Source organism: Bufo gargarizans, chromosome 9 (genome assembly GCF_014858855.1).
Source record: "Bufo gargarizans isolate SCDJY-AF-19 chromosome 9, ASM1485885v1, whole genome shotgun sequence".
NCBI lineage: Eukaryota > Metazoa > Chordata > Amphibia > Anura > Bufonidae > Bufo > Bufo gargarizans.
The window spans coordinates 32064050-32197310 of record NC_058088.1 but is presented as its reverse complement, the minus strand read 5'-3'; the positions used below and the strand labels follow the sequence as shown (position 1 = coordinate 32197310).

Sequence of the window (133261 nt, the reverse complement as noted above, 5' to 3'; positions counted from 1 at the left end):
ACTATATGGGGGCAGTGTGGGGGAAATTACTATATGGGGGCAGTGTGGGGGAAATTACTATTTGGGGGCAGTGTGGGGGAAATTACTATTTGGGGGCAGTGTGGGGGAAATTACTATATGGGGGCAGTGTGGGGGAAATTACTATATGGGGGTAGTGTGGGGGCCTTTCTATTAGGGGACATTATTTTTGGGGACACTATACAGGTATTATTACCTGGAACACAATATAGGGTGTTATTATTACTGGGGGCACTCTAGGGGACATTATAATTGCTGTAGACACTATAGGGACCTTTGGGGTAATTTATCAAACTGGTGTAAAGTATAACTGGCTTAGTTACCCATAGCAGCCAATCAGATTCCACCTTTCATTTTTCACAGCTCCTTTGGAAAATTAAAGGTGGAATCTGGTTGCTGTGGGCACCTAAGCCAGTTGTGATTTACACCAGTTTGATAAATGACCCCAATTATGAGAACTGTAACGTGTCTTTGTAACAAACTCTGTAGAGACGAGATGCGGCTGAAAGAATTTGTCATGGCGGTCTAACGGAGGAGAAGAGGAAAGAGAAGGTCTACATGACAGGAGAGGTCCCTAGATGTAACAGGTATGTGGTGCTGTATTCTCCTATATGTAGTACTGGCTCACTACTGTGACCTGCGTCTCATCTTCTCCTCCAAGTCTTTTTTTTATCATAATCGTATGTGTTTTAAATTTGGCAACTAAAATTTGTATTTGTCACCTGCAGTCCTATGTAACAGCCTAGATAACAGTGATTACTTTCTGTGTACAGCTAAGGAGGACGGGGCTGACCTGTGTGACTTTTAAAGGGAGTCTGTCACCAAAATATGATGTTATACACGACTTACGTGGCTCTCTAGCACGCCCATCCATGATTTAAATGGTACCTATGTAATTTTCTTATGACTTTCACCAGCAGGAAAAACGCTGTTTAATCCATATGCAAATGAGGGCTTTCAGGTGCCAAGGGGCAGGGGCAGCATTCAGTGTGTAGGAGCCCAGGCTGCTCTGTCTTCTTTTTACATTTCTCCTCCCCAGCCTCTTCCTTGGTCCGCCCTGCAATTGTCTTGTGTCATCCACAGGACCGGACGATATCCTGCGCGTGCACAGTGCATCGCCGGCACGGGCATGCGCACTGTGATTCCCATTGTGGGCACGGCATCGCTACATGTAGTGTGCATGTGCCGGCCTCCAGTCCTTTTGTTTGCTTCTGGTCCGCCCCCTAGTCACTGGTTTCATGCTGGTGCATGCGCACTACATGTAGCGAAGCCATGCCCACAATGGGCATCACAGTGCGCATGCCGTCGGTGCACGTACAGGATATCAGCCGGTCCTGTGGATGACGCAAGGGACTTGCAGGGTGAGGAAGAGGCTGGGGAGGAGTAATGTAAAAAGAAGGCAGAGCAGCCTTGGCACCTACACACCGAACACCGCCCCTGGGCACCTGCAAGCTCTCATATGGATTAAACTGCGTTTTCCCTGCTGGTGAAAGTCAGAAGAAAATTACATGTTAGGCTACTTTCACACTAGCGTTCGATCGGATCCGTTCTGAATGGATCCGATCATATTAATGCAGACGGAGGCTCCGTTCAGAACGGATCCGTCTGCATTAAAATGGCAAAAAAAGCTAAGTGTGAAAATAGCCTCGGACGGATCCGTCCAGACTTTCAATGTAAAGTCAATGGGGGACGGATCCGCTTGAAGATTGAGCCATATTGTGGCATCTTCAAACGGATCCGTCCCCATTGACTTACATTGTAAGTCTGGACGGATCCGCACGGCCAGGCGGACACCGGAACGCTGCAAGCAGCGTTCAGCTGTCCGCCTGTCCGTGCGGAGGCGAGCGGAGCGGAGGCTGAACGCCGCCAGACTGATGCAGTCTGAGCGGATCCGCATCCATTCAGACTGCATCAGGGCTGGACGGAAGCGTTCGGGTCCGCTCGTGAGCCCCTTCAAACGGAGCTCATGAGCGGACAGCCGAACGCTAGTGTGAAAGCAGCCTAAGCCATGTAAGTGGTGTATAACGTCATATGTTGGTGACAGACTCCCTTTAAGGTGTTGCAGATGTACAATTCAAAAGTATACCCAGATGTGGATGTGGCACTTTTAGTGCTCCTGACTCCAAGTCATGTCTATGGGCCCTGATTGCGCCTCTAAACTTTGTCACATCTCACTCCATTACATAACGTTATCCCCTATCCACAGGATAGGGTATAACTATTAGATTAGTGGGGATCCTTCTGCTGGGACCCCATGTATCACGAGAAAGGGGGCCCCGTGCTATTCCCTGAAATGCACGGAGTGGTAGGACCCACACCGATCTAATAGTTATACTGAATGTAACTGAAATACCCCTTTAAGCTGTGGCGTCATCAGCCAGCTAAAGCCCCAATGTCAGCTTAGGGTTGGCTGACCACCCCTTTAAGCACATGAACAGACAATGTCACAGGCGCTACTTCCTCCCGTGTGCAGGTGCTGAAGGTGTACAGGACATTCTGTTGCCTGTATCTTTGTGTGCGCTGCTCGGTAAGAAAATTATTGGCACTACTGCAAATTCGAATCACATTAGTATGACCACTTCCTATTTTGATGTCAGCAGCGTGTAGCTCATGAAGAAAGTCAAGTGTCTTGAGCCAAAATGAACCAGGGGGCTACCAGATGTGTGTCTAAAAGAATAGTTCAGCGAACCCTACTGTGTATGGGGCTCCAGACAAATGGTCACTGCACCTCTGCTAACAAAGTTGCATCGGAAGACAAGCCTTCAATTTTCACTGCAGCATTGCCATTGGACCTCCGTTGATGGACAAAGGGTTGTCTTCTCCAATGAGTCACTTTTTCTGTTTCATAGAACGGATGGACGATGGCGGGTCAGATGAGAAACATCAGAGAACAAACAGCCTGCAACCATTGCTGGAAGACCACAAGCCGGTGGTGGCAGTGTTATGGTCAGAGGAATGTTTTTGCGGCATTCTCTGGACCCACTGATCCATGTGGAAGGCACTCTACACTCATTTGGGTATGTGTATATATATATATATATATATATATATATATATAGATATGAAAAATGGCGGCACTGACTGCTATACAGGAAAAATAGGGTGCACGTTCCAGGGGAATCGACTCCTTACCCCAATCAATGAATCCAGAAAAAGGACGGCACTCCGGTCTTGAAAAGGTAAAAGTGGTTTTAATCAACCTTGCGGTACAACGTTTCGGCTCCAATACTGAGCCTTTCTCGTGCTTGAGAAAGGCTCAGTATTGGAGCCGAAACGTTGTACCGCAAGGTTGATTAAAACCACTTTTACCTTTTCAAGACCGGAGTGCCGTCCTTTTTCTGGATTTATATATATATATATATAAGATGGGCAGCACTCCAAATAGTAAAAATGAAAAAAATCTTTATTTACCCCAGTGGGAGATGCGACGTTTCGGCTCTAGACAGGAGCCTTCCTCAAGGCTCCTGTCTAGAGCCGAAACGTCGATCTCCCACTGGGGTAAATAAAGATTTTTTCATTTTTACTATTTGGAGTGCTGCCCATCTTTTTTATTTTGTATTGGCTTTAATCCGCATTGGGCTGCGGCACCCACCAGCTTGCATTAGGACGGTGCTGCCACTGCTTTTTCTTATATATTTTTATATATATATATATATATATATATATATATATATGGAAAAAAATTTACCAGCAGCACCACCAGGCCAAAAAACAAATATAGAGGGTGCACTGTCCGAGTATGGTAACTGGTGCTTACCCACTAATACGGAACAAAGAAATCGGACTGCACTCCAGTTGAATCTTCAGTGAAAAAAGGTTTATTCACCCATAGGTGGCACAAGCGACGTTTCGGCTCGCATATGAGCCTTTCTCAAGCATTGGTAAGATGTGAACAGGTAACATATAAAGGTGTGTCAATCATAACACTAGTGATTAAACTTAATTGATACTTTAAGACATATCTGCAGAAAAATATTATAAATAAAGCAACATACTGCCAATTCAATGTGATTAATGAAGTGAGAGGTACAATAAGTGCATAAAGTGCATAGTGCATCAAAATTATATCTAAATTCATCCAACTCCAGAAGTACTCTCAGCTGTATTCAACTTGGAACGTGGTGATTACATAAATCATAATGATACACATGTGTGGGAGGAGAAAATGAGTTGATTGATACCTTGGTCAGTGCTAGCGACCACGCTGTCCATCGCGCTGTACCGCGCGTCCTTGTGTTGTCTATGCGCATGTCCCGACCGGCTGTTGCGTCACTCACAGGCGCCCTCCATAGGACGTACGTACATGATCCAGACACATATCAGTGACGTGAGCGACGCTTGCTGCAGTAACTCACGTCAGCCTGTGTGTCTATCAAGGGAGGGAGCGCATGCGCATAACTAATCCCCAATGTACTGACCACCATTTTGGATAAGGGAATACTGCCCTATTGTTAATATGTACAATATACTACACGGACTTGCCGTTTTTCGTTCCACATTCTGTCACTCAAATATATTTGCAGGTTGGAAGAGTCCCCTCCCTTTCCAAGCAGGAGACTCAATTCCAATCGTTACCCCAGTCCTGTAAGCACGTCAGTGCCATCAGTGCTGTGGGTTCCTTACCTGCTGGAATACGTGACCGGGGGGTTCTCCCCATCTTCATGTATCAGAACGTTACCTATTTGCAGGTCGGCACCATAGTCAAATTATAGACGTAAATTACATCCTATTTAAAGATTGGGAGAAATAGGGGATGAATCAAGGAAAATTTCCTGTTTTCAACCTTCGGGACATGTGCAAGACAACAAGAGACACCATTGTGTAAAAGAAAAAGAAAAAGAAAAAAATATCTATTTTTTCAACGTAGGTCTCTCATCCACTGTCCAGGTCCATCAACTTTACAAGATACCTTCTCCAAAAGTATAAGTGCGCCTAAAATAATGAAATAAAAAAATTATCAGTGATATATATAATTTATTTCACATTTTTCATTTTTGATTACTGATTTTAAGTTACTGTTTTTTAAAAAAATATATTATTGCCAATAAATCCGTCTACTGCAAGAGGATTACCTAACGCACAACCAAAGCATAAAAGGGCAAACCACCCCTCTCACACCCCTCCTACATATCTATAGTCAATATTTAGTCCATTAGGATGTAGACTATTTAAGGTCTGTATCCAGTACATTTCTCTTTTTTTAAGTAGGGATATTCGATCCACACCTCTCCGTGGCATATGGACCTGATCGATGATCCAGCACCGAAGGTCTTTTTCACTATGCTTGTTTAAGCTAAAATGTCTTGGAACTGGAAGATCTAGACGTCCCTTTCTAATGGTGAAGCGGTGGTTGTTCAGTCTGGTCTTTAAATCAGTGGAGGTCTCTCCCACATAAAGGAGTTGACATGGGCATGATAGAACATATATGACATATGACGAATCACAGGTCAGGTGAAACTTGATAGGGTATATTTGCCCTGTCACAGGGTGTGTGAATGCCCTCGACCTACAAATTACGTGGCAGTTAACACAATGTAGGCATGGGTAACACCCAGTGCCCAATGGTGCTAACGTTGTTTGTCTGGAAACTACTTTGGGTCCCACGTCAGCTCTCACCAGCTGATCTCGGATGTTCTTACACCTGCGGTAGGCACACAGCGGTAGTGCCTCAAATTCTGGTACTGACACCCGGCAACATCTTAATATTGCCCAATTTTTCTTAAGTATTTTGTTGATAGCGCTACTGTGCTCTGAATAGGTGGACACAAACGTAATTCTGTTACAGTCTTTTCCTTTTTGGTTGCCCAGCAGCAGGGTATCCCTGTCAACCAGCTGCCGCCTTCAATTTTTGAGCCTCAAGCAGTGTGCTGGGGTACCCTCGTTGTTTAAATTTGGTAATCGTACCATCCACTGTTTGTTCAAAGGTGTTATTGGCTGCCACAATCCTCCTAGCCCTTAAAAATTGTGAGTAAGGCAAATGCTTTACCATACTCCTGGGGTGACAGCTTTCGTATCTTAACATCATATTTTTGTCAGGTGGGTTTAGTATACAATTCAGTAAAAATAACCCCATTGGACACCATTACATTAGTGTCCAAAAACTGAACGGCAGTATCCGAGTAAGTGACGGTGAACTGTAGTTCATCGTCAACTCCATTCAGATATCCGTGGAACTCCTTCAATTGTTGTTCGGTCCCAGTCCAGATGAGGAAGATGTCGTCTATGTACCTCCACCATCCCAGAATATACTGGGCATGGTGGGAGCCATAGACGACATCCTCCTCAAACTGGCGCATATATATGTTCGCATAGGTTGGGGCCACGTTGGACCCCATCGCTACGCCCCGCCTCTGGACATAATATGTGTCTTGAAACAGGAAGTAGTTATGTTCAAGTACAATCGTGAGTAACTCAATGATAAAGGAACAAGCTTCGGGTGTCATTGATGACATATTCAACATGTTTCTAACTGCAAGGATACCTTTAGTATGGTCAATTGAAGTGTAGAGAGATACAACGTCAAAAGAAACCAGAATACTTGCTCTAGTCTCATCCAAATTCACTTGTCTTAGTTTTGTTAAGAAATCAGATGTGTCTCTAATATAGGACTGACCACCAGTAGAAAAGACACGTAGCACCTTATCAAGAAAGATTGCCACGTGGCCAAATACTGAGTCAGTGCCCGAAACAATGGGGCGCCCTGGTGGGTCCACCATTGTTTTGTGGACCTTGGGTAATACATAAATTACCGGCGTGATGGGATGAGAAACCATTAAGTATTCTTTGAGCCCCTCATCTATAATACCTGCCCTCAGGGCCCCAGAAACACATGTATCTATCATACGTATAATACTGAATTTTGGATCATGTGACAACAGATTGTACACTTTAGTATCACTCAATTGCCTTAGAATTTCTTTCACATACTTGTCAGTGTCCATCACCACAACAGCACCGCCTTTATCGGCGGGTTTAACCGTCAAATCACTATCCCTTTTAAGCTCATTTAACGCATACACCTCAGCTGCAGTGAGATTGGGGTATCTGAAGCCACCCGGCCGTGAAAGAGACTTCAGCTCCCCAACCTCTGTTTTAACAGCCGAGATGTAGGCCTCAATGGCTGGTTCATTAACCACAGGTTGGAAGCAGCTGCTGTTGGAGAGATTAAACATGTTACAATTAAACTCACTAGATCTTTTGGACTGTACACCACTTCTTCCCTGAAACCATAACTTTAACTTAAGGGAACGAAAAAAGTTACTCAAATCGGACTCCACATCCTGCCAATTCACCTGTGTGTTGGGGCAAAAAGGAACAAAGGATTCCCAGAGGGATGCGATCTCATTTACGCCCCAATCTATTTTCCAGCAATGATTTCTTTTGTAAGCGGTTTGAAGCGTTATCCAATAAATATTCTTTGGACTTTATTTTGTTAAACATTGAGTTTCTACAGCAGGAAGTTGCTACGTTAATAAGTGATATGGCGCACATTGAGCAGCAGTTACGTGTACTTATGACGGAGGATCAATTTACGCAATTTAATGACAATACAAAGGCACAGCTTCAACAATTACAATTGGAGTTGGAAGACTGCAAGAGAATTAAATGGGCCCGTGATAATGAGGACTACAAAAAAGGAGACATCTACAGCTGGCAGCCTGGCAATTCTGCATTCACCAATACCAGGGATAAAAAAGCCAAGAAAAATGCTCAATCCTATAAAGGTGATCCTGAGGTTTTTTTAGGGAACAAAATGGACTCAAATACAACAAAAAGAAACGAACCAGGAGAGGCGGCCGCAGATACAGAAGGTACCGCAAAAATGCGCAATATGAAAACACGGACACAACAAAAAATGAAGAAGTAGCAGTCATCAATTTATCTTCAAAATTATTGACCCCTGCACAGGTAATGGTTTTATCTAAAGGACTATCTTTTTGCCCCAACACACAGGTGAATTGGCAGGATGTGGAGTCCGATTTGAGTAACTTTTTTCGTTCCCTTAAGTTAAAGTTATGGTTTCAGGGAAGAAGTGGTGTACAGTCCAAAAGATCTAGTGAGTTTAATTGTAACATGTTTAATCTCTCCAACACCAGCTGCTTCCAACCTGTGGTTAATGAACCAGCCATTGAGGCCTACATCTCGGCTGTTAAAACAGAGGTTGGGGAGCTGAAGTCTCTTTCACGGCCGGGTGGCTTCAGATACCCCAATCTCACTGCAGCTGAGGTGTATGCGTTAAATGAGCTTAAAAGGGATAGTGATTTGACGGTTAAACCCGCCGATAAAGGCGGTGCTGTTGTGGTGATGGACACTGACAAGTATGTGAAAGAAATTCTAAGGCAATTGAGTGATACTAAAGTGTACAATCTGTTGTCACATGATCCAAAATTCAGTATTATACGTATGATTGATACATGTGTTTCTGGGGCCCTGAGGGCAGGTATTATAGATGAGGGGCTCAAAGAATACTTAATGGTTTCTCATCCCATCACGCCGGTAATTTATGTATTACCCAAGGTCCACAAAACAATGGTGGACCCACCAGGGCGCCCCATTGTTTCGGGCACTGACTCAGTATTTGGCCACGTGGCAATCTTTCTTGATAAGGTGCTACGTGTCTTTTCTACTGGTGGTCAGTCCTATATTAGAGACTCATCTGATTTCTTAACAAAACTAAGACAAGTGAATTTGGATGAGACTAGAGCAAGTATTCTGGTTTCTTTTGACGTTGTATCTCTCTACACTTCAATTGACCATACTAAAGGTATCCTTGCAGTTAGAAACATGTTGAATATGTCATCAATGACACCCGAAGCTTGTTCCTTTATCATTGAGTTACTCACGATTGTACTTGAACATAACTACTTCCTGTTTCAAGACACATATTATGTCCAGAGGCGGGGCGTAGCGATGGGGTCCAACGTGGCCCCAACCTATGCGAACATATATATGCGCCAGTTTGAGGAGGATGTCGTCTATGGCTCCCACCATGCCCAGTATATTCTGGGGTGGTGGAGGTACATAGACGACATCTTCCTCATCTGGACTGGGACCGAACAACAATTGAAGGAGTTCCACGGATATCTGAATGGAGTTGACGATGAACTACAGTTCACCGTCACTTACTCGGATACTGCCGTTCAGTTTTTGGACACTAATGTAATGGTGTCCAATGGGGTTATTTTTACTGAATTGTATACTAAACCCACCGACAAAAATATGATGTTAAGATACGAAAGCTGTCACCCCAGGAGTATGGTAAAGCATTTGCCTTACTCACAATTTTTAAGGGCTAGGAGGATTGTGGCAGCCAATAACACCTTTGAACAAACAGTGGATGGTACGATTACCAAATTTAAACAACGAGGGTACCCCAGCACACTGCTTGAGGCTCAAAAATTGAAGGCGGCAGCGGTTGACAGGGATACCCTGCTGCTGGGCAACCAAAAAGGAAAAGACTGTAACAGAATTACGTTTGTGTCCACCTATTCAGAGCACAGTAGCGCTATCAACAAAATACTTAAGAAAAATTGGGCAATATTAAGATGTTGCCGGGTGTCAGTACCAGAATTTGAGGCACTACCGCTGTGTGCCTACCGCAGGTGTAAGAACATCCGAGATCAGCTGGTGAGAGCTGACGTGGGACCCAAAGTAGTTTCCAGACAAACAACATTAGCACCATTGGGCACTGGGTGTTACCCATGCCTACATTGTGTTAACTGCCGCGTAATTTGTAGGTCGAGGGCATTCACACACCCTGTGACAGGGCAAATATACCCTATCAAGTTTCACCTGACCTGTGATTCGTCATATGTCATATATGTTCTATCATGCCCATGTCAACTCCTTTATGTGGGAGAGACCTCCACTGATTTAAAGACCAGACTGAACAACCACCGCTTCACCATTAGAAAGGGACGTCTAGATCTTCCAGTTCCAAGACATTTTAGCTTAAACAAGCATAGTGAAAAAGACCTTCGGTGCTGGATCATCGATCAGGTCCATATGCCACGGAGAGGTGGGGATCGAATATCCCTACTTAAAAAAAGAGAAATGTACTGGATACAGACCTTAAATAGTCTACATCCTAATGGACTAAATATTGACTATAGATATGTAGGAGGGGTGTGAGAGGGGTGGTTTGCCCTTTTATGCTTTGGTTGTGCGTTAGGTAATCCTCTTGCAGTAGACGGATTTATTGGCAATAATATATTTTTTTAAAAACAGTAACTTAAAAATCAGTAATCAAAAAATGAAAAATGTGAAATAAATTATATATATCACTGATAATTTTTTTATTTCATTATTTTAGGCGCACTTATACTTTTGGAGAAGGTATCTTGTAAAGTTGATGGACCTGGACAGTGGATGAGAGACCTACGTTGAAAAAATAGATATTTTTTTCTTTTTCTTTTTTCTTTTACACAATGGTGTCTCTTGTTGTCTTGCACATGTCCCGAAGGTTGAAAACAGGAAATTTTCCTTGATTCATCCCCTATTTCTCCCAATCTTTAAATAGGATGTAATTTACGTCTATAATTTGACTATGGTGCCGACCTGCAAATAGGTAACGTTCTGATACATGAAGATGGGGAGAACCCCCCGGTCACGTATTCCAGCAGGTAAGGAACCCACAGCACTGATGGCACTGACGTGCTTACAGGACTGGGGTAACGATTGGAATTGAGTCTCCTGCTTGGAAAGGGAGGGGACTCTTCCAACCTGCAAATATATTTGAGTGACAGAATGTGGAACGAAAAACGGCAGTCCGTGTAGTATATTGTACATATTAACAATAGGGCAGTATTCCCTTATCCAAAATGGTGGTCAGTACATTGGGGATTAGTTATGCGCATGCGCTCCCTCCCTTGATAGACACACAGGCTGACGTGAGTTACTGCAGCAAGCGTCGCTCACGTCACTGATATGTGTCTGGATCATGTACGTACGTCCTATGGAGGGCGCCTGTGAGTGACGCAACAGCCGGTCGGGACATGCGCATAGACAACACAAGGACGCGCGGTACAGCGCGATGGACAGCGTGGTCGCTAGCACTGACCAAGGTATCAATCAACTCATTTTCTCCTCCCACACATGTGTATCATTATGATTTATGTAATCACCACGTTCCAAGTTGAATACAGCTGAGATTACTTCTGGAGTTGGATGAATTTAGATATAATTTTGATGCACTATGCACTTTATGCACTTATTGTACCTCTCACTTTATTAATCACATTGAATTGGCAGTATGTTGCTTTATTTATAATATTTTTCTGCAGATATGTCTTAAAGTATCAATTAAGTTTAATCACTTAGTGTTATGATTGACACACCTTTATATGTTACCTGTTCACATCTTACCAATGCTTGAGAAAGGCTCATATGCGAGCCGAAACGTCGCTTGTGCCACCTATGGGTGAATAAACCTTTTTTCACTGAAGATTCAACTGGAGTGCAGTCCGATTTCTTTGTTTTATATATATATATATATATATATATATATATATATATATTTACATACACACAGTACAGACCAAAAGTTTGGGCACACCTTCTCATTCAAAGAGTTTTCTTTATTTTCATGACTATGAAAATTGTACATTCACACTGAAGGCATCAAAACTATGAATTAACACAGGTGGAATTATATACATAACAAAAAAGTGTGAAACTACTGAAAATATGTCATATTCTAGGTTCTTCAAAGTAGCCACCTTTTGCTTTGATTACTGCTTTGCACACTCTTGGCATTCTCTTGATGAGCTTCAAGAGGTAGTCACCTGAAATCGTCTTCCACCAGTCTTGAAGGAGATCCAAGAGATGCTTAGCACTTGTTGGCCCTTTTGCCTTCACTCTGCGGTCCAGCTCACCCCAAACCATCTCGATTGGGTTCAGGTCCGATGACTGTGGAGGCCAGTTCATCTGGCGGAGCACCCCATCACTCTCCTTCATGGTCAAATAGCCCTTACACAGCCTGGAGATGTGTTTGGGGTCATTGTCCTGTTGAAAAACAAATGATGGTCCAACTAAACGCAAACCGGATGGAATAGCATGCCGCTGCAAGATGCTGTGGTAGCCATGCTGGTTCAGTATGCCTTCAATTTTGAATAAATCCCCAACAGTGTCACTAGCAAAGCACCCCCACACCATCACACCTCCTTCTCCATGCTTCACGGTGGGAACCAGGCATGTAGAGTCCATCCGTTCACCTTTTCTGCGTCGCACAAAGACATGGTGGTAGGAACCAAAGATCTCAAATTTGGGCTCATCAGACCAAAGCACAGATTTCCACTGGTCTAATGTCCATTCCTTGTGTTCTTTAGCCCAAACAAGTCTCTTCTGCTTGTTGCCTGTCCTTAGCAGTGGTTTCCTAGCAGATATTCTACCATGAAGGCCTGATTCACACAGTCTCCTCTTAACAGTTGTTCTAGAGATGTGTCTGCTGCTAGAACTCTGTGTGGCATTGACCTGGTCTCTAATCTGAGCTGCTGTTAACCTGCGATTTCTGAGGCTGGTGACTCGGATGAACTTATCCTCCGCAGCAGAGGTGACTCTTGGTCTTCCTTTCCTGGGGCGGTCCACATGTGAGCCAGTTTCTTTGTAGCGCTTGATGGTTTTTGTGACTGCACTTGGGGACACTTTCAAAGTTTTCCCAATTTTTCGGACTGACTGACCTTCATTTCTTAAAGTAATGATGGACACTCGTTTTTATTTACTTAGAATTTGTATTATGGCAAGAAAAAAGCAGCTAACAGTCTATTCAGTAGGACTATCAGCTGTGTATCCACCTGACTTCTCCACAACGCAACTGTCACGGCTGAGGATGGGGGAAATCCTCAGCCGTGCGCTGACGGAGGATGTCCAGTCGCTTCTCGCCAGGAACACAGAATTAGGGAGCAGGTCACCTCCTGTTGCATCCCTAACACTGACCCTGTCTCCTACCTGCATGGGCCGACCTTGATGGTAGGAGGACCCATGCGCAGGAACCTCTGAGCCCTGACTTACCCTCCGTCCGGTCCCTGGGCTAAAGAACAGGGTAAGACAACCCACTCCTCCTAGGAACGGAGGAGCAGGAGTCTCACTGGCCAAGCAGCATGAAGATGGGGGTACATAAACAGGACTACGGATAAGACAGGTGAACCTAACAGTTCCACACATACCTGTCTCAGCCTAGCTGACTGGAACCCGTGCAAACGCTGTCCATACAAACAAAGGTAAACAGCACACACATGAAGACACACAGGGACCAGGACATCCATAGCTGCACAAAAAGCAAAGACACAGGACATCAACAACAAATCACGCAATAATAACATATGACCGGAAGGGTGGCCTTTACAAGGAGATAGAAATCACAGAAGGCTGCTACAGCAAAGCATGGCTGAAGCAACCTCCTGAGCCATGCCAAAGACAGAAGCTATATAGGCCTAAGTGGGCACACCCACCGGTCAGACACACCCAGTGACATCACACACACACTGGGAAGAGAGTTAACCCTTCCAGCACCACAGGAAAGGGAAAACACCAACTTAAAGGAACCGTGTCCAAACACAACCAACACACTGTGGTTGTTACCGCTGACAACGACATGGGTGGCAACCGTGTCCTGGGAGTCAGCCCAAAGGCCGGGACACTGCCACCACAAGTACACATCACCAAACGTTGCCACGGGCAACCACAGTGCAGGAAAGGTGTCAGTGCACACCACACAATACACAGAGTGCACACAGACAAACAACGGTGCATACATACACGCACACAGACTCCAAAGGGACCGCACACACACCTGTTGTCCGCGGCAACCGCACCTGAGACAAGTAACATCATGTCTCAAGCTGCGGTTGAAACAACAACCCAAACCGCGGGCAACAGTATGCAGCTCCCAAGGAGTCACGGCCAAAACCGTGGCCGTGACAGCAACTGATTGTCCCAACCCCATTTATAAGGCAAGAAATCCCACTTATTAAACCTGACAGGGCACACCTGTGAAGTGAAAACCATTTTAGGTGACTACCTCTTGAAGCTCATCAAGAGTGTGCAAAGCAGTAAACAATGCAAAAGGTGGCTACTTTGAAGAACCTAGAATATTACATATTTTCAGTTGTTTCACACTTTTTTGTCATGTATATAATTCCGCATGTGTTAATTCATAGTTTTGATGCCTTCAGTGTGAATCTACAATTTTTATAGTCATAAAAATTAAGAAAACTCTTTGAATGAGAAGGTGTGTCCAAACTTTTGGTCTGTACTGTATTTAAAAAAAAAAAATCTTCATACAAAAAAAAAAATTATACAATCTTTAGAATACATAACATTATATATTCATTATCTGCTCCTGAGGAGAAAAAATAAAATAAAAAATCCTCCTGTCTCTAACCCCTCTCCCGCACCCACCTCCCTCGGCCCAACCTATACCACCCATCATCTCACGGGGGGAAGCTATATTAGCCATTTCTGCCATGTTCTAACAAATCTATGTTTTTTCTTAATATTTGCCAGGTGAAATTCCTCTCTAGCAAGTGAAATTCTAGTAATCTTCTCCCATTCCCTAACCGTCGGAGCCACACTGCCTTCTCAATGTCCAACAATACTTTTTCTAGCTTGAAAAAGGAGTTTGAAAGCGATTTCCCTATGTTGTGGGGTATCCATTTTATCCATCACCCCCAGTATACATGTCTCAAATTGACTGGGGACTTTAAACCGATGGTATTGCTCTATTCTGCCATTAACCTTTCCCCCAGAACTCTTGAATCTTTATACATGTCCAGAGTATGTGGACATCATCCACCCCTTCCTCCCCACATTTTAGGAAGCTAAACACTTTAGTTTTATAACACTTCTTTAATTCTCAGGGGAGTAATAAAGGCGGTATAATATATTGAATTGGGTAATCCTATGGTAAAAGTTCTTTGAAACTCTATTTTTTTCATTTATGGCCAATTCCCAAAACTTTTCTTGCTTGGGGGTTATAACGTCTTTCCATTTATTCATCAACTATTGACCGCTTTCTTCTTGGTCTTTTGATGTAATAAACATTGATATGAACGATTAACAAAAGGAGAAGAAAATAAATGAATCGCACATCCACTGCAAATGCTATGATCTCATCCCTGCATATCTGCAGGAGACAGCACTAAATAGCACATGTGTACCACCTCCATGCTAAACGCTAAATGAGGCATTAGTGTACATTTTGATCAAAAGGCATAAGCCCACTCACCACGCCAAGGTCGCCTCAATGAGTGGGTCCTAACCTAAAATTGGCGCGGTGGGGCCCAGAGCTAGGTATGGCATGGTCAAGCAGCAGGGGTGCTGTTTGGCCACTGGGTCCCGCCGCCGGCCGGGATGGCACCACAGCGCTGGCGGTCGCCGTGTAGTGCCGCGCCAATTTTAGGTTAGGACCCACTCATAGAGGCAACCTTGGTGTGGTGAGTGGGCTTATTGCCTTTTGATCAAAATGTACACAAATGCCTCATTTAGCATGTAGCTTGGAGGTGGTACACATGCGCTATTTAGTACTGTCTCCTGCAGGAACACAGGGATGAGATCATAACATTAGCAGTGGATGTGCGATTCGTTTCTTCTTTTCTCTCCTTATATAAACATTGATACATTTAGAAATTAATTTCCTCCCTGGTGTTATCTTGAAGATATTCATTAACGGCTGCGGGAGGATTTCAACTTGTTTACCTTTTCCTAGCAAAGTTCGAAGTGCTTGTTTTAATTGCAGATAGAAAAACCTCAGCTCTGTATTACCCAAACCATACTCCTTTTTAAGATCTTCATATGATATCATGTCCCCCTGTCTCCATACCTGACCCAGTTTATAGACTCCATGTTTCCACCAAATTTGCTGCTCGATTAATTTTAATTCTGTAAAGTGGATATTATCCCACAGTAGGGTGTCGGGAAGGGGTCCAAACTGGGACCACAACCTGCTTGCTTCCTTCCAGGCCCTATCCATCAATTCAACTATCGGAGTCTTGCTACTTCCCTGTTGTGACAAAATTCCCGCTTCTATTAATTGGAAAATATTACAATTTTCCAACCGATAGTTTATCCCTGTGACTTATATCTTAGCATATTACTCCACATTATCATGTTTTTTATATGGCCAGCAACAAAATAAAGTTCCAAATCTGGGACGGATAAACCGCCCTCCCTCTCATGCATATACAATATTTGTGCTTTTATCCTTGGTTTTTTCTCTCTCCATACAAAATCCATTAGGAGGTTAGCTATTATTTTAAATGTGTTTTTGGGGGATTATTACCGGAGAATTCCACAATATATAATTCAGAGAAGGTAGACACATTTTAATCTAAGAAATCCGTCCTGCCATCGAGACGTCTTTTCCATACGTCTATTTTCTTCCTAATTTCTTGAATTTTAGGGGCCACGTTCAACTGAATATAATCCATAGGATTTGGGGTTATTTGGATGCCCAGATACTTGACGGGTTCATTGATCTTCTTAATTTCCAGTGCTCCTGGTTTAAAATTGTTCAGAGGATCAATCGGGATACAGGCTGATTTAGACCAGTTTATAAGCCCTGCATATTTACCATATTGGTCAAATACCTGGAAAATCTTCACAAGTGATCTATGAGAGCCTACAAACAGCATAATATCGTCTGCATATAAAGCAATTTTTTCCTCGTGTCCACCAAACCTGAATCCCACAATTTCTTCATCTTGCCTGATCATATCAGCCAGCGGCTCTATAGCTATAGCAAACAGCAGAGGGGAGAGGGGACATCCCTGTCTAACCCCCCTGCGGATATTTATATTATCAAAATATTCCCCATTTAAAGAGGACCTTTCACCTGAAAAAACATTGTGAACTAAGTATCCTGACATATACAGCGGCGCCCAGGGATCTCACTGCACTTACTATTATCCCTGGGCGCCGCTCCGTTCTCCCGTTATGTCCTCCGGTATCTTCGCTCACTAAGTTATAGTAGGCGGAGTCTGCCCTTGTTCTGCTGGGCGTCTCCTCCTCCTAGGCTGTAGCGCTGGCCAATCGCAGCGCACAGCTCACAGCCTGGGAGGTTTTTTTCTCTCAGGCGGTGAGCTGTGCACTGTGATTGGCCAGCGCTACAGCCTAGGAGGAGGAGACGCCCAGCAGAACAAGGGCAGACTCCGCCTACTATAAGCAAGTCCCCGAACATCCTGGAGGACATAACGGGAGAACGGAGCTGCGCCCAGGGATAATAGTAAGTGCAGTGAGATCCCTGGGTGCCGCTGTATATGTCAGGATACTTAGTTCACAATGTTTTTCCAGGTGAAAGGTCCTCTTTAATATCACTTTTGCTGAGATTTCAGTATATAACAATCTTACCTATGATATAAAATTATCACCAAAACCCATCTTCTTCAGTGTTGTGATCAAGAGGGGGCCATTCTATGGTATCAAACGCCTTTGAGGCGTCTATGGTAACAATCAATCCTTCGCCACAATTTGTGGGTTCAAGCTGGGTGTTCACAAAATAACGCATGATATTATCGGTTGTAGTTTTGCCTGCCATAAATCCTGTCTGATCCTCATGAACAAGCCCCAAGACCACACTTCTAAGTCTAGTTGCCAAAATCTTTGCCAGTATTTTATTGTCCATGTTAATTAATGAGATAGGGCGATATGAATCCGGGAAAGTTGGATCTTTCTCGGGTTTTAGAATCAGTGTAATTAATGCTTAAAGAATCTTAAAGATTCTGGCAGTTTCCCGGTCGTCTTCGCCTCCTCCCACATTGTCAATAATTTTGGGGTTAATATTTGCTTATATTGGGCATAGACTTCGAACGGGATACCATCTATACCTGGGGCTTTATTCTTTGTGATCCCAGATAGTACTTTATCCACTTCCGAGGCTTTTAAATTGGCTTCCAGGATTTCACATTGCTCTGTTGTTAGCTTGGAAATAGTAATTCCCTCCAAAAACTGTTGTATTTGGGTCAGATTCTTGTTTATCTTACTACTATATATATCTTCAAAATATTCTTTGAGCAGATCTAATTTAGCCGCTTGTTCACTAATTGTATGTCCTGACTTATCTATTAAGCTATGGATATAACTGTTTTTCTTTATTTGGGTCGCTACCAAAGCTGCCAATTTTTTTCCTGGAATATGAGCATAAATATAATTATCTCTCACATAATTTTCTTTTTGTTGTTCTGCCAATAAAAACCGCTCATCTTCCAGTTTGGATACTTTCTCTATCCGCTCTTCATAGTTTTTGTCAATGGGGTTTTCAACGTACTTTTTTTTTCATATTTTTCCACCTCTTGTTATTTTTTTCCTTATTCCTTTCTTGTATATTGCTGTGTATTTTATGAATATCCCTCTAATATATGCCTTTTACGCCTCCCATACTATATTATTTACCGCTGACCCTTCATTTATTTTAAAAACCTCCATTATCTCTTTCAAAATCCTGTCGTGCACCCCTAATATTTTTATCCACCCTATATTTATGTGCATCCCTCTTATTTTTTTTAATCGTATTTATGCTTATAATAATTGGGTTATGATCTGAAATCCCACGCTGTCCGTATTTAACCTGTTCAATCTCAAACGAACCTTTGTTATTAGTGAACACTAAATCTATCCGTGATGATCTCCTATGAGTCTTTGAAAAACATGAGTATTTTTTCAATTTAGGGTGCATTACCCTCCAAATATCAATCCAACCCATTTCCTCTGTGATTTTTTTTTAGCTTAGAACCCGTGCTAGAAATTTGTGTGTTACCAACTCTACAGCTATCTATTTTACTATCCATAACATTGTTAAAGTCGCCCATTACTAAAAGTGGTTTATCCCCTACCTTAAGCACAAAATCATGAATTTTTAGTAAGACATCCGTTTTAAAGGGTGGCGGTATGTAAACATTTGCTAATATCCATGGTCTTTCTTCCAATAAACAGTCAATCAAAACATATCGCCCTTCTTCATCTATCACTGTTTTCCCTATTTTAATATCTATATCGCGGTGTATTAATACACTCACGCCTCTGGCATATGATGAATAAACTGAGTGAAAAGAGTGTTGTATCCATGGCCTAGACAACCCGTTTATCGTTTCGCCTATCAGATGTGTCTCTTGTAAACAAACTATAGCAGGTAGGGATCTATGTATTGCGTCAAAAAACGCCACTCGTTTTACTCCCCCACTCAAGCCCCTGATATTCCAAGAGATATTTCTTATGTAAGCCTAATTATATGTCTAGCCCTTTCCCAGGTGTAGTAGGAGGGGCCCCGAGGTAGTAGGAGGGGCCCCGAGGGAAGGTGGGTAGAGGGGCAGAGGAAAGAAGATGAAAAAAAAAAAAAAAACAACATCTCCACAAAACGAGCAGTACAATGAAATCCCCCCCCCCCCCCCCCCCCCCCAAGTGAGCCAGACTAGTTTCAGTCCTGGTTCTCTATCTTTCTATCTTGGCAATTCACCCTCCCAGCCAACCCCCAGCCCTCTTATCCCTCAATCCCCTATATTTTCTTTGATCCATGTTTCAACCGCTTCTACTGTATCAAAAACCCAATTTTTTATTTCCCATTCAATCCTCAATTTAGCCGGAAATAACATTGAATATTTCACATTATTCAACCGCAAGGTTTTTTTCACTTCACTTCAATAAACCAGCTTCTTTCCTTTACCGTTTCTTTTGCATAATCGGGAAATAAAATTACTGTTGTACCCAGGTATTCTAACTTCCCTTTCTTTCTTGACCTGCGCAATATCTCTTCTTTATCCCTAACCGACAATAAATTGAATATTATAGGTCTTGGTCTCATTCCCGGTGGCGATTTTATCGGGAGTCTATAAGCCCGTTCCACAAAATTTTTGTAATCTGAGATGTCCTGGCCCAGTTGTTCCATCAACCAAGTTTGAATAAAAGTACAGGGATCTTGTCCCTCCACACCCTCTGGGATCCCCAGACATCTCAGATTAGACCTTCTGGACCTATTTTCTAGATCGAGTAGTCTATTTTTAAAATCCCTATTTTCTTCCTTCAGGAAGTTTTTTTCTTTATTCATTGTCTGTAAGAGGTCCTCAGAGTCAGATGCCCTTTTCTCTATATCTATCAGCCTTTCTTTATATTTTTGTACATCCGCTCTGAGGAACCCCACGACTCTCTAATGTTTCCAGTCCGGAGAGAGAGGTCCTGTATTGCTAAGCTACATTTTTTTATTTCTTGGAATATATCTTGCAGGCTAGGAGTCTGCTCCTCTTTAGTAGAGGCGTTTTCCTCCATCTCATTTAACTGTTTATTACCAGTCTCCCCAGACTGGAAATTAATTTTGGGTTCTTTCAAGATAAAGTTTTCCTCTAAGATAGACTCACCCTCTTCGCCTAAGCCCACATTCCCCCTTTTATTTTTTATTTTTTGAGGGACTAATCTGTCTGCGCCTATTGGTCAAGACTAGTTTCTTGGATCTTTCTGTTTTTTTAAACATTGGAGAGATTGAGGTGTTTAACTCGACTTGCCCCTTGGCCTTTTTTCCTGCCCCCTGTCTAGCCATCAGTATAATTCTCCCTGCACTCAGGGCCGGCCTTTGGGGTGTGCGGGCTGTGCGGCCGCACAGGGCGCCATAGCAACAGGGGCGCCGGGCGGCCGACAGCTCGCAGTGTAATATGCGGCAGGCGAGCGAGCTGGCGGCGGCGGCTGGGCACAGGGAGATGAGCGCTTCCATTGTGGAAGCGCTCATCTCCAGTCATCTGTATCGCCGTCCTCAGGACAGCGATACAGATGCCTGCCTGTGCTGCGGTAGGGGAGGGAGAGGCGTGTCCCTTTCCCTTCCTCTGATAGGCTGCAGGCACTAGGCCGGCAGCCTATCAGAGGCCGGCGCCGGCGGCGCGATTACGTCATAGCCCCGCCTGAGCCATACAGCGTGGGACACAGGCCGGAAGAGGCCTGCATCGCATCACTGACATGGAGGTAAGTATGTGTTTTTTTTAATTTTTTTTTATTATGTACAATACTTTTACTGGCGGGGGCTGTTATTACTGGCTAAGGGGGGCTGTTTGTTATTACTGGCAAAGGGGGGGCTGTTATTACTGGCGGGGGCTGTTATTACTGGCAAAGGGGGGGCTGTTATTACTGGCAAAGGGGGGCTGTTATTACTGGCACAGAGGGGCTGTTATTACTGGGGGCTGTTATTACTGGCACAGAGGGGCTGTTATTACTGGGGGCTGTTATTACTGACACAGAGCGGCTCTTATTACTGGGGGCTGTTATTACTGGCACAGGGGGGCTCTTATTACTGGGGGCTGCTATTACTGGCACAGGGGGGCTGCTATTACTGGCATAGGGGGCTGTTATTACTGGCACAGAGGGGCTCTTATTACTGGGGGCTGTTATTACTGGCACAGAGGGGCTCTTATTACTGGGGGCTGTTATTACTGGCACAGAGGGGCTCTTATTACTGGGGGCTGTTATTACTGGCACAGGGGGGCTCTTATTACTGGGGGCTGCTATTACTGGCATAGGGGGCTATTATTACTGGCACAGGGGGGGGGCTGTTAATACTGGCACATGATTGGAGGCACTATAGGGGCATCTACTGAGGCCACAAAGAAGGGGTATTTTATATGGGCTCTCTGTACAGTACAATTTTATACTGGGACACATGGTGGGTACTATGGGGAAGGGGGGAGAGGAGTACTATGGGGTCATCTATGGGGGGCACTAAGAAGGGGCATTTTATACTTGCAAATTATGGGGGACACTGAGGGCATCTACTGGAGCATTTTATACTGGTACATCATGGGGGGCACTAAGAGGAAGGAGGGTGTGGAGCACTATGGGGTCATTTACTAGGGGCACTATATAGGGGTATTTTATACTGGCACATTATGGGGGCACTATGAGGACATTAGCTCAAATGGGGGCATTACAAGGGGGTATTTTTTGCACTGTCACATTATAAGGAGAATTATTACTACTGGGGGGGGCATTATGGTGGGCTTTATTACTCCCCCATGGTATGACCCCCTAGTAGCAGCACCAGCCTCTCCCTGCTCTGCTATCCCTCTGCCCCTTCTCCAAATCCTTATTATGAAATCTTTCTCATTAGGATAAAACACCTCATCAGCTCCACCGAGACCCCAGCCAAAGTATGGAAGTGGCGTCTGAGATCCCCAAAAGGCCAAGCCAAGTAACTGTAAGTTTTCATATGAAATATGTTTGTTATACACATATAGCCTACACTGTGCCACACAATATTTTTTATTTTATTTTTTGAGGGGGGGGGGGGGCACCACAAGGTTAGCTTGCACAGGGCGCCTGAACACCTAAGGCCGGCCGTGCCTGCACTTCCCCTTCCTCCGCTACTCCACCAAGTAAACCACCCAAGGAGAAAACCATGCAAGCCCAAAAACACAATACGTCAATTAAAATGTTCATTAAGGTGGTCAACCACCTCCAACAATCGATATATCCCTGCGTTCACCAAAAACCATCACATCCTTAGTCCATTGATTGTAATACTGCATTATTATAGAACTCGCACTCAGACAGTTAATAGCAAGCAGTGATTGGCGATAATTTGGTTAGTTTGGAAAATTCATTCGAACCAACAGTTCATCCAATCATTTCATTTTCAGCAGTATGTTTTTAAGGTTCGGAACCCAGACAGTTAATAGCATAGAGTCAATATCAATCACTCAGTTAGTTTTCAACATTAGTTAGATTAATATAAAACCATCAATTCTCCATCCGTCTCATATTTGGCAATATATAAGCTGTAACTCTGCTCCCAGCATTGTAGTGTTTTTCAGCACAAACAGTTAGTCATAACTATAGGCAGCCACACTTGATTATTTTACTAAGTTAGTCAGGTTAATTCAAACCTTCAGTTCATCCAACCATTTTAAATTGACAATTCGGCAGTAGCAGTCTCTTGTTTCATAGCTAGTTAAGTAGCACTCCACAAACTTTACGCAGGACCCGTTTCGTGACCTCCTTCCAACCCCTCAGCCCGCACCCTCTGTCCGCTACTATCCCAGCCTGCTGACAACAGACCTCCAGATCTCCAAATGAAGGGAAGGCTACAAAGCCCGACCCCACGTATTTACAGGGAAGAGGGGGAGGCGTGAAAGCACTCACGGACCACCAGTCAGCTCAGCCCACTCTCCTACTGTTGCGATCCTGCAGTCAACGCCGGTCTCACTTGTTGTTCGCCTCTCACACCCCTCGAGGACAGGACTGCCAAACGATCCCAGCGGTGTATCAGCGTGTCAGAGCGGCAGGCGGGGGGGCGAGAGCAAGCAGAGGCAGCCTCGCTTGGAGCTCGGCGTCACATCAGGCTGGGGGCTCTGGAAGGGAGATCGAGCATCACCTACGTGCACATACCCACATGCCCTTCTCCCAAGTTCTGAGTATGAATCTATCCTTGCAGATCACGTACACCCATACATGCTGATTGCCTTCCCTGGGGCGGATGGGATCTTCCAGAAAGACAATTCTACATGTGACGCGGCTAGAAAAGTTCAACATTGGTTGGAAGAGCATGACCAAGGCTTCCATGTACTACCCTGGTTCCCTAATTACCCAGACATAAACCCAATTGAGCATCTGTGGGACCGCCTCGATTGTCGTGTTCACTCTATGGATCCTCCTCCACGCTCTTTCAGCAGCTATAGATACACTGCAGTCAGCATGGCTCCAGATACCTGTGACAACCTACCAGGACCTTATTGAGTCACTCCCAGCCCATCTAGCTGCTGTCTGTGTCACCCACTGTGGTACTCTGGATATTAGGTGGTGGTCAGAATAATGTGACTTGACTTTATACTTACTCTATATACTTAACAAATAGAGGAAACAATAAAAAAAAAAAATCTGGGAGTGCTTCTTTAACTTTACACTACTCCCCAAAAGTTAGGGATATTTGGCTTTCAGGTGAAATTAATGTAAAAAGTTCACGCTACAGTGATTTTCTACCATGAAAGTAGGGCATTTAAGGATACTTTTACACTAGCATTTTTCTTTTCCACGATTGAGTTCGTCTAGCACGCAGACCACGCTGATGTAAATGGTTTCAAATGGTCTGAAGTGACACTTGGGTGCCTCTCACCTTCCTTACATGTGCCTGGAGTTGTAGGGCATTCATCATCCAGTTCCACAGGGCATTGTTTACAATGAAGCGGTCATCAGTGTGGGATGTGGCCAAAGGATGTCCACTTCTATGCCTTTCTGTGACTCTTCCAGTCACTCTGTATCTCTGTTGCAACTTGCTGATGATGCTCTGTTACACTCTAATCTCAGTGGCCACTTCTGCCTGAGAACATCCTACTTGAAGCCTCAATATGTTGTTCAATTGTTAGGTTTCTTCTTGGTCACATGATGTCATGATGAGGAGGACCATTTAAATACTGATTCTAATTGAACCAGGAAATTTATTGGGCGATTCATGGATTAAACACCTGTTGTGAATTGCCGTTATGCGCCTTGTTAGAGAACAGCAAGTTGTGCAAAAAGTACCGAAACAATGAACAGTTGGACTTATGCATTCAAAAGTTTCGAGAAGGTCACATTAAGTTCACCTGTAAAGGTTGGATTGCATTTTAGGTTTGTTCTGAAATTTCACCCACAAGCCAAATAGCCCTAACTTTTTGTGAGTAGTGTATGTCTTTGGAGGGGATTTGGAGAAATTAATCTAGATATCACTCTAACGTCAGATTTCATTAGTTTTATTTTATTATAATATATGGAACAATGACTACAGTGTCACTAGCTCATTACAGGGACCTGATATTCATACTTATGGGCAGCATATCACTAAAGCTTTGTCTTATGACAGTGTAATGAGACTCTGGATGACAGCAGGATAAAACTGATGACTAAATATGTATATTTATCTTTCATGCTTCATGTAAAGTGTAATAAAGACTTGTTCAAAAATGGTGACAAATGTGATTTTGCAAAGGGTAATGGACTGTTAAAGCACAGAAGGGAATGGTTTTAATTCACTAATTGAGCATTAAAGTACATTACTATCAAATAAGGTCAGATACTCTCTCAGTCCTGTAGGGCTTTCTGGGAGAAAACAGTCTTTAACACCGACATCAAGAAAAAAAAATGACTTGGAATAAGACATCCAAACAGCCTACAACTCAACTGGTACAGTGATGACGGACCTGCAGAAAATATATATTGGCTCAAGCTTACTTATAGTCAACCATATTTTCTACATTTGTCCTCTTTTCAATGTGAACTGCACTGGAGAACACGCTATTGACACCTTTTCCGAAGACTGCATGTAGACTCTATTAGGAGAGTAGTCAAACGATGGCTGAGAACGAAACTGACGCTGGATTTCAAAGTAATGGGACCGAACCCACGGACAGGAAAACTGCAATCTTTGATATTCACACATTAGTTCCGGTCACAATCATCTGCATTACGCTCTTTCTTTTAGGGGTGACGGGCAACTTGATAACCATTTTAATCTTTAAGAGGTATAAAGACATGAGGTCCACAGTGAACATGTACCTCTCCAGTATGGCAGTGTCGGACATCCTGATTTTTCTTGGCGTGCCATTTGATTTATACAGAATTTGGAAATATAGACCTTATATCTTTGGGAATTTTGTCTGCAAGTTTGGATATTACCTGAGTGAGAGCTGCACCTACTGCACAATTCTTCACATCACCACTGTAAGTGTAGAAAGGTATCTTGCCATTTGTTTCCCCCTTAAAGCCAAAATCATGATCACTAAGAAGAGAGTGAAGATCATCATCATATTCTTGTGGATGATTGCCTTCATTACTGCCGGACCAATATTGTTTCTGTTTGGAGTAGAACATCCTTCTGGAACTCAACCGGAGGAAACCAAGGAATGCACTACCATGGAACATGCCAAATTTGGCCTTCTTTCTATGACCTGGGTGTCATCCATTTATTTTTTCATTCCTGTCTGCTTTCTGGTATTGCTTTATGGTCTAATCTGTAGGAAGCTTTGGAAGAACAAGCATGGAATACAGGGTCCTACTGCGGCCAATAGAGGGAAGCAACACAAGCAGACAGTGAAAATGTTGGGTAAGTTACCTGCAAATACATTGTTTCATTGTCCTTTTAGACTTATTGTCAGTGGTTCCCACTATGTAATTTTGGATTTATAAACTGCATATACTGTACCATGGAGATGTCAAGACAGGTATTACTGGTGCTGGCGACAATCATTAAAGTGTAATTTTTAAATGCCAAAAGGGGTTTTCCACCATGTGAAGACATTTTGGATCATTTCCCTCCAGTATGGTTACCTGCTCCCCACGGCTTGGTTCTAGCTCCTTCCACTGGGTCAACTGGGCCATGTGATGCTTGGAGGACACATCAGTAGGTGCAGCTCTCACTCAGGTAATACAAGGTAAGTGCAGCTCTTACACAGGTAATACCCAAACTTGCAGACAAAGTTCCCAAAGATATTCGTTGGCTGCCGTGGCACACATGACTCCTAACCACATGAGTAGTTGACAAGTGGAGAACAGACCATGGTGAACGGAAGAAGCCAGGTAAGGCAAGTTTTAGACTAGTGCTAGATATCTGGAAGGCTGTTCTGGCAGGGAGAAGCCTGACGGATCTCTCTATAATCCGGCATTGCCAAAAGCTTGAAAGTCTCTGTCCGGCCTCATTAACTATTATGGGGACCGGCGGAGTGCCGGTCGCAACCCGGCAAATATGCTGACAATTAGCTGGACGAAAACGGTTTCTGTCCGGCCAATTCTCAGCATATGTGCCGGGTTGTGGCCTGATCTCCGCCGGTCCCCTTTATAGTAAATGGGGCTGGCGGGTATGAGGTTCCGTCCAGCAGTGCTAATTGCATGTGCTATCTTAAAGGTACATTTTTTACATTGTGCCTTTTCAGAATGTTTATTTAGGGTCCATTCACATGCATTTTGCAGAACGGAATTGCGGACCCATTCATTTCTATGGGGCAGCACTTCCGGGTCTGCAATTCCGTTCCCGAAAAAACAAAAACATGTCCTATTCTTGTCCACAATTGTGGACAAGAATAGGCATATTCTATTAGAACCGCGGAACGCATATTGCCGCTGTTCGTGTTTTGTGGATCCGCGCAACATGTTACGGACATCTGAATGGAGCCTAAAAGGGCGTCTGTAAGCAGATTTGTACCTATGAAACTGGCTGACCTTTTACATGTGCACTTGGCAGCTGAAGGCTGTGTCAGCAATGCGGGCACATATGAACATGGGACCAACACAGATGCCTTCAGCTGCCAAGCGCACATGTAACAGGTCAGCCAGCTTCACCACAAAAGACAGAAATAACAAGGTGGTGGAGGTTTACTGTGGCAAATCCACATGACAGGATCCCTTTAATGTCTGTTCAGTGGATATAGCTCCAACCACTATAGGCAGATAGAATCCCCCTTCCCCCTTACAAAGTCAGATATGAGTTAAAGGGGGTAGATCGTTATCCACTCACTTTGTTTTTTAATATGGTAATGTGTGTAGTCTTTTTTTATTTTGATAATCATAAAAAGAACACCTAAACCCACTGTGAGGGTTCATTATGATGGCCATATTTGATCACATTTCCTCGGTTGTTCTCTGAAGCCCACATGGCAGCCAGCGCTGTAATACGGGAATATTTTATAGTGGACATTTTTTTGTTACAAAAAGAAATAAAGATAAAAGCTTTTCCAGCTTTGTTCTACAACCCGGCCATTGTGTAGATTTCAAGAGTGTCCTGTCCAGAACATTCTGTAACCAGAACATCATAGACATTCACAGCACAGTGTGTTATGCCAGCCATTAACAGAAGGCAGTGCTAATTTCTGCGGAAACCTTTTCCAATATATTAATAATAGAAAAATATTGTAACACAGCCCGTCATGGGCTGAGACACAAATGTCAGATTTTCAAGAGAGTGAGGCCTAGAGCAATGTTTCTCAACTCCAATCCTTGGGGTCCACCTGCCAGTCATGTTTTCAGGATTTCCTCGTGCTTCGAGGTAACAAATAATTTTTTTCTAAAATGGCTGCTGCACATGTTTCAAAGTGAAGAAGCCCGGGAACGCAATATGACCCATAATGCTGTATAGCCAGCCTGGAGGTAGCCATCCCATGTCATAGCCCTATAAAAAGCCTCATCCCACACGGTCTCCGCCATTTCACAGTGAGCTGAGCATAGGGAGAGACACGGCAAGTGCTTATGCACTAGGGATGGTGTTGCTGAAAGCTATTAATAGCAGAATATTGGATAGGGAGAGTGCAGGGACATTGTAGGGAGATCATAGGGAGAGTTTTTAGAGACTGTAAGCAGAGCATAGGGATAGTGCAGGGTAAGTGCAGCTTGTTGAACTGCTGCCACATTCCCAGTTAATTTATTAGTTTATACATAGATCTACTGTGCCTCAGTATTAAAGGGCGGTCTAATATATCGCTGCGTTTATCTTGTTCAACTGCTGTAACATTAATAGTTAATCCTTTACATTTACTGATACAGTTACTGTACACTATGGCCAACAGACAGTTGCCTGGGCTTTTCAAAGGAACGGCTAGTGGCAAAAACATTGCTGCAGCCAGCACAAGTAACAGCAGAAGAAGGGGGTGGTGGTAGCAGTGGCCGCAGCAAGAGGCCAGAGCTGCCACTGTCATCCAGTGGTCATGTACTATGCCAGGATTAGCTGAGCGGAGCGGGCTCCTGCTTCTGCCTGCAGACTGTTATGTAGTTCAGGACTTGTCACAGGTATTTATTCTGTGGGATATTCTCAAATCATGACTAGTGGGCCCAGAGGACTGGAGTTGAGGAACATTGGCCTAGAAGACACAAATGAAGGAGAGTCGAGTTTGTCATTTAACTCTTTGTTTCTCCATAACTTTTGCTATGTAATGTGGGAATAAGTCATCATTACCTTTAGTGTCTACATCCTATTTTCAACAGTGGCAAACATAAAGTATATGTACAGTTGAAACCAGACGTTTACATACACTATTTAAAAAGACATATGCATGTTTTTCTCAATATCTGACAGGAAAATCAGAATAAACCATTCCTGTTTTTCGTCAATTAGGATTACCATAATTATTATTATTTGCCAAATGCCAGAATAATGAGAGAGAAAGTGTTTAAGGCATTTTTATTACTTTCTGCAATGTCAAAAGTTTACATACACTAAGATTACTATGCCTTTAAACAATTCTGGACCACCCATATGATGATGTCATGTGTTTAGAAGCTTCTGTTAGGTTTGTTGGCAACATCTGAGTTAATTAGAGACACACCTGTGGATGTATTTAAATGCAGACCTGAAACACTGCTTCTTTGTGTAGCATCACGGGAAAGTCTAAAGAAATCAGCCAAGATATCAGGAAGAGAATTGTGGACTTGCACAAGTCTGGCTCAACCTTGGGTGCAATTTCAAGATACCTGAAGGTACCTCGTTCATCTGAACAAACAATTATACGCAAGTACAAACAAGATGGGAATGTCCATCCATCATACCACTCAGGTAGGAGACGGGTTCTGTGTCCCAGAGATGAACGTGCTTTAGTCTGACATGTGTAGATCAACCCAAGAACAAAAGCAAAAGACCTTGTGAAGATGATGGCGGAAGCTGGTAAGAGTGTGTCAGTATCTACAGTGAAACGAGTACTATATCAACATGGGCTGAAAGGCCACTCTGCCAGGAAGAAGCCATTACTGCAAAAGAAACATTAAAAAAGGCAGATTAATGTTTGCAAATGCACACAGGAACAAAGGCCTACATTTTTTTCCTGTGGTCTGACGAAACTAAAATTGAACTTTTTGGCCATAATGACGATCGTTACGTTTGGAAGAAAAAGGGAGAAGCTTGGAAGCCAAAGAACACCATCCCAACTGTGAGACACGGGGGTGGCAGCATCATGTTGTGGGGTTGTTTTGCTGCAGGACGGACTGGTGCACTTCACAAAATAGATGGCATTATGAGGAAAGATGATTATGTGGAAATACTGAAGCAACATCTCAAGACATCAGCCAGGAACATAAAGCTTGGGCGGAAATGGGTCTTCCAAATGGACAATGACCCGAAGCATACTGCCAAACTGGTTACAAAGTGGCTTAAGGATAACAAGGTCAATGTTTTGGAGTAGCCATCACAAAGCCCTGATCTCAATCCTATTGAAAATGTATGGGTAAAGCTAAAAAACTCAGGTGCGAGCAAGGCGACCAACAAACATGGCTCAGTTACACCAGTTTTATTAGGAGGAATGGGCCCAAATTGTGCAAACTATTGTCATACAGTTTAAGAGCAATGGTACCAAATATTAATGAAATGTATGTAAACTTTTGACTTTGCAGAAAGTGATAAAAATGCCATAAAATATTCTCTCTCTCTCTCATTATTCTGGCATTTGGCAAATAATAATAATTATGGTAATCCTAATTAACCAAAAACAGGAAAGCTTTATTTTGATTTCATGTCGGATATTGAGAAAACATGCATATGTGTCTTTTTATATAGTGTATGTAAACTTCTGGTTTCAACTGTATGTGTATGTGTGAACATGATTGTGAATGCTGATTCAAATCCACACAAGGGGGAGGGGGGAGATTTATCAGAACTGGTGTAAAGGAAAACTGGCTTAGTTGCCCATTAGTTTCAACTTTCATTTTTCAGAGATTCTTTGAAAATAAAAATCTAATTGGTTGCTATGAGCAACTAAGCCAGTTTTCCTTTACACCATTTTTTGATAAATCTATTCCAAGGACTTTACAACACTGCTTCTACCAAACATCAGATGGGGGACATGAAGTCAGTAGAATCTTCTTCTTGTGGCTATACATTGATCATCATCAACAACTTATAAACCACCTGCTTAATATTGCGTAGTTCCTCCTCTTACCATCAAAAATCTTTGTCCCATCGAGGCCTGGATTTCATATGACCTCTAAAGGTGTCCTGTGATATCTGGCACCATGACCATAGCAGCAGATTCTGTAAGTCCTGTAAGTTGTGAGGTGGGGCCTCTATCGATTGGACTTACTTTTCCAGCTCCAAATTTGGAAGCCAAGTTAGCAGCTTGAATTCTGTCATGTTCCTCAAAGAATTCCCGAGCATGGTAGGACAACAGGGGTGAAGGGGTGTACTTAGTGTGAAGTAGTGTTCAGGGACTTGTAGGTCATAATAACATCCACAAGAATGTCACAAGGTTTCCCAGCAGAGCGTGGTCCAGTACATCACACTACCCTCGCTGGCTTGTCTCTGTCCTACAGTGCATCCTGGTGCCACTTCTTCTCCAGATAAGTGACACATGCACAATGTAATAGAATATGTGATTCACCAGACCAGGCCACAGTCTTCCATTTGTCATGATCCAGTACAGATGCTCACATGCTCTCTCTAGGCAATTTCTGTTGTGTAGAGATGAGATAGCTACAGCTATCAGGACATGCTGGTAGTTGTTTTTTAACAGCTGGAGGGCCGCAGGTTGGGTATCCCTGATCTAATGCATGCCATAACACCCCAGAAGACTTGTCATTTTGGAGATACTCTGACCCAATTATCTAGCCGTCACAACTTGGCCCTTATCAGAGTTGCTCAGATCCTCACTCTTGCCCATTTTCCTGCTTCTAACATCAACTTCAAGAACCGTTCACTCGCTGCTTTATGTAGCCCCCACCTTCATAATATAAACAATGGGGGAGACTTATCAAGGCCGGCACTTTCTCCGCTGGCCTTGCTTTCTCCTGCACTGCTGGAAGAATTGCCTAATGTATGATTAGGTGCAGGCCTTGTCATAAATTACGATAATGGTCCAGCACTGTGCGCTTAAACAGAAATGTGTGGCTTCATTTGCACCAGAAGTAAATAAAGGGGCGAAGGTGGTGTAAAAACCACCACTTGGAACAATTTTTAAAAAAATTGCAAACATGCAGTTTGTAACTTTTTAACTCCACGTTTGTGGTACACACTAATCAATAAATCATTATTCATTAAATGGTTACCAATATCTGACCAATGGCGGTCCAACTCTCCCACCGATCAGATGTTGAAAGAGGTTGTAGTGCTCAAGTGACATTGGTTACATGGGCTTTGTGCTTTCTGCTCCGTCCAAAGTTTTGTTTCTATGCCAGCAGCTTCTGAAAACAGCTGATCGGTGAGGGTGCTGGGTGTCAGACCCCCCACGATCTGATATTGATAACATTTATGGCATATCCTATCAATATGTCATATGTTCCAGATTGTCATTGCAGTACCCCTTTAAAGCAATCTTTTCATATTATAGACTTAGAAGTATATAATGGCTTTTGTGTTTTTCAGCTGTTGTCGTGTTGTCCTTTGTGTTGTGCTGGCTGCCCTTCCATATTGGCCGGATCTTGTTTGCGTGTGTTGGACTAGGACAAAAAGACATCTATCACCTCGCACAGTACTTAAACCTCATCTCTATGGTTCTCTTTTACCTGGGTGCCTCAATCAACCCCATGCTGTACAACATTATGTCGCAAAAGTACAGGGCTGCCATGACTAAAATCCTCAGTCCAAGGGAAGATCCACAATTTAGGAACATGCCAAGGAGCGAGCTGTCTTCTCTAGAGGGGACAGAGGTCACTTCTTTCATGACGCTCAAGTCCATCGAAACTGAGAAGATTTCTGGGTGACCACTGTTGAAGTGAAGTGTTGCTGTTTACTGATTTGGATTAACAGCACCAGTTTATACTTTTCTTTAAACCTACTTTGATAAGAAGATCATTGGGACCTATCATATTTCTACAGCCATTCACACTGGAAGATATACAAGTAATGTACCAAGTGGAAACTCTAGGCGTAAGGCTCAATACTACAGAACCCAAGAGACGGCTGTGGGTGACCATCAATGGTCCATGCACATGACGTTGCCGTGTACCTTGACCAATGGAGTGGAGAAGATATTACCATCTTTTTGTTTGGTTGTGGTGTCCGATAAGGCTCCATGAGAAGTGGAGCCATAGTGGTTGTTACTTTTGAATCTGCTTCGGTACATTTTATTCTATTTTCCGCACAGCTGAACTTGTAGACTGAAGATCATTCATTGACTTACATAGGACATTGTGCACAAAGAGTGAGATCTGACCATCACCCCATGTGAATCATGGGACCCTGTGTTATCTATATATAGCTGTTACCTGCTATTGTAATCCAGTGATAATGGTATGACTGCAGATAAGTGATCGCTACAGAGCAGGAAGTTGTAGTCTATTGTGAGGCTCAGTGGCTGGGGTTAAAACTGCAAGATTTAATTTTTTTTTATATAGTTAAATTTAAAAAAAGCACTCTCCAGCAATCCTTAAAGAATATGTGTAAGGCTGTGCTCACATCACGCTATTGTGCCACATTTAATATATACAAGACATGCATGTTAAATAACGCCAATGGACATCACACAGTGGCATTCATCAATAAGTTTTTGCTGGACTCTGCAGGATGGAAAAGCATAGTGTATGCTAAGTTTTTGCATCCTTTTTTCCCCAACATATGTTAAACATGGGACAAAAATGTAACAGGAAAATTTTAACTTAAAGGTGTTGTGTCACTTCAGCAAATAACATTTATCATGGAGAGAAAGTTATTACAAGGCACTAATATATTTGTGATTGTCCACATTGCCTGCTTTGCTGGCTGGATTCATTTTTCAATCACATTATACAATACTCGTTTTCATGGTGAGGACCATGGTCGTGCTTGCACACTATAGGAACAAGCTCCGGCCTGCGCACACTCCCAGCCACCAGAGAGGCCCGAACTTTTTCCTATAGTATGCAAGTGTGACCACCATTGATGGATTGCAGGGTGAGCATCAGCCCTGGAAATGCAGTGTATAATATGATGGAAAAATGAATCCAGTCAGCAAAGGAGGCAATATGGACAATCACAATACATTAGTAAGTGCATTGCTGAAGTAAGACAACCCCTTTAACAGTAGGCCCTTTTCTGATGGCACATTGCCTAGATAAAAATAAGAAATTATATACTTTTTGGGAATTCTGAATTATGGTAATCTAGTAAGGTTCTCTGTTCAGGACGCTTTGCCAGAGTGGAGATTTTCAGTAAACCCCCAAAATATAAAAGAATTGTACAAAGCGGACAATCTCGTTTCAGGCACAGTTCTCAGATGTCAAGGGCCAAAACTTAGGTCCATATGAGGTAGTTTGACTACTATCTTTTTAGTACATTTTGGTGAGTGGGAGGAAAGCCACATCAACACAGGGAGAACATACAAACCTCATGCAGATTTTTGTTTTGACCCTGGGATTCTATATATGGGTCAGCTCACATACATTGCATTATTAGCCTCTAAAATGTCCTGCCACAACATTGAGAGCATCTATCAGCAGGGTGTTTAGGGGGAAATTCATTATTTTCATTACTCTCCCACCTCTGCCTTTTGGCGTAAAATAAATTGCTGTTCCACTGGATTTGTGACTTTTCAATGCAACTGTTCTGGTCAGAAATCAACAGCAGCTCTGAGGTGTCTATTATATTCCGGGACACGGACTGTGCCATAATAAATTACATGCCTTCCACGGCAGCGCAAGCTCCATCAAGACCAAAATAGCACATTCCGGTCTTATGTCAGGACCATCATTTTCTTAAAGGGGTTGTCTACTGAAAAATATTCTGCAGTTTTCATATCAGCACCTGGATCTGAATACTTTTGTAATTGCATGTAATTAAAAATTAAGTACAGCAACTGAGTTATTAAATAAAATGTATCTGTATAGCGCCACCTGCTGTCTGTTATTTATCTGTCCACCTTATTGAGAGGGATGCACATGTTCAGTTCCATTCTTCAACTGCCTCCAGAGCTCCGATAGGGAGAAAGCTGCAGCAGAAAGGTCGCACCCACAAAGGACACTCTCCGAGCTACCACCTTGAAATAAATCTAGCAGAACAATAAATAAGGAGATCTCTGGACCCATGTGAGGTACAGGGCTGGTTCTAGCTTTGTTAGAAAGAGATTGTCATGTACTAACGTCTGATTTTCATTTTTAACATTAATCATGGGATAACCCTTTAAGGGGGAAATAGATTTTTCTTTTTAAATGTACATCTGCAATAGATTAGAAACCACTGTAATATGTTTGTATGCTAGATAAGGTTTCCATGTGCTTCTGTAGTACAAACTTACAGGGCCGTCTTTACCAAGGGGCAGCTGCCTCTTGAGCCCTGCTAGCCACTGCCCCGGGTGTCAGGCTGTCGGCTACACAGGGGGTGCTGCCATGCCATGCCTGCCGGCACCGAGTCCAGGCAGCGTACTGTGAGAGCTGTGATCTAGGACCTTAGATGACATCATCACCATGTGACCAGTAACCTAGCAATATTATTGGTCACATGGCTATGAGGTCATCACAGGTCCTACCAGGAGTGTCGCAGGAGAAGTTTGCATCAACTGTGGAGCTTTTTTTGTGAAGATTACATCAGAAAAAGGTGACAGGGGCTGTTATGCTAATATACTGTAAACTACTGAATAGTGGGGTGTTGTATGGCCTGTATACTGTGTGGGGTGCTATACTGTATAGTGTGGGGTGCTGTATACAGTGAGGTGCTCTACTTCTCTACTGTATACTGTGAGGTGTTTTATACTGTGGGGTGCTATACTGCTCTACTATATACTGTGGGGTACTGTATAGTGTGGGGTGCTATACTGCATACTGTGTGGTGCTGTATACTATAGGGTGCTATACTGCATACTGTGGGTTGCTGTATACTATAGGGTGCTATACTGCATACTGTGGGGTGCTGGGGTGCACTGTAATGCTAGGGTGAGCCGAGCCCCGGTCTCCTTCTTGCAGAGCGGTGCCCACTTCCAGCCTGAGCCCAGAGCACTGATCCTGAGCCGCTGGAGTCTTCAGAACTGAAAGTATTTACAGTCATTCACTGTACTCTATCAGGGGTGTGGATTTTTTGTGTGTGTGTTGTGGTGGAGGGCGTGATTGCCTGCTAAGGTGTGGGAAGGCGGGAGACAGGGGGCCCAAGTAAATTTTTGCCCAGGGTCCAATCAATATTAAAGACGGCCCTGCAAACTTATGGTTGTTAATGTTTATTTTAGTACAAAATATAGGATTGGGAGGGTGGGGGGCTCACTCTCCTTGGTGAGAGCACGTTTATATTCGTGAGGCAACTTATAGGCCAGGCAATGCTCCTCTGGATTTTGGGGAAGAAAGAGATTTGAATGAGCTCGTAACAAGCTCTGCCACCAGAGCACCAGCGGCAGAGCTTGTTAAGAGCTCATTTGCAGTACTAAAAAGTATATATTAAAAAAAACAAGGCAAGTACAAGACAACAATGTATCGTCTGTATTTTACTGTAATCAAAAAAACTTGGCATTTGAATAGGCAAAAACATCCTACAATGATTTTTATACTTTTTATTAGACATTAAATATATTATCTATTTCAAAGTAACAATTTAGTAATACATATGCAAGGTCAAATTATATTGTAGAAGATACCTCAAATAACAATGAAATACAAAGAAACATATCTCTTACAAGAACACCACTAGTTCAGAAGACTGGAATGTATCATTTGTAAATGGCAAAATAATAGAAGGAAGCCAGATTTATGAAGGTGAAAAAAAAGAAGGGAACCTTTCAGAGTTCCATATGTATGGCAAGAATTGTGTCGCCTCATCTTGTCAAATATAGAACTGGTACGTCCCATACTTCCCTTGATAAATATGGCCGACATTGTCCAGACGAAATAAACAGCAGTGTGCTAAGTTATTAGTACATCAAAAAGCGGTCATTTATTTCCTGAACAACTAGGTATGGAGGGTAATAGGGGGGAGAGAAATGCCAGGAGGAAAAAATTAAAAATAATAATAAAAAGAGGAAAAGGTCTTCTTAATGCTTCGGGTGTATCTTAATTTGTGTACTGGAAAAATAAAAATAAAAATCCTTTGGCAATGGAGAGTATTTTTTTCTTAAGATGAAGAATATGTATTGAGAAAAAATTGGAGCAAAATGTAAACATGCCTGTAAGTCGAGAGACATGAAGGTGTGTACAAAAACATATACATAGACATACACACATACGAAATTCATTGAACCCATCCCGTTCCTTGTAAGGAGGATCGTTATGGTGGGAGATTGGATGTGATATTCAGACATTTTATTTCTTATTTTTATCTTTTTTTTTCCTTTTTGGTACAGGTAAAAACAGAACATTCACACTTTTACACTTTTCATGACTTTTAGAAATCAAAATAAATAAAATACACAAAGACTACCTGTGGGAAAAAAAAAAACGTACATTTTTTTAGATTGCACCATGTATCTACTGTAAAGAAAGTAGCAATACACATCTCTAGGAAATACTCAAATGAAATTATACGCGGAAATAGCCTAAATGATTGACATGAATCAGAACAATACATATAATGTCTAATATGCAGTATCCATCTTATACGCGAATACAGAATTCTCTCTAGTGTATATTTTGCACGACTGCGATAACTGATAATTCAATTGGATAGATCCGAAATGTAACATAGGACTCACATGAAATCTTAATGCTACAATAACATCTACAATTTCGTATTTCAAATTGTAGAACAGCAATTATTTTTATTTCATTTTTTAAATTTAAGATAAAAGTGACTTTTCAGGAGGTCGCCCCTCCTAATAAGAACCATTCTATAATTTCTCGCCATATGAAAACACAACTTTTAAAATCGATGCAAATTAGGCTCACACAGCAGTAAACCATGCGAAAACAGATATAAACTATCCTAAATAAAATAAAAAAATTACATTGTGAGAGATAAAAAAAAATCTCCAATATAAAGTGATGGAATGTAAATTTATATATTTATATTTTCAGCATGGTAATTTCTTACAAAAAAAAACAAAACATCTTACATGTAAAAATATTTAGGTTAGTAGATAATACATAATATGGGCATCTCATAAAAAAACTAAAACGTGCACTTTTACTTTTTTATGGTTATAGACAGTATAAAAACATTTGCTCAGTTTGAGCCAAATAGTGTAACATTTATAATAAATGCACTTTTTTTTTCTCCTCCATAAAGACAAATCTGTGCTTTTTCAGAAAGTGCTGCAATATATTCTTGAGAAGCACAGAAATTACATTTTTTGTAACACATTAAATGAAATGCAGAAGCAGGTCAACGCATGAATACGAGTACGACATTCGGATACGCAGAAAGGGAGTTTGTAAGGCCTATGTATACTGCAGTGGTAAAAAGCATCACTGGGAATAAGACTGGCGTACTGAAACACAACACAATGGTATAACGCTTAAATGTTGGAGTATACGAGCAATCGGCGGAGGTGAAAGCAACTGAAGCCATGCAATGCATTACTGAGACAACCAAATATAGAAAAGACCATGGTATTAGCATCAAATGTTAACACGTATCCTCTACACATGGTGGAGATGGATAAGTCTTCTGTTAGATCAACTTTCAAAAATATCAATTTACTACACGCTAACGGCATCGTAGGGGGTCACAGACTCCTCATGAACGGACAGATCCCATACTTCTGAATAGTGGCTGACATTTGGCTGTCTACTCAAACATTAAAGGGACTGCCCATTATAAGAATAAACAGATTGGGGCCAAGCTGCAATACCAAACATGGACAAGGGTGGCACCATTCTGGGGAAAAACAGACAACCGTTAAGAGGCACATGTTGCATTTTCTATCCTTTATCATTAAAGGGGCCCTCGAGAATTTACATATTGATGACCTATCCTCATGATACGTCACCAATATATTGGTGGAGGTCCAAAATTCCCAGCACCCCCACTGATCAGCTGCTTGAGGAGGCCGCAGCTCTCCAGTGGGCGCCGTGGCCTCCAGACAGCGCTGTGCTTGGTACTGCAGCTCAGTCACATTCACTTGAATGGGACTAAGCAACGCCTAGGTCATGTGACCAATGAACATGCCTAGGAATAGGCCTAAGCGCTCACTGAGTATGGCGGCCTCTTCATAAAGCTGGTCGGCGGGGGTCCCAGGAGTTGGAACCCCAGAGATCTCATATTGATGACCTATCCTCAGGAGAAAAAAAAATTCCCAAAGAACCCCTTTATTCTTGGCATTGGAAACAGACCTAAACCATTCATTGGTGGCCACTAGTGACAATTATTGGGATATAAAGGGTTAGACTTGAAAGAACAAATCTAATAAAAACTACAAATCTCTATACATAGATTTATTTGGGATATATCATGTAATATAGTATTTTTTATAAAGTATATAATTTCTTTTTTTTTTTTATAACTGCTTTACTTTTGGACAAAAACGAACAGGAGAGTAACAAACATTGTAGCTGTTTTTTTTTTTTTTTAATCAGACCTAAAAAAATAAGTCTAAAGTCACACAACAGTGTCCATATTGCAATCCACATTCACGGATCAGCAAAACATGGACACCTTCCATGTGCAATCTGCATTTTTCTCCCTCATCACTAGAAATCATTATTCTTGTCTGCAAAACAAGAATGGGACATGTTCTATAATTTGTGGAACGGACATACGGATGCAGACAGCACACGGATGGAAATATGGTCGTGTGCATGAGGCCTTAAAGTCAATAAAAATAAAGTAAAAAGGTAATAACATAATGCCAGACAGTACTGTACAAAAGTAGCCAAAACCTGCACCCAAGAACTTCCATTATAGCCTTGACTATACTGAGGAAGATGTATTGCTGATACCAACAGAGTAGAGATGAACTGGCTAAAATTTGATTGGGTTTGATTCAGCCAAACCGGTGGACAGTTTCAACTGGGGTCTGAAACGTTTCTATCTGAATTGAAAGTGCTCGAATCGGCCTGAAAATTTGTGCAAGACCCTTTGAGGTCATTTTTGCCAATCTCTTTCACTCCAAAATTTGCCCGAATAATAAAAAAAAATAACCAAAAATGTGGATTCTTCTCCAATTTTTAGACAATTCTGGTTGAATCCAATTGGTTTAGAATCGATTTGCTCATCTCTACTTGTGAGGCATCCATCAGATACATACCAACTTTGCAATTGGTAAATTCAAGACAAATACACCCAAGCGTCTAAGACCACCACCAAGTTCAGGGTGCTCATTTATGGGTGAGGTTTACAGAAGCCTCACCCATACGAGACAGCCCTTCTCCGTCTGAAAATTAGGAACAGTCCCTGCAAATTCAGGACTGTTGACAACTATGCTGTCAGTCCTCACATTCCTAAGCCCCAGGGAGGGGGGAGAATCCACCCCCAGTAGTCATAAGTTCTCGATACATGGACCCATTATTGGTTGGGATGAAATAATTACTGGAGATCACTTTGGAGATGGAAATAGACTGCAAGATTGTAAGAAAAGAAGGGTTCTTTAAGGGCAAATGCATCGACTAATTTACATATAGGTCTAGGCAGCAAACTTAACCATTGCTGCAGGAGAAAGGAAAGACCACCTCAAAATGGACACCATTGTCCCTATATATTGACTGTCTGGAAGTATCTAGATACCTTTTCACACTCTTATTATAGTTTTGTATTATTTTTATAGTTTATCTTGTTGTATGGTTCATGTGCAAATAATCATTTCTGCTATTTCCCTGACAGTGCTGAGCAGCCGGGGAATTTGATTCCACAACTGGAAAAGGGGGAATGTGGTGACACAAAATTCACAATTATCCAACGCATCACGTTGACAAGGCACCTATGTCTACAAGGAATGATGTGCCCTGTGGAAGTAGCAATATCTTTCTTATATTTATGGGGTCAGATCTACATACATATTTAATTCTAAACATATGAAAGGCGATATTAGTATATTTTCTTACAGATCGTAACTAACAAACACGGCAGATGGATCTGTTTTATTTACCTCACCAAAAAGTTTGGTAGACTACCTCTAGAAAACCATTCTTGGTATGTAGACCTAAAGTTAAAAAATATAGTATGTACATTTAAAAATATATCTATACACATTCAGAGCTTTACAGCCAGCGAGTACTACTGGTCAGGCTGCAGATTAAAACACAACTCACTAGGCCTCAAGGAAGCCGCTAGGAAATTCCTTTGTTGCCCATGGCAACCAGAGTGTACACACTTCATTTTCACTGTGCTGTTTGGAAATTGAAAGCTGAACTTCGATTGGCTGCTAGGAGCTACGTGGCCACTTCTGACATGAGGCCTAGAGTGAATTTTAGAAAATTCAGTGATTAGTAAAATCACTGGACAACGTAGAGCAGTTCTATTAGACATATTGGTTACACTGTTATCCCAAAGCGCACTTTCACTGTGATTTTTATTATATATATAAAAATAAAACATTTAAAGCTTTAAAGAGGTAGACAGACATTTTCTTTTTGGTCAGGCAAATAAAATGTATTTTTTTTTAATGTTACTAGTCCTTTGGTTTTATGGGATGTTTATTTCTCCCCTCTGAGGTGCAGGCCATGTACAATAGCAGCTGCACCGTATTCTACAGAACCATAATTCTACCTATGGAAATAGATATATATTCCAATAAAATCACCTACTTAATAAAATTCTGACACAAAACGGTTATATGCTGCATAAAAATCTTTTTTTTTTTTCTTCAATTAAAAGGAACCTTAAAAAGGGAACCTATCACCGGGATTTTGTGTATAGAGCTGAGGACATGGGTTGCTAGATCACCGCTAGCACATCCGCAATATCCAGTCCCCATAGCTCTGTGTGCTTTTATTGTGTAAAAAACAAACAAACACCATTTGATAAATATGCAAATAGTTTTTTTTTTTTTTACACAATAAAAGCACACGGAGCTATGGGGACTGGGTATTGCGGATGTGCTAGCGGCCATCTAGCAACCCATGACAAAATCCCAGGTTCCCTTTAACATCTATTACAGATACCTAGAGGCTAATAACAAGGAGGAAACTAATCGTCCGAAACGTGGATGCATTTATTTTTTTGTGTGAATATCCCTATAGAATTTATAGGGGGTTTCCAGCCTTTACTAAGGGTCCATTCACACGTCCATATGTGTTTTGCGCATCCGCAAAACACGGAAACCGGCAATGTGCGTTCCGCATTTTGCAGACCGCACATCTCCGGTACTCTCATAGAAAATGCCTTTTCTTGTCCGCACAAAATAGGACATGTTCTATTTTTTGGGGGGAATGGAAGTGTGAATGCGTAAGTGCGGATCCGCAAATGCGGACAGCACATTCCGGCCCCACTGAAAATGAATGGGTCCGCACCTGTTCCGCAAAATTAAGGAACGGATGCGGACCCATTTTGCGGACGTGTGAATGGACCCTAAGTGATGGCCTATCCTCAAGCCATCACTAAGGGATTGGCCAGGGTCCGATCAGCCGTAGCTCTAAAAGTCAGTGCTGGTTCAACATCGCTCTGGAAACGTTTGTAGTGGGAGCTGCAGAGTGTATAACCCCTGCCGATCCACTAGTGATGGCCTGCGGCTCTCCAGCTGTTGTAAAACTACTACTTCCACCATGCGGCAGTGTGGGCATACTGAGAGTTTTAGTTTTGCAACAGCTGGAGAGCCTCAGGTTGACTATCCCTGGCCTAGGCCATCACATGGTAAATGACGGACAACCCCTTTAAGGATAAAAAGTTGATGCTTTTATCTTGAGTGCCGGAGATCTACATTTGAACTGAATCTACATTTATTGCAGATACCTTAAAGTTAAAGCTACATGCCCAAAGTTTAAAACTGATAGTAGGAGACACTGTAGGGTCAATCTTGGGCGTCCAACAGTTGCCTTAGGAACTGACCTGCCTTACCTCCCTTGGAAGTGTGTCTCTTGCTGTCTATTTTAAACCTTGGAGGAGAAACCCACATGCTTTAAAATTCCAGCTCTGCTTAAATAATACTGAACTAGTGAGGTGCACACACCTCATGGCCTCCCAAAGTCATGATCAGAGACAGGAGAAGACGCTGCTGTCAGACTTCTCATTGAAGCAGAGGGGGAGTCACAAGACACACTTCTCCTAGGTTCTGAATCTGGGGGGGCTCACTTATTTGTACCTCCTGTATGGTAAATAAGAAGCCATATAGTGGGAGGTGTGCCTAGTAGTTCAGCATTGTTAAAAGGGGTTGTTGGCTTAGTCCCAAAAAGAGCACGCCTTTCAGACCTGAAGGCCTAATTACTATGTCCCTTTCGAAACGTCTGAACCCATTTTAAAGCTAGACAGCTAAATCGCCATTTTTCAGGGAGGGGTATGGAGAACCCTTGGCACTCAACCAATGCAATGTTGCGCATAAATGGATGACTACTGCCAATGAATATCAAACCATAAAAGTAAGTATCTTGTAAGATATTGGCTCCTGTGGGTTCAAACATAATGGCAATTATGAGCTCAATCTCTTAGGGATATCTGGGTGGTTCCTGACTTTTGATTCACCCTACATAAATGATTTTTTATAATTCAATATAATTTATCTGCTTATCTCACATCGGATAAGAGAGGAATAGCGTACACAGGAAATTGTATGTAAATTTTTCTTTGTTTTTGAAAAAAACTTTTGATATGTCATAGCGACATTGCAAAGGTATTAATTGGTGAGTGTCAGTGCTCAGACCCGCACCAATCACTAGAACGAGGAGAGAGAAGTGCTCACTAAGAGTGCTCTCTCTCCTCGCTGCAGTAGACGGAATTGAGATGGGTTCTAGCAATTTAACTGGGGTCTCGGCACTCAGACCCCCACCGATTACACAAAGTACAGGGACACTTTATTCACACCAAGAACCTGAGGAGAAATCAATTTATGTACAACTACGGCAACAGAGCCGCCACTCATGGTAACCAACAACTAACATTTTACAGCATTGACTGCTATGATTTACAGCACATCTGGCTTCCATCCATATTTCTCCACCGAGTTTTAGAGCAAGCGTCCCAAAACACAACTCACTTTCTACAGCTTTTCCTACCGAAACTCCTTTGAAATAATCACAGTGATTCATATTGATCTCAAAATCTTCCTGAAAGCCTCTTAAGATTTCCATAACCTTCACTGACAGAAACCACAGAGTCGAAGGACTAGACTGCACCCCTATATAAAACAGGGTTTGGCGATTTTGCATTTACACAAGCCCGATTCCTTATTTTCATAGTTCTACATTGTCAGATGAGCAGATTGCTGCAACTTTAAGTGGCCATACAATTAATAACTGGACAATAAGTAAAAACAATAAAAAATAAAAAGAAATGGTGGAATATTTGTGAACATCCATTCAAAAAGCCCATAGTTTATTCAAGGGGTTCTTTCCCAAATTCCTATTTGAGATGTCAAGTGGCATCCAGCAAACCAAGACTCCCAATGATCTCCAGAATGAGACAGTCGAGGACAACGAATGAAACCTAGGAGCGTGAAGCCATCTGAGACCGGTTATTGGGATGCGATTGTTCTTGAGATCAAAGAGGGTCTTCACTACTGGATCCTATCAAGTGGACTGCAATGGTATGCCATAATCCCTTAAGGGGATTCAGCCCTTCTCAGAGGACTTCATAATTGATAAACCTATCAAATTTTACCTTCCCAATGCCAAGATCTACATCAACATCTTTGGATGTTGAAATCTAATTTAAAAAAAACCACCTAAGTCTTGGTCCACATCACTAGTCTCGGTTCCTTGCCAAAACCTACTGTCAATAACAGGAGGTGAAATAAAATGGCAGATAGAGGTGAAGCAACCCTAGAAAATGTGAGCAAGTCAACCCAACATATATTCCTCAAAAAAAAAAAAAAAGTATTTGTAGATGCCAGCAAATCTTATTTCACAACGGCGCCACTTATGATTTAGATATGCTACTCCATGAAGGCCACAAGTCAGTGGAAAAATGGACACTTCTTTAACAAACATCGTGAGCTACCACGTGCAAAGCTGAACATTTGAAAGGGACACGCTTTTAAAGCAAATGGTCCATCACATAAACGAACAGCACCGTCTTGACCTTTAAGAGTGTATTAAGGCATTGGACACCATGGCCCTAGAAACACAGGACTGAAGTTTCCCTTTCTAAGAGTGTCATGATGTCTTATGTTCCACATACAGGAGGATTCTACTAATCCAGCCTCTTGATGAATGAGCAGCAAGAATGGAAATGCACTTATATATAATACAATCATTTCCATCTATAAATTTAATTAGAATAATTAAACATAAATATTGAAAAAAAAAAACGTACGGAGAATTCTCAGGAACAGGGCACTTAAATCTACTTAATTACAAAGTACTGGATGACGACGGCAAAGAGAAAGGCCACGACAGCGAACATCATGAGGAGCAAGGTGGCAAACTGCTCGTCGCTGAGAGACTTCCTTTTGCTTTTCGTGGCCTCCAATGCAGCATTAACACACGGCAAATCCAACTCTCGTCTTTGAGATGAGAACACGGTGCTGGGGCTGTAGGGGCCAAGCAATTCTTGTAACCCATTGGCATCTTGGTACTGCCGTCCAGCACAAACTCTAAACCGGTATTCACAGTTTGTTTGAAAGTTTGCAAAAGTGAATGAGGTGTCTGTTCCTTTGTATACCTGGTAAGGAAAAAGAGAGAAGAGCAGAGGTCAACCCACGATCATGGCTTCTTCTAATAGAATTGGAATAAGTATTAGTAAAACAAATGTTTGATGGTCATCAGTCCAGATTTAGTCATTAATATGCATCTTTAGTCAATAAATGGGCGGGTGAAAGGGGTCCAGGATTTGGTAAAATGTTGTTAGGGAGCAGGAAACAGTGTAAGAAAAAGCTCCCTTACATATGAGGGGATTGTTTATTTTTTGGGGGCCTTTCTGCCAGCCCCCACCCACGCACTTGGCTGGACCTGCGGAAGGAAGCATATTTACCTGCTCCCTCCCGCTGGGTTCTGGGTCCTTAGGTCCCCTGCCGCCTCCCTCCGGTCTACACGTCAATGTTCTAATTGACAAGGTTCATCTGGCCATAGTGGTGACGTGTCTCCCGCCATGCATCACATGACACATGGGGACGACGACGTGTGACCTGTGTCAAACAGTATGTTGACACATGGAGACCAGAATTAGGTAGCGGGGCTCGAAGGAGCCAGAATCCAGAAGAGGAGAACAGGTAAGTATGCTTCCCTCCACAGGTCTGACCACATGGGAAGGTGGGGGGAGGGGGAAGAGTCAGAAAGGCCCTTAAAAAATTAACAGCCCCTTACGATGTTCTGCACAGCCACTCTGGTCCCTACTGGTGCAGTCAATCAAAGGCCTCAGAGGTGATCTTCAGTGAGACTGGAGTGGTGGAGAACCAAAGAAGTGGCGTGGCACAGCACATTTAATTCTCTCCCCCCCCCCCCCCCCCACTACTCCCTACAGGATCTTGAAGAAACCCTTTAAATAACTTCAAGGAAGCTCTGGCACTGCTATTCTCTAGAGAGAAACACATGGATGCAACAGAAATTACTATACCCTTTAACATAAGACAACAGAGGAGCCCACTGGCAACCCCTTTAGGGTCTGCACACACATGGCAGAGTAGTTGCAGAAATTTCTGCCACTGATAATCAGTTCTGTATAAACTGAATGAAGATGTTCTGCATGCATTTGCGTGAAGTTCTGCAAACCCCATTCAGATGACAGACCGTCACAGAAGTTTCTGCAACCAATGCTAAATGTAAATTCACCCTTTACACTGTTGAAGGACTGCACTTCTGTGGTCAAACTAATACAGTAGCTTGGGCTACTAAGCCAAGAGTGAGTGTGTGTGTGTTTTCTTTGGCAAGGTAAAGTTGTTATAGAACGGTAAAGGAAAGGAATATATCCTATGTGTTTGTTATCTGCCATTACTTATAATGAAGAACATTAGAATCTCACCTGATCAAACTCTCTCCCATTGGTAAGCTGAAGGATATAAACTATTGCATCTCCCCTCATCGGCGGCACAGTCTCCCAAGATACTTCACACAAATTGCTGTCATTCTGATGTACTCTGGGTGCTAAAGTGAAAAGTGAAATTTATTAAGCTCGTTTCAAGTGACAATACTAATTCTAAAGCTGGCTGCATACGTCTGGTGTAGCTAGAGGTTGACAGTTCTTCCTCTCGACCTCTCATATACATGCACGTAATCTCAATGGAAAGAGGGGAGTAAGCCGCTGCCAGACTCCTCTGGTGGGTGCCTATTTCCTCTAAGAACAGAAGGACCAGGCATGTTGAAATCCAACAGCTCAAGACAAATGGACACCCCTCGGTGAAGCATAGGAAGACATGTCTGTGTCCTGGTGCTTGTCTAGACTGCAGCTAGCGGTGGCTGCTCTCAGTCTAGGTTAGCTCTTGGAGGATAAGAAAGGGCCACTTCAAGTCATACCTTTTGAGAGAACATCCTATAAGGGTATCTCACCTTAAATAGTTCTCATGACAAGTACAAGCGTATAAGTTCCTTCCACACATGGCCAATACAATGACTAGAGTGAGAACCACTTCAAGAGAGGTGGACAGTGATGAGAAGGAGAACGCCATATGTTAGAGAAAATCTGCTTGTTATTAATGCGATTCTAGAACATACGACTTGTGTTCACATCTCTAAGGGTTCGAAGCTTTCAAGCTGTCTACTCTTAGAAGGACTTTGCTAAAAGAAATGACAAGGTTATGTTCTTCTTTACCTTCCTCCTAACAAATCTTGGGTGGTACATGCACGTGGCAGTGTAGTTTATGCAGATTGGTTTCCACACCAAAATCGGCATGTGTTACTACTCACCTTTTAATGCAGCGGGCAGAGATTTGGTTGTAGCAAAACTGCAGACTTCAGAAAATGGGCCTTCCCCTGCTTCGTTGTATGCCTGGATCCTGAAGTTGTATGTCGTTGATTCATTCAGTCTTTGCATCTTATACGTATGACATGGTCCATTGTAGATTGTAAAAAACCTACACAAAAAATAAATAAAAAAATCATGAATTTTCCACTTTTACTTTGTCACCAGTGATGGCCAGTTTGCATTGTTCGCCCGCGAACATATGAGGGCTGCCATCTTTATTCACAAGTACGGCAAGGCACAGGTAAGCCCTTACCTGTGCCTGCACGCGAGCCGGTCTGAAAACAAGTGCGGTCAGCGGGAGCAGGCAGTTCCGAGAACAGCCACTGGGGGCCTTCATCGGGTTGTGCTCGAAACTGCCTGCTCCCAGTGACCGCATTTATTTTCAGACCGACTCGCGGCACAGGTAAGGGCTTACCTGTGCCTCACCGGACTTGTGAAAAAAAGATGGCAGCCCGCATATGTTCGCGGGCGAACAATGCTATCTGGCCATCACTGTTTGTCACCATAGAGGCAGGGGTTATTGGAGGTACTGCTGAAGAATCTATTCTCATACTGCAGACTTGGCTTAGTGCAATATTTGAATAATTTAAGTAGGAGGAAATCTGCTGTGGACTTTGACGGCCTCGATGGAAAGACACTAATCCAGCAAGCTGAAAGTAATGAGCAAACATGGCTCCATCTTTCCAAGATTAATGACCTATTTCTTTGTCCATTATATAAGAATATGACGGAACCCAGTAATGTGAACCTGTTAAAGAGTAACTGCTACCAGGTAAAACACTAATGGAGAGAAGGAAGGAAGGGGGGGAAACACATTAATCACACGTAATGCGTTCACAGACAATCGCACACTGACCTGCTGAGTTTATCTTCCATTTGCAGATTGTACTGTGATGTTTCTGTAGCTAAAGCTTTACTTGTCCCGTCCCCCCATTTTAACTTAAGGCTCTGGTGACTGAAGACTACGCATTCCAGATGTGGTGGATTTGGAGGAGGAGGCTTTGTTTTGGCTTTAATAGATGGACTGAAGGGACCGGCTCCGAAGCTGTTTATGGCCTGAATCCGTATCCTGGAAAGAAAGAAAATTCTGTTCAAACAGAACTGGAAGACTAAGGCTAGGACGGACTACACAGCGACACTGGTCACGGCCAGGATCACTGAGCAATGGCGATACCATAGAAATAAACGGGATTGCTGCAGCAGTCGCAAGAAATCCAACACGGCTGGCTTTCTTGCAACTGCCCCAGCCCTCCCATTCATTTCTATGGGATTACCGCTGCTTAGCGATCCTGGGCGCGACAGGTGTCGCTCGAACAGTGTCGCTGTGTAGCCCTAGCCTAAGGCCTCTTGCACACAACGTTATGCCCTCCTTGACATATGGTATGTGAGCGGGCCATATGTCCCGGAGTGGCATTGATCGTACGCACGGGAGCACACAACATCATAGATTACAATGATGCTGTGCATGTCGGGCCGCCCGCGGTGCTATTGTCCTGCACTCATAAAATCATGAGTGCAGGCCAATAATCCCACGGGTGGCCCAATGTGCACAGCATCATTGTAATCCATGATGCTGTGTGATCCCATGCGCATGATCAATGCCGCTCCAGGACATATGGCCCGCTCACATACCGTATGTAACGAGGGCATACAGTTGTGTGCAAGAGCTCTAAATGTGATATAATTAGCAGAAAATGGGTGGTACGTGTGTTCAGCAGAGATGGTTTTGTCGCTGCAGACCTAAGTATACCACAAATTACATATTGCTGTATTATTTCTTAAAAGGACATACCTGTAAGTTCGGTCAGGCACCAGATTTGTGAGAACACAGCTAGTGACAGAATCTACTGTAATCTGCTGCTTTTCCCCATACTCTATGGTGTACCCAGTGATTTCTGCCCCGTTGCAGCATGGCTCCTTCCACTGGAGAGCAAGGCACTCTGACGGTGAGGGTATAGGAGTTTCCAGGAGCTCCTCATCAACAACCTGTAGAACAGATACTGCTGCGGGAACAGATGCTGGCGTTGTGATGACTGCTGTGTCTCCAAACATCCCAGTGCCAGCAATGTTAACAGCCTGAAAAGGAGAGCAAACACAGTCACATTTTCAAAATAGACTTAAAAAGGTTCTTTTCAGCGTATAAAAAATACAGAAAAGTATGTATTTGTGTCTGAAAGCTTACTTGAAGATTCCTCCTTAGCTCAGTTTTTATTACTTTGTGTAGCACCTTTGTTTTGATGCTGCAAAGGCTTGCTGTGTGTGGGATTACTAGTGTAAAGGGGAATAATCCCCATTATTCCTTTCCCTATTCACATTCATGGCCCATATTTATAGATACTTGCATGCCATTAAAATGTTTAAGATGCTTCCAGTCTGCTTCTGTCATTCATATGATAACGCACTGTCGAGTTACCAGCATGTGAAACACAATCCTTCCATAGACAAACAGTGAGGGAAAGACCCATAAAAAGTTGCAGATAAGAGACATGTGATGTGTCAACTCCCATACTACAGGGAGGGGGAAAGGGGGAGATACTCATGTGTTCAATATATAGGAAGGCACACAAGTAGGAGATAATTACCAGTGAGACTGGATTAGAGGCATCTTAGCCACAGACAATAAGTGATACAAGCATTTAACCTCCTTGCACATGAGTCTAAAGACCATAAAACCTTATTTTCTATTACAATTCACACATTACTATACATACCTGAACTCTACAGAAATAAGTAGATGCCGGTGTAAGACCTTTGATTTCATAGCTTGAAGATGAGCCTGTATAGATGACCTGCATACATCCTTCCGCTTTGCCCCACTCTAACCGGTATTCTGTAATTTCTGCTCCATTACATCCAGGAACCTGAAAACAGATGACATGACTTACTGTATATCAGGAGCCAAAGCGTAAACAGGAAAACAAAAAGATCAGGATAGTGATTAAAGGAAGCAAACAAATCAGGCCTTAGAAATGGCTAGGGGACAACAAGAGATAAACATAACATGGGATCAATTTAACCAAAACTATGTGTAGCCTGTGGACTGTAGACATAGCAAGCTGGGTAAAGGAGCAACCCACAGGCCCCAACAAAGCAACTTTAGCAGACTGCTCTATCTCCTAAGCCTCTGAGGCATCAGCCCACCGGCATCCTCCTACAATTACTGTAAACTATCTGTTCCCATGAGACAATGCATAAATCAAGACCAAGTGTGTTCTTCAACCCACTTCCTCAAATTTGGCCTGAGTAGGTCATCAGTGAGCTTGCCTCAAAGTGCTGAGTAATGGATTTTATAGTTCCTGCTCAATCAGAGATTCATAGCATGAGGAAAGCATTGTCCATATGAGATAATGTCCTCTAATAAGTATAGCCCCTGGTTTGGGGAGTGGGCTCTGTACAGCAGTGCTCTCAGCGGCCCCTATACAGGGGAACCATAATAACATACCTGCGTTTTCCTGTCTTACAGTAGGTGCACTTTAATTCCAACTCTACAAGAACATACTGTGGCTTAATATGAACAAATGGGGAGATTCCAGCTTCTATAAAACAATGTTTTCTTTATTGTATCCTGTAAATCCAACAGTGCAGACACATACACAACTGACGCGTTTTGGGCTGTATACTAGTCCTTTGTCACAGTTAGCTGTGTATATGTGTCTGCACTATTGGATTTACTGGATACAATAAAGAAACCCTAGAAACACAGATGATTGACAGCAGAAAAAGACCACCTGGACATCTAGTCGGCCCTTAAATTATTTCTTATTTTATCTCAGAATAGACATGCGTTTATCCCAGACATGTTTAAATTCACTGGTTTTCCAACCACATCTGCTGGAAGTTTGCTCGAAGCTTCAACTCTTTCAGTAAAATTATATTTTTTGACATTGCTCCTGATCTTACCCCCAGATTGTGCCCCCTTGTTCTTGAGACCACTTCTCTACTGAACCTCATTTTAAACCTTTAACATATATAATAAGGTTTCAATCATGCCCCCCTTTCCCTTCGTTCCTCAAGGCTATACGGATTAAGGTCTTTAAGTCTCTCCTGGTATGTTCGATGCTTAAGACCCTCCATCATTTTTGTAGTCTGTCTCTGTACCCATTCCATTTTATCTATGTCTATTTGTAGGTGGGGGGATCTCCAGAACTGAACCACATATTCCGGAAGTGGTCTAACTAACGCTCTATACAGCGAGATCACAATCTCTCTCTTCCTACTGGTTTATACCTCTACAGCCAGGCCTGTCCCCACTGTGCACTCACTTTTAAGCTGTCTGATATCAGGAAACCTAAAACTTTCTCCTCTGAAGCTGCCAATACGATATCAGACTTAGGCCTCTTTCACACGGGCGAGTTTTCCACGCGGGTGCAATGCGTGAGGTGAACGCATTGCACCCGCACTGAATCCGGACCCATTCATTTCTATGGGGCTGTGCACATGAGCGGTGATTTTCACGCATCACTTGTGCATTGCGTGAAAATCGCTGCATACTCCTCTTTGTGCGTTTTTGACGCAATGCAGGCCCCATGGAAGTGAACGGGGGCTGCGTGAAAATCGCAAGCATCCGCAAGCAAGTGCAGATGCAGTACGATTTTCACTCACGGTTGCTAGGAGACGATCGGGATGGGGACCCGATCATTATTATTTTCCCATATAACATGGTTATAAAGGGAAAATAATAGCATTCTTAATACAGAATGCATAGTACAATAGAGCTGGAGGGGTTAAAAAAAAAATAAAAAATAAAAATAAAAATTTAACTCACCTTAATCCACTTGTTCGCGCAGCCCGGCTTCTCTTCTTTCTTCTTCTTTGCTGTGCAGGAGGAAAATGACCTGTGGTGACGTCACTGCGCTCATCACATGGTCCGTCACATGATCCATCACCATGGTAAAAGATCATGTGATGAGCGCAGTGACGTCATCAAAAGGTCCTATTCCTCAAAGAAGAAGACAGAAGAAATGCCGGCTGCGCGAACAAGTGGATTAAGGCTAGTTAAATTATTGTTTATTTTTTTTAACCCCTCCAGCCCTATTGTACTATGCATTCCGTTTAAGAAGGCTATCATTTTCTCTTATAACCATGTTATAAGGGAAAATAATACAATCTACACAACACCAAACGCGAACTTGTGTGAAGAAGTTCGGGTCTGGGTACCACATTCTGTTTTTTTATCACGCGGGTTTGCCGCATTGCCCCCGGGACGCCTCCGGAGCCAAAAAACGTGGCACCCGTGTGAAAGAGGCCTTCGAGTTCCTTCTACCCAAGAGCATTATTTTACATTTGGTAACTGCAGTTTCCATTGTTTGGACCATTTATCTAGTGAAGCTAAATCTTTTTCCATGTTACACCCCCCTCCAGAAATAGCAACCCTATTACACACTTTTGTGTCATCGGCAAACAGACAAACCTTACCTACCATACCTTCTCCTAGGTCTCTTAGGGCTCATGCACACGACCGTTGTTTTGCGGTCCGTTTTTCACGGATCAGTTGTTCCGTATCTGAGGTTTATTTTCCTCTGATTTAAGTCCTCTTCCATTCCATTATTGCACAAAACATATCCGTATGGTTTCCGTATTTGATCCGTTTTTTGCGGATCGTATACAGAAGCAGTAACTTATTAATCACCAAACACATGAGCAATATGGGCTGGGCATATCATTTCTACAGTATGGATCCGCAAAATACAGATGAAATACGGATGTGTTCCGTGTGCTTTCCATATTTTTTGGGGACCCATTGACTTGAATAGGGCCTCGGACTGTGATTTGTGGACAATAATAAGACATGCATTACTTTTTTGCGGAACGGCCATGCGGACAAACTGAATGCACACGGAGTAACTTATTTTCTACAGCCCTATTCAAGCGAAGGGTTCCGTATACGGTCCGCAAAAAAAAACCGAAGTGGAAGTGGAAAGAAAATACGTCTGCGTGCATGAGCCCTTACAAAGCTATTTAAAAGAACAGGACTTAGGATGGATCCGTGAGGTCCACCAGCGGTGGCTCGACTCGCTGTTTTATGGAAACTGGAATCTCCATCTTAGGAGATGGCGATTCCAGATCAGTCCTCAGTGATTCCGTGCCTCCACAGAATGGTCTACCTCAGTTATGGGCAAACTGCGGCTCTCCAGCTGTTGTAAAACTACAAATCCCATCATGCCCTGCTGTAGGCTGATAGCTGTAAACAGACTGGGCATACTGGGAGTTGTAGTTTTACAACAGCTGGAGAGCCGCAGTTTGCCTATACCTGGTCTACTTAATTACACTGGCTTTCTATGAAATCTGTCAGGGTAAAGACTACCTATGTACCCAGGACTAGGAAAAATAATTTCATTTATTTTCTGCTCTATATCAAAAAAGAGAAAAGTGATCAATGATCACAGAACGAACCTCAGGTACAAAATTTGGACGTCATCAATAACCATTCAGAGGAGAACAAGTCTGTCCGAACGAGGAGCTGCTCTTACAGTCGCTCTCCATTCTGGTTCTTGTGGGGGGTCCACAACCCTCTATGATGTCCATATGCCCTATTACTGCCTTCATGAGCCACCCCTTAAATATACAATTTATATGCTTCCTAACCCCCTCCCCCTAACTTGACTCTAATACTATATACAGAATTGACCAATGCAAACAATTTTTTAAATAAAAGAATTAGGTATTTATAACTAAAAACCGTGCCATCTTTACTCACCTCCCAGCTTGCTAGCACACAGTTTGGACTCTTACATATCATCAATGGTATTTTGCATCTTTCTGGAGGTCCGGGTGCCGTGCAGAACTCCGCTGATTCTGAATAAGGTCCACACTAAACAAGGAAATGAAAAAAAAATGTATATGAAAAAGGATGGAAAGGAGCTACAACAGAATAAACTGGATGGGTTTTTAATCAATTCCTTTTACATGCGGAGTATACGGTTTCGTACCGATGCATGGACTACTTGTAATATATACAGAACTACCTGTCCTGCTCCCAATCCAGCATCTTTATAACTTGCATAAATCAGGTTTAATTTAGGGCTCATACACACGCCTGTATGTATTTTGCAGTCCACAAAACACTGATCCGCAAAAAATACGGTTGACTTCCGCGAGCATTCCGTATTTTGCGGAACGGAACAGCTGGCTCCTAATAGAACAGTCACATCTTTCTCCCCAATTCAGGCAATAATAGGACATGTTCTATTGTTTTGCGGAACGGACATGAATGGTTCCGCATTTATGTGTCTGCACATCACGGTCTGCAAAAAAACAAACCAAAAAAAAAACTGAATGGACACTTAAAGAAAATACATTCGTGTGCATGAGCCCGTACTGGTTTTGAATCTACTCCTGTATTTGGATAATTTTCACAACAAAATCCACACAACTGGAAAGCTAAGCAGAGGACCTTTCCCCTCTGTGTGCGGCCATATTCTAATGGTGTCCGGTGCAATATAACACATACCCCAGCTTTATTCGAAGCCTTTATCCAGAAGCAGTACGTCTGGCCGGGAAGCAGGTTGCTCACTGTGCATTCCAGGTCAGGACCTTGAAAGACAGGGCCCCGATCCTCTTCGGATTTTGCCATCTCTACAGTATATGATGTTACTGCTGAGCCGCCGTCTACATCTGGGGCATCTACAGAAAAGGTTGTTAGTAAAACGAAAGCAACACCAATACAGTACGATACCACTAAGACAAGTGTGCGTCTACCTTTTGGATCTTATGAAAAATGTATAAACTCCATATTTTATTGCCCGTTGTCTGCAACGCATTTTCCTTTCGCTGTGCAAAAATGTGTTAAAGGGAACCTGTCACCAGGATTTTGTGTATAGAGCTGAGGACATGGGTTGCTAGATGGCTGCTAGCACATCCAGAATATCCAGTCCCCATAGCTCTGTGTGCTTTTATGGTGTAAAAAAAAAAAAAAAAAAAGATTTGATACATATGCAAATGTATGCGACACGAGTCCTGTACGCGACACGAGTCCTGGACAGAACTCATCTCAGGTTAATTTGCATATGTATCAAATAGTTTTTTTTTTTACACAATAAAAGCACACAGAGCTATAGGGACTGGGTATTGTGGATGTGCTAGCGGCCATCTAGCAACCCATGTCCTCAGCTCTATACACAAAATCCCGGTGACAGGTTCCCTTTAAGTATTTGAGGTATTTGCATGGGCAAAGGGTAACATCCTCAATAAAATGGGAATAATTTGAAATCCACTCGTATTGTGCTATTAATTGTTGTGTATTTTCAATGTGGAATCTGCATCAAAGCTGCAGAGTCTGAACGTGGACAAATGGCATTCATCTGTAAATGAAGTACTAGAACTCCTACTCCATGAGCTGAAAGGCAGTTTGCATGTAAAATCAAGCACTGCCGGTCTCCGCTCTCCTCTGAATCTCTGCACAGACAAAACGGCCACAGAAAAGCAGACTCATTATTCAATGCTTTAAAGGGATTGTCCATGGGGATATAAACAATAATGGGTAAGGTGTCATTCATCCTCACCATTCCCCACCATCTCCATCCTCAGCAGGCGTCTCTACGCACTAATGGGGCACTGCGAGATGGGACTAGGGAGCAGAGACCAGCGGGGACTCCGTGAGCATCCGAACAGCAGCAGCTGGGGATCAGTTGAAGAGGTTCTGTCAGCATAATCAACCCTATTAAACCAGACATACTGCCTAAAGCTCGTCATGCTGATTAAAATGATATCTTATCTTTTTTCTGTATGTTAAACAGCTCCAGGGATAGCTGCTTTTTTATTTATATGCAGTAATATGTATATTAGCTTCCCATTATGGTAAGGCTATAGTAAGTAGTGCATATGTATGTGTGCGAACACAGCTCTGCCGTCACCATGCTGATGTCTAGTCCTGTCAATCAAGGAGAAGGGGGAGTGTGCTGAGCAGAGGGATGTTACAAAAGCAGTGCTCAAAGGATTCAGCCCCGCCCCCTGGTGTGCCAACCTCCTCATTTGCATATGAATAACAATAGGCAAAAGAAAAGTATTGTTTTAATCAGCATGATGAGCGCTACCAGGCAATATGTCTGGTTTAATAAGGTTGATCCTGCTGACAGAGCCTCTTTAAAGGGTGAGTATGCCGCCTTTTATTTACCAAAATTTAATTTTAATCCCATGGACAACCTCTTCAATATCTTTCCATCTTGCAGACCCATCAGCTTAGTCACAATGTACAAGAAACCTACCCCACTGCAGATTCAACTCCTTGGCTTTTGCTTTTCCAGCTAAACGTGGTGGGTGGCAGTGACCTGGAGGAACAACGCCTGTCTGGACCACTAACACATCAGACATCTAAAAGGGGGAGAAAGAAAACATGCAAAAAATAAATATTCAGAATATAATTTTTATTTTATTTTCTGTTTTGTTAAATACTTATATTCCCCATGAAATGTCAATTCTGCACTGCACCGTTCCTATGCTCTTCCTCTTAGAAATTTACGAATACACTGACAGTTGGGGGGGGGGGGGGGGGGGGTGTCCCTACACACTATGACACTGTCCAATCAGTCAGACTGTGCAGGGACATAGAGGGCAATGGTAAAACCCATTTAGTAACAAATAGTGAGGAGCAATAGCAAAATACTGTTATTAAAAAAGATGCTCCATTACTGTTATTTCATTCATTAAAACAGACTGGTCAGGAGAGGTGCCCGACCTTTTTTAAAAGGGGTTGTGGAAGTAAAAAAAAACTCTGCATGTGTTAGGAAGTCGCAAGGGCCCGTTGTTGACGGAAGGTATGTGTCACCGAGGTTCCTGGGTGAAGTAAGAGCCGGTATTTTCAGGTGTCAGCGGCAGCTAATGTAGATTGACACTTTTCTATTTTAGTATGGCTGTATAGCTGATCCGGGACGGCTCTTACTGGGAGTAGGCAAAGCCCTGGGTTGGTGACTACTCCCCACATTCCAGGCCAGGTCTTGACTAGCCTATAAAAAACCCAGCCAGCAGCGTCAGCTGTGAGTAGATTACTCCTCTGACAGTGGAGCTCTGTCAGTCTCTGTTTTGGGACCTGGGAGTTTGGGCCTGGATTAAGGCCTGCTACCTTGTTGGTGTGAAAGCAGGTGGATTCTGCTTTGTCCAAGGACGACTTCTTTGCTGCATGGTGTGAACGAACACCAGAATCACAAGGTGACTGTTTTCCCTAAAACTGACTTTTTGTTTTGTCATTTACTTAATGTGTGAATAAACACTGAACTGTTTAATTCAAAGACTTAGTTGTTGCCTCTATACTGCGTCCGCTAACCTGCCGACCAGAGCGAATCCCCACAATATATATATATAATAATGCTACATAAAAGTGAACATATGTCCTGCTGTTTTATATTTCCATTTTCTGAGGAAGTGCACCAGACTCTACTATCTATACAGGCTGGCCATGCCAGTAGCTGCTGGGACCCCAGGAATAATCTGTGACTGCCGCCAAGCCAGCCTATTTTGCCGATACTTGGGTGTATGCACAAGTATTACGGTATTTCCTATGACACTAGTTATTCCAAAGCAGTTTTTGACAGCTCAGTAAAATTCCACTTACCTGACTGGAGCCCACTATGTTGGAGCAATACACCCTGAACCTATAGGAAGTACCAGGTCTGAGATGATCGCACACATGTTCTTTAAAAGGTCCATTGTACATGGTCTCCCATTTACTCCCTGTAAGAGGAAAAAAAAAGTATTGTACTGTCAAGGGTCGCTAAGAGCAAAGAACAGTGGCTATACGGTCTGTAAGTGTAAGCCTCAACACCTCCCTAACCTTTACACGTACATCTGCGCTTACCTTCCAGTATTCTGATCCAGCAATGGAACAGAATACCGGAATCGCCGGATCCAGCACATTCCTTATAGATCTGTTTCACTATAATGGGGTTTCCAGAGGGACACCAGCATTTTGCTGCATGGAGGGGTATTTCGGCCTTTTTTTTTGTTGGAACCACTGGCAGACGTGAACCTACCTTTACTTGTACTGTGCAATGTATAAAGTCTGTTGATCTCTGGAAACCACCAACAAGCAGGTCAGTGATGGATAGTTTGCGACTATTCTTATTCCAATACCTAGTAGAACTTTGCTCATTAGTGACCACCAATACAAATGGGGTTTAAGCTAGACAGCTAGGGTTAATCAATGATTATATGTACCCAAAATAGTGCATTAAAAACTATAACTTGTCCTGCAAAAAATAAGCCCTCATACAGGTACATTGTTGAAAGAAAAAAAAAAAAAAAAAAAAGTTAAACTCATGGAACACGATTTTGAAAAAAATGTGTGTGGTCACTAAGGGGTTAATGCATGATTAATCATTAAAGGGGTTCTCCAGGATTTATATATTGATAACTTATCCTCAGGATCAGCAGTTTGGGGGGAGGCCACAGCGCTCCTGTGAGAGCCTCGGCCTCCTTACAGCTCACCAAGCACAGTGCCGTACGTTGTAGAGTGGCAGGGCTTGGTACAGCAGCTCAGCCCCATTCACTTTAATGGGGATAAGCTGTGCCTAGGCCATGGAACTGATAAACGTGACCATCACACGGTCTAGGAAGAGGCATAAGCGCTCAGGGAGTGCTGTGGCCGCTTCGTGAAGCTGATTGGCAGGGGGTCATGGGAGTCAGATCCCCGACGATCTCATATTAATGACCTTTCCTGAGAATAGAATAATATATCCGCTAAACATATGAATTATACAGTACTTTCCTATAATCAAACAGCAAAACTGCATAATGGGGAGGGGGTTCTGGTGTCATTGAACCAAGCTGGCCCACAGCAGGACACCATAAGAGTCCATTGTGGAGGACAGCGAGTAATACCCCAGATACATTAAACACTACTACACTACAAAAATGTTATAGGGGCATTCCAATCTGGGACATTGATGCCATATTGCTAGGATATACCATAGGGGCTATGCAGGTGTGGCTAGTCTCCCTTCACTTTGGGGGCCCCTTTCCAGCAACAGGAGTGAGCGCCAGAGAACCGGCACCTGACATTGATGGCATATCCTGGCGATGTGCCATCAATGTCCCAGATGGGAATGCCCCTTTAACTATCCATGAAAGTCTGGCTCCTAAATACATGAATTCTAGCACGTTTATTACATCAGGCATTGGTCCCATTTTGTGGCAAGGGAGGGTTTGGCTGCTGCAGTTAGTTTCCACAGCAAACACAAGTTCACTGTGTGTGTGAATGGGAACATATTAGTTCCTGTTCACACAGCTATATCAAACATATTTCTTCTTTTCCCATCAATTAAAAAAATGGCGATAGGCAGGGAAGGCGTTAAAATAATAAAAGTGTTATACTCATGGGTTCAAATCCCCTCTGCTCCAGCAGTGCCGCTCCGGTCCTCCTGGCCGGGCTTTGTTTATATGACTGCAGCCAATCACTGGTCTCAACTGTGCCGTCCTGTATACTGCTAAGCCAGCGATTGGCTGCAGCAGTCACTTCCCATAGGCACATGTCATCGTCACTGCAAAAAAACATGATGTCATGGCTGTAACGGTGGGGAGGATTGGGGTGGCGGCGAAGGAGCGAGGGGAAAGCTGGGTGGGTTTGAGGGGGGGATTTGAACCGATGAGCACAACTTCTTTTACTATTTTAACCCCTTCCCTGCCTTTCACCATTTTTACTCTTAAGTACAAGCTATATTGTTACCCTGCAGTACTGCAATGTGGCTTTAGAAACTTTGCTCACCACTTATGTTGTCTGCCATTTCAAGGAAGTATTTGATAACCTCGGAGCCTCCGTTGTCTTTAGGGGCATCTGCAATACAATATCCCGGTTAGAGAGGAGTGGACAAAACCAAAAGGTGTAAACCGCACCGACGGCCGAATACTCAGACTCACCCCACATGATCTTTACACTTTGCGCATGGATTTTGCCTTTTGTGCTCGGCTTACACGGGGGTCCGGGTTTATCAGGGGAAGTGGAGTATTCTACAATATCACTCGGACTACTTCTGCCTTCACTGTTTACTGCAAAGACCTGAGGAGCCAAAGAAGTTCATGAAACAGGGGGACATGCAATAAGCTCACCGTTTTGGGAAAAGAAGTTCATGCTAGCTTTAAAGGGGTTGTGGAGGGGTTTTATATTAATCACCTATCTTCAGGATAGGTCATCAGATGGGCGGGGGTCCGACACCCAGCACCCCCGGCGATCAGCTGTTTGAAGAGAAGCCGGAGCTCCATGCGAGTGCTGCTTCCTCTTCATTACACTGCATGCCGTCTCAGGAAGTACTTGTAATTACACCACCACCACTACAGGGGAGACGACATGTAGTGTAATGAAGAGCAAGCAGGACTCGCATGGAGCACCCCCCCCTCTTCTTCAAAGAGCTGATCGGTCAGGGATGTCGGACCCCCGTGATGTGATATGGGGGACCTACCTATGAAAAACCCTGCACAACATCTTTATAAGGTATGTGCACTGGCAAACATAGCGCCACCTAGTGTGACCACGTATGAGCCCGACACAATGTTCTGAAATCACTGGTGTTAGGAGGGGCGTAGCTAAGAATGACTGGGCCCCACAGCAAATTTTTGAATGCCCCCCCCCCCCCCAGTAATTTTTTCGCAACCCCTTCCTATCATGCCGCCCCCATTCCTGTGGCTAGTAAAGATCGCTCTCCCAGACCAGGCCCGGCAGCTGTTCCATCCGTCTATACTTCCACTGTATATCATATCATTGTGTAATACTGTTGAGGGGCCCTGACAAAATCCTTTAGTCCTCCTCCTGCTCCTGAATGGGCCCCTTCGGGGTCAGGGCCCCAAAGCAGCCGCTTCCCCTGCTTTCCCTATAGCTACGCCCCAGGGTGTTAGTTTTCTTTCTTCCATGTCTACAGGACACACATCAGAATCCTCCCCAGCGGTTATCTTATTTTTAAAAAACCGACCATATCCAAAGATTGTACAGATAACAAAACACAAACATCCAATGCAAAACTGCATCTAATACAACATACCCTAAACTTGTATAACGTATTCCTTCTCAGGTTTCTTAAAGTGCATGTGAGGTCTTCACTGTTCTGTTTAGGTTTGAAGCCATAACCCTATATAAAAAAATAATAAGATGATGTTTAAAGGCCTTTGATGTGGCATCCAATAATCCGGCAACGCAAAACTGCAATACAATGAAGGCACGGTGGCTGAGAGAGGCAGACACCATTAGAAGGGGCTGTGCAGTCATACGATATTGATGAGGGATTCAATATCAGATCGGTGGAGGCGTCTGGCTCCTGCGACCCCCTCCGAGTGCTGTCCAGCCAGTAGCATTGGGACGATCAGTCGCAGCACTTTAACAGCAATGAGAACGCAGCGCTCGCATACAGCTGATCAGCAGGGGTTCCCGGAAGTCGGCCCCCCACCGATCTAATGCGGATTATCTCATCAATGCTGTAGCACTGCACAAACCTTTGAGCTTTGCTCGTAAAATCAGAGCTGGCCACTCACCGAGCCTTCCTCTTCCATTTCCAGGATATAGGTTAGTGTTTCATCTGAGGGCATATCATTGGGTGGACTCCATTCTAAACAGAGCCAAGTGATACCAGCTTGCCTAAGCCTTGGCGGAGGGGGTGCGGCTGGCACGCTTCCTGCTGTGTAGTATACCACTGCGTCACTGAAACCACTGAAAGAGAAATACAGGAGTTACTTAGGGTCCCATAGCAAAGGAGATCGTCCAAGCAATCCTATAACAAACTCAAAGACGGCCCGCCGGCTCTTCACACAGGTCTGTTTTAGTAACTGCTTGAATTTTCCATGGAATAACACTGGAAAAATCTACGGTGGTGACTCAATGTTCTGTCATTCCTCTATTATTCCTTCTAGACGTTTATAAATGAATCGCCAGCAGTTTGCAGTTAAAGTCCAATTAGGCGGGGGGGGGGGCAGGCTAACTTGTGTTTTAAGTTCGGCGTCTAAAGTTCGGGTTATCGCAGAATTGCGTTATGGATTCTAAATTCCGTTATGGTCCGTGGTAGCGGAATCCATAACGTGATTCTTTAATAACCCAAACTTTAGACGCCGAACTTAACACACAAGTTCGCTCAACACTAGTTATTACCAGTTGGGGGCGTGTCCCTTGCACAGTCTAACATTATCCAATCAGTGCGCCAGTGCCGGGGGAAGGTCCCTGCATAGTCTGGCACTGGCAGCACTGATTGGATAATGTTAGACTGTGCAAGGACACGCCCCCAACTGGTAATAACTAGTGTTGAGCGAATTTGTGTTTTAACTTCGGCGTCTAAAGTTCGGGTTATCAAAGAATTGTGTTATGGATTCCGCTACCACGGACCATAACGGAATTTAGAATCCATAACGCGATTCTTCGATAACCCGAACTTTAGACGCCGGACTTAAAAACACAAGTTAGCTCAACACAAGTAATAACCGCAAGAGCCTTTATCGCGGATTGCTGGAAATTCATTCATAATTTCTGGCAGGAAAACCAGCGGAACGACACCGTTTTATGAAAAGATGTAGCCCATGCTATTATATGGGGAAGGCAAGCAGTTGACATGACAGCTTTATTTTATTTTTTGGAATCTGTGTTGTTCCTCAGCTATTACTCCTGAAATGGCATCAATATATTATCGTAGCAGCATGTCCCTACACAAATCAGCGCCGATGGTGTCTGTGTAAGGACACACCCTATTGACAGGAGAAATGGTTATGGCAAAACACTCATTTACATGAGGAATAACAGAGGAACGATATACAAAGTGTTTTTGGAAAAGATTCACCAGCATTGCTGCATGGGGAATGCAAAAGAGCTGACAGGGATAGAGGGGCTAGCCTCCAAACTAAGGGATAGAGGCCCCTTAAAGGGGTTGTCCGGGTTCAGAGCTGAACCCGGACATACCCTTATTTTCACCCCGGCAGCCCCCCTGAGCCTAGCATCGGAGCATCTCACGGGCTCTTGTGTTTTCAATAACACACTGCCGGGCGGTAACTTCCGCCCAGCGGTGCGTTCAGTGACGTCACCGGCTCTGAGGGGCGGGCTTTAGCTCTGCCCTAGCCGTTTTACTGGCTAGGGCAGAGCCAAATCCCGCCCATCAGTGCCGGTGACGTCACCGGGGTTCCTGTCAGCCTCATGGAGAGCCCCGGTACGTCACCGGAACTCAGAAAAATGCCTTTGCCCTGTGCAATTTAGCGCAGGGCAAAGGAGAGCATCGGAGCATGAACTGCTCCGATGCTCATGTCAGGGGGGCTGCCTGGGTGAAAATGGAGGGCTGTCCAGGTTCAGCTCTGAACCTGGACAACCCCTTTAAAAGGTGTACAGGGGCTAAAACTAAAGACTAAAGTGAAGCAATATGAGGAATTTGGACTTTCGCCGCCGCCGCAGCAGGGCACACAGGAGGTGATGCATTTAAGAGATGGCCAGACATCACCATAAATTCGTCTTACCTCATCCCAATGTCATTTTTGGCTGCTATTCTGAAGGCATACTTTGTGGATGGAGACAGCTTTGTTAACTTGTATTGCTTAAGGTGACCAAAGTAGCATTCTCTGTATGGTCCATGTTTCCCCTGCAAACAAGAGAGACCGTTATACTTGCTCCTTATGATGATGTCTAAAAGAAATAAAACTTTCCGTTCTTCCAAAACTATATAATTATTGCCAATTTGAACGCAACCCCAAACATATCCCACTAGGTAGTCACTAGCCAAAAGGCCCTCAAACAGCTCCTCCACTCCCTGCAGATCTATGTCCCTGACCACGAAAGCAGATAGTACAGATGTCCAATACACTAAGGGCTTGTGCACACAAGCGATATTAAAGAGCACCTGTCAGCAGGGCCAACCCCAATAAAGCAAATATGTTGACTGGTAGGGTTGATCCTGCTGATTAACACGATACCAGTCTTCTGAAAACTGGTTGTGGCATTACTGAGAAAAAAAAATTAAATTAAAGGGGTTGTCCCACGAAAAATACTCTACAGTTTTCAAACTGCACTTGGATCTGAATCCTTTTATAATTGCATTTAATTAAAAATTTGTACAGCCGAGTTATTCAATAAAATGTATCTGTATAGCGCCACCTGCTGTTTGTACTTTTCCTTATTTTTTTTTACCTGCTAACTGAGAAGGCCGCACATGCTCAGTGATAGGGAGAGCACGGGCTTGATATAAATCTAGCAGAGCAATGAATGAGGAGATCTCTGGATCCATGTGAGGTACAGGGCTGGTTCCAGCTTTGTTAGAAAGGGATCGTCATGTGCTATATGATGTCTCATGTTCATTTTTTTACATTAAGCACTTTAATTATTTATGCAAATGAGGGCTACAATGCACCAAGGGGTAGAACCTAGCCACTCAGGGCTCCTCAGCTTTCCTATGTTGGCCACAACCCTCAGTACACTGAAGCCCTTATTTACATAAAGAACCTCCAGCGGAGGTCCCATCCGTCCCACTAAGCCACGCTAATTTTCTGAGCACTTCGCAAATGATGGTATATGTGACTTTATTATGCCACGTCTGTGGAGTAAGAGTCTTGCCAAGTCCCCGTCCCCCCCCCCCCCAATTCCTCAGCAATGTAATGATACCCTTCACTTACCAATTTGTTGCTTTAATCTACATGCAAATGAGCAGTCAAGTGCACAGAGGGCGGGCCCAAGTCAGTCTGTGCACCCTTGCTCCTCCGGCTTCCTTTGCCAGCCCCTCTTCCTCTCATTTATTGACAGAGCCAGATTCCTCCGTAGTCATCTTGCCCGGCTTTGTCAATCAAGGAGGAGGAAGAGGGTCTGGAAAAGGAAGCGAGAAGAGCAAGGGTGCACAGAGCACAGCCCTCAATGCATTCAATTGCTCTTTTGCATATGGATTAAAAGTATTTTTTCTCCAGAAAGAAGCAACAAATCACTAAGTGAGAAGCCTCATTACATCCAGGCTTGCTACCCCTACAAGACATTGTGCCTGGTTACATAAGGTTTTCCTCCCTTTAATGAAGAGATGCTAAAAAATATATAACAGTCCAATACCTCATCCCATTCCAAAAGGTAGCCATTAATTTTTGATCCATTGTCATTAGAGGCCTGAAAGTAAGAATATAAAGATATATCACAAAAAAAGCATCAATAGTATCTGAAGTACAGTTTACAGAATGTCCGAACTAAGAGAAATGAAGACACAGACATACAGACCTTCCACTGTAGGTTCAAACAATTTCGACTTCTGTTAATGAGTCTTGGCGGGGCTGGTGAATCCGGCTCACAGCTTTCCGTAGTAAAACTCACTAATTCAGAGATGGATCCCTCTAAAGGTGGACATGTGGCAGTAACTCTAAGGCAAAAATGAATATAAGCATTATCATAAATATTACCCGAGGCAACAGGCGGGCCCAGAGCCCCGGCCCCAGGCAACAGGCGGGCCCAGAGCCCCGGCCCCAGGCAACAGGCGGGCCCAGAGCCCCGGCCCCAGGCAACAGGCGGGCCCAGAGCCCCGGCCCCAGGCAACAGGCGGGCCCAGAGCCCCGGCCCCAGGCAACAGGCGGGCCCAGAGCCCCGGCCCCAGGCAACAGGCGGGCCCAGAGCCCCGGCCCCAGGCAACAGGCGGGCCCAGAGCCCCGGCCCCAGGCAACAGGCGGGCCCAGAGCCCCGGCCCCAGGCAACAGGCGGGCCCAGAGCCCCGGCCCCAGGCAACAGGCGGGCCCAGAGCCCCGGCCCCAGGCAACAGGCGGGCCCAGAGCCCCGGCCCCAGGCAACAGGCGGGCCCAGAGCCCCGGCCCCAGGCAACAGGCGGGCCCAGAGCCCCGGCCCCAGGCAACAGGCGGGCCCAGAGCCCCGGCCCCAGGCAACAGGCGGGCCCAGAGCCCCGGCCCCAGGCAACAGGCGGGCCCAGAGCCCCGGCCCCAGGCAACAGGCGGGCCCAGAGCCCCGGCCCCAGGCAACAGGCGGGCCCAGAGCCCCGGCCCCAGGCAACAGGCGGGCCCAGAGCCCCGGCCCAGGCACAGGCGGCCCAGGCAACAGGCGGGCCCAGAGCCCCGGCCCCAGGCAACAGGCGGGCCCAGAGCCCCGGCCCCAGGCAACAGGCGGGCCCAGAGCCCCGGCCCCAGGCAACAGGCGGGCCCAGAGCCCCGGCCCGAGGCAACAGGCGGGCCCAGAGCCCCGGCCCGAGGCAACAGGCGGGCCCAGAGCCCCGGCCCGAGGCAACAGGCGGGCCCAGAGCCCCGGCCCGAGGCAACATGATGTCATGTTTTTGGTTTCAGCAATGGCCTCAGGGATATAGGGCATGTGACTGCAGGGGCCAGTAATTGGCTCCAGCGGTCTAATGCAGTATACAGGCATGTCACTGCTGCAGTCAGGAAGGCAAAGCAAGGTGGAGGGAATAAAGTGGCAGCACAGGAACAGAGGGTTCAAGACCGTGAATGTAAGCTTTTTGTTGTTATTGTAAAGGCTAACCTGCCTTTAGAAAAAAATAACAACTTGGCCCTTTAAGTTTTCCTCCTCCAAATTCCCCAAAATCTGCAGATTATGGCCCCATAGATTATAAGATAACTTGCTATCTATGCAAGACACTCCTAGTCAAAGTCGCACTGCACATACCTTACATGGTAGTCTGTTGCTGGCCGCAGGTCTGTGAGCGTGCACATTGTAGCATCTCCTCTGAAAAACAAAAAGCATAACCATTTACTAAAGGCAGGTAACATACATGCCCATACTTCTCAGTTATTTAAGACCATAGCTAAAAAGGTGTTGGAATATCACTTTAAGATTGTGTTTGACCCTTTACATCCCCTCGGTCCGAAGAAAGCAGGCGCAGCGCTGGTTTACCACTGCCTCTGGTGTCCTTTTTAAACAGCAACACAGCTCCACTCAAGTGAACGGGGCCGGGTTACTGTTTCCTGGAGTGCTGCTCTGCAGGGACAACTTAGAAGAGGGGACACCGCTAAACCAGAGCTCAGGATCGGTGGCGGTCAGACCCACAGAGAACAGAAAGTAACGGCCTATCCTATAGACCAGGGATATCCAACCAACCTGCGGCCCTTCAGCTGTTGCAAAACTACAACTCCCAACATGCCCTCTTAGCTGTAGGCTGTCCAGACTTGCTGGGAGTTGTACTTTTGCAACAGCTGGAGGGCTTCAGGTTGTGCATCACCACTATAGACAAACTTTAAGGCTGATTTCACAGGCTTTTGTGGTTTTCGTTGCATTTTTTTTTTCATGAGGACAGATTTTACTTTAAAAGGGTTATCCAAGAATAATACAGGCCTCCGAGAACGTGTGAAGAAGGCCTACGGCCCCTTGCAGACGAACGTGTGCGGATTAGGTTTGGATGCGGTGTGAACGCGTTCAGTGAAAATGTGTGATTTCACAAGAAAGTACATTAAGTTTTGTTTGTGATCGCGTTCAGTTTTCATCGCGCGGGTGAAATGCGTTTTGATATAAAAAACTGAATGTATATAATTCAACATCCATGAAAAGTGCATTGCATCCGCACTTGCTTGCGGATGCGATTTTGACGCAGCTCCATTCACTTCTATGGGGCCAGCGTGCGTCAAAATCGCAGCATATAGATCAAGCTGCGATTTTGACGCAACGCACAAGTGATGTGTGAAAACCAACGCACATGTACACAGACTCATTGAAATGAATGTTTCCGGATTCCGTGCGGGCGCAATGCGTTCGCATCACGCATTGCACCCGCACGGAATACTCGCTCGTCATCAAGGCCGGGTTTCCACTGCAGATAGAAGAGAGGGTAAAGGCTGTTCCTGCAGAAGGATTACCCCAGATAGAGACGGGGGTTACATGAAAAAGGAGAGGGGGAAGACCTATACATGGAGCATACAATCATTTGTACCTTTAGTGATTATTAATAGAGATGAGCGAATTTCGGATTTTGAAATCTGTTCACACTTCGTTTGGTGGTAAAAGGTGAATTGCATTATGGATTCTGTTACCACGGACCATAACGCAAGTCTATGACGGAATGCCTTTAGAGGCAATCCGTAATTCATTCCATCATAATAGAAGTCTATGGGCTGCAAAACGTATCCGTCCCATTTCTGTTACGCAGGGGAGTCCTCTCCTGTATAACGGAAATGGGACGGATCCGTTTTTCAGCCTATAGACTTCTATTAAGAAGGAATGAATAACGAATGCCTCTAAAGGCATTCCGTTATAGAACTGCGTAGGGGTGGGTGATATGGCCTAAAATCTATATTGCGATATAATTTTAAGATATGCTCTATTAGGGTGAATAGGACTTTACACTCTCCCTGCTGCCCTGTGCACACAACAGCAGGGAGCTGAGCCCCCTCCCCTAAACGGTGCCATCCACAGATGCCCTGTGGATGGCACCGTTTAGGGGAGGGGGGGGGGGGGAATCTGTAGATGGCACCGTTTAGGGGAGGGGGCGGGGGGGGGGGGGGAAATCTGTGGATGGCACCCCCATTTAGGGGAGGGGGGGGGGGATCTGTGGATGGCACCCCCATTTAGGGGAGGGGGGGGAATCTGTGGATGGCACCCCCATTTAGGGGAGGGGGGGGGAATCTGTGGATGGCACCCCCATTTAGGGGAGGGGGGGGGGGGGAATCTGTGGATGGCACCCCCATTTAGGGGAGGGGGGGGGAATCTGTGGATGGCACCCCCATTTAGGGGAGGGGGGGGGGGGAGAATCTGGATGGCACCCCCATTTAGGGGAGGGGGGGGGGATCTGTGGATGGCACCCCCATTTAGGGGAGGGGGGGGGGGGATCTGTGGATGGCACCCCCATTTAGGGGAGGGGGGGGGATCTGTGGATGGCACCCCCATTTAGGGGAGGGGGGGGATCTGTGGATGGCACCCCCATTTAGGGGAGGGGGGGGGGGATCTGTGGATGGCACCCCATTTAGGGGAGGGGGGGGGGGGGATCTGTGGATGGCACCCCCATTTAGGGGAGGGGGTGGGGGGATCTGTGGATGGCACCCCCATTTAGGGGAGGGGGGGGATCTGTGGATGACACCCCCATTTAGGGGAGGGGGGGGGGGGGAATCTGTGGATGGCACCCCCATTTAGGGGAGGGGGGGGGGGGATCTGTCCGGCGATATAGGCCATATACACAAAATCCATATCGTGGCACAAATTTATATCGCATATCGCCCACCCCTAGAACTGCGTTATGGTCCGTGGTAACAGAATCCATAACGCAATTCACCTTTTACTACCAAACGAAGTGTGAACTAATTTCATAAGCGGAATTTCGCTCATCTTTAATTATTAATCTAATAATGACCATGCGCTGTACACATATGGCACATGGTGCTGGGCTTCATACCGAGCTCCTGCAGTCTAGCAGGAGCAGGTCAGGTGCCCGGCTGTCTCCGAACAGAGAAGACGACAGAAGCAGTTGATTACCGCTTCTGCTTTTTTTTTTCCTGCTGACATTTCTCTCAACGAGTGCTAAGCAGTGAATACAAGAAGTAACAATACCGCTGCCTCTAGGACCATGTGATCGCTGGGTGTTTCTGGGCAGACCAAGTTCACCTCTGCAAGTGACTTATCACCAGAGGGGCTGCTTACTTTGTAACCCAGCCACTTATGAAAAAGTGTGTGTGTGTGTGTCTGTGTCTATACACACACACACACACACACACACACATACACAGTATATATTTTAAGTTAAAAGAAAATAAAATCAGCATCCCCATTGACGTGAGGCTATACCCATCATATATAGAAATGTGAGACAAATTAAGAAACCAATTTTAATCATTTATTTTAATGCCCATTTGCAAATGTAAAGAATAAAAAGCTAGAATTAAAAAAATATATATTTTTTTTATTCTGCCCAAATAAAAGGAAAAAAGGAGTGCTAATTTAAATAAAAATTGTCTAGTCAATAAGGGGTTAAAGATATGCACTGGAGATAATTCCCCCATAACGGAGAAACCTTTTCTCCCATTCTGAGAGCACAGCATGAAGAGTGCATATAGCTTCCCGCCATTCCCGATTCTCAGGTTGAATGACTACTCACGAGTAAGCGGGCTTGAACTTTCCGTTTTTGCCGCTGTTGGATACGGTCACCTCATACATGAAGGCCCCTGGTAAGTGGTTGGTGGGACTCTCGCGATTCGGGGAGGTGATCTGCACACTCCAAGACAACACAGCAGACCTCGCTTCCAAGTTGGAGATCTATAAAAAAAAGGATTAGGTAAGAAAGCGTTAAAGCATGCGGTTACATAATCTCATTCGCAGAAGATCGCACGACTCTTAGGGATCAATGGACATAACCTTTCCTTACACCATCTCTACTAGATGTACGAGTCAAAAAGAGAAAATAATCCAGTAAAGTCTTTGAACATTTACGGTGGAACCAAAAAATAAAAATATTACTTTTTTAATGCACTTTTATGTCATTTTCATTGCATTTGTAGGCACTTTTTTTTACATCTTCATTTAGGTGGCTGACAAAATTCAAGATGTGTGTTAAAAGAAAGGTCTACGGATTGGCGGACTATATCCGGGGAGAGACCCCAAGGAGAATGAAAGTCGTTATTCAGGAAGTGTCACACAAGTATGCATTGTTAATGCAGTGATGTAATGTTATTTCAATGAACTACGTGTCCTCGAATACCCTCCTCACATAATGCAGCCCTCTGACTGGGTCAGATTTCAGATAATGCCGCAAGCTACACAGAAGACCACGCGAGACTGGGTATAACTGTGGACTCATCCAGATGAGGCATACTCCGCACTGCGCAGAAATGTCCCATTCATCCCCCTGTCAACAATGTACCAAGCATAGGGCCTCTTATGCTGGTCTGCAACATTGCTAAGCTTTTAGGATTAATATAGTATAATAAAAAATATATATATATATATATATATATATATATATATATATATATATATATATATATATATATATAAAGGCTAGAGACATTTTTATTATTGCATTCTACTCATTTTGGCCTAAAAATCTATTTTTTTATTTGTCCATGTCCAGCCATTTTCCCAGTACAGCTGTCAGCTTCTGAGTACTTGCAGAGTAGCAGGTATGTGACCACTCAAACACTAGTTAGAGCTATATTCTTATCAAACTGATAAGAATCTGCCTTAAATAAGTGTTTAGGAGCTGTCAGACGTTCAGAGATAAGGCTTCACATTAGACATCAGATCAATTCCCAGAAGGGAAACAGAAAACCTGCAACTCTGCAAATTACATAAAATCACAGAGTCCCGCCTGGGAACTGGTCCGATAGCTCAGGCGAAGCCTCATCTCTGTACTTCTGACTTGTTTTTCTAGGTGCACACAATCCCTTTAAAGGAGGACCAGGCGCTTCTCCTGCCGTATCCATACTAGTAAATAATTGTATTGTACATGAAATGACAATTCTGGAGCATTTATTCTTAGGACACTGTTCTGTCTCGTTCCTCTATTATTCCTTCTAGAAGCTTTTGACCAAAAGGTACAACTGGGTGTTACCAGCTGGGGATGTGTCCCTGCACAGTCTGACACAGGGAGCACTTTTTGGTTAGTTTATGTTATACCTTTCCAGCTCTTAAAGGGATTGTGGCACGAAAATAATATGGCACCTGGATCTGAATACTTTTGCAATTGTATGCAATTAAAAATTTTGTATAGCCAAAGAACTATTCAATAAAATGTATCTGTAGAGCGCCACCTGCAGTTTGTTCTTTTTATTCTTTCTTGTCGACCGCACTGAGGTGGTCGCACACGCTCAGTTTAAATCTTTCACTGTCACTAGCCAAATCTTCTGTTAGAAGCTGTGGCAGTTATAGGGAAAGAGCTGCAGAAGACAGGGAACGGCCCTGAGAAAGGACATGACCCTTGAGTTTCCAGCCTGAAATAGATCTAGAAGAACAATTGGAATAATGAATGGTGAGATCTCTGGATCCATGTGAGGTACAGGGCTGGTTCTAGCTTTGTTAGAACGATTACTATATGAGGCATGGCCAACCTGTGGCTCTCCAGCTGTTGTAAAACTACAATTCCCACCATGCCCTGCAGTAGGCTGATAGCTGTTGGCAGTCTGGGCATGCTAGGAGTTGTAGTTTTGCAACATCTGGAGAGCCTCAGGTTGGCCATCCCTGTACTTTCTCTCTTTACCATTGGGAATATTCAGAAAATTAACCTGCAGGGTTACACAAAACCAATGTTGGGTTCATCATGAACTGGGTGCCAGTGCACAGTTTGTTTCAATGGATGGACCTGCAGGGAGGTGCTGAAGAACCTCATTTCTCAGAAGGCCCTTCCACTATCATAATGGCAAGTGTAAGATTTCTGCAGTTCCCTACTATCTAAGTGCACGTTCACCCAAGTTATCCCTTTGCATAAACAATCTGTGCGAGATATGCTTGCAGTTATATCCACTTCTGCAGAAACCTTAGATGGACTGAGCTCCACAAAGTCCACAGGCTTCCAGAAAAGCCACCACCCTCGCAGGTGTAGAATATACTTACAAACGGCTTGGTCATGCTGGGGTTTAAATCTTGTAGCTTTTTAGGTTCTGCTTCTCCAGCTAAGAAAGAAAGAAAATAGGTCATGAACCCTCCGCACGCACAGTGGGCCTACCGGCCAAACTTGTTCGATGGGTTTATTTTTATCGAAAGCTTTTAAGAAACCGCCAACTGGTATTGATTTAACAGCGAGGGGGACCGGCAAAACGCACAGATGTTCTTCTCTAATCTGTTGGGAACTAGTATTTGCATACTCTATGCACTTTATCACCATCTGAGGAGAGGAATGATGCAAGAACCCAGTATTGCACAACATAAGTAATTATTCATCCTGAAAATCCGATTCCGCGCTTCCTCCTTGGGCACAGCGATGGTTGGGCCAGTGTCCTGTTGCATATCCTGGATTAGTGTTGCCAAGCATTGTGCATTTCCACAGAAGAGCACTAAAAGGTCATTCACTGCATACACATGACGCAAACAAGTACGAAGTGATGTTCATATGTGCATTAAAGGGGTTTTCAAAGTGTTTTTTTTTTTTTTTTACTGATGACCTATCCTCTAGATTCGTCTTCAGTATCTGTTGGTAGGGGTCCAACACCCGGGACCACTGCCGATCAGCTGTTTGAGAAGTCAGCAGCACACGCAGTAGCGCTGCAGCCTTCTCCAGCTTTTCCTAGGTCATGTGCTGTCACGTTCATCAGTCACGTGACCTAGCCGTAGCTCAGAACCACTAAAGCGAATTGGGCTGAGCGCGATACCAAGCACAGCTGCTATACAATGTACGGCGCTGTTCTGGGCGAGGAGGGAGAAGGCTGCGGCGCTACTGCAAGCTCCAATGCTTTCTCAAACAGCTGATCGGCTTGGGTCCCGTGTGTTGGATCCCCACAATCAGATACTATCCAGAGGATAAATTATCAGTGAAAAAAAAAAAAAAAAACACTTGAAAAACACCTTCAAAGGAAACCTTGGTTCATAAAAAAAAAACAAAAAAAAAAACACATCATCAACTGGGGAACAAACAGAACACTTACCTGGTGCCTTCCTTTTAATCTTTTCAGCAGCAAATCTGCCAAATCCGACCCCTCTGTCATCCAAGATAGCTGAACTGCTTCCGAGACTACCTGATGCACACCGCATCAAGGAGACCAAGACACTTCCTGTTTGTCCAGCCCTGCTCTTGGATTGGCCAGCATTGCTCACATGACCAGCGCTGGCCAATCCAAGGACAGGAAGAAGTGTCTTGGGCTATCAAATTCACAGGGTGCATCAGGTAGTCCGAGAAGTGCTTGTGGCCACCTCGAATGACTGCAGAGGAGCCTAGGAATAGACTGATCTGCAACTGAACTGATGAAAAAGGGGGTCACCAGGTAAGCGTCTGGTGTGTTAGGTCCCAAGTTAACGTGAATTTTTTTTTTCTCCTGAAATGGAGGGTCACATATTTTTTGCCCTCAATTCTGCTACTTTTTTTTCTTCCAGCAAATGGTTTTTGGGCAGATGTTAGCTGAAAGCCAATAGAGAAATATGAAGCGAGCGGACCTCAGCTGCAGGGATGGTCTCTGCCTACTAGTCCATATGGATGAGATACAACACAGAGATCCCCTCTATGAACATACCATGGAGGTCTAAGGATGATGGATTGACGTCTTAATCTCACATCATCTTATACTGTGAAAGAAACTGACCGTTCCAAAATAATTGTTAATTTATGTCCATTTACTCACTACCAAAATCACGGGGGGGGGGGGGGGGGGGGGGGGGGTGTCATTGTAGGAATGCCAGCAACAGCAGTAGAGGATCTTCCCTTGAATGGTTGTTCGAACGCCATTCTGGTGGACAGCTGTTCCTTCTGACCCCCAACTAAATATGCAAGCTGCGCTCAGCCAAGCATGGATGTGTTCTTAATAGTGAGAGGGGTTCTCTTGTGCATATCTCTTGTGAGAATAAAGGATCAAACATGTTGAAATCCAACATGTCTGACTCTTCTTTTCCCTCAAATTCACTCTCTGGGGATGAGGCAACCACCCTAAACACCTTAGATGTTTGACAGGTTGTGCTGAAATCAGCAGGTTTGGCCAATATTCATCTAATGTGTATGGTCACCTTAAAGGGGTTGTACTATCTCAAACATTGGAGGCATATCACTAGGATATGCCTCCAATATCTGATAGATGTGGGTCCCGGCCCTGATACCCGCACCTATACTTAGAACAGAGCTGGCAAAGTCCCGGAAGGCACAAAAACAAAGGAAGGAGATTCCGCTACCCCATGACGATATTTACCCTTACATACAGGAGTCAATCTAGCCCTTTTCATCTATGTGCATGTTACCGTAAGAAAAGACATGGCGAGCACAACATACCTCCAGATTCATTCTCTGCAGGTGGACTGCCCCGTATTCGAGTTGCTTGCTTCAGTTTAATAGGCCCCCCAGGGAGGTGCTGACCCTTGGTGTATCCGTTTTGCATGTGTGAATTGGCGGCAATGTGTGCTTTGTGGGGGGAGGAGGGTGGGCTGTGCAGTTTGTTGTTGTTGTGGTTGCTGATCTGACGGTCTTTTAATTTCTTCCGAAGTTGTTCTTGCACTTTCATGCTTCTCTCGTCTCTCTGTGGGAAGTTCATCCTCCCGTGTGGCCGCAATTCTAAAGTGTGAAGATGGTGGACAACCAAAACATCAGCCAAACACAAAATTGCAAAAAAAGAGAGACAGACAATCCTACATTAGAGGAAGAAGATTTTAAAGGGGCTTTCTGGGATTCTGATATTGATGGTCTACCGTCAGGATTGGTCATCAATTCCTGATCGGCAGATCCGATTCCCGACACCTCTGCCGATCAGCTGTTTAAAGAGGCCGCAGTGCTCCTAGGCCAGTGACGTCACGTTCATTGGTCGCTTGGCCTAGACACTGCAATACCAAGCACAGCACAGCCGATATCCAATGGATGGCGCTGTACTTCGGAAGCAGAGAAAGCTGCGATGCTCAACGGAACACCGCGGCCTCTTCAAACAGTTCATCGGCAGGGGCGCTGGACCCCTAACCATCAGTTATCGATGAGGATAAGTCATCGATATTAAACACCTTTAATCTACCATAGATGATCTCCATGAACCTGAAAGGTACAGGCAACACAAGGCCCATTTTAGAGTTAATATATAGAATTCATCTACAAAAACGGTCAAGTAACTTCTGTAAATACGTAGCATTACTCAACTGTACTCATCCCGAATTGCGTCCTGTACTAAATAATAGAGCTGCGTGGACAGTTCTCCTAGTTACTGTTGGAAACTGACAGCAAACTGGTACACATCCAACATCTTAGGCTACTTTCACACTTGTGGCAGGACGGATCTGACAGGCTGTTCACCCTGTCGGATCCGTCCTTCCGCTATTTCGCCGTGCCCCTGGACTAACGCTGGGTTCAGACCTGAGCGTTTTACAGCGCGTTCCTACGCGCTGTAAAACGCCCGACGCCCCAAGAAGTACAGGAGCTTCTTTGGGGCGTCTTGTCGCACGTTCCCATACATAGACTTCAGCGGGAACGCGCGACAATGGGCGTTCGCTTGTCTCTGTATGCGCGATTGCAAACGCCTGTACAATCGCGCATACAGAGCGTACGTTCAGTACGCTCAGGTCTGAACCCAGCGTAAATGTCCTGCATGTCCGACTTTTTAGTCCGGCGGCCTCTCACCGCCAACTTTGCCGGAGCTCCGCCGGCAGTCCGGTGAACAGCCTGTCGGATCCATCCTGCCGCAAGTGTGAAAGTACCCTAAGATGAGGCCACATAATGGAGAATACCGAAAAATCTGGTTACTAAAACGCTAATATAGATCGTAGACTTCCTATAGACATATCACCAGGGACCGCTCTGAAGACACACTGAACCAGCAAGGAATGCTGGGAAATTTCAGCTCTGACAGATGCAGAATTAGATCACTTCAAAATTTATAATGAAATGTATTTACGACGTTACTTTAGGTCTGCATTATTTATTATATGTAACCTATCCAATAAAAAGAGGAATATGATGTTAAATGTTATTGATTTTTTAAGCCATAAAACGTCTATTTGGATGTATCTGGACCAATATGTGCGGCTATAGAATATCTGTAATAAAGCCGAATATTGGTTTTGTCAGGTAAATTGTCTGTGGGCATAAAGCTGGTTCCGCCGACAGCTCCCTCTCCTGACTCCCCGACCCCCCCCCCCCCCACATACTGTATGTATATTTTATGGGGGGAGGGGGTTATCTTCTGGGAAAAGGATTAGGAGGGAGATATTGACTTTGCCTGATCCGTCGCTGCCGCCGACATCATCTGTCCGGAGAGAGTCGAGAGCTCCCCAATACACATTTATGTTCTCGTCAGGTTTGGATGATAATACATTAAATGTCTATGGGTGCCTTAAAGGGGTACTCCATTTCAGATATTGATGGCATATCGCTAGGATATGCCATCAATGTCAGATAGGCGCAGATCCCACCTCTGGGACCTACTCCTATCTTTCGAACGAACCTCCTTAAAGTAAAGCAGAGCAGACCACACAAGCGCGCCCACCCTCCATTCACTAATATGGGAGTTCTGAAAATAGCCATGCAGCCCCGTAGCAGTTAATGGAGAGCATGCAATGCATGCACGGTGCACTCTCCTTCACTTTAGGAGCCCCAAACTGGAGATAGGAGCGGGTCCCAGAGGTGGGACCTGCACATATCTGAAGCGCTACGACATCAATGTCGGAATGGGAATACCCCTTTAAGTGTACAACAAAGGCCGAGGGAAGTAACCTCATTGAATCCATACCTTGTTCCTGGAAAATGTGAGGTGGGGGTGGTGGATGCTGGTGTATAAACTGTGGAGGCAGCTCTCCTGTGCCAGGCACTGGTGGGTACACGTGATGAGGCGGGTGAGGGAGCAGGGCAGGGTGATGGTGCATAAAGTGGGTAACGTGAGGTGGCGGGGGGTGCATTGACGGATGGAACTCTGTCGAATGTGGTAAGACCAATACTTTGCGGACTCCATTCTCCTCTACAACCTGGAACAATACAGAAAAACAATCAGGTTAGGTCTCCAAAGTTCACAATGTTCTGAGACATTTGTGTTGCATGTTTTTTTTTGAGGCACGACGGTGGTGTGGTTTTCTTCTTTACCACCATGGCAGCATGTAAACGTCATACCCGTAAATGGGTTATCCGAAGGCTGTCCTAATGAGAAATTATCCAATCATCCACAGGATGGTAAATGTCTGACCAGTGGGAAGGATGGGGGGGGGCTAGATTGCTAGACCACCTGGCAATCACGAGAACCAGGGTCCTGTGTCCTCTATGTGAATGGACCAGCACTCTAACATGAACACTGTCATTCCATTCGAACCCCATGGGATTGCTGAAGATGGGAGAGTACAGTTCTAGGCCATCTTCAGCACTCCCGCTGTTAGGCAATGTGCAAGCTTAAAGGGGTTATCCAGGAAATAACGATGGGCTATCCCCAGGAGTCCCAGCACCAACGCCGATCAGCTGTTCCAGGGAGCCCGGCAGCCTTCCCAGCACAGCACCGTTCATTGTACAGTGGCTGTCGTAGTTTTAGTCTGGCCGCCTCTCGGCACGTTCGCATTGCTGTGGCCTGACCTCCGGCCTGCCCCCATTATAGTCAATAGGGCCAGAGCGGACTTCCAGCGGCACAGTGCACTAGCACGGATCGCCAGGCTGTTCCCCCGCCGGAACTTCCCGCTGCTAGTGTGAAAGTAGCCTAAGCTAAATTTGTACCACAAGTTTGGTGCAAAAGGCGCATCTTAGGCCACACCCCTTTCCTTCAAAGCCACACCCATGTTTGCCAACAGCCCGCTAATTTGCAGGAATTGTCCCTGGATTTCAGACTTGGCAAATTTGAACTGACTAGGGCTGAAAATGGCCCTGGTTTTGGCAAAGCTCCTTATCCCGAATTTACCAACTACAATATTATAAGTATGAACCCCCCTTTTTCGCCACGTAAACTCTCTCAAAACGTAGATGCTCCAAACTGTGCCAATTTTGGCGCAAAATCTAGGTGCACTCACACTAGTAAATGAGAGCCACTGGGGCTCATTTATCAAACTGGTGTAAAGTAGAACCGGCTTAGTTGCCCATAGCAACCAATCAGATTCCACCTTTTATTTTGAAGAGCTCCTGTGGAAAATGAAAGGAGGAATCTGATTGGTTGCTATGGGCAACTAAGCCAGTTGTACTTTACACCAGTTTGATAAATGACCCCCACTGTGTTGTGGAAAGGGGTTAAGAGGTCTTGATACCTGCCATGTACAGTAAGACGTAATACTGGAGGTGAGAACCTAACAACGTAAGAAAAAGACTGAACTCGATACATCTTTTTATGAACGTTACGAGACATGCATGTCACTACAAGATTGAAAAACAGGGCAGAAAAAGCTCTTAAAAAAAGAAAAACTCTTTGTTGCCCATAGCAACCAATCACAGCCCAGCTTTTACTGTTCAAGAACAGAAAATGATATGAAAGCAGCACTGTGATTGGCTGCTATGAGCAGTTACCTTTTTCTTGCAGACAGTTTCATAAAACGTTAAAAAATAAGTAAAGTGAATGAATGGTACCTGAGACACATAACCAGGCGGCACAAAGATAGGAGGCATGGACCCATTTGGCGACATCATGGGAACATGGGCTGGACCTATACGAGTGCAGAAAATGAAAATTAAAAAAAGTTACGGTAAAGTTACGATGTGCCCCGGAGCCACTTTAAAGGGGACCTATAACTTCTCCCGACTTCTCTGTTTTCGCAGCTACTTGCATCCACATATAATAACTCTGGTGTCCCTGCAGAGTTTGACGTGATCCAATCAGCACTGCCACACTGCCAACACCCATCTGGACCTTCAGTGCAAACTGCTAGTAATGCATTAATTTATTCATAAATTCTAGCAGGAATAATAGAGGAATGGCCCAATATACAGTCATAACAATAGATAGTCCATAATAGTTATTACATGGGGAATGCAAGTAGTTAAAAAAAAGGCATGTCTGGAGAGGGGACAGGTCCTCTGTGAATAGCTGAAAATTGATATTTTACCCCAAGTGCCCCAAATTTACTGCACTGCATTTAGAATTCCCTTCTCCTCGCTGACAAGAAAATGACGAAAATAAGATAATTTTTTTTTCTAAAGATGGATTTTCGTAGAAAACCATCAGTGGTTAAGTGACCCCACCATACATCTCAGTATCCGATAATAAACGGCAGTGCTGATGACGGAGCCTGCACTTCCAGGAAGCTGTGATGCATCAAGCCTTGTGGTCGCTCTATACACAAATTCTCATTCATCTTGGTGCACAAGACGGAAAACCCCAGCACTGAATGGAGAGAGTGAACGAGCAGCTACTCCACTTACCTGGGATACACTGAAAGTGGCCATCTTCTGTGCGGATGGTGAAGGTCTCTCCGGGGTTCACTTGCACCACGATCACCTGCAAATACAGAGGCTGTTTGGAAGAGTTCAGGTTTTACCAGTGTCCGTAATACAAGTGACTTTCACTATATGGTAAAAAAGGGGTTTATAAGAACATGTATGGCTTTTTTTTTTCAGAAACAGCGCCACACTTGTCCATGGGTTGTATCTAGTATTGCAGCGCAGTTCCATTTAAAGGAGTTCTACGCTTTTGCTATATTGATTGCCTAATATCGGATCGGTGGGAGTCCAACTGCTGGCACCCCCGCCGATCATCCGTTTGAGGAGAACACAGCAGCGGGCAGATTTAACTACATCCCAGCCGTCCCACTAACTTCAATGGGACGGCTCCTTCCTATTGGAGGGAATAGGATGGCAAAGCTGTAATTACAATTGCTCGCCGCTGCAATGTCGATGGCGAGCAGGTAAACAGTAAAGTGAAAGCAGCATTCATATAAGCGTTGTGTTTTCTTCATACGGCTGATCGGCAAAGGTGCTGGCAGTCGGGCTTGTGCAGATCTGATACTGATAGCCTATCATGAGCACAGGTCATAAATATAACAAAACCGGCCAACCCCTTTAAGGTCAGCGGGGCTCAGGTGCAATACAACACACAACCTATGAGCAGGTGTGAAATAGGCATGTTTTCTGTTTAACTCCGAGTCTGTCAGCAGTTCGGAGCTTGCAAAACTACTGACAGCACTAGGTAGGGGCTAGGGAGAGGAGTGTAAACATAACTGTCGAGTGTTTATCATCAGGAGGAGTGTGAAGATAAAGTTTAATTCTGCCAGAATCTACTGCTGCAAGTGCCAAGGAGGTGGAGCTTCTCTCATTGGCCGCTCCCAGCCCCTACCCTCTGCTGAGTGACAGCTGTAACAGTCCCCTGGTTGGATGCTACAGCTGTCACTCAGAGCAGAGGGGAGAAGCAGTAAAGCAGCTCAATGCAGAGGGCACTTCCCAGTGAAGCTTTACCTATGGGCACTTGCAGGAGCAGAACCTGGCAGAATAAAAGTTCATATTCTCCCTACTTCGGATAATAAGAGTCCCACAAAAGGTATGACTGTCCTGCTCACTCCAGCTTTTACCTAGTGCGGTCAGCAGTTTTTTGGCAAAACTGATGACAGACTCTCTTTAGTTTACTGTCAAGTTCTACCCAGAAGAAGAGCTAGCAAGAGACATTAGTGTGCTAGGATGGTGCACCAAAAAATCATCTGTGGATGGCTGTTAAGAGAGGAAATCCATATGAATCACAATACCCTACTTTTCAGTTTTATTGCATATCAAGGCATTTCCTTCACAAGTTTTTATACCCATGGCCCAACCCAAAAAGGTTCTATGTTTAGCAGACCTAAGGGTGGAGCCACCAAAATGGAGACCACTCCGAGACCGTAAAAACCTTCCATAAACTCAATTAAAAAAAAAAAAAAAAAATCCAAGAAGTGAGGTGCCAGGACCTGGTGAAAAGATATATTGGTGAGTGATCTTTCTGTAACACTTTTGAGCAGTGCCAAGAAAACTCAATCATTGAAAATAATTTAAAAGATCAAAGAAAAGACCAAGTGACGGATAAGCTCCAGCAGCGGTATCATGGTCTGCTAGTTTTATGAAAAGAATGTAAACCAGAAGCTGACCAGACATCACTCCGCCCTGTGCCTCAACGTATCTACCCGTGACTGTACAGAGAGACCTCTCGTTTCTGCTGCTCCATAATATCAGTCCAGAGGGTCGGTTCAAGATAATACAAAAAATTCCCACCATCATACCACACCTCAGCACAACCACGCCAAGCAAAAGTCAATCCATGGAAAGTTATCACTGGTGAGATGAAGCCTCCTGCTCCTGGGACCCGTGTAATTCCTTCCCAATCATGACAAGCGCATTTTGTAAGCTTAAATAGAAGTAAGAAAAATGTAATTTATTTTTATTTTTAGCAGTTACAGAAGTATCTTAATATCAGATAAGAATAACTCAGACAGAGAATGATCAGAGGTGCTACACATAACAGGGTGAGCAGACACTGACCATTAGTAATTCCAGAACAAAGGCCTAAATAATATCCGCTCAGCGGTCCCAATCATCATCTCATGACTACAACTGACCAGGCATGCGGTCAGGCAGTATTCATGCATTAAGGGGATTGTCCACTCTGACAACTGATGGTCTATCCTGAGGATAGGCTATCAATATCTGATCGTTGGGGGTCCAGCAATCCCACAGAGATCAGCTGTTTTAGAGGAGGCGCTGGATGTCTGCGGTGGAACTACACCGCTCTATCCGTTGTGTAGTGGACAGAGCTGGATACTGTAGCGCTGCACCCATTGAAGCACAGGCCATCAATGGTAAATGAGTGCACAACCTTTTTAGAGGGGTAGGGGCTACGGAGCTGTGCTGCAGTTCCCTGCACAGAGGGTGCCTGGGAGTGCAGCCATATAGTGAAATCCTGGGAGACCTGGCAGTCAGACCACCAATGATCAGAAAGTGGTGACGTCTCCTAGAGATGTCATCACTTCTTTGGTGGGGAAACCAATTTACAGTACCCCGGAACGCTATCTTTCCACACCTCCCCATACACACTCAGCAGCACGCTGAAGTATTTTCTCCGGCCAAATACCTTAAGAGGGACTGAACTGAAGACATCCTGATGCATCCTGAACGGATTGCTCTCCATTCAGAATGCATTAGGATAAAACTGAGCAGTTTTTTTTTTCCGGTATTGAGCCCCTAGGATGGAACTCAATACCGGAAAAGAATAACGCTAGTGTGAAAGTACCCTAAGATTATGCGCCTGGGTAAAACAAAAATGTGTTGTGTAACAAAAGGAACCAATGGGGTGATACACTGAAAATCTAAAAACACCCTGCATTAGGCATACCGCACGGGGGAGATTTACTAATTCTGTCTAACCCGTGGAAATTTAGACCAGGAAGTGTAATGAAATGCCAGATTTATCACAGAGGTTCATGCTGGATGGCAAATTTGGTGCGCTTCCTGCTAAGCTGCACCCCTTTCCTGCCAAAGCACGCCCCCTCATTGAGTAAAGCTCAAAAAGTGTGTCAATGTGAAAAGCATTTACGCATTACTAAGACCAGCGATATAGACGCCGGTCTTGATGCGCCTAAGGTATGTAGAGGTGCCAGCCTCTATGTAGGATAGGCGCTTTACCGGCAGCCGTGCGACTTGGTTAAATCTACGCCAGCTCCCTTGCTGGTGTAGATTTAAGTCATTTACAGGTGTAGAAAATGATTAATCAGATGGGCCTGCTGGCCCCCTTTCCTCACCAACGTCACCCTTTCTCAGAACAGGCAAAAAAAAAAAAATGTGTATGCAGTGTTATATTTTTGCCACAAATGAAACCGGAATTGTGGTGCATTTGGCTCAGTAAGTCTCCCCAGGGTGTCCGTTTTGTCCAGATTGTTCCTAGAAGACTCACCCAGTTAGAAGCGTATGGCTGCTGCACGCAGCTGGAACTGTCCATGTAAACAACCGCATATGCCAGATGGGAGGACGCGCGGTTATCTGCACCTGCACTTCATTAAAGTGGGACTTTTCGGACCGTCAGGGGGCAAGAAGGCCCCAGGTCCTTCTAGACAAGTGGAGGATGGTTGTGAAGGCCATCTTCCAGGATGATCGTTGCATTCTGCAATACAAGGTAATACTCCAGCCCTGGCGATGGGACTTCACGGTGGAGGAAAATAGAGACTCATCCTTTCCAAACAAACCGTATTTCTTGTTCCTAGCAGCTGCAGGATTGTGAGCGTGGCCTGTCCGTCACTGGCGGCTAGCTCAGAGACACACTAAACAATTAGAAGCTTATTTCCGCTGTATTCTTGCACAACTTGGAGGCTTTAAAAACAAGACAACATCTGTTTCACAGTTGCAGGGCAGCAATTTGTCCATTCGAGCTGCCAATGCTAGTTTATTTGCGTGGAAATTCACTTCAGGCTCGCTTGTACAATCAGAGTGTCATTTATTTATTTTTTTCCTGAAATTTTGATGAGAAAGAACTAAAAAAAGAGTCGGAGGCGAGCTATAAATTCAAGCAATGTTACTGTGAGATTTATGGCATTGTTCCTGGCTGCCACTACCCACATGTAATTAGTGGCGTGAAGTCATGGAAAATAAGGAGGACGAAGCCAATACAAGCAGTGAGAAAAGTGCTATTTAGTCTTCAGCTGCAGTTCCACATCATGGCTCAGAACACGTCAACGTCTTAAAGGGATACTTTAAGATGGGGGTAAAATGGTTATTCCAACAGTTATTGTGGCGACGGGTTGGAAGGTCTCCTTGACGTAAACCTCCAAAGTATACCATTGTATACCAACATTCTTATTGGTAAATTTGGCGCAGTTAAACTCCACCCCAAGGAACCCAATACACTCCCAAGTGCATCCACTTCTCTGTGCTGCTTCAGCCTGGAACAGTCCAAATTTGCAAGGACTGGCTCTGAAAATTAGGGACCGTTGGCAACTATGCGTAAGAAAAACATAGGCCAAAAGGAGCCCATGCGCACTGCCACTCCATTCATCTCTATGGCAGTTCCCGAGACAGCGTCTCGCCTCTTTCAACCTGCCACTCTGTTCATTTCAGGGGAGCTCAGAGGGATACGAAGTACCTGTTCTTGTGATCGGTGGGGAATACCCCTTTATGGTATGCAAAACGGACACCAGGTTACTAGAAACCTGTAGACCTAAACCCAATAATTAGCCTATGTAAGGGTTTATCATTTACGAGCTAATTGAGTTTTTTGTACAGGAATCTCTACGTTCCATCAGGAATATAGAAATGTATCCCTATAAAGGTGCAGCTATGTCAGCGCACAACACACCTAGGAAAGGAAAGAGACATAGAAATGAATGGGTCCACAATTCCGTTCTGCAGAATGCGGAACGAAATTGCGGACGTGTGAATGGGGCCTAAAACTGATCAGTTATTTCCCGGTATCGAGCCCCTGTGACGGAACTCCGGAACACAAACGCTAGTGTGAAAGTACTCTAACACATCTACACCAATTTCTGCAAACTGTCTTTTGCAACCTCAGGTGCAGCATGAGCGCATCACGACCGCGCCGTGTGGTCGTACCCAAAAAACAGAGGGGCGCTTCAATGCAAGACCATGTCCAATGTTAATATTTCCCCCCAAAGCAGAGCCCCTACCTGAGCCTAGACCAGACTACCCAGCTTAAGCTCAGCTCTGGCTGACGTCCAGCGCCAGGACATTGGGTGCACCCCCGGATGCTGCACCTAACCTCTCCCCATAATACGTAGGGGGATGGGTGCAGGTGTTGTGACACCTGGGCCGAGTTTCTCACCGTCGTACACACTCATACGATGGATTTCTAAGAATAATTCTAAACTGAAACCACGTTGCACTTGTGAAAGCTGCGGACGGTTGAGCTTCAGTGATTATGAAAAAAACAGTGCCACTGATTAGTCAAATGGAAGGAAGCAATACCACTTCATAAGCCCCGGGCCGACCTCAGCAGGTTTATCCGGAAATATAACTGAGCGAGCAACGAAGTGTATGTTTTTTAACCAATAATTTGCCGGTCATGAGGTTCTGAGAATTTTAGGAAACCCCTTTAGTGTAGCCGACCTGTATAAACATATGGGGTCATTTACCAAACTGTTGTAAAGTAGAACTGGCTTAGTTGCCCATAGCGCCCAATCAGATTCCACCTTTCATTTTTCAGATTCCTTTGGAAAATGAAAGGTGAAATCTAATTGGTCGCTATGGGCAACTAAGCCAGTTCTACTGTTCACCAGTTTGATAAATGACCCTAATAGGCCGAATACATTTGCCCTTTGGAGAATGCCAAGCTTCAACCTTCACACCTTGCTAAGCCAGCCTCTGTTCAAAAAAACCACAACATGGCACCATGGCCACGAAGATGACCGCACACCATCGCTGCTGCATTCATGGGATGTCAGCAATAGATAACGGGCAGAAGTCTGGCTCCACAAAGTCACTTGCCCAAACCTATTGTATGAAATATAGCGCCACCTAACACGGTGGACCATAGCGTGCAAAGTTTTACTTTCCAGAATAACGCTCCCCTGGAGATAATGCAACTGTATATGAAAATATGTAGACTTGCAGATGGCTCATGAAGTGCCGCCCGTGGCCAGGGCCAGCACAGGCCTCCGCTCTGGCGCAGAAAAGTACTGCAGGGAATTCCCGAAACAACAAACGGATACATTTTGGGATATGTATGCGATGGAGCAAAAAGCAGAAATTTCCACTCTGGTCTGGAGAAACACTTTATCTGGTTGTCAACATACAAAATATCAAGCAGTTGTGATGAACCCGGCATGGGCACAGATCACTTTATAAGGACAGCCCTGATGCTTTCAACTATTAAAGGGAACCTGTTACCGGGATTTTGTGTATAGAGCTGAGGACATGGGTTGCTAGATGGCCGCTAGCACATCCGCAATACCCAGTCCCCATAGCTCTGTGTGCTTATTGTGTATAATAATAAAAAAAAAAAAAAAAAAAAAATTACAAAAATATGCAAATTAACCTGAGTCATTGACTCATCTCACGTACAGGACTCATCTGAGGTAATTTGCATATGTATCAAATCGGGTTTTTTTTACACAATAAAAGCACACAGAGCTATGGGGACTGGGTATTGCGGATGTGCTACGGCCATCTAGCAACCCATGTCCTCGGCTCTATACACAAAATCCCGGTGACAGGTTCCTTTTAAAAGCTTTGTACACCTTTGGGGGCAAATTTTTTTTATGATTGGATTTTTACTCATTTTGGGCTAAAAATAATTTTTTCAATTAGTCTTTATTAAAAATATTGAGCGGTTCTGTAACAAAGGGTTAACTGTTTAGCTGTGTGCTAAGGCAGGGTTCCCCAACTCCAGTCCTTAGGGCCCACTTGCCGGTCAGGATTTAGGAGTATCCCACAGAATGAATACCTGTGGTAAATCCTGATGGACGGACACTAATTATATCAGCTGCCCAATACTAAGGAAATCCTGAAAACATGACTGGTAGGTTGGCCCTGAGGACTGGAGTTGAGGACCACTGCGCTAAGGGCTGTATTACACCAACAGATTATCTGACCAATAGTTGGTGTGCACAAAAGATCTGTCAGATATCTGTCGGTGTATAGTCTGTTGGTCAGAAACACTTATTTAAAAACACATTCTTATTCGTAAAATAAGGATTGAGGAATATAAGGATGTGTGTTTATGTCAGAGCGCAGAGATAAGGAGCCCATCAGCTCCCTGCCTGACGGAGCAGAGAGAAAATTCTGATCCTGCTAGTAGAGCATCTCTGCTCTGTACAGAGAAAAAGGCCTCCATATTTTTAATAAAGACTAATTGAAAAAAATATATTTACCTCATAATGAGTACAACGCAATAATAAAAAAAGATTGTCCCCAAAAGGTGTACATAGCCTTTAATAGGGAACCTAAACCTTTGCTGAAGTGATGACTGCACATCAGCCGTTCAATTTGTTCTGCTCGGCATACTGGAAAACACAAGCAGAGCAGTCAAAACCCACGTTCTGAGAAGAGCTGCTGCACAATCGTGATTTAAGGGGTTGTGCAAGAATGGGAGGGGGGGGCCTTCCCCATATACTTTAGGGGACTTGTAAAGGGAAGCTTACTTTCCTGCGTCCAGGTGCTGGCTCGCCACTCCTTCTCCTCCCAGCCGAGTTTCCTCTTTGTAGACATCCGGTGAGAAATCGCAGCAGCCAATCACGAGCCGCGGCAATGACCGCTTTCTCAAATGGTTGTGCGCAAAGGGATCTGGTCGCCACCATGGCCAGTGATTGGCTGTGGTGATGTCAAACTGGATGTTCACGCGAGGGAGGCCAGCGGGGAAATTGCACGGCTGAAGAAGGAGCAGGGAGTCGGCGCCAGGCACCTTTACAGGACATTCTTGTAAAACCTGTTTAACTATCACCATACAAAATATGTCCTTTATCATAAAAGGTAAAAACATCTGCAAACCTATTAATGAACGTTCAGGTTCCTCCTATACATTAGAATACGATCTGAAAGGGGAAATAACCCAACAAAAGCTAACAAAATGTCACAACCCTGATTTACCTGTTGGGTGCTGTCGCCATTTACCATGTGAGGTACAAGTGAAACATCATTCATTAAGGGAGTAGCTTCCAATGGAGGAGGCTGGTCGGCCATCATGGCTGAAATGATCATTCATCGACAGATGTTCACATCCACCACCTGCACATAAAAAAAACATAATAAAATTAAGCTTTTTATTCACTATATATAGTTAAGTTAGGCTGTAGCGGTCATATAGGTAGATGGGAAGGGAGGGCTGGCAGAGAGTAATGGCACTGGAGGAGTCAACAGGCAACAGTTTAGGCTACTTTCACACTAGCGTTCATAGGTCAGTTCGTGAGCTCCGTTTGAAGGAGCTCACGAGCGGACCCGAACGCCTCCGTCCAGCCCTGATGCAGTCTGAATGGAGCGGATCCGCTCAGACTGCATCAGTCTGGCGGCGTTCAGCCTCCGCTCCGCTCGCCTCTGCACGGACAGGCGGACAGCTGAACGCTGCTTGCAGCGTTCAGCTGTCCGCCTGGCCGTGCGGAGGTGAGCGGATCCGTTCAGACTTACAATGTAAGTCAATGGGAACGGATCCGCTTGAAGATGACACCATATGGCTCAATCTTCAAGCGGATCCACTTTACATTGAAAGTCTGAACGGATCCGCTCAGGCTACTTTCACACTTAGAATTTTTTCTAAGTTATTAATGCAGACGGATCCGTACTGAACGGAGCCTCCGTCTGCATTAATATGATCGGATCCGTTCAGAACGGATCCGATCGAACGCTAGTGTGAAAGTAGCCTTATTTGTTTATTTTAGCACAATGCAATAATAAAAAAAATTGCCCCAAAGGAGTCCATAGCTTTTAAGTTATCCCCTATCCACAGGGTAGAGGAATAACTATTAGATCGGCTTGGTTCTACCACTGGGACCCCCACGAAGCCCCCAGAAATGAATTGAGTAGCCGGTCAGGCATGCTCTCAGCCGCTCCATGTCTAAGGGAGTACAGGAGATAGCCAAGCGCTGTACTCAACACTCAAATTCTCTCCTTAGGAAGATTAACTGAAATATTCACAAGTTGAAGGCATTGAGCGTTCCCGTGAAAAAATAAATAAAGAATGAGATAACAGGATACAGGAAATTTGTCATGCCATATTACGTTTATCTGGAATCTTTTTTTTCCACAAGAATAAAACAAAAGACTACTGTGCTCCGCAGTGAGATCTATTACACGTATCCAGTAACCTCCCATTCACACAACCACTAGGGTTCATAAAAACTGACATTTATTGACCAGCATTTACCTCCTGCTTAGTATGGGGTAGACCTACACACAGTGTCGTGAAAATGACCAATTCTCAACAGGCTTTAAAATGAAATAAACAGGATAAGTGTCCATTCACACGTCCGCAAATGGGTCCGCATCCGTTCCGCAATATCGGGAACAAGTGCAGACCCATTCATTCTCAATGAGGCAGAACGGGATGCAGAGAGCACATTATGTGCTCTCCGCATTTCAGGAGTGTGGCCCCTGAACTTCCGGGCTTCGGACCCAAACTTCCGGGACGCCGGTCCGCAAAAAAAATAGAACATGTCCTATTCTGGTCTGCAATTGTGGACAAGAATAAGCAGTTCTATGGGGGGGTGCCGACCGGGTGTATTGCGGATCTGCAATTTGCAGTGTGCATGTAGCCTAAAAGTAATAATCAAGAAAAAAAAAGTAGGAAATCACATCAGTAGTCTCCTAAAAGGGGTTTTCCGGTTTGCATCAACATCCTTTCAAATAATAATTTATGTAGGTAGCTGTCATTTTGTGATGTATTTCTTGTCCCTTTATTACTCCTATCTTCCGTTCAGGCTGCAATCACATGACCATGTCCATGCAGCTCTCTTATTTCCTGTGATGTTATGTCCATGGGCGGGGCAGTGATAAAGTATTTATTTAGCTGGGTGGGAGGAGCTATACATTATCTGGGCGTTGTTAGGGGCGGTGCTGGAGCTCTGGCAGAGGAAGGAGAAGTGCATCATGGGTTTGGTTGGATACAGGAACAGGAAGTGCTACATACAGGATGGAAGCAAAGAGGGATTGGTTTACATGATAAAAACGGGTCAGAAGAGTATATTGACAAAAAATAATAATATATAAATAATAATAATAATAAAGTGTGGGGAAAATGTACATGAGGCGAGCAACTACATGAGTCTATCTGTTAAAAACCAGAGTAATTCTGGAAACCCCTTTAAGAAAAAAAAACAAGGGTGGCGGGAAACACTGAACACTGCAGCCAACGTAATTTCAGGAAGATTGATCTGTGACTAAATGTGAGCCAACTTCCTTTATATTGTGACGGCTGATAAAGTCAGATCATGTCCCAGCCGGCGTTGCCTTATGTGGACACACCACTTCCTCTTTCTGTGAGAAGATAGTGAGTACAAACTGAGGCAAGACTACCAGGGACAAAATTCTTAAAGGGGATCTCCGAGAATGAGATAAATGTGCTCCTACGTCATCACTTAGATGACGTTGTGCAGTAAAGTGCAATTGTGTGAAATCTGCATAACTTATCTTTTTCGGTTTCTACAAGTCACATCCTCCCATCATATGGGCAGTTGCTTTAAAAATTCTACTGGTTGCCCTTGGAAACAGACAATCGTTTATGTCCTCACCGTTGTCAGACAAGTTAGGCAACAGATTAAGGCCTCATGCACACGGCCGTTGTTTTGGTCCGCATCAGAGCCGCAGTTTTTGCGGCTCCGATACGGACCCATTCACTTCAATGGGGCCGCAAGAGATGCAGACAGTACTCCATGTGCTGTCCACATCCGTTGATCAAATCCATGGCCCCGCAAAAAAAAAAATATATATAACCTGTCCTATTATGGTCTGTTTTGCGGACACTGTTTTGCGGACAAGAATAGGCAGTTATATCAATGGCTGTCCGTGCCGTTCCACAAATTGCGGAACGCACGCGGTCGTCATCCGTGTTTTGCGGATCCGCAAAACACACAACAATCGTGTGCATGTAGCCTAATGGAGTGGTCTGCCTTTTTTTTGTATAAACCCAAGTTTTCTCAGATGGGCCATTCCCCATCACCACCTACAGATAAATGGGGGTCACCTGTGTAATCTGCCATGGAATCCTGCAGGAAGTTCCCATTTCCCCTGCAGGACCAACACAGGGTATATAAAGCATTACAGAGTTCTCAATTAAAAACCCAAAAAATAAACACTTGCCCATGAACGCCGCAAGACACAAAGCAAGGAGGAACTGGGAAAATCCTTTTTTGTTAACACAGAAAAAAAAAAAAAAAATGTTCGTGTATTCAAATAGTTTGAACTAAAATGAGCCATTGTGAAAAACGAGACAAGTCAACAAAGCATCTGCTGTTCGAGAACCTGCCTCGGTGGTTTACATAAACCCTAGAGTTTCTGTCATGGGAGTTTCAGGTCCTAGACATCTGGAGAACTGAGCAGAACAGATGCCCGATATCAATACAGAGAGTACACTACCGAGAAAGTGGCAAGGTTTAGAGGGGGCACGGTCCTCGGCGGTGGCAGGGCACAAAGCAGGAGTCTCCTTACCCTACGCTTGTAGAATGTATGCAGACATTAAAGTGGTTCTCAGAGATCAGAAATATCTTATTTTGGCATTGCCGCTCATGCCAATTCGCTTTATTGGTTTTAAGCTGCAATTCCAGACAGACCACATTGACGAGGACCATTTCTTCTAATGCCACAATAACCAAAAACGCATTGTAAAGACCAACTAACTTCACCAATCCCACATCGGGGTTGTCCTTGAAGGTCTTCCACAGTACTCTCTACTTTCCCTGAAGTTCCACTGTTATTTTCCAGTCCCAGTTTTTGGAAATCCGCAAGGAGTGTGTGCTGCAACCAGGGGACAACCCTAACCCTGGGTTCACACCTGAGCGTTGCGCAAACGCGCGTTTTAGTCGCGGGTTCTTATGCGCGTTTTTTGTAATAGTAAACGCGCGTTTGACGCGCGTTTGTGTCATTGACTGCAGTGTCCTATGGCCACAAACGCGCGTCAAAACGCCCCAAAGAAGCTCAAGTACTTGTTTGAGCGTCGGGCGTTTTACAGCGCGTTCGTACGCGCTGTAAAACGCCCAGGTGTGAACCATTCCCATAGGGAAGCATTGGATTTCATGTCTTGAGCGTTTTACAGCGCGTTTGAACGCACTGTAAAACGCTCAGGTGTGAACCCAGGGTAACAAGTGAATGAGGCTGTTCTGTCCCGAGCAATACACATCCAGGTGACCGGCACGCACTACACAACTTCATTGTTTAGTCTAACGTTCCTGTCTATTAAAGGGGATGTCTCGCTTCAGTAACTGGCATTTATCATGTAGAGAAAGTGAATACAAGACACTTACTAATGTATTGTGATTGTTCATATTGCTTCCTGCTGCCAGGATTAATTTTTCCATCACATTATACACTGCTCGTTTCCATGGTTACAGACCACCCTGCAATCCAGTGCGGCACGAGATTACATCATCACACCGCACTAAATTTCGGCAAGTGTTCAGGATTTTTTGCCGGAGAGTAAACTGCAGCATGCTGCGGTATTTTCTCCGGCCAAAAAACGTAGGAGGGACTGAACTGATGCATCCTGAACGGAATGCTCTCCATTCAGAATGCATGGGGATAAAACAGTTTTTTTCTGGTATTGAGCCCCTGTGACGGAACTCGACACCGGCAAAGTAATTCGTCACAAAGCGAATTTCTTTGTGAAATTCGCTCGTCTCTAATGGGAATGTATGAAATCAATGTCACCCACTTTTTTTTTTTTTACTAAACTCAAACTAAACTTTCACCAATTTGAATTATTACTTCAGGCCAGATACGGTATAAAGTAGTGTTGTGAATCCGGTAGGCTGATCCAATAGGCTGTTCCGTCATAAATGCCAACAGTTGGCCGGCTAAAAACTGCTGCAAGCAGTGGTACCTGTCCGGTTGATTCTCGGCATACATGTCGGGTGCGGCCAGATCATAGTTAATGGGGCCGGAGGGCATCTGTGTAGTTTCCGGCAATGCCGGATACAGAGGGATCGGGCAGGCTGCTCCGTGCCGGATCTCATGAGAGTTAGTGTGAAACTAGCCTCAACGTTGTGAGAAAAGTAACAGTCGATGGATCAGTAATCTCCAAGACCATTTTTCCCCTCTTGAACAAAATAAAAAAAGTTTTCCCAGACAATACCACAGCAATAAAACTAAACTGAGAGAAGAACACAACCCTTGAAACAGAAGTGTGGTGGAAATGCCATATACAACCCATCATAATAGAAACCACACACAATTATTACGAAGGGAATGACTGAAGAAATGAAATATTAGTTACAGATGTCCTCTCTGGTGGCCAGTGCACGTCCCCTCACAGCCACAGCCAGGAGATCACGGCAATATCCAATTCCGAACATGCAGGGATCCACGCAAACCACATAACAACGAAAGCACACAAAATTCCAAGATGGAAAAAATTCATACTTTAAATAAGCAGCTGCTAGTAAATAGTGGAAAGAAGTAGTCAGAAGAATCATCTACAACAACTCCCACCAGGACAAAGAGATCCAAGCTGCGCTCCAGCAATCAATATGGTGTTGGTACTGATCCATACTTTCCCGAATCCTGACCTAGGCCTCGCACCCAGTGAAGCCACTTCTCTCTGCTCAGCATTGATTAGGGGCAATCACCCCGAAAACAGCTGTCTGCAGATGAGATACTGGCTTATTTATTATCCAAGTTATGTCTCAAGGCCTGTTCAAAAAGGTTGAGCCTTGACTCAAAAGGTCAGCTAGTTTACCTCTGGTGGCATTAGAGGCAGACCATTAATATCTCAATACTGGAAAACCCCTTTAAAGGGGTATTCTCATCTGAGACGATGGGGGCGTATCGCTAGGATATGCCCCCATTGTCTGATACGTCCCACCTCTGGAACCCGCACCTACACAGAGAACAGAGCGGGGTAGGTGGTGGCCGGACGATACAGGGTTTTCCGGGGTCCGGCCACCACTAATCGCTCTCCCCGTAGTAGTGAATTGGGAGCGCACCACTCTTGCGCCGCCACGAGTCCCAGTTATTTTTATAGAGCTGACTGAAATAGCTAGCGCTCGGCTATTTTTGTTATTAACGGATACAAGCGTTTGCATTATTCACGCAGATCCGTCTGTGCATATACACGACGGATCCGCACAAAACGCGAGTGTGAAAGTAGCCTTAGCCAAAAGAAATGGGTTTAGAAGGAACAGGAAACATAATATATACTTCTTGCTGGATTCACTTCTGGCTTTGGCTCAAAAACTGCGCATTTTCCGCCAATCTACCCTTAATCTAAAACCATAAGGACGCGATTCTCTCCGCCTTTCATTTAATCTGAGTTTTCTGCCATTATAAGACACAACGATTAGAGAATAAATAATGAAGCCCCCCCCCCCCCTCCCATCCCCCGCCGCCGGGGGGGCCAGGATTCTCCCAGCTCCAGTCATTCTTTGAATAACTGCGCTCTCAAAGGCTTCAAGGAACTGGATATCCTATGAATACAGAGATTAGTCAGCACAAACCTGGGATGTACAGAAAGTGTCCTTATGAGGAACACAATACCACAGGGGTCCGCGCTGCCAGTGTGGGGGATGGGCAGCCCACACACACTCATACAGGAAACCCTACAGTACTATTTAGGGTGAAGAATGCAACAAATCCCGGCTGGAAGAAAATACTTATTGGAATGAATTGTAGTGACCCTGGAAATCCTGATCAACAAACAAGCGAGGATTGGTAACCTTAACCCCTTCTTCACTAGTGGTATTTGACATCCTTCAGTCCAAACTTAGAGGGCATTGGGCAGCAGATTTGTACCTATGAAACTGGCTGACACGCATCACCTGGTCCTGTCAGAGTGGCGAAGATGCGGCAGTTGCAGAGAGAGCAGAGCGGGAGGTCTCCGGGTCTAGACGATCACTCTCAGAAACCTTAATGGCGCGACTGTTGCAGATACAAGTGACTCTATGTGCTGCTCCCCTCCCCCTCTCCACCCTGGACTACGCGGCTTTAGAAGTGAATGGGAAAAGTCAAGTGACTGCTGTGGTCCCCATTCATTTACACACATGGCAGCCTAGTTATAAGTCCGGTGCATTCATACGTTCCGCCCCCCCCTCCCCACCTCAAAATAATTGGCACTGCTTACATACTGAAGGCTGTCAATCAATGTGAGGGGTGAAAGCAGGCGAGCACCAGGCTCTGGAAAACTCTGATTTTGCGCTACTCAGCATAACGGGTAACCAGTCATGTTGTTACATTATCCTGTTCTTAAATAGGGCTGAATACTGTTGAGACTATATAGGCAGCCGCTAGGTCCATGAGTGCTGTGAACCTATTCCAAAGGGACCTCCATATTAGCAAATATGGGAAGGGGAAAGCAGAGAAAGGTAGAGGAACAACAGGCCCCAGTTCAGTCCTGCTACAAGTATAGAACAGGGACAAAAAAAATGCATTAGAAAAGGGCCCTGTTCTGCTCCTCCTATAAAGCCCATGGTCATGATGGACCCACTTAGAAAAGGACTCTCTTGGATCAGGATAATGCCACTCTTGTACATGGGCCCAGTCTGGTGGATGGGGCTGAGCTGCAATACAATGCACAGCCCAAGAACATTTTTTCCCCCCCAATCTATCGGCTCATGCCGTTGCCCGGCCGTGCCCTTATTGCAGCCCACAAAAAATTGAACATGCCCTATTCTTGACCGCAATTGCAGACAAGAATAAGCATATTCTATTAAATGTTATGAACAAACTATCCTAACAGCTTGCTCTAAAGACGTATTAAAGCAGGGCTCGACAAATCCCAGGCGCCAGGTCGCCATGGCGACCAGGAATTTGTTCCTGGCGCTTGGGTATTTGTCAGCCCGTTTTCAAAAGGTGCCCGGGCGATGGGTGCGGAGCTGCCGTTCTGTCCAGAGGCAGCAGGAGTGGAGATGAGCGCCTCCATTGTGGAAGCTCTCATCTCCATATTCATGTCCTCGGGACAGCGATACAGATGAATGGCGCGGAGGAGCAGGGGAGACGCGTCTCCCTTGCCCGTTCCTCTGATAGGCTACAGGCCTAGTATCAGAGGCCGGTGCAGGCCGCCTGAGCCTACAGTGCGGGACACAGGCCGGAAGAGGCCTGCATCTCATCACTGACAGCAGCATAAGGTAAGTATATAAGTTTATTGTTTTTATTATACTGTGGCAAGAAGGGGGGTGGGGGCCCTATATACTGGTACAATATGGGGGGGTGGGCACTATGGAGAAGAGGGGAAGCACTATGGGACCCTATATAATGCCACAATATGGGGGGGCACTATGAAGAGGGGGAAGCACTATCGGGGCCCTTTATACTGGCACAATATGGGGGGCACTATGGAGAAGAGGGGAAGCACTATGGGGACCCTATATACTGGCACATTATAGGGGCACTATATATTGGCACATTATGTGGGGCACTATGGAGAAGAGGGGAAGGAGCACTATGGGGGCATCTACTGGGGGCTTTATGACGCGGCTCCGCACTTTTTTAGCTGGCTCCTAGATTCCAGGGAAATTTGTCAAGCCCTGTATTAAAGCGATAAACAACAGCATAATAAAACGTGAAAATAACACTGTGCTACCAGTTTACGTAAATTATGTGTAATTCAATTAGGTCGCCGGCAGAAAAATATCTATACTATCAGGAGCCCAAACTGCTAAAGCGAACCACCCAGGAAAATCAAACATTACACCTTATGTGCTGTGCTTCTCGAACAGTCTCAGCCGGGAAGCGGAGCTTCTGAAAGTCAAACATCTGTAATCCCCATCATCCCCTGGCCGCAGTGTAAGAGGCACGGATTACAGCACACAGCCCACATACTGCCCCCTTCACAATGTCATTACATACCCTCAATCAGTCTAGACTGAGGAGGAGTGGGCTGGAGGTACGGCGACACACAATCTACAATCTGTAGTGGTCGTTAAATTGCCTTCAACATCTGACAAGACTGTAAAAATTAAAATAAAATAAAAAAAGACAACGCTCTGGTACTAAGAATACAGGGGGGAGGGGGGGGGGCAATCAACACGAAATCTCATGGTCTGTAGAGACCTGAAACGAGATGCTCCAAGCAATTTTTTTTGCTTTGGATGAAAAACTTTGGCTACGAAAGGTCATTGGGTTATGCGCCTGTCTCGATATCCCCTGTGCTGCTGGAGGAGGCGCCTAATTTATGACAGGGTGCATCCCTCGTTGTAAATTAGGCGCACCCTCCTGCGGCCTGTGCGCCAAGCCAGAAATCTATGATATCTCAGAGCTGCCAGAAAAATTGCGTAAATGAAGACAAATTTGTCACCCCTTTCCCCGCCCTTGTCACACCCCCTTTTGGAAAAGTGAATGATAAATCCTCCAATTTTAATTATATATATATATATATATATATATATATATATATATATATATATATATACACACACACACACACACAGTGTGTGTGTGTGTAAATATATATATATATATTTTTTTTATCATTTCAGTATTTCCTTGCGATTAGTTGTATAAATCTGCCATAGAGAGTCTGCGGGTCTGGCTTCCCCTGCCCACACTTCCATATCCTCTACCGGTACCACCTGCCGGTAGAATTTACCGCTTAGCCTTAAAGGGAACCTGCCAGGTGGATATTTGATTATAATCTAACTAATTATATACAATCATTAACTACTAAAAAGTACCTTAGATGTATTCACTTACTGGTGTGACAGATGATTACCTCATAATATACACACAAAGATGCCGCATGCTAATGAGCTGATTTGAGTCCAGCGTGATGTCATTGAGTCCAGCGTATATTTAATTCAGAGCTATAGCCACTCCCCTGCCCACCTGCTGCTGATTCCTATAAAACAAACTGTCATTTAGCAGCTGGTGGGCGGGGAGAGTCAGGAGCTCATGAATATTCAGGACTCATCATTATGAGCTGGAGCTTTTCAATTCAAGATGTTGGCAGATTGACTGGGTCAATTAAAGAAAGTGAGCCAGCATTTTGCTAAGAGAATCAGTCACTTATTTATGTTGCCCTTAGTTAGGACACCATAAAACTGGTGACAGGTTCCCTTTAAGCGCGTCAAGACAGGCATAGCAAATGCCAGACTTTGATAAATGATCATAGACTGCCAAAACATGTGCCAGATTGAGGCGGGGCGTGCCCTTAAAGGGAACCTGTCACCGGGATTTTGGGTATAGAGCTGAGGACATGGTTTGTTAGATGGACACTACCACATCCGCAATACCCAGTCCCCACAGCTCTCTGTGCTTTTATTGTGTAAAAAAAACGATTTGATACATATGCAAATTAACATAAGAGTCATATCTTACTTGTGTGACCAGAGAAGAGTCATATGTTCAAGCTCTGACTCATCTCAGGTTAATTTGCATATGTATCAAATAGTTTTTTATACACAATAAAAGCACACAGAGCTATGGGGACTGGATATTGCGGATGTGCTAGCGGTCATCTAGCAGCCCATGTCCTCAGCTCTATATCCCAAATCCCGGTGACAGGTTCCCTTTAATAAATTAGTACTGGAGAAGATTTATTTAACTGTCTGTTGCCCTTAGCAACCAAAGCACAGCTTTCATTTTCCAGCAGCAGATTAGGAAATAAAAGCTGCGTTATAATTTGTCGCTACGGGCAACCAAAAGTTTTCCATAATGTCTGCCGCCACACTATCCACGAGCAAGGCGCTGCAGTGTCATGCACCCTCGAAGGAACGCAACAACCCAATACAATCACCAAAGAAATTCCCCCAGACAAATCTAATAATTCTAAATTTAGTGTAACGGGTCAGAAAATGCTCAAAACGCCTAAAAGTGAAAAGCAGAAGAAAATATAACCAGCTCCAGCTGAAAAAAAGGTTTCGCTTGAGTTCATCACCAAAGTGTGACACAACTATGCTGACAGAGGAGTCATGGGCTGGAGCGCTAACATCTAGGGGGGGAGATTTTGGTGGTGGTTGTCCGTACTACTTGTGCGCCAACTGTTCGTCCAATGCCGTCAGACGTTCTGGCACCAAGAACAAAAAGCAGCAAAACAGATTCTTTTTATTAACAATTCATGGGAACAAAAAATGTTTTATGTTACGGTTCCAGGTTAAGAGAAAGGGTGTAAATCCTGACATATCAAGTGCGGTTTTGGAGTCAACACAAAGTCCGTTATGTAACAAAAACGCACACGTAAAGAAGTTTGCCTAGTTACCAGATATGAACACTTAAAGGGGTTGTCCGGGGTTCAGAGCTGAACCCGGACATACCCTTATTTTCACCCCGTAAGCCCCCCGATGCGCTCCCTTGCCCTGCGCTAGATCGAAGGGAAAAAGGTCTCTTTGTTTTCAATAACATACTCCTGGGCGGAAACTTCCGCCCGGCGGCGTGTTCGGTGACGTCACCGGGTCCGATGGGCTCAATCCCGCCCATCAGTGCAGGTGACGTGGCAGCCTCATGGAGAGCCCCGGTACGTCACCGGATCTCCAAAATATGCATGAACTGCTCCGATGCTGAAGTCAGGGGGGCTGCCGGGGTGAAAATGGAGGGATGTCCAGGTTCAGCTCTGAACCCGCACAACCCCTTTAAGGGGTTGTCCCATCTCCCCTTCACACCAGATCGCTATTTCCTGACTCTTCTGTGGGCTGGACTCCCCAATTTGATGAACATTACAGACAAGAGTTGGTTTGACGACATCATCGCACCGTTTGCCTGATTGTGTGCACTCCAGCTCCTTCCTATTGAGAAGCTCTAGGGTTAGGCTCCATTTACACGTCCGTAGGCGTTTTGCGGATCCGCAAAACATGGAAACCGGTAATGTGCGTTACGCATTTCGCACATCACCTGCACTATAATATAAAATGCCCTTTCTTGTCCGCAGTTGTGATGTCGTGTCAGACTGGCCAATATATTGTGTCTAACGGCAGATTTTACGGGAGGCAAGCTGCCTTCATAGGCCTAACATTTTTGGGTCACATAATAAAATGGTGATATACTGTATGCACATGGTTTCCACCACCCTGCAACCCAGCGGCGGTGGTCGTGCTTGCACACTATAGGAAAAAGCGTCAGCCTCTCTGGTGGCTGGGACCATAGGAGTGCACATAGGCCAATGCTTTTTCCTATATTGTACAAGCACGACCACCACTGATGGATTGCAGGATGGTCTGTAACCATGGAAACCAGCAGTGTATAATGTGATGGAAAAATGAATCCAGTCGGCAAAGGAAGCAACATGGATAATAACAGTACATTAGTAAGTGCCTTGTATCAACTTTCACTACATGATAAATGCCACTTGCTGAAGTGAGAAATGAACTGCAGAGAGTCTCTGTAAATCTAGTTAAAAGTCTCAGAGGGCCAAAAAACACATGACTACCCCCGTTATTATGTAATCCCTAAAAAATCAGCTTCTTCCGAAATTGTTTCACAATGAAAAGCAAACAAATCCGCCCACAACTTTCAAGTTGCACAATTTTGACATTGGTTTTTTAATCTTCAAAAAAATAATAAAAAAATCAGCATTAAATTAGGCATAACGAGAAAAACAAAGCCAGAGCAGAGGACACCTACCCAGAACCCCAGGATGGACCCCATTAACCACCAAGCAAGGCAATCAAAATGGAGCTTGTACGTTCTCAAGGATTTCCTCCGGGCACTGCAGTTTCCTACCGCCCTCCAAAAACATAATGGTCATTGCACATCGAGTCGGCATTGTGACTTTAACTACGCGCAAACCTATAGGACTCCCTTGTAGCCACAGAGGGCAAACAAGTGTTCTTTTGGACTCTGCTGGTCAGGTGTCCACTGGAATTTCCATTATTTTTTTTCATGGAGGCTTTTACCGAGCCGTTCAGTAAATGATGTCGGCACCAGGAGCATTTTCATACAACAGACCCCAAGCTATTATCTGCCACAACTTCTACAGTGTATTTTTTGTGTTGGTTATTTATTACTTTTATTGCATATTTTATTCATGAAAAATAAAATTTTTATATATTTCGAAACTAAAAGGAAAGTCCAGACAACTCAATGATTTGTGCCATGCATCTCAGCAACCATGGATGCTGCTGGCATTGGCCTATATTATTACATGTATCCTGGGTATGATACATTCCCTATAGACGGGAAGAGTAAGGGTTCATTCACACGTCCGTAGAATGGGTGCGGAACAGGTGCGGACCCATTCATTCTCTATGGGGCAGGAATGGATGCAGACATGTTTCCGCATCCACATTTCCAGAGTGCGCCCCCGATCTTCAGGTCTGCGGCTCTGGAAAAAATAGAACATGTCCTATTGCGGACAAGAATAGGCAGTTCTATGGGGGTGCCGGCCGGGTGTATTACAGACGTGTGATTGGACCCTAAGTCTGCGTTCACATCTTTGGAATGCTTGATCCGGTGGAGGGCTGTTACGGCGTAAATGCTAGCTGTTCAATAAACGTTGCATGAAGCAGCATTTATACCAGATCACCACCAGATCCCATTATAGCAAATATTGATCCAGCAGTGATCTGTAGAATCTGGCAATTTCCGATCCAGTGAACTCCTGCAGGCCGTTCTCTCCCGGAACCATTCACTAGAGATCTGAAGGTGGCTTGAATGCTCGACGCTATGTAAAAACAACTGCTGGTCCAAAACCACCAAATCAAGGAGACATGCCATTCTTCCCAGATATTTCCACTGCCCGCAGGCAAGGGAGTGCCCACCAGGATGAGAACACCTAAAACTCTTCTCACTAAACCATTTTATGTGCCATGACCTATTAAGCAAAATAATTGGTTTGACATATTAACCCACAGAACCTGGTCAACCGAGGCCCTCCACCTTCTCACGGTGGAGACTACAGAACAGACTCTCCAAGGTAAAAGTTCTGAAAAAAGAAATGGAGTCTGATGAAATTCCACAACAATCTGGAAGAAAGCCAAGAGTGAAAGTGATCAATACACAGGAAACCACAAAATTAGTCAAGGATCTGGAAAGAGTTATAAAAACATTAACGTTCGAAGAAGCCATACAAAGCGGCGAGATGGTGCAAGCAGCCGGTCCTCTTCCAAGTTTACAACAAAGGATTAACAAAGAACAGCCGGGCACAATAGCTCCAGGACCTTGTTTCCGGCCCTGTGTTTGCACAGAAAAAAGGCAAAGGTCACTTTGCCCCTTTCAGACAAGTCTGAAAAGCCCAGTGTGCCTGGGAATCCACAGCCAATGTTTGTTTTGATACTGATGTGAACCTTGACAGAATGCAAACGCTTTGTTACAAAGCAAACATTTGGCCAACGTGTTTCATGGAATGATGCCGTGGTCGGATTTAAAGATGCCAAAGTCGGAAAACGCTAAATTGTAAATCCAAGAGGTTAGGACAGGAGTCTCACTTACTTATCGAGATCTCAGATTGACCAGTATATAAATCACAGACACAACTTCAGACCGCTTGACATTCTGCTCTCCTCTCACACCAAGACGGTCAACGGGACAAGCTAGGTGGCCAAACCACCTGACATCATATAATCGCCTACATGAGTGTTTCAAGTGCCCGATACCTTTGTAGTTCCAGGGGGATTTTCCCACCCGCAAAAATTCAATTATAGCACATCTATGCAACTTCAAGGACCACTTTAGGAGTGTTTTATACTTACGACCTATCCTCAGGATAGGTCCTCAGTATCTGATCGGCTGGGTTTGACTCCCTATACCTCCACCAATTAGGGGTCATCAGTAGGTTGGGGTTCAACTCCCTGCAACCCCACCAATCAGCTGTTTGAAGAGAAAACAGTGCCGAGTCCTCTTCCCACACCAGTGACGTCACATTACCTAGGCACAGTTCAGTCCCATTCAAGGATCAGAGAGTTGGCCCTGGTGTGGAGAGGGTTTGAACCTTGAACATATGCGACCAAGCCATGTCCAACCACATCAGCCAATGGGCACACAATTTGGCTGGAAATAAAAAATAATAATAAAAAAAGCTAGGACCAGCCCTGCACCTCATATGAGTCCAGAGATATCCACATTCAATACGCCAATTGCTCTGCTAGATTCTCTTCAGCCTGGCAGCTCACGGGGCATGTCCTTTCTGCTGCAGCTCTCTCCCTTTAACTGCCACAGCTTCTAACACAGCATATGGCTGGTGGCACTGAGCACGTGTGACCAGCTTAGTCTACTTCCACACTGACGTTTTGGTTTCCGTTTGTGAGATTTGTTCAGTGTTCTCACAAACGTTCCAAAATGGATCAGTTTTGCCCTAACGCAATCTGGCACAATAGAAAACGGACCAGTCCTGGCACACAATGTAAGTCAATGGGGACGGATCCGTTTTCACTGACACAATCTGGCACAATTGAAAATGGATCCGTCCTCCATTGACTTTACATTGTTCAAGACGGATCCGTCTTGGCTATGTTAAAGATAATACAAACGGACGGCTCAGCACTAAACGCGAGTGTGAAAGTAGCCCTAGAGAGACGGGCAAAAAAACCTAAAAAAATATTAAGGAATTAAGAACAGAGGGTGGCGCTATACAGATACATTTTATTGAATAGCATACCGGCTATAAAAAAAAAAGGTTTAATAACTTGCAATTACAAAATGAAAGATTTTTTCTTTATATATACCTTTAAGACTTTCTATGCCATTTACCTTTTTTTTTTTTTTAAACTTAGACAACCCCTTTTTAGTAATAAACTGCTCCCCAGTATGGGCTCATGCACACGGTTGTTGCCGTGGCAGTATTGCGGTCCGCAATACATGGGCACCGGCGTGTGCACCCTACATCACCATTCGGTGTGGAACTTAGTGCTTCCGTAGGTTTCCTGTCCGCAGCGCAAAAAAAGAAGTGCATGCATCTAGTGAATGGGTCCGCATACGGCGGGGCCCCACGGTCTGTGGCCGTACATTGCATTGTGTGCATAAGCCCTAAAGTCTTATTTTTCATCTTTTTCTAAACCTAAAAATACATAATGAACTGAACCCTTAATCCATGGTAACCCATATGAAAAAAAGATGGTTTCTGAAAGAAGGTACGCTATCTGCTACACATGCCTTTTTATGGAGGTCAATTAGTCTGTAAAGATCTTCAGACCTTCACCTAATCAGTAGCCTGATAACGCCACAAGTCATTCACAGGTACACGCTCATTAGCTTAAGTATTATGGAGCTGCCGACACAAGATAAGATAGTGTTTTCATCATTTCTGCCTTAATTTCTTATTTTGAAACTCTCTCCCGCTAATTGAGGCGAGATAGAAGAGTCAAAACAAAGACTACATGCATGCGGCTGAAAACCATACACCTAGACCTTTTGTAGTAAGACTTGTCTGAGTAATAAAAACCTTAAAGGGGTTGTGAAAAAACCCTCCCATTTGGCCGGACCCTTACGTCATGTCAAATGATGCAAGGGGATACGGTCACTGCCACGGCCAGTGATTGGCTGCGGCAACGTCAAACTGGATGTTGACATCGAGAGAGCCAAGCGTACATCTGTAGGCCTGGAGGAGGAGGAGCGGGAAGCAAGTAAGTACGGTAAGTAATCCTTCCTTTGCAGGTCTGGCCAAATGGGAGGGTTTGCCAAAACGCCCCGATTCTTGCACAACCCCTTTAAAGGCTGTGGACGCCTTTGGGGGCGATTTTTTTATTATTGAATTCTACTCATTTTGGGGTAAAAATACATTTTAAGTTGGTCTTTATTAACAATTGTCAAAAGTCTTTCTTCTACAGGCTTCATGTTTAGTGCATTTGGAGACCACCAGGGTCCCCGCTTTAGGCTGGGTTCACACCTGAGCGTTTTACAGCGCGTTCCTATGCGCTGTAAAACGCACAACAGGCAAGAACCAATGATTCCCTATGGGAATGGTTCACACCTGGGCGTTTTACAGCGCGTACGATCGCGCTGTAAAACGCCCGACGCTCAAACAAGTACAGGAGCTTTTTTTGGCGCGTTTGGGCCATAGACTCTTTGGGCAACACTGCTGTCAATCACCCAAACGCGCGTTTACTATTACAAAAAACGCGCATATAAACGCGCGACAAAAACGCGCATAAAAACGCGCGTTTGCGCAACGCTCAGGTGTGAACCCAGCCTTACACTCCTCTTCTGACTCCATCAGAGAACTGCTATGACTGCTCTGGCTCTGTTGCACTTATCTCTGAACTCCTGACAGCTCAAACACTCATTATAGCTCAATTCTTATCAAACTAGGGGCTCATGCACATCAGAGTCTAATTCAAATTTTTTGCAGATAGCACACGGACCAATTCATTTCTACGAGTCCACAAAAAAATAACAGTGCGCGGATATCATCATGTGATGTCTGCATCTGTAAGTCCATTCCACTAATTCTGGAACAGGTCCTATTCTTGTCCATACTGCAGACAAGAATGGTCATTTATAGTGATGGGAGTGAGAAATAAGAGTGCACAATAGAGGATGTCCATATTTTATGCATCCGTGCTTTGCGCACAGCCATGCGGATATGGTCGTGTGAATGAGGCCTAATAAGATGTTAGAGCAGTTAGAAAAGTACAGATAAGGATTACAGACATATCAGACGGAGCAGCTCTCTGATGGATTCAGTGTGAAGCAGAGAACCTGCTAGTTTTTCCAGATGGTCCAACTTTTAAGTATGAAGACAAGACCTCTGTCATAGCGCATTCTGGAAGAAAGCAGCCCCAAGGCTGAAGCACGGAAGTGAGCGAGTGGAAATAAATGACTACGATGCACAAAATCACAGGAGGAGGAGGAACTGGCACGTAACAGAAGATGAAGCAGAATGCCCTAAATACCATTATCCTAAGGCGCTTGGTGCCAGTTCTGTACCAGGACATGATTGATGACACAAGCACTATATCAGAGGCGAATAAACCTACGCCGATGCAGCGAGATTAACCCCTTCACTGTATGAGAATGGAAAAAATAAACTTGTATTAATTGTTAAACGTAGGTTTTATACACACAGCCGTATCTGTATTTTTGTCCTCAAACAATAGATCTAGAAAGGACTGTTCTCCTCTGCAATGCAGACAAGAAGAGGACATGCCCTATAATTAGTGGAAAGGCCACACATGTCCGCAAAAAATACGGATGTGTGCAAGGCCCAATGGAAATGAAGAGGTCTGAGTGATAACTGCGCAAAAACTGCTGCTAGATGTGTAAATGTGCAAAACAACCGACCGTAAAAAGTTGCTGTCACAAAAATAAAAATAAAATCTAATTATAGGTCTGATTGACACGCAACATTTTCTATGGAGACTTTTCCCGATAAGAAGGGATAGATTAGCGGGACCAATTATAGTCTCCGGCAGTCTCCGAAATGAGTGATCACGCTTTTAACTACTCTCTTGGGATGTCTGGGAATCTCCCAAAATAATCATGGGGCAGACATTGTTTTCTGGATTTCCTGCCGGTAATCCAGTAGAAGACGACTACCATCAGCCTCTCTCCAGCCTGAAGTGGCGTTACCAGGGATTAAAGGGCCCCTTCACTGGTAATAATGACTTTTTATGTAATGCTGCCTTCAGAAAACAGAAGAAAAGTCATACTTACCTGCCACCTGCCGTTCCGGACCTCTGCGACGCCTCCATGGCTTCAGCAGTGATACGCCACATCAACGATGACCGGAATATAGACACAGCAGAGGCAGGAGGAGGGGTACCGGAGTGGTAGGGGGCCAGCAAGTATGAATTTTTTTATTTTTTTGCAGACCCATAGAAATGAACGAGTCTGTGTGCAAGCCGCAAAGAATGTGAGGGACTATGCTTCCAATTTCCTATTGCTTTATCTGTGTCAGTCTTTACTGTAAGTAAACATTCTATTTGTTAACCCGAAAAGTCAGAATGAACAAACCAGCAGCTTCTCGCTCAGACAGGTGGTTTACAACTGTGACGTCAATTGTAGAATGGGTATTATGGCTCTAATTAAACTAATAAGGACTGCACTAGTTTGTTAATGGCTGCGCCGGTCATTAAGGGGGTTGTGCCGCTTCAAGAAGTGTATGGGATCCATACTTCATCGCCGAGCAGAGCCGATGAAAACCAAAAGGGGTGTAGCACCCTGAGCAGCTCTTCTGCATCTGTGTTTTTAACAGGTCTAGTTCCCCTTTAACTGAATTAAATGCAATATAAAATTGCAATTTAAAGGGGTACTCTCACTTCAGCAAATGGCATTTATCATGTAGATGCCATTAATACAAAGCACTTACTAATGTATTGTGATTGTCCATATTGGATTCATTTTTCCATCACATTATACACTGCTCGTTTCCATGGTTATGACCACTACGTAATCCATCAGCAGTGGTCATGCTTGCACACTACAGGAAAAAAGCACCAGCCTATGTGCATTCCCATGGTTCGGGGCCACCAGAGAGGGCGGTGCTTTTTACTATAGTGTGAATGAACGACCAGCGCTGTTGGATTGCAGGGTGGCCAGAACCATAGAAAGGGGCAGTGTATAATGTGATGGAAAAACGAATCCAGCCAGCAAAGGAAGCAACATGGACACTCACAATACATTAGGAAGTGCCTTGTATTAACTTTCTCGACATGATAAATGCCATTTGCTGAAGTGACAATAATGCTGAACGACTAAACATTGCAGTCTTAGGCCTCTTTCACACTACAGTTTTTTTTTCCCGTTTTGCGGTCCGTTTTTTGCGTTCCGTATACGGTCCGTATACGGAACCATTCATTTCAATGGTTCCGCAAAAAAACGGAATGTGTTCCGTATGCATTCCGTTTCCGTATTTACGTTCCGTTGAAAAGATAGAACATGTCCTATATTTGGCCGCAAATCACAGTCCGTGGCTCCAGTCAAGTCAATGGGTCCGCAAAAAAAATGGAACACATACGGAAATGCATCCGTATGTCTTCCGTATCCGTTCCGTTTTTTGCGGAACCATCAATTGAAAATGTTATGCCCAGCCCAATTTTTTCTATGTAATTACTGTATACTGTATATGCCATACGGAAAAACGGAACGGAACAACGGAACGGAAACGGAACCACAACGGAAGCAAAAAACGGAACAACGGATCCGTGAAAAACGGAACGCAAAACACTGAATTCAACATACTGTAGTGTGAAAGAGGCCTTAACCGGTTTAATGACTGCCCACTGCTGTGCGGTACTCAACCGCAGTGCGGCCGGGTCGAAACCACGACAAGACCGCACCACGTGGTTGTACCCTTACGTGTGGACCTACGCAATTCTGAGGTAACCCCAACCCGAACTTCTGAGACAGAAGTTCGCTCATCCCTATTCATCACATTACCTAGACAGACTTCATAGCCACTGGAAATAAAGAATTAGGGTGCCCTCAAATGTTACATCAATGGAGGATGTACCGTAATCCACAGAAATATAATATCCTGATCCATGCATAAAAATCTGCAACAAAATATGCCACAAATTCCACATTTTTGGTGCCTGTACAGGGGTGCGGGCTGTCAAACCGAATCACTGTGTGGATTTCTCAGCATTTCCGCTCCAGATCCATGTGTGTTACTTGTGGACTTTCATGCCGATTTGATCCGATCTCTGAAATCCGCACAAACAATTGACATGCTGCAGATTTCAAAATCCGCACGGCAGGTCAATTTCCGCAGGGAACATATAAGCAAAGTGAAACATGAGATTTGTGGGTATTGTAGTGCGCAGTTTCTACGTAATCCGCAACGTGCGCAGGTAGCCTCAGTGTATATGCACACAGCACTGTAGTTCACGCAGATTTTTGTGCGGATTTTGATGCATTTTCGCAACAAACCTACATTGGGTCACCTGCGCATTTTGACATGGATTTTCTCCAGATCTTGTCGATTGTGAAAATCTGCACAATCGATATGTTGAGGATTTAAAAATCCGCTCCACAGGTAAATAGTCTGCGCCAATAATTTATGTACCGTGAACATGAGATTTTGAAAATCTCATTTACTTAGCTGGTACCGTATTACGCTTTTTGGTTATTATTACCATATTACGCTGTGGATTTTCTGTGTGTAATAGGCACTGTGTGTGTGGCCTTAGGCGATAGCCAAATTTGGCATAAATGCCGAGGTTTGTCTGCAGTGGAACCGGGTGCTAAAAAACCCCTGCGTTTATGACTATCTTATCCAAGCACTTCTACGCACGACATATAGCGTCAAATTATGCTACAGTTTTCAGCATGGATACACACTGGAAACTTTTATAGTTTTTATTATACCAGGAACCATGGGAAGAAAACCTTTCATGTAATAGAGGTCACAGAAGGCGGCCACTTCTGTACTTACACATGGGCAGGGATGACGGGTCATGATAGGAGGACGAAGGCAACAACTTGAATAAATATTGACACGGGCAGCGCCAGCGTATGAGATATGACAGAACTGGGTAATCGGTAAGGGTAACCTCACAAGAGCCCTGTCAGATCACTTACATATCGCCACCGCCCACCTGACATCAGAAGAAAAGCAGATCACTTTTCCAGCCCTGAGGGAATTTACCGCTCTCAAGTCCAGACAGAACAAGTTTGCTGCTGCCAAAACAATGGCTTCTACATTCCATGGCGGTGTGAAGAATACCGCCGGAAGAAGGGCCTTCACTCTAGGATGTATTCTTGTCCACAGTGGATGGCACAATCAGCTGTTGAAGGCTGCAAGCCCAACCGCACACCGGCTGACATTTCTCAACAATCTGATAAGCGCCGGTTAATTGGACCAGTAACACCAAAAATGTCCTACGTCACTCAGAAGAGTTTTCAATACATTAGGCTACTTTCACACTAGCGTTCAATCGGATCCGTTCTGAACGGATCCGTCTGCATTAATAACTTAGAAAAAATTCTAAGTGTGAAAGTAGCCTGAGCGGATCCGTTCAGACTTTCAATGTAAAATCAATGGGGGACGGATCCGCTTGAAGATTGAGCCATATGGTGACATCTTCAAGCGGATCCGTTCCCATTGACTTACATTGTAAGTCTGAACGGATCCGCTCGCCTCCGCACGGCCAGGCGGACAGCTGAACGCTGCAAGCAGCGTTCAGCTGTCCGCCTGTCCGTGCGGAGGTGAGCGGAGCGGAGGCTGAACGCCGCCAGACTGATGCAGTCTGAGCGGATCCGCTCCATTCAGACTGCATCAGGGCTGGACGGAGGCGTTCGGGTCCGCTCGTGAGCTCCTTCAAACGGAGCTCACGAACGGACCTATGAACGCTAGTGTGAAAGTAGCCTTAAAGGGGTATTTCAGACATATTAAGTTATCACCTATCCACAGGATCACGAGCGATGTACTCGGCAATCTCAGTAACTCTCATAGAAATGAATGGAGCGGCCACGTGTATGCGCTCCATTCGTTTCAGGGGCCTGCAGGGGGTTAGGGCCCCACATACCCCCTGCAGAAAGGGGTAGGATGTGGTGGTTATCGCCATACTGTGGTGGTAATCTTACTGGAGAACCCCTTTAAGGTATCCAAAGCAGTGGTTTCAAACCTGAGACCTCAGAGAGTACCAAGGAACCAAGTTCCTAAGAAGGTAGCAGTAAGGGACATGACAAGTAAGGACTGGCTCCTGCTGAACACATCTAGCAACACATTTTGAACATGAAAATATGAATATTTTCTTCTTCCTAAAGCGCAGGGATATTGCACAATGTGATGTTATAATAAAGGCATAATGAACACTGTGATGTCACAATACTGTGATGTCACAGCACAGAGATAATAAACACAGTTAAGTCACAGTACAAGGATGTCACAGTTCATCCATAATGCACACAGTGATGTCACAGTAAAGGGATAATAAACACTGTGAGGTCACAGTACAAGGATAACATACCCAGTGATGTCACGGCAAAGGCATAATACACACAGTGATGTCACAGTTCAGCCACAATGCACAAAGTGATGTCACAGTAAGTCACGGTATAAGGAGGATGCAGTGGTAGGCAAAAAGAAAGAGGTAGGTGTGCTCAAACCCTGTTGCACCGAGCACGGACCATGCTGGGAACCACAGCGTAACTTGAGTAAAGAAAAAGAGGAAAAGTCCAGCTCGATTAAATGTTACCTTTATTTTTCAGTGCGGATTAAAAGCCAGTTACACTCCAGTCAACATGTTTCGGATCAAAGACAATAGCGTTCCTTCCTCATGACACGTGTTGACTGGAGTGTAACTGGCTTTTAATCCGCACTGAAAAATAAAGGTAACATTTAATCGAGCTGGACTTTTCCTTTGTTTCTTTACTCAAGGATGCAGTGGTCACTAATGAATAGTCACTGAACTCCAGAACTGCACAGCACGGTCAACATTTCTGTGGACAGTGCTCCTCACCGCAGTGAAGGGCGCCGTCCCCTACGAGGTTGACGGAGCTACATAGAGGAGGTGTGTGGGGTGTCGGACCCCTGCTGATCAGCTAGTGATGGCCTATCTTGAGATCTCAAAGGAATCTTCCAGGATTTTAATATTGATGACCTATCACCAGGATAGGTCATCAATATCAGATCGCCGGGGTCCGACACCCGGCAGCACCATCGATCAGCTAGTTGAAGAAAAGGCTGCGCTCCGTGTGAGCGCTGCCTTCCCTTCATGGTTTACCTGCTCGCCGTAACAGTGAACAGGTGTAATTACAAGAAGCCGTCCCATTCACTTCTATGGGACGATGACTCCTTATTCAAGTGTATACTTCAGAGCTGTTCCATAGAAGTGAATGGGACAGGTTGTAATTACACCCGCTCACTGCTGAGATGTCGACTACGGGCAGGTAAACAATGAAGGGAAGGCTGCGCTCGCACGGAGCTTGGCCTTCTCTTCAACCAGCTCATCGGCGGGGTCCGACACCCGGCACCCCCACCGATCAGAAACCCCCCCCCCCCTTTTTTTTTTTTAATAGTCTCATACTGTTTTGAGTCTAAAGCTCCTAAGAAGATCAATTACTGACAAACCTGGTGTACTCTGATGGCTGGAAAGACGTAGGGGACAGATATGAAAGGCAGCGCAACTGCGATACCGGATGACATACACAGTTGGTTTGTAGTTGGTAACCATGGAGAGACAGAGCTCTGCTTCGGAGCTGTAGGCTCATTTTAAAACAAGAATATTAGCAAAATTGCTTCATTTTTACTAGAAATGCAATAAAAGTGATGAAAACTATTGCACTGGAGAACGTACTCAAGTTAATAACCTCCTAGGTCACCGTTTACACTGGGTGCCCCCATAATCAGGGAGTTGTTGATTTCAAGTAGGAACCCTACCTATTAGTGAACACAATCTAAAAGGTCATTTTATTAGAGGTCATCTAAAAGCATGCAAACGCTCCACAAATTCTTAGAAGAAACCGTGAATCTTACATTTATCCCTAAAGGCTTCTGAAAGGTCAGCGAGATTTCAGGAATCCAAAATATGAGCTTTTACTTTCTACAGAGATAACACTTTCACCAAGAACAGCATGTACAGCACACCACGGCAAACGGCAATATCCGCTGCAAAATACCAAAAGGGGTTGCCTGAAGTAGAACTCATTTTCAATATAGTCAACATTAGTGAAATTTTAGTTAATATATGGGCATCCCCCGACATCTGCAGTAGAAGTAGAGTCAGAACACCCCCGAGCACATTAGATGATGAACTAGAACGTTCAGTCGTACAGTACATCCTGTGGTCAGCTTATTCTTCAAGAAACCCTTTAAAGAGCATCTGTCAGCGGAATCAACCCCATCAGGCATAATGTGTGGTAGGTCTGATCTTGAAGAGCAAAATACCACCTCATCTTTGTTCCTCTGTTGCACTATTCCTGAGAAAATACATTTTTACTAAATATATAAATTAGGTCTTTGGAGCACCGAGGGGCAGGCCCAAAGCTCCACGGAGCACCGAGGGGCAGGCCCAAAGCTCCACGGAGCACCGAGGGGCAGGCCCAAAGCTCCACGGAGCACCGAGGGGCAGGCCCAAAGCTCCACGGAGCACCGAGGGGCAGGCCCAAAGCTCCACGGAGCACCGAGGGGCAGGCCCAAAGCTCCACGGAGCACCGAGGGGCAGGCCCAAAGCTCCACGGAGCACCGAGGGGCAGGCCCAAAGCTCCACGGAGCACCGAGGGGCAGGCCCAAAGCTCCACGGAGCACCGAGGGGCAGGCCCAAAGCTCCACGGAGCACCGAGGGGCAGGCCCAAAGCTCCACGGAGCACCGAGGGGCAGGCCCAAAGCTCCACGGAGCACCGAGGGGCAGGCCCAAAGCTCCACGGAGCACCGAGGGGCAGGCCCAAGCTCCACGGAGCACCGAGGGGCAGGCTCAAGCTCCACGGAGCACCGAGGGGCAGGCCCAAGCTCCACTTGAATACCAGTGCCAAGCATCTCACCAGACCCCTAACCTTGTGCATGCACCCTAGTCTACCCTACCACAGAGGACTATGGCGCATGCGCAGATAATGTCGCCCTCCACCCACAACAACGCATACTTGGCTTCCCTCTTTTTGAGACCGTCCCTTTCTTGGATAGATTCCACCCCTTTGTTGATAAAGCCTTCTCAGAGCACATATTGGAACTGGATGGAGGGGCTAACGACAGCGCTCCGGCACCACATACAGGTAGCTGAAAGAGGTCTGCTTTCTGCACGGGAGAGCAGCAATGGGCAGCAACATGTCTAATAATTCCAATCTTAGGTCTTCAGGCAGGTTTACAGCACAACTCATATGGATGAGAGAGCTGCCACATGTCGGGGCTGTGCTGCAACTCAGTGCGTTTTTTTTTTTGTTGCTAAACTCCCTTTATAATTAAAGGGATTGTCTCATCTCGCTAGGATATGCCCCCATTGTCTGATGGGTGGGGTGGGACCCTCACCTATCTCATAAACGGAGCACTGAAAGTGGTGGAGGGTGCACCGAGCATGGGCAGCTGCCCTCCATTCATTTCTATGGGGCCACCAAAAATAGCCAAGCGCTGGCTCAGTTATTTCCGTCGGGCCCATAGAAGTGACCAGTGCTCCCATTTATTCTATGGGGAGAGCACTTGGTGGTGGCCAGACCAGAGTCCTCCAGCCACCACTTTGGCCCGCTCCATTCTCGATATAGGTGCTAGCAATATGCCCCCATTGTCTCAGATGAGACAACCCCTTTAAGCCCCTTAGCACAATACTCACCTGCCCTTCCATTCTACCCATCTTCAGGTCCCTGGTTTGTTTACTTTCGGCCAAGAAACAGAGTTGGTCACCTACACTGCTGCAGCCAACTGGCCTCAGCGGTGACAAGTCCCCATGTGGCATATGAGTCAGTGGTGACACGTCACCACTGAGGCCAGTCATTGGCTGCAGAGCACACATGACCCCATACTCCGTCCAGAAGAAAACAAGCTGGGGATTTCAGAACAAAGCAAGCCTGCCAGACTGGATCGGTGAAGAGCATTTTTTTTAATTAGATACCGCACGTTAACCTCCCCTTTGCTACTGTTCAGTGTCAGTCTTTACCGTAGTTTAGCATTTCATTTGTGAACAAAGAAAATCAGGAAGACCATAGCTCTATATTCATCAAGTATACGAGATATTCAGGTAGTCATCTGTAGCTCAAGTTGAGCCATTCAGAATATTTCTATCTATGCATCTTTTACTCCTTCTAGGACGTTTTAGGTGAGGACTCTCGAGATCAATCCCAGGTGCACCAAGGCTATCCTCCAGCGTATGTACTGCAACAAATGCGAAACCAGCTTTCTAAAAATGTATTAGGGCACAGAACGACGACACATGACATTCTGAGTGCACGAACTGCTGTCAGTGTAAATGAAAAACGCCACAATAGAACAGGTACAAAGCACCTGTCCACCTTTAACGCTCACTGACGTACACACTCCCCGGTTGCACCAAGGAGGGGAACAAAGAAGCCGGAATGCAGACCATTCACCGGTAACCTTATAATGTCAAGGCAATGACGTCATCAAAAATATTATTTCCCGTAACGAATATTTCTGGACCATGGGAACGGTCGTCTCACTCCGAGCACGGTGTGTTCTGCGCTCAGCATAATGTGGAAGCCGGATGACAAATTGATTACCAGGCCCCGTGGTTTACGGTCTAATTTAATCCTGACAATGGTTAACTTTAGGACTGAACTATAACACCGCAGCGACCTTACAGGGCGGATGTCAGACCCGAGATTCGTTCTGCTCGGGCACCTCATGGAAAATTGGCAAGTGCTTCCTTATGATTTTGTACTGGATGCCCCTTAAAGGGGGTGTCTCAGTTTGGCAAATGGCATTTATCATGTAAAAACAAGACATTTAGGCCTCATGCACACGACCATTCCGCTTTCTGCGGTCCGCAAATCACGGAAGCCGCCCGTGTGCCTTCCGCAGTTTGCGGAACGGAACAGGCGGCCCATTGTAGAAATGCCTATTCTTGTCCGCAAAATGGACAAGAACAGGACATGTTATTTTTTTTTTTGCGGGGCCGCGGAACGGAGCAACGGATGCGGACAGCACACGAAGTGCTGTCCGCATCTTTTGCAGCCCCATTGAAGTGAATGGGTCCGCACCCGAGCCGCAAAAACTCTGGCTCAGATGCAGACCAGAACAACGGTCGTGTGCATGAGGCCTAAGACTGAGTTCACATCTCAATCAGGGCTTATGCAGATCCGCATTTTTTGTGGGTCAGATGTGGACCCATTCACTTTAACGAGGACGCAAAAGATGCGGACAGCACGCGGTATTTCAGGTCCGTGGCACCCGCAAATAAATAGAACATGTCCTATACTTGTTCATGTTACGGACCAGGATAGGACTGTTCTATAGATGGCAGGACATTCAATTCTGCAAAATGCGGAAATGCACACGGCTGGTATCAGATACAATTTGCGGACCACAAAAACAGCAAAGGCTGTGTGCATGGGCTCATAAGGAGATCCGGCAGGCTGTACCAGCACCGAGCAACCCGCTGGATCTCGCAGGATTTGGCATTGCCGGATTCTCTACTTCACTGCTGGACCCCATGAGGTTTGGCGTTGATCCAGCCGCTGTTCCGTGTGGTCATCATTAATTAAATATCAGGCAGCTGCAGCCTAAATGGCTGCGCAGTGCTTGGCCGTAGCTGGCCACGACCCAACCGGATGATATCACGACCGCGCTGTTTGGATCGTACCCTTACAATCGGACAGCTGTTTTTACAATGCTATTCTGGCCATGAAAAACTAAAGACCTCTTTCACACTTGCATATTCCGATCAGTATTTTGCATCGGTATTTGGAACCTGATGTGTACTTAGATCAGTATTTTGCAACAAGTGTGAATGAGGCCTAAGTCTTTGAGAAGCTCCAGTTTTAAATGTCGCAACGCATGTCTGTTCATGTAGGAGCCCATCGTAAAAGCAACCATACTTTCCTCATGAACAAGGTCAAACCCTATAAAATACCTGAATATTTCTATAAAATATCCATAAAAAATCCCTATAAAATTTCTCCACTGTTGGAAGTAACAGATGCTTTAACACAATGCTGGTACGCAATCAATAAGAACAATGACCTGTAATAGGAGAGTGAATACCAGGCCCAAAACCAATGCAGTCTTGTCGCCCATGGCAACCAGGGCCTACGTTTTATTTTTTTCACAGCAATTCAGAAAGTAAAAGCTGAACTCAACTCTCATTGGTTGTGGGACTAAACTCGCCTCCCCCCCCCCAGTTTTAACACGAGGCCTAGTGACTTCTGCCATACGTAAGTGGCCGTCTTGCAACAGCGCACCCCCCCCTCATGCTAATCCACTCTGTAGCTGGTAAATTTAGAACACATAGGCCCCGACCTCAGGAGCGCCCCCTGGCTCCCCACCCCCCCCCCAGTCTATAAACATGTTTAGCCATTAGATAAAACATCTCCTCGTCACTTCCCAGGGGACAGACACGTGGCCAGTGGTGAAATAAACACGGGGCATTGACCTTCACCACCAATTGAAGCGCAGTTTTCATTTTCTAGCGCAGGATACAAAAAAAAGAATACGCTTGTGTGCATGAGCCCTTAGGCTGCAGATCTTCTGCATGAAGATCAGTGTGTGAATATACCCTTAGGGGCAAACAGTGCATCACTAAAGTACTGTATAGCGTCACAGGAACTGTAGATCCATCATAGGGATCAACAGACACTATGTGCCATCGTACAGGGTTTGTACACAGAACACCGCCATCTGAGTAATAAAAGAAGAAATTGGCACAAAATAAGCAAAGCTTTCTTAGGTTATTCAACCTTTTTTTGTGTAAATCAGAAACTTGGCAAAGCTCGTAGAGGGGAGACATAAAACAAGGACGATATCACAGAAGATTTTCCCCAAATAACCGGATTCTCATAGAAAAGGACTGAACTCCTCGTATGTAACCAGAGGCCAAAGGGATGTCAAACCTATCATAGATGTGACACCTGCGTGTGCCGCTCCTACTGCTCACTCATTACCATGTTCTTACACTTCTCTGTCCGCAGTTTGCAAAAATCACTGCAAAACATGGCGGTTTCACTGCGCTGACTCCAAATAGTAGATAAAACTACCTGCACAGGGGTGTAGGACTTACAGAATTTCCATATGGCTTTTTGTGCGTTTCTGCAGTTTTTGTGAGTTATTTGCGGATTTGATGCATTTTTTTCCACAGATATCAACCTTCCATTGAAAAGAGTGAAATCCGCAACAAAAATCGCACAAACAATTGGCATGCTGCAGATTTCAAAATCCGCACAGCAGGTCAATTTCCGCACCTAAGTGTGCATGAGATTTGCTAGAACTGTATTACACTGCTGTTTTTCTACAAGAGAACCTGCGCAGACAAAAAAAAAAAAAAAAAAAACTTACACGTAGCCTTAGTGTTTCCACACAAGACTTTGGCTCTGGCTTTTTTTTTTTACCTGTAAAAAACACCAGAACAAAAAAAAATTTGCCCACCTTTTGTAGCAATTTTTTCAGATTTTTTTTATTTATTTTTTTACACACTGGGGGAACCCGCACTGCCAAAGGATGCGTCAAAGGCTACTTTCACGCCTGCGTTCGATCGGATCCGTTCTGAACAGATCCGCTCATATTAATGCAGACGGTGGCTCCTTTCAGAACGGATCCGTCTGCATTATAACTTCGAAAAATTTTCGAAGTCTGAAAGTAGCCTGAGCGGATCCGTTCAGACTTTACATTGAAAGTCAATGGGGGACGGATCCGCTTGAAGATTGAGCCATATGGTGTCATCTTCAAGTGGATCCGTCCCCATTGACTTACATTGTAAGTCGGAACGGATCCGCTCGCCTCCGCACGGCCAGGCGGACACCCGAACGCTGCTTGCAGCGTTCAGGTGTCCGCTCACTGAGCGCTGGCAGGCGGATGCATTCTCAGTGGATCCGCCTCCACTGAGAATGCATTAGGGCCAGACGGCTGCGTTCAGGGCTGCTCGTGAGCCCCTTCAAACGGAGCTCACGAGCGGACACCTGAACGCAGGTGTGAAAGAAGCCAAATTTTTGATGAGGTGTGCACCCTGTCAAAAATTAGATGTACCTTGGCCAGTCAGAGCTCCTGGTGTTTGTGTCAGAAGGTGGTGTCAAATGAAGCACGGATCCGTTTTAAAATTGAGCCATATTGTGTCAAATTCAAACGGATCCGCCCCCATTGACTTGCATTGTAAGTCTGGACGGATCCGTTTGCCTCCGCATGGCCAGGCGGAGACCCGAACGCTGCAAGCAGCGTTCAGGTGTCCGCCTGCTGAGCGGAGCGGAGCCCAAACGCTGCCAGACTGATGCATGCTGAGCGGATCTGCATCCACTCAGAATGCATTAGGGCAGGACGGATTCGTTAAGGGCCGCTTGTGAGAGCCTTCAAACGGAGCTCACAAGCGGAGCCCCGAACGCAAATGTGAAAGTAGCTTTACAAAGAAGCTTGCAGATTCTGAGTAGTTCACACTAATAACTGTCTCTTGTGGTATAGAAAATAACACAAATATTTTGTCGCCAAATACCCCTCCCCAAAGAAGCAAAAATAAAAAAGTAAAAACACTAAGTAGGAGCCTAATCCTATCTCAGATTGACCCTAATCATTTTTATGGGATACAACAAAAACGATCAGTACGCATTGACTCCTTGAGACTGTACAGCATACAGCGATTGTCTGCTAAAATCAGGGGTACATAACTGTAAAACGGGTACAAAAAAACCCTAGTCTTAAAGAGCCACTGTACTTTCACAAGACTTTACATAACTCAACAGTATAAGTGACCACGATAAACTTTGTAATATGTTTTATCAAATGTCTAGTTCTCATTTTAGTAGCTGCTTATTACCTAGATGTGACAGCCAAAGACTCAATTCAATGGTAGCCATTATTCAGAGTAGAAATACTTAGTTCTGGATTCCAAAACGAAGAAAAAAAATTATTTTAGACCTGAAAGTCCCGTTTTTGTGTTTTGTTAACCTCCTGCCTCCTCCTGTAATGAGGACATCTGGGGGTTTCTGATAACCTTACTCCCAACTGGAACATGACATTGCTCACCTCTCTGAAGTCAATGATGTGTCAATCCCTACATATTCCATACTCCCTCCAGAACACAACTCCAACTTCTGTATGGTTTTGAGAGGTGGAAGTTCAACATTGAGCTAAATTCAGACTGTCAGGTTCTCCCTAGAGTTACGCTTTAATGGGCGCCATGGTACTCTGCTGCCCAAACTTAAGAATCTTTGTTCAATAGTCATTTTAAAAAGCGCTTTGCTAGCTAATCACTGAACATCGCGACGACAGGTAAAGGAGATCCGATATCTCCACGAGAACAAGGCAACCTCTGTTCTTCTATGGGAAAAGAGAGAGCATCTATATGAGCAAAAATAAAGCCAACCCAGTAAAGTATTAGCTTACTCATTTTTGAAAAGACTATTTATAGGCAAGCAGAAGGTCTGCCAGGAAACACTTCTAGACGTTCATTATTCAATGTCATTGCCAAGGTATTGCCTGAATACAACCTAGGCCAAGAGAACCGACGAGGGTGGGTGAGCTTGTTACAACAGTACACGAGCAGGTACAGCTAATGTTGCGCTTGTGACGGCTTGTTCCATTAAGTACTGCGGAAAGAAAGACCAGGTGGAAAAAGAATGGTTGCGCAGATCTAAGCAAATGGTGACCTGCGTAGCCGGCAGCGCACGTTCGCGCCATACAATTTTTTTCAAGACGATTGGGATTCATTGTCATGGAATTCAACCCTGACGCCTTGGGACGACTTAGAGAATGGAGAACTTGAGGCTGAATCATATGGAAAAGAAGGAGACAATGCCAATTACACAGCTGTTCAACAGAAACAGCCCATACTTGCCAAGAATGAGAACATACCATAGGTGGGAACAGCTGGGGAGTCAAGTCATCCATTTCTGAAGAACTGGAGAATAAAGGCAGGTCTTAAAGGGCAAGTCCACCTTCGTCCAATCGTTAAGGTGTACCTCCACTGCTAAAAAAAAAAGCAACTTGGTGCAAAGGCAGCCATAGGACACCCGGCTAGTATCACACATGGGTCCTATAGGACCAACATAAATATGCAACAGGCATCATTTGATAGCCTTAGCAGTTATACCACCCAGCGGGCAGTTGCACCTCTTCATGTACAATGCAGATCAGTAGGGAGATCATCGGTGGAGGTACACTTTATCTAGATGTCCTTCTGCAAACCTTAAGAGGGAGTTGTAGTTTCACCACAGCTGGAGAACCACAGGTTGTAGACCACTGTCCTATACCAACTATCAGAACATGGGTTTAACTGGAGATAATGTTGTAGGGCAGTGTTCCCCAACTCCAGTCCTCAGGCCCACCTGTCGGTCATGAGTCAAGAATATCCAACAGAATGAATACCTGTGGTAAGTCATCATGCATTGACATTAATGATATCACCTGCTCAATACTAAGGAAATCCTAAAAACATGATTGGTAGGTGGGCCCTGAGGACTGGAGTTGAGGAACCCTGTTGTAGGGCTTTCTTGCAGTTTTTTGTGGAATAATCCACACTCACCTACTCCCTGCCTCTCTTCACTGGTCCTCTGGTTCTTGCCTGTCAACTTCCCATAGACAAGGTCACATGCTCCTCTGCAGCCAATGACTGACCCAAGAGGTGACATGTCCCCAGGTGGCACATGATCCAGCAGAGGTTAACAGATGGAGACCATAAGACCAGAGAAGAGGCAGGTAGCCAGAAGATAGTGGTGGTGAGCAGGCAAGGATGGCTTTTTCCATGGGTATAGAGAACTTGGGGGCACAACATTTTTTTTTATGACAAGTCAACCCCTTTAAAGGGATATTTTGAGGTTTGGATTAATCTTGGAAACCCCATTTACTTGCCCCCCCAGATATTGCCCAGTTCACTGAGCTGCTGTCTCCTCTCCTCATGAACACCAGCGTCAGGCAGACTCACGCGCCCGATAAAGACTATATTTGGATGAACCGTTGAGTCAGGCATTTCCTCTTGTTGTCATTACCCGCATTCTGAGAAGGACACTCATTTCAAGATAAGTGTCAATGAGGAAATTACAGCAATATTAATGTGAAATATGCCGCAGAGCATCACGTCACGTGAAGGCAACACTAAAAAAGGCTCTCGAGGACACATTAATGGGGGAGACTTATCAAGACTGGCTTAGATGCCCACAGCAATATGAGATCCTAGTGATCAATATCTAAGAGCTCCCTCAGAAAATAAAAGGATCAATCGGAGTGGTTGATATGGGCAACTAAACCAGTTTTTCTTTGCACCAGTTTTGATAAATCTCCACCATTAAATATCATCATCACATAAAGCACTAAAGAAAGAATTGTTTTGCAAAGTGTTGAAAAATGGGAGTGTGGCTTCAAAATTTCACACTCCGTAGATCCTTGCAACATCTCCCAAAAAATGGTGACAAGCTGCATCAGGCACAGCTCAGCGTCTACCCTGCGTACATCAAATGGGGGGCATCAAATTGATAAATATGGGCACACAGTACACGAATATGGGTATTCCTGACCAAGTACCAGAAATGCTGGTGCAATACTGAAGAACTGCTTAAAAGGCAACTCCATAATGTGTTTGTTATAGTTGTGCCAGCGATCCGTTTATTACAAGGCCCTTTCTCAACATGTATCAGAAGTCCACAGATTGCAGTTTACGGCAATGCTACCTGACCACCATGTGTCCAGGGTGGCCGAAGTTTCCTTCTGCCACAAGGTCAGTACATGGGCTGATCAAAGCGTCCATGCTAACGGTATTTCAGTACCTAAATAGTGTGAATATCCACGCCAAGTGTGGTCATGTAGTTACTTCCAAGGCAAGGTTAGGCCTCATGCACACAAGCGTGTCCATTTTATGGTCGGCAAATTACGGATGCAGCCCATGGGCCATCCGCATTTTTATGCAGGCCCATTGACTTCAATGGGTCCACATTTTGCGGACAAATTCTATCGTTTGGCAGAAGGGACATACGGATGCGGAAATCAAAATGCGGACCGCGGACCCACTAAAGTCAATGTGTCCTCAAAAAATGCGGATGCAACACAGACAGTATCGTATTTGGCGGACCGCAAAATACAATCGTGTGCATGAGGCCTTACTATTACACCTGGCTGCACTGAAAACTCAGGGGTGAAAAGGGCAGGACAATAAAATACCCTCAAAACCCAGTGAAGACACAAAGCGATCACCAAAGAGCAACTGCTCAGTAGTCATATTGTCCCAGGGCTCCATACAGATACTTGGCGGTCCAAAAGGATAGCCATAATGGAGCAGGGTTAGGCCTCTTTCACATGTCGTGGACGTGTGCTGCCTGTGGACCACTTAAGTATCCACTGATTTTTGTGTGTATTCAGCCATCAATGGTTTTTCACAGACTGAGGCCACGGGAGCATGTCCTATTTTTGTCCATGATTACGGGTCCCTCATGGACATTATAGTCTACGGGTCTGGTGAAACCATGGACACAAGACGGATGCTGCCTGTGTTTGCTTTGTGGTTTTTCACGGACCATTGGTAGGAGATGCTCTGGAAACTAAAAAAAAGGATGTGTGCCTGGTGCTTTCAAAAGGAATGCGCCAGTGTGCTATCCATGAAAAAAAAAAAAGGAGAGTACGGTTGTGCGCATGAGCCCAAAATGTCACATCGTGCAGCCATTGTACAAAAAATACCACTTCTCTACAGAAAAAAATGGCTTTGCACCCAAACCGTGTGGATTAGGCTACTTTCACACTAGCGTTTTTGCTGGATCCGCTAATACAACCACCTGCATCCGTTATCTTTAAAATTGCCAAGACGGATCAGTTTGAAAGTTAATGGAGGATGGATCCGTTTTCTATTGTGGCAGAGAAAACGGATCCGTCCCCGTTGACTTGCATTGGGGGTCATGCTGGATCCGTTTTGCACCGCATCCCAGGGTGGAAAGCAAACTACAACATGCTGCGGTTTGCTCTGCGGTCTGGGAACGCAACTTTGGAGCACTCCGTTCCGTTCTGTTTTGTCCCCATTGACAACGAATGGGGACAAAACTGAAGCGTTAAAACGCTAGTGTGAAAGTAGCCTGACACTTGCCTTGCTCAACACTGCTACAGCGGCAGTCTAGGAGTTATGTCTACTTAACGTAGAGAAAACCGGATCACTTTCATCAGTTCCAAACCATCAGAACCAGAGTTAGGCCTCTTTCACACTTGCGTTATCCGGATCCGGCGTGTACTTCACTTGCCGGAATTACACGCCGGATCCGGAAAAACGCAAGTGTACTGAAAGCATTTGAAGACAGATCCGTCTTCAAAATGCTTTCAGTGTTACTATGGCAGCCAGGACGCTATTAAAGTCCTGGTTGCCATAGTAGGAGCGGGGAGCGGTATACTTACAGTCCGTGCGGCTCCCGGGGCGCTCCAGAATGACGTCAGAGCGCCCCATGCGCATGGATGACGTGCCATGCAATCATGTGATTCATGTGCGTGGGGTGCCCTGACGTCACTCTGGAGCGCCCCGGGAGCCGCACAGACGGTAAGTATACTGCTCCCCCGCTCCCCACTACACTTTACCATGGCAAACAGGACTTTAGCGTCCCGGCAGCCATGGTAACCATTCAGAAAAAGCTAAACGTCGGATCCGGCAATGCGCCGAAACAACGTTTAGCTTAAGGCCGGATCCGGATCAATGCCTTTCAATGGGCATTAATTCCGGATCCGGCCTTGCGGCAAGTCTTCAGGATTTTTGGCCAGAGCAAAAAGCGCAGCATGCTGCAGTATTTTCTCCGGCCAAAAAACGTTCCGTTCCGGAACGGAAGACATCCTGATGCATCCTGAACGGATTTCTCTCCATTCAGAATGCATAGGGATAATCCTGATCAGGATTCTTCCGGCATAGAGCCCCGACGACGGAACTCTATGCCGGAAGAAAAGAACGGAGGTGTGAAAGAGCCCTTACGTCATACATAAGATCAACATTGGCATGAGGTGGGTTCACTGCCCGCTCTGGTTACATCTCATCCGTCACAAAATCTGCCCAAAAAAGGAATAAAATTCACTTCCTCCATAAAAAAAAAAAAATATAAAAAAAAAAACAAACAGACAGGAACTGGACATACGCTAAAAGTGATCAAAAAAACGTTCTAAATTGTAGGCTTTATCCAGCAGAACCTTCAGGTAAAAAGACCCCCCCCCCCATCATGACATATGCTGCCCGCTGCGACAATGCCATGCCCGGGACTGGGGCGAAGTCTAATAATTTCTTCTATTGTTTCCACAGGGCTCCATCTAGCAGACTGAAGTCAGAAGACTGCCCTTTTGGCCTCCGCCTGCCAAGTTTTTTTTTTTTTTTTTTTTTTTTTTTTTTTACTGTATAGGAAAGCGCAGCAGTCTGCACATTCTTACAGCCACACAGCAAAAAAAAAAAAAAAAAAAAAAAAAAAAAAAAAAAAAAAAAAGTATACTGCACGGTATTATTTTCTATAATGGGCCACACCACTGCTCGGCATCCGTCACATGATGGCTTTGAGGCATGCACTTCTGGCGGCACGCTGAAAACGTGTATGTACACAGAACAGAGCCTGGCCGTCATCCATTCATTTTGCTCTACTCAAAAAATACCATGAAAAACCCCATACGATATGAAAAAAAAAAAACGAAAAAAAAAAACATAAGCGACTTTTTTTTTTTTTTTTTTTTACTTATATCTTAGTGGTATTTTCTTTCTAAATGGTCACGTGAGCCACCTTTTTTCTGCTGTTTTCCCCTATAGAGATGTCAAATCGCCAGAAAAAAAAAAAACACCATAGAGCCCCCCCCCCCCCCAAAAAAAAAAAAAAAGAAGCCACCTAACAAAAATGCCAGGCGCAAAAAATAAAAAAACAACTTGTGTATCCTGCATTTCATATTTCCCATAGACATTCTGGAAATGGCTTTTATGGCAAAACGTTCCCAAAATGCGACTAAAAACCTGTGTGATCCCACCTCGTTGCAGAAGCTGCGGTGAAGCCAGTATATTCTAGTCTAACCATTTTCTTCATCTGGACCAGGCATTCTCAAACTGCGGCCCTCCAGCTGTTGCAAAACTACAACTCCCAGCATGCCCGAACAGCCTACAGCAGGGCATTGTGGGAGTTGTCGTTTTACAACAGCTGGAGGGCCGCAGTTTAAGGACGCCTGCTCTGAACTCACAGGCTGCCCCCCCAAATCACCAGCAGGAGCCAAAACCTGATGGAATGACGACCCCAGAGCATAATGGGAGTTATATGTATCGTAAGACGCTGTGGAATATGTCAGCGCTATAGAAAAAGATTACTACTACTTTATTATAAACTTATTACAAAAAACACCGGCAAAACTTTTCTCAACTTCCTAAACTTTCCAGGAGTGTTTACAAAACAACAGCCCCCAGCAGTGACACAGGGCACCCATCCGGGCAGCCCCCAGCAGTGACACAGGGCACCCACCCGGGCAGCCCCCAGCAGTGACACAGGGCACCCACCCGGGCAGCCCCCATACCCCACTGACACTGCAGCCCGCCCGCAACAAGTCACTGTCCACAGGGGTGACGTCAACCCAAAAGTCAATAGCCCTTTGTTATCACTTGGACTTAGGAGGGGGGCAACACTGCGCCGCCTGAATGAGTGAATGGGGAGGGGGGGGCAGTCCTAAAATGAAGGGCAGAAGTGAAATCAAAGATTCCCAACTAATGCGAGAAAGAAGAGAGAAAAAAAAAATGGAGGGGGGGGGGCAAAAAAAAAAAAGTGCGCAGGGAGGGCGCAGGAACCTCTCCATCTGCAGTCATCTGAAGCCTACGTGGCATTTCTAGGAGGCAGAGGGAAAGGGGGGGGGGGGGCAGACTACGGAGCCAGAGGGCACCGAGGGGGCACAGCCCGGATCAGGCGCCCCCCAGTGCCTGCCCGTTAACCCCTTCCCCGCCGGCAGATCGAACTCATAGCGAGTCAGGACCTGGCATGGTGGGACCGGTGCCCCGGATGCTGCAATGTGTGGCCGCTCTGCTGCTGGGCATGTGCATCTGCCGCCCCTGGATGGGGTAGATGGAGAATGCCCGGGGGGTACCCGGGCTCTGGGAGTACCGTCGTCGTGGCGGCAGCGCTTACCTGTGGGCAGTCGGTAGAGATGAAGGAGTGGTGGGAGCGGATCGCCCAGTGTCCGTGTCTTCCCCTCGCACCGTTCTGTGTCCCCCGGGGCCGCTGCAATCTCAGTGCGCAGCTCCTCCACTGCCGGGCTGCAGCGCCATGCTGGAATGCGGGGAGTGCGCATGCGCAGAGAGGGGGCAGACAGGACCGGCCCACTCCCTGGCAGAGATTACACTACACCCCCCTCCTCTGTGCACCGAGTGCCATGGCTAGGAAACCCCCCCTCCTCTGTGCAAATAGTTTCACTGCATGGGAAATCCACACACAGCCCCCTCATTGTGCACTGGGCATGGACAGCGGAGTGGCTCTTAAAGGGGGTTTCCACTGCTGCGATCATCTATTATGAAACGTTAGAGAAGGGGGGGGGTTTGTACAGAGATACTTGGAAAATGGAGGTAGGTTTGTAAGAGGGGTCAGTACTGTCTGTGTACGTGAACGCATAGCACCCGCACTGAATCCGGACCCATTCATTTCAGTGGGTCTGTGCACATTTTTTTTTTCACGCTTCAGTTCTGCGTTGCGTGGGAATCTGATGTTCTATAGTCTGCGTTTTTCACGCAGCCCTGGCCCCATAGAAATAAAAGGGCTTCAGTGAAAAACGCAAAAGCAAGTGCGGGTACAGTGCGTTTTTCACTGATGATTGCTAAGAGATGTTTGTAAACATTCAGTTTTTTTATCATGCACGTGAAAAACGCATCAAAACGCATTGCACCCGCGCGGAAAAAACTGACTGAACTTGCTTGCAAAATGGTGCGAGTTTCACTGAACGCATCCTCGGCCAGTCCGTATCGTTCGTGTTAAAGAGGCCTTAAAGGGGTTGTCCCATCTCAGACAATGGGGGCATATCGCTAGGATATGCCACCATTGTCTGATAGGTGCGGGTCCCACCGGTGGGACCCACACCTACAATGAGAATGGAGCTGGGAAATTAACGGAGGGTGCACTGCGCATGCGCAGCCGCCCTCCATTCATTTCTATGGGGCTGCCGAAAATATTTCCGTCTGCCCCATAGAAATGAATGGGATCAGGGGCCGCACGTGCGTGGTGCGCTCCCATTCACTTCTATGGGAGCAGCGCTTGGTGGTGGACGGACCCCGGGAAATACGGGGTCCTCCAGCCACAGCTCTCCCCGCTCCGTTCTCGTATCCTAGCGATATGCCCCCATTGTCTGAGATGGGAATACCCCCTTTAAGGACACATCACCACTGAGGCCAGTGGATGGTGCATGTGACCACTTCTGGTCCACAGCAGGGGGGACGGGACCCCTGGAGCTCAAACGGAGCAGAAGTGAATAGGTAAGTGGGTTTATTGTCTTATTTTAAATGCATCTCAGGCCTTAAAGGGGTTGTCCAGCTTTGTCCTTGAAAACACCTGGGGTACTTCCCTGTCACCCTGAACATGGAAAAAGCCCACTCAGCTGTCTGCGGTCCGTTTCCAGTCCCCGCAGGTCCCATGACCACTGTGGTCAGTCACAGACCTTGGCGGTCACAGCGGCTTGAACGGCACATAAAGGATTTCAGTCCGTGCTTCCGCACTGCATGTTCTATTTTTTGCGGTGTGGACTGAATCTTGCGGATCCATTAAAGTGAATGGGTCCGCAAACTATTTGCTTGTGTACATGAGCCCTTAGACTCCTTTCACACGGGCGTGACGCATGAGGTCCGGAGGCGTTCAGGTTGCGTTCAGTGAAACTCGCACCATTTTGCAAGCAAGTTCAGTCAGTTCTTTCTGCGATTGCGTTCAGTTGTTTATTTTTTTCTGCGCGGGTGCAATACGTTTTGATGCGTTTTTTAACACGTGTGATAAAAACTGAAGGTTTACAAACAACATCTCCTGGCAACCATCGGTGAAAAACGCATCGCACCCGTGTGGAAAACTCGCTCGTGTGAAGGGGGCCCTAAGGTTCACGTTCACATCACCTTTAGGCCTCATGCACACGACCGTTGTGTGCATCCGTGGCCGTTGTGCCGTTTTCGTTTTTTTTTCGCGGACCCATTGACTTTCAATGGGTCCGTGGAAAAATCGGAAAATGCACCGTTTGGCAGCCGCATCCGTGATCCGTGTTTCCTGGCCGTGAAAAAAATAGGACCTGTCCTATTTTTTTCACGGCCAACGGTTCACGGACCCATTCAAGTCAATGGATCAGTGAAAAATCACGGATGCACACAAGATTGTCATCCACGTCCGTGATCCGTGTCCGTTTTTTCCTATCATTTCAATGGCAAACTTGACTTAGATTTTTTTTTCATTTTTCATGTCCGTGGATCCTCCGAAAATCAAGGAAGACCCACGGACGAAAAAACGGTCACGGATCACGGACCTACGGACCCCGTTTTTGCGGACCTTAAAAAAAACGGTTGTGTGCATGAGGCCTTATTTTGCTGTTCTTCTAATCCGTAAAGTAAAAAAACGGTTTCTGAACATCAGTTATGCACATTTTGGCATCCGTTTCAGCCATTTCCGTCTGAGATTATGCATGCAGGACTTTTTTTTTCCCGTCTACAAAATGGATTTCAGACAGAAATGGCTTAAACAGATGTCAAGTGTCCATTTGACAGGGGTCTGACACCTTCCCCACGACCGTCAGCTGTTGTAGAGTAGCTCTGGTGCCAAAACTATACAGCTCTGTCCATTGTTTGAAGGGAACCTGTCACCGGGATTTTGGGTTTCACTGTTTCACTGAACGCATCCTCGGAGGATGCGGGGCGGTGCTGGGAAGCATGCAGGAGACAGGACTCATCTAAGGTTCATTTACATATATATAAAATCGGTTTTTTTACACAATAAAAGCACACGGAGCTATGGGGATTGGGTATTGCGGATGTGCTAGCGGCCATCTAGCAGTCCATGTCCTCAGCTCTATACCCAAAATCCCGGTGACAGGTTCCCTTTAAGGCCTCTTTCACATGAGCAAGTTTTCCGCGTTGGTGCAATGAGTGACGTGAACGCACTGCACCCGCACTGAATCCTGACATCACGCAGCATGTTCTATATTCTGCGTTTTTCACGCAGCCCTGGCCCCATAGAAGTGAATGGGGCTTCAGTGAAAAAACGCATTGTATCCGGAAGCAGGTGCGGGTACAATGCGTTTTTCACTGATGGTTGCTAAGAGATGTTGTTTGTAAACCTTCAGTTTTTTATCACAGCGCGTGAAAAACGCATCAAAACTCATTGCACACGCATCGGATAACACTGAACCACTGAAGCGCAATCGCAGACAAAACTGACTGAACTTGCTTACAAAATGGTGCGAGTTTCACTGAACGCATCCGGAGCCAATCCGTCACGCTCTTGTGAAAGGGGCCTAAATCCCTTTAATCAGTTTTGGCATATCCACAGGGGCAATAGATTTTATAAGCTAAAGGGGTTTGCTTGGGGGGTAATTTTAATTAAAAGTAGTCGGACTGGGCTAAGGGTACTTTCACACTTGCAGCAGAGGATTCCGGCAGGTAGTTCCGTCACCGGAACTGCCTGCCAGATCAGTCAAAACGTATGCAAATCAGGATCCTGATCCGTCTGACAAATGCATTAAAATACCGGATCCGTTTCTCCGGTGTCATCCGGAAAAACGGATCCGGCATTTCTTTTTTTTCTAATTTTTTGTGGTCTGAGCATGCATACCACAAAAACGAATCCGTTTTGCTGGAACACTCGAGGCCGATCCGGCAATAATAAATTTCAAAGGGAAAAAATGCCAGATCCGGCATTCCGGCAAGTGTTCCGGAATTTTGGACAGAGATAAAACTGCAGCATGCTGTGGTTGCCTTTTCCGTCCGGAAAAGGCAAAAGACTGAACTGAAGACATCCTGATGCATCCTGAACGGATTGCTCCCCATTCAGAAAGCATTAGGATAAAACTAATCCGATTTCGAGCCCCTAGGACGGAAAAGAATAACGCTAGTGTGAAAGTGCCCTAAAATAACAAAACCTTTGCCCTCTTTCACACGAGCGTGACGGATTGGCTCCGGATGCGTTCAGTGAAACTCGCACCATTTTGCACGCAAGTTCAGTCAGTTTTGTCTGCAATTGCGTTCAGTTGTTCAGGTTTTTCCACACGGGTGCAATGCGTATTGATGCGTTTTTCACGTCAGTGATAAAAAACGCAAGGTTTACAAACAACATCTCTTAGCAACCATCAGTGAAAATCTCATTGCGTCCGCACTTGCTTGCGGATGCTTCGGATTTTAACGCATTCATTTCTATGGGGTCAGGGCTGCGTGAAAAACGCAGAATATAGAACATGCTGCAATTTTCATGCAATGCACAAGTGATGCGTAAAAATCACTGCTCATTTGCACTGCCCCATTGAAGTGAATAGGTCCAGATTCACGTCACGCATTGCACCCGCGCGGAAAACTCACTTCTGTGAAAGGGGCCCTAGGCCACGTGGTGAGCGTGGTGACGTCATCAAAAGTCCTTTTGCAGGTCCTCTAAGAAGAAGAAAGAAGACGATGCCGGCTGCGCGTTCAAGTGGTTGAGGTGAGTTTATTTTTTTTAACCCCTCCAGCCCTATTTTACTAAGCATTCTGTATTAAAGGGATTCTGTCACCAAGTTTTGGGCTATAGAGATGCGGACATGCACGGCTAGATCGCCGCTAGCATGTCCGCAATATATCTGTCCTATAGGGCTGTGTCCTTTTATTTTCTTTAAAAAGGATTTTAGAGATATGTAAATTAGTGTTGTAAGGTGCCCAAGGGGCTGTACGAACCTTCCTGGTGCCCAGCCGTGCCCGCCTGTGAAGGAGCCCAGCACCACCTATGTCCTCCGAATCTCCTCCTTTCGTCATTGATAGATTGCCATAATCTCGCGATGCGCGAGCTCGCGCATGCGCAGTTCTTTCCCTGAGGCTGATGCCAGCACAGGGAAGGAACACTATACCGGCACTGCGCATCGCGAGATTACGGCTATCTATCGGTGATGAAAGGAGGAGATTCGGAGGACATAGGCGGTGCTGGTCTCCTTCACAGGCGGGCGTGGCTGGGCACCAGGAAGGTTCGTACAGCCCCTTGGGCACCTTACAAGACTAATTTACATATCTCTAAAATCCTTTTTTTAAATAAAATAAAAGCACACAGCCCTATAGGACAGATATATTGCGGACATGCTAGCGGCGATCTAGCCGTGCATGTCCGCATCTCTATAACCCAGAATGCTATTATTTTCCCTTTATAACCATGTTAGAAGGGAAAATAATAACATCTGCACAACACCGAACCCAAACCCGAACTTCAGTGAAGAAGTTTGGGTCTGGGTACCACATTCAGTTTTTTATCACGCGCGTGCAAAACGCATTGCACCTGCTCGATAAAAATTAAACAACGGAACGCAATCGCAGTCAAAACTGACTGAAATTGTGTGCGCACTCGCGCGGGTTTCCCGCAATGCACCCGGGATGCATCCGGAGCAAATCCTTAGGCCTCGTTCACACTTCAGTGTTTAGTCAGTGATTTCCATCAGTGATTTGTGAGCCAAAACCAGGTACAACTCTAAACACAGAACAGGAGCAGATCTTTCCCTTCTACCTCATGGCTGTGGAGGCTCCACTTCTGGTTTTGGCTCACAAATCACTGATGGGAATCACTGACCAAACACTGAAGTGTGAACGAGGCCTTAGGCTTCTTTCACATGAATGACACGGATTAGCTTCAGAGAAACTCGCACCATTTTGCAAGCATGTTCAGTCAGATTTGTCTGCGATTGCATTCCGTTTATTTTTTTACTCGCGGGTGCAATGCATTTTGATGCGTTTTTCACGCGCATGATAAAAAACTGAAGGTTTACAAACAACATCTCTTAGCAACCATCAATGAAAAACGCAGCGCACCCGCACTTGCTTCCGGATACAGTGCGTTTTACACTGAAGACCCATTCACTTCTAAGGGGCCAGGGCTGCATGAAAAATGCAGACTATGGAACATGCTGCCTTTTTCACGCAACGCAGAAGTGATGCGTGAAAAAAAAAAACGCTCATGTACACAGACCGATTGAAATGAATGGGCTAGGATTCAGTGCAGGTGCTATGCGTTCATGTAACATATCGCACCTGCGCGGTAAACTTGC

General features: G+C 44.9%; 2 protein-coding genes across 3 annotated transcripts; one reads left to right on the top strand and one right to left on the bottom strand.

Annotated features, from left to right (window-relative positions):
- The first annotated feature begins 25305 nt into the window (after positions 1 to 25305).
- On the top strand, positions 25306 to 32659 carry LOC122919759 (growth hormone secretagogue receptor type 1-like). Its single transcript, XM_044268943.1, has 2 exons — positions 25306 to 26056; positions 32285 to 32659. The coding sequence occupies exons 1-2, from the start codon at positions 25306 to 25308 to the stop codon at positions 32620 to 32622; spliced, it is 1089 nt and encodes a 362-aa protein (XP_044124878.1). The 3' UTR covers positions 32623 to 32659.
- Positions 32660 to 42154: 9495 nt separating this feature from the next.
- Positions 42155 to 127317, bottom strand: LOC122946263 (fibronectin type-III domain-containing protein 3A-like). Of its 2 annotated transcripts, none has more exons than XM_044305762.1 (26): positions 127162 to 127317; positions 88636 to 88773; positions 80509 to 80599; positions 79717 to 79793; positions 77918 to 78149; positions 75484 to 75762; positions 73128 to 73186; positions 70678 to 70835; positions 67266 to 67325; positions 65865 to 66003; positions 65703 to 65756; positions 64133 to 64254; positions 62180 to 62354; positions 61693 to 61779; positions 60578 to 60716; positions 60426 to 60494; positions 58278 to 58396; positions 56935 to 57040; positions 55182 to 55354; positions 54429 to 54542; positions 50443 to 50592; positions 49524 to 49807; positions 48588 to 48800; positions 47674 to 47840; positions 46793 to 46914; positions 42155 to 45496 (listed from the first exon to the last, which is right to left on the bottom strand). In XM_044305762.1, exons 2-26 carry the CDS (start codon positions 88744 to 88746, stop codon positions 45179 to 45181), a joined length of 3618 nt encoding a protein of 1205 aa, XP_044161697.1. In that variant the 5' UTR covers positions 88747 to 88773; positions 127162 to 127317; the 3' UTR covers positions 42155 to 45178. The 2 variants fall into 2 exon arrangements, with proteins under 2 accessions (XP_044161697.1, XP_044161698.1); XM_044305763.1 differs by having other exon boundaries at positions 80509 to 80584.
- Positions 127318 to 133261: the final 5944 nt, after the last annotated feature.

Coding starts and splice junctions, on each gene's coding strand:
- LOC122946263 (XM_044305762.1), bottom strand. CDS start 88,746: ATGATCATTTCAGCCATGATGGCCGACCAGCCTCCTCCATTGGAAGCT. Junction 64,255..65,702: donor ACCTTTTGGAATGGGATGAG/GTATTGGACTGT, acceptor TCTTGTTTGCAG/GGGAAACATGGACCATACAG. Junction 55,355..56,934: donor GGAGTTGAATCTGCAGTGGG/GTAGGTTTCTTG, acceptor CCTTTTCTGTAG/ATGCCCCAGATGTAGACGGC.
- LOC122919759 (XM_044268943.1), top strand. CDS start 25,306: ATGGCTGAGAACGAAACTGACGCTGGATTTCAAAGTAATGGGACCGAA. Junction 26,057..32,284: donor GCAGACAGTGAAAATGTTGG/GTAAGTTACCTG, acceptor TGTGTTTTTCAG/CTGTTGTCGTGTTGTCCTTT.